Below are 144,179 nucleotides of genomic sequence, written 5' to 3'. Positions count from 1 at the left end.
AGAAGCTCTCTAATTTCTGGTTTTTATCTTGGTCTGGAGCCAGGAGTCTTGGGGGAAACCCTGTTCTGAGGGTGAGATTTCACACTCGAGGTTTAGCTAAATTGTGGCTCTCAAACATTTTTTACTGGTGACCCCTTTCACATAGCAAACCTCTGAGTGCGACCCCCCTTATAAATGAAAAACACTTTTAAATATATTTAACACCATTATAAATGGTGGAGGCAAAGCGGGGTTTGGGGTGGAGGTTGACAGCTCGTGACCCCCCATATAATAACCTCACGACCCCCTGAGGGGTCCCAATCCCCAATTTGAGAACCCCTGAGCTAAAACATCCAGGAGCAGAAGTCAGTCTCCAAGTCATTTGAGGTTTCTCCTAGCACTAATAGCAGATATGTAAAATGACTTCCGATGAAGGCGAAGTGTCGAATTAAAACCTGATACGTACTTAGTAGGGGCACTGTTTTCTGCCATGGAGAGCTGATAGATGTGATACTCCAACAGGTATTTTCCATTGCTTAGTACCATGTTGCTAGGCCAGCTCTAGCCTACAAATTTTTGTTGGGACAGCTATGTAGGTCAGGGGCATGAAAACACCACACCCTCTAACTGACATAATTGTCAGCAAAACTCCCTGTGTAGACACAGTTGTGCAACAGAAGAGGGCTTCCACTGGCATAGCTGACTTCCCTTGGGAAGGTGGTATTACTGTGTCAGCAGAAGAGTCCCTTCTGTCAGCATATGCAGTGTCTATGCTAGGGGGCTATGCTGGTATAGTTATGCTGACATAGGCTCTGTAGTGTAGACATGACCTAAGTCATCGATAAGGATGAGAGAGAATTAAAATCTTCACAGGTTTTACTGTTAGTTAGGACTTGGCAACAAGAAACTATTTTTTTGTAGTCAACTTTAATGATTTTCTCCCTCTTTCACTCTGCCCTCCCCTTTCATTGACATAATTCTTGTGCAAAATATGCAAATGTATCCATCTTTTGTATAATGGATTCACTTCCCCCTGTGTTTGTGCCGGGGGTACATACTGTATTCCCCTCCACCAATGGGGAGGGTTGCTAAGATAGGCAACTTTGACTGAAGTGCGTAGCACACGGTTGGCAGTGTGCAAATCATAATATTTGGTGGGAGCTCAGCTGCAGGTGGCTTCCCATGGGAAGTGCTCATATTCAATGGTACCTCGCCTGCTTCCCTGATGCAGCAGTGCCCACTTTTGAGGCTTCACTGGCTGCAGTGGGGACTGCAGATACTGTACATAGCGATGACCCTCCTGCCCCCTTCCAGTCGGTCTTTCTGCCTCAAGTGACCCCCATCCGAGCTCCTGCACCAATGGGAGCTGGTACGGATGCTAAGTGGATTAAGCACTATGTTTCTGGTTTGGCTTCCATCCTAGTGCCATCAGGACTCATGCTATAAGAGCTCACTGACTTTACTTGTATCAGCTGCTTCACTTGAGGGAAAGCCAAACATCAAACTTGGGCCTGTGCCCTGAAACCGTCCATTCACAGATCAATGCAGACATCTCTGATCTTGGTGGTTGCCCTTGTGCTGTATGGAAAAGCTTGAGGAAGATTAGAAAGCTCCTCCCAAAATCTCTGGAATACAGAAGAGTGCTTTTCCCTCATCACCTCTGGTCTGTGTTGTCCCTGGTCATGTGAGAGCTGGAAGTTCCCTGGTCCTCTCCAGTCATCACTCCATCTTGCAGTTCCCTTTCAAATGCGCAGTGGCTGTGGCCTGAAGGCCTCAGAGACATTCCCACAGGCCAGCTCATTCTATTTCCTCTTTGTTTGATCCACTGCAGACATGAGTCCGCTTTCCACTATGGCTTTCATCATCAGTCATGTATAATATACATAGGCAACATCTGACGTGCACTGCTCAAATGGTAAAGGCTTATGGAGAGAAACACCTGTTTTGTCTCATACATATCATACTGATTTCTCCGCTACTTCCAGAAATGCATTCCCATCAGAGAAGCAGCAGACTGATACTACTTTTATTTCTGTGTCACTTCCAAAGGCTGTTTTCTTATCTTTTTGAGGGTTTAACAACGTTAGATGGAACATTTTCTTGCAAAGCCTGGAATAATCAGACATCTCAGTCATATTTGACCGGGACCTTGCAAAAAGCTGTACTTGTTGCTCACTTGCTAATGCCAGAATAGCCCCCTGGGGTGCGTGAGAAGCATATTGTGCTGCTTTCCTTTGTGTCAGCAGAGAAGGGAAAATAGCTTCCCTGTGCTAAAGCTGAAAGTGTCACACAGAGAGGACTGGAACCAAATCACTTCATGATTATTATTTTTAGGCCCCCAGTTTTTTTAAAAAAATTAATAGGGTCTAAATTCCCTTGAAATTGACACACACATTTGATCCCAGTGACACTAGTTATTATGAGGTTGGTATTATAAATATATTACTGATTGTGAGGGCCTGTTGCTATGGCTGATTAATAAGCCAAATCTTGAGGCACTTTTTGCACCTGTGGGTAGGTCAAGCACAGCTGTAGGTCTGCAGTGCAGGGTGATGAAAGCAGCAGACACTCTGCATTGGGGAGCTCTTGCACTGCGGAGGTGTGGTTAGTGCCTGGACTACACCAAGGAGTAGGGGGATGCTGGTGTGTTGGGCGCCTAGCCAGTGAATGTGGACACAGTGTGGATCCACATGATGGCAAACCTCCGTGGGACAGGAGATAGCATCAGAGAAAAATTGTTCTTCTTAACTGCTGAGGACAGAACAAGAAGCAATGGGCTTAAGTTGCAGCAAGGGAGGTTAAGGTCGGACATTCAGAAAAACTTCCTAACTGTCAGGGTGGTTAAGCACTGGAATAAATTGCCTAGGGAGGTTGTGGAATCTCCATCACTGGAGATTTTTAAGAGCAGGTTAGACAAACACCTGTCAGGGTTGGTCTAGGTAACATTTAGACCTGCCATGAGTGTTGGGGACTGGACTAGATGACCTCTCAAGGTCCCTTCCAGTCCTATGATTCTGTGATCAGGCAATGCCCACTACTTCTACCCATACCCAGTAGTGGCTGAAGGTAGCCCTGGTGTCCCAGACTCTCCATTTTCATGTGGATTTATAGATATCAAGGCTGGATGATACCATTATGGTCCTCTAGTCTGACCTCCTGCACAACAGAAGCCAGAGAATCTCCTCCAGTAATCGTTGCATCAAGTCAGATGAACTAGAACTTTTAGAAAGTTATCTTGATTTAAAGATTCCAAGCGATGGAGAATCCACCGTATACCTAGGTAAGTTGTTCCAATGATTAATAACCCTCAGTGTTAGAAATTTGTTCCTTATCTCTAGCCACAATTTGTCTAGCTTAAGCTTCCAGCCATTGGCTCTCGATATGTCTCTAAAGAGCCCCCTGGGACCAGAAATCTTCTCCCCATGTAGGTACTTATAGGATCCGATTTAGTCACTTCCCCATCTTAAAAACTTAAGAACATAAGAACGGCATAGTCGGTCAGACCAGTAGTCCATCTAGCCCAGTATACTGTCTTCCAACATTGGCCAATTCCAGGTGCGTCAAAGGGAATGAACAAAACAGGTAATCATCAAGTAATCCATCCCCTGCCGTCCAGTTCCAGCATCTGTCAGTCAGAGGCTTAGGGACACCCAGAGCTTGGGGTTGCATCCCTGACCACCTTGTCTAATAGCCATTGATAGACCTGTCCTCCATGAATTTCTCTCTCTCTCTCTCTCTTTTTTTTTTAATCCAGTTACAGTTTTGGCCTTCGTAGCATCCCCTGGCAACGAGTGCCACAGGTTAAATGTATGTTATGTGAAGAAGTACTTCCTTTTGTTTGCTTGAAACCTGCTGCCTATTAATTTCGTTGGGTGACCCCTGGTTCTTGTTTTATGTGAAGGGGCAAATAACACTTCCCTAGTCACTTTCTCCACACCAGTCCTGATTTTATAGATCTGCATCATATCCCCACTTAGTCGTCTCTTTTTCCAAGCTGAATAGTCCTAGTCTTTTTAATCTCTCTTCATATGGAAGCTGTTCCATTCCCCTAATCATTTGGTTGCCCTTCTCGGCACTTTTACCATTTCAAATATATGTTTTTTGAGATGGGGTGACCAGAACTGCATGCAATATTATAGGTGTAGGCATATCATGGATTTATAGAGTGGCATTATGATAGTTTCTGTCTTATCTATCCCTTTCTTCTATCCCGTTCTCTTGAACAAGATAAATAGATTGAGTTTCTAAGGCTTTAACTATATTTCCCAGATCTCAAATTTTTGTAGTAGTTTTTTGAACCCTTTGCTAATTTTCAACATCCTTTTCAAAGTATGGACACCAGAACTGGATGCAATATTTCATAGTAGTGCTACCTCCTTACACCTATTTGAAAATTCTCAGAACTGGATTAGCTGTTGTGACGCAGTAGGGAGCAGGGCGGATTGACCTGGGAATTTCGTCTAGTTTCTGCGTGGGGGATGGGATAAGAACGGCCGTACCGGGTCAGACCAAAGGTCCATCTAGCCTAGTATCCTGTCTACCGACAGTGGCCAATGCCAGGTGCCCCAGAGGGAGTGGACCTAACAGGTAATGATCAAGTGATCTCTCTCCTGCCATCCATCTCCATCCTCTGACAAACAGAGTCTAGGGACACCATTCCTATCCCATCGTGGCTAATAGCCATTAATGGACTTAACCTCCATGAATTTATCCAGTTCTCTTTTAAACGCTGTTATAGTCCTAGCCCTCACAACCTCCTCAAGTAAGGAGTTCCATAAGTTGACTGTGCGCTGCGTGAAGAAGAACGTCCCTTGTATTTGTTTTAAACCTGCTGCCTATTAATTTCATTTGGTAACCCATAGTTCTTGTATTATGGGAATAAGTAAATAACTTTTCCTTATCCACTTTCTCCACATCACTCGTGATTTTATATACCTCTATCATATCCCCCCTTAGTCTCCTCTTTTCCAAGCTGAAGAGTCCTAGTCTCTTTAATCTCTCCTCATACGGGACCCGTTCCAAACCCCTAATCATTTTAGTTGCCCTTCTCTGAACCTTTTCTAGTGCCAGTATATCTTTTTTTAGATGAGGAGACCACATCTGTACGCAGTATTCGAGATAGCAGGGGATGACTTTATTTGAGGGACGATACCTGAGCCTGTAATCTGAGCTGGGAGGGGGATGGAGCCAGGTGACGCCTTTGCCTGAGAAACTGGACAAAGGCTGGAGGAGGAGCCGGGGGGAGGGTGGAAGGAGACGGCTGCAGTGGAGTTTCAATTTGAAGCTGGCTGGGGAAACGGAGGGAACCCCCCAGGGTTGGGGTCTAAGTTCCCTGCCCCACTCCCGCCCCGAGGGACCTGGCTGAGGGGTCCTGGTTGTACCTACACGCTCTGCTTAGGACTGTGTTCCTGTCATCTAATAAACCTTCTGTTTTACTGGATGGCTGAGAGTCACAGTGAATCGCAGAAAGAGGGGGTGCAGGACCCTGACTCCCCCACACTCGGTGACAGCTGTCTGAATCACAGCATCACACTGGGAGCTCATGTTCAGCTGGTTTCCAGCATGTAACCTGCAAGTCCTCTTCACAGCTACTGCTATTCAGGATATGGTCCCCTTCTTCTTCTAAATGTGGCCCACATTCTTTGTTCCTAGATGTAAGATGTTGCATTTGGCTGGATTATCACTAGATCTGGCAGAATTAGATTTTTATTCTGTGATCATTGGGACAGATAATGTTGATGTTTTAAGTCTTTAAGTGTTTTTTAATTGATTTTACATTTTCATAGTTGTGGGATATTATGCAGGGAGCAGACAATATTTATTTAGTAACAGTAGATGTTGAGATTCAAAAAATTAAAGCTTTGTAACTGTTAAAACACAAATTGTCAACATCACACGTCAAAATATACAAAGTAAATATCCTTAAATCAAACTCTAATAACTTCTCTAGCAGCATTTTTATTACTTTGCCTATCTGTAAATTTTGATGATTATCAATGGGAATATTTTTTTGTCGGTTTGCCTGCATATGGTGAAACCAATGTTTATTGACATTTACGTACCTAAACTTCCAAGCTTCATTAAAACTCATATTGTTCAAATGAACCCACCTTACCAAGTGATCCAGTTTGGCCTGTGAACCTGACTTACCTGTCCTTATCATTATTTACCACCCCACCAAGTTTTGTATTATCTCCAAACTTCACCAGCAATGATTTTATATTTTCTGCCAGATAATTGATAAAGAGAGTGAATATCACTGGGCCAAGACCAGATCCCGTTTACAATTGCTTTACGAGGTCTTTGATAGCCAGCTTTTAAACCATATAATATGGGCTACATTGATTTTTGTATAGTGCTAATTTTTTTAGTCAGAATGTTGTGCAGTATTAAGTTAAACACATTATAGAAGTCTATTATGTCAACAAAATTACCTTTATCAACCAAATTTGTGTAGGAGTCTACTACAGGCCACATAACCAGGTGGACGAGGTGGATGAGGCTTTTTTTAAACAACTAACAAAATCATCCAAAGCCCAAGATTTGGTAGTGATGGGGGACTTCAACTATCAAATATATGTTGGGAAAATAACACAGTGGGGCACAGACTATCCAACAAATTCTTGCACTGCATTGCAGACAACTTTTTATTTCAGAAGGTTGAAAAAGCTACTGGGTGGAAGCTGTTCTAGACTTGATTTTAACAAATAGGGAGGAACTCATTGAGAATTTGAAAGTAGAAGGCAGCTTGGGTGAAAGTGATCATGAAATCATAGAGTTGAAATTGTAAGGAAGGGTAGAAGGGAGTACAGCAAAATAGAGACAATGGATTTCAGGAAGGTGGATTTTGGTAAGCTCAGAGAGCTGATAGGTAAGGTCCCATGGGAATCAAGACTGAGGGGAAAAACAACTGAGGAGAGTTGGCAGTTTTTCAAAGGGACACTATTAAGGGCCCAAAAGCAAGCTATTCCGCTGGTTAGCAAAGATAGAAAATGTGGCAAAAGACCACCTTGGCTTAACCACGAGATCTTGCACGATCTAAACAATAAAAAGGAGTCATATAAAAAATGGAAACTAGGACAGATTACAAAGGATGAATATAGGCAAACAACACAGGAATGCAGGGGCAAGATTAGAAAGGCAAAGGCACAAAATGAGCTCAAACTAGCCATGGGAATAAAGGGAAACAAGAAGACTTTTTATCAATACATTAGAAGCAAGAGGAAGACCAAAGACAGGGTAGGCCCACTGCTCAGTGAAGAGGGAGAAACAGTAACAGAAATCTTGGAAATGGCAGAGATGCTTAATGACTTCTTTGTTTCGGTCTTCACCGAGAAGTCTGAAGGAATGCCTAACCTAGTGAATGCTAATGGGAAGGGGGTAGGTTTAGCAGATAAAATAAAAAAAGAACAAGTTAAAAATCACTTAGAAAAGTTAGATGCCTGCAAGTCACCAGGGCCTGATGAAATGCATCCTAGAATACTCAAGGAGCTAATAGAGGAGGTATCCGAGCCTCTAGCTATTATCTTTGGAAAATCATGGGAGACGGGAGAGATTCCAGAAGACTGGAAAAGGGTAAATATAGTGCCCATCTATAAACAGGGAAATAAAAACAACCCAGGAAACTTCAGACCAATTAGTTTAACTTCTGTGCCAGGGAAGATAATAATTAAGGAAATCATCTGCAAACACTTGGAAGGTGGTAAGGTGACAGGGAATAGCCAGCATGGATTTGTAAAGAACAGATCGTGTCAAACCAATCTGATAGCTTTCTTTGAGAGGATAACGAGCCTTGTGGATAAGGGAGAAGTGGTGGATGTGGTATACCTAGACTTTAGTAAGGCATTTGATATGGTCTCGCATGATATTCTTATCGATAAACTAGGCAAATACAATTTAAATGGGGCTACTATAAGGTGGGTGCATAACTGGCTGGATAACCGTACTCAGAGAGTTGTTATTAATGGTTCCCAATCCTGCTGGAAAGGCGTAACAAGTGGGGTTCCGCAGGGGTCTGTCTTGGGACCGGCTCTGTTCAATATCTTCATTAATGACTTAGATATTGGCATAGAAAGTACGCTTATTAAGTTTGCAGATGATACCAAACTGGGAGGGATTGCAACTGCTTTGGAGGATAGGGTCATAATTCAAAATGATCTGGACAAATTGGAAAAATGGTCTGAGGTAAACAGGATGAAGTTTAACAAAGACAAATGCAAAGTGCTCCACTTAGGAAGGAACAATCAGTTTCACACATACAGAATGGGAAGAGACTGTCTAGGAAGGAGTACGGCAGAAAGGGATCTAGGGGTTATAGTTGACCACAAGCTAAATATGAGTCAACAATGTGATGCTGTTGCAAAAAAAGCAAACGTGATTCTGGGATGCATTAACAGGTGTGTTGTGAGCAAGACACGAGAAATCATTCTTCTGCTCTACTCTGCGCTGGTTAGGCCTCAACTGGAGTATTGTGTCCAGTTCTGGGCACCGCATTTCAAGAAAGATGTGGAGAAATTGGAGAGGGTCCAGAGAAGAGCAACAAGAATGATTAAAGGTCTTGAGAACATGACCTATGAAGGAAGGATAAAAGAATTGGGTTTGTTTAGTTTGAAAAAGAGAAGACTGAGAGGGGACATGATAGCAGTTTTCAGGTATCTAAAAGGGTGTCATAAGGAGGAGGGAGAAAACTTGTTCACCTTAGCCTCTAAGGATAGAACAAGAAGCAATGGGCTTAAACTGCAGCAAGGGAGGTTTAGGTTGGACATTAGGAAAAAGTTCCTAACTGTCAGGGTGGTTAAACACAGGAATAAACTGCCTAGGGAGGTTGTGGAATCTTCATCTCTGGAGATATTTAAGAGTAGGTTAGATAAATGTCTATCAGGGATGGTCTGGACAGTATTTGCCATGAGGGCAGGGGACTGGACTCGATGACCTCTCGAGGTCCCTTCCAGTCCTAGAATCTATGAATCTCATCAAAAAACTCTCTTCAGATTGTTTGACAAAACTAATTTTTCCATAAAACCATATTGATTTGCATGAATTATGCTACCATCCTTTAATTCTTTACTGATTGCGTCCCTTATCTGCCTTTTCAAGAATTTTCCTGGGATCAATTTCAGGCTAAATGGCCTATCAATACTCAGGTCATCCCATTAACTATACTTAGCTTCTGCCAGTCCCCTGGAACTTCCCCAGTATTCCAAGATCTGTTAAAAATCAACATCAATGGTTCAGAGAGCTCCTATGGTAATGATTAGGGCCTACCAGGCCTACTTTAATTGTTAGCTTAGCGAGTGAAAAATGGGTAAAGGTTCATGAATTGTCACGATGATTGGTTATTTAAAACTGTTTAAGGAAAGATGTGAGGAGGACAGAGAGACTGAATTAATTTAAACAGAAAGGATCTACTAACCCCATTCCAGGGCTGTGCTAAGATTATGACTAGTAAACAAAAGAAGTAGAGGCTTGAAAATCAATGAACCAAAATTGGTGCATCAGAAATTAGGCCTCATTGGTGGACAAAATAATGAGAGGATGGATTATTCAACCCACTGTCTGTTTGATGCCCTTAAAATCGACTTTGGGGTAGAAGAAAACAAGAACCTTTGTTTTACTATCACCCCAGTTGCAGCAGCAGAATTGTTGCCATGACATCAGACTTTATATATCAGTGGGGACACTTGACCATCATCTCAGAACCAGCGAGGAACCTAACCTGATGCATGTGAGATTCTACTCTGTCTTCCCCTCTCTTGTGTGCTCCTTTCTACCCCATCCCATCTTCCTCCTGTCCTCTTCCTCTTGGCTTTTCATCTGATCCCAAAATCCACCATACTGCATAGCACCAGCATGGTGAGATGAGATGGCCCATCCAGTATTTCCTAGCCTGAGAAGGACCAGTGAAGAAGAGGGACCTGACCAACCGACGATGTCCCTGACTGGGGAGGTGAGTCAGGGTCCAGAGCAATAACTGTCATGGTTGGTCTGCCAGCCCCAAAGCATCCATCTATGACTGACCAGCTGTTCTGTATTTTCCCTATCTTCACTATTCTATCTCTCTTCTCCCTTCTGTGTGCGTCTGTGTTGTCTAAAGCAGGAAAATGATTGTCATTCCTGATTCAGAATTGAACAGCAAAACTAACCCTTTCTTCCCCACCAAGACAGTCTGTTTGACAGAATATATTAATACTGGTTAAAGTCTCTGTCTCCAAAAAGAGACTTTAATAGGTTTTGATTAAATTCCTTTTGCATAAAAAATCAATTTCAGAGTCAATGCTCTTTACTTTGTTTTGATTACTCTCCTTTTGAGTGTTTCAATCAATACATTTCTACCCTTTGGCATGAATTTTATAGCATGTTTCTCATGGTACTAAGCAGGCTGAAGTCTCTGATTACTGGGTCCTGTTTAACATTGTGGAATGTTGGACAGTGCGTTATGTTAGCACCTAGTCCATATAGTCCATCTAAATTAATCCAATACTTCTCAGCCAATCCTTTTTGGGTGCACATTATCAGGTTCTGCAGATTCAAGGTTGGGAAGGTGGGGGAAGGATTACATTCCCACAGGCAAATGTTTTGCAACCAAAACCCAAATAAGATTTAGAAATAAGTCCCACCCATTGGAACTCATGGGAATTTCACTCTCAGGGTTGCTATTGGGACAACATCAAAATCATGTTTTAAACATTTCCCCAATTACTTTCTCACATGTATCAGTCCGTCAGTAGGAAAAATCCCCATAGTCAGTCACCGATAACTCCATTCAGGATTAATTTAATCTTGTGAGAACTGTGTCATCCAAAAGCATATTTTGCTGTTTTGCCTTTCTTCTCTATTTCTTTTATAAATGCTAGGGCAAAACCCAGCTTTTTCAGCCTTTATAATATAAAGTCTAATTTTCATGTTGTTCTTCATTTGGTAGGTTAGAGATCAACGTACAGTTTTACTGTGAGTTGGTATGCTAATTTCACATGGTCTCAAGTACATTAACGCAGTAACATATAAAGTGGTGGAGTGCTTTATTCTAAGAAATTATAGAAACCCGTTATCTCCTGATGTTTTATTAACAGAATATGGGTTTCATGTAAATAACTACATTAAATGGGGAAGCATTGTGATTGTACATGGGTGCCCTTGCATTGTCCAGCATCTCTTTGCCTGTCCTGAAGGAAGTTCTCCAAAGAAAGGGAGCTTTTGTCTTCTCTGGGACCCTAGTTTGCATAATCTGGTTAAAGAAAACCAGCACATACACAAAGGATTGTGGGGGAAAATAGTAGTAATAGTCAGGCCCAGTTTCTCTGTCTAATCTGACAACAATATAATATATAGCTTATTTGTGTACACTGAAATAGCTCCTTGGGACCGAGTCCTTGTCCTGTTTCCCAACCACACTGTCATTAAAACAATGGGCACTGTAATTACTGTGGTAGAAGGGCATTATGGCTTCAGTTCTTCATCTGGACCATGTGCAGAAGGAAGAGTTTGTCTTTATAATCTCCCTCTACAAGGAGTACACGGACCAGAAGGCTCCTTCTCCCACTGTCTCTGCACGTACAAAAGATTTCTCCACACAGGAGACTGCAGTGTGAGAGCCTTTGTCTTAAATGAAAAGGGCATAATACAAGCCTTCTGTCAGCACTGGCTAAGAATGAAAGAGGAGCATCTATGCACCAGCTAACTGTTGAACCGCGCACAATACTGTAAAATCTGTACTTTTCTATTACCTCAGCTGGACTCATTGTATATCAGTATTACTGAGCCTGAACCAGTGGCCGTCCCAGTATGTGGCGTGGCAGCCTTGCAAAATCATTGTGAAAGTTTTTCAGCCCCCACAGAAAATCTGCTTTCCCAGCATTAGCAACTTGATGATGATGAAGAGGGAAAAATATTTTTTGTCCTTTGACAATAGTTGCTTTTGCTGGCAAGTATAAAGTTGCCCAGCCACACTGTTTGCTTTTAGCGTATTGCACTTCAGTGTTCTGAGTAACTATTGAGAGTTTGATTTAGTTTTGCAGGTTGTCTCCAGTCACTGATGACTATTTGCCACAAGTTCAGACTTCTCTGCCCCTAACAACAACACCACCACAATTTAGGATGTAGCTAGGCTTGTGTATCCCTCATTGATTGTTACATAAGCTGTATTGTTTTAAACGATCCTGTGATGGGTTGGATCACAGAAACCCCCTTGGGAGCTGCCGCCTGATGTGCCAAGACTACCTCTCCTCCTGTTTTCCCTGCCAGCTCAGGACTCCAGCACCCTGTCTTGCTGGGCCAGACTCTCCCATCTGCTCCAACACAGACCCAGGGTCTGAATCACTTGCCCCCAAAGCTGCAAGTTTACCTGAAAACAGCTCCCAGAAGTGTGCTTGTCTTTAGCACTCAGATGCCCAACTCCCAATGGGGTCTAAACCCAGATAAATCCGTTTTACCCTGCATAAAGCTTATGCAGGGCAAACTCATAAATTGTTTGCCCTCTATAACACTGATAGAGATATGCACAGTTGTTTGCTCCCCCCAGGTATTAATACATACTCTGAGTAAATTACTAAATAAAAAGTGATTTTATTAAATACAGACAGTAGGATTTAAGTGGTTCCAAGTAATAACAGACAGAACAAAGTAAGTCACCAAGTAAAATAAAATAAAATGCACAAATCTATGTCTAATCAAACTAAATACAGATAATCTCATCCTCAGAGATGCTTCAGTAATTTTTTTCTCAGACTGGACACCTTCCAGGCCTGGGCACAATTCTTTCCCCTGGTACAGCTCTTGTTGCAGCTCAGGTGATAGCTAGGGGATTCTTCATGATGGCTCCTCTCTCTCCTTTGTTCTCTTCCACCCCTTTATATATCTTTTGCATAAGGCGGGAACCCTTTGTCCCTCTGGGTTTCCACCCCCCCCACTGGAAAAGCACCAGGTTAAAGATGGATTCCAGTTCAGGTGACATGATCACATGTCACTGCAAGACTTCATTACTCACTTGCCAGCACACACATATACAGGAAGACTCACAGGTAAACACAGCCATCTGCAGACAATGGGAGTCATCAAGATTCCAAACCATCATTAATGGCCCACACTTTACATAATTACAATAGGCCCTCAGAGTTATATTTTATATTTCTAGTTTTAGATACAAGAGTGGTACATTTATACAAATCGGATGATCACACTCAGTAGATTATAAGCTTTGTAATGATACCTTACAAGAGACCTTTTGCATGAAGCACATCCCAGTTACGTTGTATTCACTTTTTACCATATTTTTCTAAAACTATCCCAGTTACATTATATTCACTTATCATGTTTTTATAAAACCATATAGACTGCACAACGTCACAGATCCCACTAGTTAAAGGAAAATCCGTGAATAATGCAAACCTTAAGGTCAGATTTTCAGCATGGGTAAATTGATAGGCACTTCATTGACTTCAGAGAAGGCAACCAATTTATGCTAGCTATGATTTTGGTCCATGTTTTTTATCGCTATTCTAGACACTTAAGCAATTACTTAAGATGGAAAGAGTTTGGCTGGTACAATTTTAAATGTGACGTAATTTTCTTCATCAGGTTAGTTGAAAGATGAAAGACACCTCTGCCTGCTAGATTGCACCAGGAGAGATTTAGACCTGTCTCTTCCCTAGCGTGTCTGCCTTGGGGCACCCTCAGCTCCCATTGGCTCCAGTATGGAGTGAGGAGCCTCATCACCTCCTAGATTGCACTGGTCATCTCCTAAAATAAGGTGTAATGGCAGCAAAATGTTCTATGGTTGTCTGTAACGTGAGTGATGGCAGGCTGGGAAGCAGCAGGGGCTTCCCTGTTGCAAAAGCATGTCATTAGGGGGCTGAAAATATCATTGCTAGTCCTAATGTCCCCTTTTAGGAAAATTGTTTTCACCCCATTGCGAGCATAACTGACGTAAATTGGACATGTCAGACTGAATGGAATACCTACTCCCTCCCTCCTCTGGAACTTTTCTCCCGTCATCTGACAATATGCAAACAGAATGCCCGTTCAGATGTAAGCAACAAATACCAAACGTTTCATCAGAAAGCAGAAGCCGTCCTGTTACAATCTGCTATATGTCAGGATTTGACAGCGCTGTGAAATATAAATGATCTCCAAGATGGCAATGCCTGCCTCAATTGCCGGTAAACAACTCCTTCATTAAAGGGATGCTTTAGAAATGACAGCCCAGAATGATGAGACTAGATTGATATAGTACCTATCAGCCAGGGATCCCAAAGCACTTTTCAGGGTTTAACAGCTGCTTGCATACACAAATCTCTTCTCACACATTTGAAAGAGAGTCACCTCTGAGCTGGAAGACAGAAGCCATTTAACAGGCTACAGCAACAATTGAGGACAGAAACCGAACCATTTGGAAATTACAGGGAGAATTTTAGGTAGGCAGAATGTAATTACTTGCTAGAATTTGGCCAGGACAGCAGAGTTAGCATCCTTACTCTTGCAGAAAGTGTGACAAAATATTGATTGTAAGTTTCTTGCGGCAGGGATTGTCTTTTTGTTCTGCATTTGTACAGTGCCTAGCACAGTGGGGTCCCGGTCCATGTTGGGGGGGCTCCTAGGTGCTATGGTAATACAAATAATGAATAAGAGTGACCACAAGTGGTCAGAGCCTTAATTTTGTGTCTCATCTGAAAGACAGTATTCAACTGCACAGTGCCCCCATAGCATTCTTGTATAGGTTGGAAAATGACTCAGGGAAGAGGGACACTTACTAAGACACCAACACCACTTCCTCTAGCATCTGGGGTTTCCCGGGAGGTCTCTCACAGAAGAACTGACTTCATCTTGCTTATCTTACCAGATCTGATGAGGTCAGAGCCAGAAGTAGCATGGCTGCAATATAGCTTCAGAGGTTCCATATGCATCCTGCGCTGCGTCAGAGAAAAAAGGAATGAGGTACAGAATGATGATATATTTTGGATGTATTTCTCAAATATAAGAACATTCAGATCAGACAGTGCCTGAAATACTCTGAGCAAGAATATTCTCATATTACTTGTGACTCAAAGAGAAATAGAAAGTACCGGAAATTTCATGAGCCAGTTTTGCAGGATGAATATGTTTGTATCAACATCTTGTCAGCGTGTTTATCTGAGCTTTGTTGGAGTTTATCTTGACAATGTGGTGACTATTTTCTTGTCCAAAGGATATACACAGGACTCTATTTGAAGATGTCCTGCTTTGGTCTTACCTAGATTTAGGTTTTGAATGGTACAAGACTAGCACTCTAACCTAAATATGATATTTGCCTGTGGGCTTATTGAAAGAGTGTTAAAAGGAGAAAATGTTTCTTGTGGCTTAATACTTTGGTTGAGTAGTATTCGGTGTGAGAATGGAAGATACTTTGTCTTTATGTAACAACAAATAGAACTGGCTCAAATGCAGAATTTCTGATTTGTGGGAAATTTCACATTTTCAAAATTTGTTTCTGAATCAGAAAAAAAAAATCCAGGGGAATTGTGTAAGCTTTTTGTACCCTGTGGCCTCTACCCAGTTATGAACTCCTTAGAGCAAGGACTGTCCTTAAGTGTGAAAAGTACCTAGCACATAGTGGACACTACCACAAATTATAAATACTAACTATACAGAATAGGAATATTTCATTGTCTTCTCACATGTAGACATGTTTACCTGGTTGTGTTTGAGGTTCCTTTTCTCGTTTTAGTCATAGAATCATAGAATCATAGAATATCAGAGTTGGAAGGGACCTCAAGAGGTCATCTAGTCCAACCCCCTGCTCAAAGCAGGACCAATTCCCAGCTAAATCATCCCAGCCAGGGCTTTGTCAAGCCGGGCCTTAAAAACCTCCAAGGAAGGAGACTCCACCACCTCCCTAGGTAACGCATTCCAGTGTTTCACCACCCTCCTAGTGAAATAGTTTTTCCTGATATCCAACCTGGACCTCCCCCACTGCAACTTGAGACCATTGCTCCTTGTTCTGTCATCTGCCACCACTGAGAACAGCCGAACTCCATCCTCTTTGGAACCCCCCTTCAGGTAGTTGAAGGCTGCTATCAAATCCCCCCTCATTCTTCTCTTCTGGAGACTAAACAATCCCAGTTCTCTCAGCCTCTCCTCATAAGTCATGTGCTCCAGACCCCTAATCATTTTTGTTGCCCTCCGCTGGACTCTTTCCAATTTTTCCACATCCTTCTTGTAGTGTGGGGCCCAAAACTGGACACAGTATTCCAGATGAGGCCTCACCAATGTCGAATAAAGGGGAACGATCACGTTCCTCGATCTGCTGGCAATGCCCCTACTTATACAGCCCAAAATGCCGTTAGCCTTCTTGGCAACAAGAGCACACTGTTGACTCATATCCAGCTTCTCGTCCACTGTGACCCCTAGGTCCTTTTCAGCAGAACTGCTACCTAGCCATTCGGTCCCTAGTCTGTAGCAGTGCATGGGATTCTTCCGTCCTAAGTGCAGGACTCTGCACTTGTCCTTGTTGAACCTCATCAGGTTTTTTTCTGCCCAATCCTCTAATTTGTCTAGGTCCCTCTGTATCCGATCCCTACCCTCTAGTGTATCTACCACGCCTCCTAGTTTAGTGTCATCTGCAAACTTGCTGAGAGTGCAGTCCACACCATCCTCCAGATCATTAATAAAGATATTAAACAAAACCGGCCCCAGGACCGACCCTTGGGGCACTCCACTTGAAACCGGCTGCCAACTAGACATGGAGCCATTGATCACTACCCGTTGAGCCCGACGATCTAGCCAGCTTTCTATCCACCGTACAGTCCATTCATCCAGCCCATACTTCTTTAACTTGCTGGCAAGAATACTGTGGGAGACAGTATCAAAAGCTTTGCTAAAGTCAAGAAATAACACATCCACTGCTTTCCCCTCATTCACAGAGCCAGTTATCTCATCATAGAAGGCAATTAGGTTAGTCAGGCACGACTTCCCCTTCGTGAATCCATGCTGACTGTTCCTGATCACTTTCCTCTCCTCTAAATGTTTCATAATTGATTCCTTGAGGACCTGCTCCATGATTTTTCCAGGGACTGAGGTGAGGCTGACTGGCCTGTAGTTCCCCGGATCCTCCTTCTTCCCTTTTTTAAAGATGGGCACTACATTAGCCTTTTTCCAGTCATCTGGGACCTCCCCCGATCGCCTAACCTAGTGAATGCTAATGGGAAGGGGGTAGGTTCGCATCCGGCCCCATGGACTTGTGCACGTCCAGTTTTTCTAAATAGTCCCGAACCACTTCTTTCTCCACAGAGGGTTGGTCACCTTCTCCCCATGTTGTACTGCCCAGTGCAGCAATCTGGGAGCTGACCTTGTGCGTGAAGACAGAGGCAAAAAAATCATTGAGTACATTAGCTTTTTCCACATCCTCGGTCACTAGGTTGCCTCCCTCATTCAGTAAGGGGCCCACACTTTCCTTGATTTTCTTCTTGTTGCTAACATACCTGAAGAAACCCTTCTTGTTACTCTTAACATCTCTTGCTAACTGCAACTCCAAGTGTGATTTGGCCTTCCTGATTTCACTCCTGAACGCCTGAGCAATATTTTTATACTCCTCCCTGGTCATTTGTCCAATCTTCCACTTCTTATAAGCCTCTTTTTTGCGTTTAAGATCAGCAAGGATTTCACTGTTTAGCCAAGCTGGTCGCCTGCCATATTTACTATTCTTTCTACACATCGGGATGGTTTGTTCCTGCAACCTCAATAAGGATTCTTTAAAATACAGCCAGCTCTCCTGGACCCCTTTGCCCTTCATGTTATTCTCCCAGGGGATCCTGCCCATCTGTTCCCTGAGGGAGTCAAAGTCTGCTTTTCTGAAGTCCAGGGTCCGTATTCTGCTGCTCTCCTTTCTTCCTTGTGTCAGGATCCTGAACTCGACCATCTCATGGTCACTGCCTCCCAGGTTCCCATCCACTTTTGCTTCCCCTACTAGTTCTTCCCTGTTTGTGAGCAGCAGGTCAAGAAAAGCTTTGCCCCTAGTTGGTTCCTCCAGCACTTGCACCAGGAAATTGTCCCCTACACTTTCCAAAAATTTCCTGGATTGCCTGTGCACCGCTGTATTGCTCTCCCAGCAGATATCAGGGTGATTAAAGTCTCCCATGAGACGTGTAGTTAGGAAAGAATCTTTGATGCAACTATTTGAATCTTTTGTAATCTTTTTTTATAAGCAAGCTTTTTTACTCATTTTGTTCAAAATTATACACCTGATGAATCTAATCTGACAAGTAGCCCAGAGCTGTCAAGAGTTGTACTAAGGTGTAAATGAAAAGCTTATGCTGACAAAGGAATCCTGACTAATAGACCTGTTTTCCTTAGGCAAGTTCAACTGTGCTCCATTGACAACAGTTTGATGTTACCCAAGAGCACCACCCCCTGCACGTCCCAGTAAGATATTAACCTTAATGTTACACTGTTGTTCTTATCATTTATATGTGTTTAAAATGAAGGGAAACATCTTCAGAGTCCAAAAGCAAATTTAGAGTTAAATGAGTTTGAAAATAAAGCCTACCTGAGATCTTCTCCCTGCGGTGGATTGAAAACTGTAAAAAAATTACAAGCTGTCACATTTAATCCAAAGGGGTTTCCTGGTCTTGCTTGCAGGCGAGGGGGCTCTGGAGGGAAGTGTGTGATCTGTGTTCTTGCAGTCAGTCTGCAGAGAGCCAGCCTAGAGCAAGGTGGGTTCGGTTGTGCTTCTATTTTTGAAAGCAGCCTGCCTTGTCTCACTTTCTTTTGGGGATTTTTGTGTGTTATCATTCTGAATTTGAAGCAATGAAGTAGTGTGACATTGCAACCTTCCAGAAAAAGAAAAGTATAAAATACTCAAACTTCTCTGTAAGCCAGGAACATAACACTGCACATTTGCAGCTCCTCAAAAACTGATCTGCAAGTATGGTAGACTTGTGGGCCTTGGGCAACATTACTGTAAGTCACTGGAGGAAAACACTGATACGGTGTTTCTTGTGATGCTTGTAGTAAGTCTGAATAGATCAAAATAAGAGGCAAAGTTTATAATGTCTTTAATGGCTTTTTAAAATAGAGCTCTTTTATATTAAATTATTTGTGGATCAGTCCATGCTGTGTCCATTCTCTCTCCCCCTCTGCTTCCCCCAGCAGTTGGGATTTGACCCCACATGCAGCAGAAGAGACCATTCTATTTAAATGAAGACTGTGAGTGCTTTCATATAAAATTCTAGTGCACGACCGACTAAAATAGCTTAGAACCAGGTGTTTCTGACACCTCAGTGGCATTAATGTTGCCACCTTCTTAACATTGTCCTACATGACAAAGTCTTCAGCTCACAGCATTGTGGCATGTGCACTGTGACATGAGTGTCAATGCAAATGTGCCACATCAGACTGGCACGTCAGCACTCGACATGTTACATGCAGCGTTAGACTCTGAAGAGAATCTCAAGCTCTTAATGACATGCAAGCTAGCTTGCAGGTGTGGAACATAGTGTACCCTTCAGAACTGAAACTGACCTGAGAAAGAGGCCATGTGGCAATTGGCAGCCGCATGCAGTTACCTGGTTGTTAGTATCTTTCCCTGTAGCTGCCTATACCATAATCCTACTGTGTGTAGTACAAATTCCATCATTCTGATTAAATTGCAATGTCTATGTATAAAAAGAGATACACACCGAAGTACATCAGCAGTATATTACTACCACTCTTAAATTACATTCTGTTTTTCATCGAAAAGTGTACTTAAATGAAAAAACAAACATTCCATTAAGATCAGAAAACGCCCTATTCTTAGATACAGCTTGTGACGTTTCACTCCATATTCTTTATGAAAAGATGCTTATGATATGAATATGACATAATGGAGATGTACTTTATGCAAGATGGGTCTTGTAAGGTATCATTGGAAAGGTTATGAATGGGATTATCCAATCCATATGTCTGTATCATTTCTGTATCTGAAGTTAGGAATATTGACTATGGCAGGGGACTGGACTCGATGACCTCTCGAGGTCCCTTCCAGTCCTAGAATCTATGAATCTATGAATCTGTATTTCAACTAAGCTACTTTGGGTGACGCCCGCTGCGAACACTTCGGGTACAACAATGGAAAAGCCAGACAGGGCTCATGGCCCAACAGCGAGGACAATGGACAGTGAAAAGCTTGGCCTTCATATGGATGCTCCATACTGCCACTGACTCATGGACGCTGTGATCCTACAGAGTCAGGTGGTCTTGTCACCTGCAGGGCCAGCTCCAGGGTTTTGGCTGCCCCAAGCAGCCAAACAAAAAAAAAGCAACCAACCAACCAAACAAAAAAAGCCGCGATCGCAATCGCGATCTGGGGTGGCAATTCGGCGGAAGGTCCTTTGCTCCGAGCAGGAGTGAGGGACCATCCGCCGAATTGCCGCTGAACAGCTGGGCGTGCCGTCCCTCTCCGGAGTGGCCGCCCCAAGCAGCTGCTTGGTAAACTGGTGCCTGGAGCCGGCCCTGGTCACCTGATACTAAACATTACCTGGGACTTCTTGTAACTTTCCACTGTAAGGGAAGGGTGGGGGGGGGAGGTCAAGTTTGGGAAACAAAGGATTCCCACCTTATGTAAATCCTATTTAAGGGTGGGAAGGAAGGCAAATGGGGCTCCTCCTCTCCATGGCTGTCTGCCCAAGAAGAAAGACTGCAAAAGCCACCTGAAGTGAAGGTGAGGGGGAGTCCAGACTGAGACAGGGGTCCAGTCTGAAAAGAAATATAACTGTAACTCTGAACCACAGAAACTTTGCAACCTGCCTAAAATAATATTTAGGGTAAGAAATTACATTTTGTAACCTGTTTCTTAAGTCTATTGAGCTTAACTTGCGTATTTTGCTTTATTTGGTCAGTAATCTGCTTTGTTCTGTCAGTTATCACTTATATTCACTTAAAATTCACCTTTTGTAGTTAATACACTTATTTCTTGTTTATAATATAACCCAGTTTATGTAATTTCTAACTGGGGGGGGAGGGGCAAGACGTTGTGCATATCTCCCTTCACATTGATGGAGGGGGCAAATTTCATAAAACCTTTGGGTTTGTGCCCCTTAAAGGAAGTGGACAGTGTTGAGGCGAGCCCCTAAGGCTGAATTTTTCCAGAGCGGATCTGTCTCTCTGTGCAGCTGGGTGTGGCCCTGCCTATGTGCTTGGCTGGAAGAGGCTTGGGAGCCCAGCCCAGCAAGGCCAGGTAAAGGGGACCAAGGCTGGCAGAATAGGCTGACTCATTGGCATCCCAGCACATCAGGTGACACCCCAAAGGGCCCAAACCCAGCACACAGCTAAGGTTTATGTCATAGGCTTCTGATATCCCCAAAAGCAAAACGTAATGTCTTGTTTTCAGCAAAACGATTTACACAATGTATCAGTACACAGGAGAACTGAGCTGTTTACTTTTGATTCACAAAGAAAATGACTAAGTGGCTCCTCACCTGTTATTATTTTGATGACTGAGTACGTAGGCAAGTTTCTCATGGACTATACACTTGCATACTTTTCACGAGTTCCTGCAATGCATAATTAGGCTGCGGAACTCATTGCTACCGGATGTCATTCCGCTCAAGAACTCAGCAAGATTCCAAGAGGGATTGGATACTTTTATGAGTAATAAGAACCTCAAGAGTTAAAATAGTAAAGACTAAGAGTTTGGGCATATAAAATCTTATGTTCAAATTTAGGGTTAGGATTCTCTGTTTTTTAATTTCAGTTTCCAATGTTTCATGGAAAATAGATAGCATTGTTTGACTAGCTCTCATCATCACAATATGAGTAATACCCCCAGAGACGATGCATGAAATCACGGAGTGTCTGCTGGGAATTGTGAAACAATAGAAACTAAAAGATGGTGTGAAAAAAATCTTTGACTTCTGTGGGAAAAGAAAAAGTTTAGTGACTCTTAAGAAACTCACCAGACTGCGTGCTCGGTCTTGTCCTGCTAGAGGGGAGCTAAGGGGAATCGCAGCTTAAATAGACAGCTCTGTGGGCTGTGCAGAGGTTGGCAGAAGGGGGAAGCAGGGCCATAACGCACGCAGTCAGCACAGTCAGCCATCCTTGCTGGCATAAATAAGGTTATGTCTAGACTTACGGGATGTGTGTAGTATACATACACACTGCACGCCCCCGGCACAGATTTTTAATAGCAGTGTGGATGGTGAGGCATGGCTTAGATAAGTAGAGCAAAGACATGCCAGAACCTCAAGGTTTATACCCTCCCTGGCTCTCCACACATCCAAGCAGTCACCACCACACTTTACACTGCTATTTTTAGCAGTGTAGTGTCCCACTGCCAGAGTGTGTAGCTGCACACCACAGTGTGGACACAACGCTTCTCGCTGCGACGTGTAGCCACACATACCGTACACGCTGCTGCTGCCAGTGTAGACAAGGCCAAAAAGTCGCCCTGAGGATGCTCTAATTTAGTCAGTTCCCAGCTGGCCCCAGGATTGTAGAGGGTGGGAAAGTGCTTTAATGCAGACTGCACTTCAGGGGGGAGTTCAAGATCTTTCTTCTTGTGGAAAGATTCCAGTGTGTTTGAGATGAGGGGGAAGAAGGGTTCGATAGAGTAGAACTGAAAAGTGAGCCCTGCAGTATAATCCCAGAATCCTCTTTTCTTCCCTTTTTCCTTTCTTCCTCATGTCAATTATCATCTTTGTTTTTTAGCCTTCACCCAAATGTTCATGAATTGCTCTCTTATATAAATAATCCAAAATAAAATTAAACTCAACACATCAGATCCTGCTTGTCCAAACTGTCAGTGCTCGCTGGGGTTTTGATTCATAGCGAAACACTCCTCTCTGATCTTGTTTTAGTTGTGTCGAGACAACCTTGAAATAATGCTCGGTTGCATTAAAACAGCACATTTGGGCTACCTCCATAAATAAGATGCACTATACATGTCAAAACAAGTTCTTATGTAATAGAGATCTCTGTGGTTTCATTTACTAGTAACATCCTTCGTAAGTCACAACAAGGAAAGAACCAATCTCTGTGATATGGAAATTTCTTCTCAAGTGCATAAATTATGTCTTAATGCTTCAATTGCTTGAAAAGTGGGGCAGTCCCACAGGTCACCATTTCCATCCAAGTGATAAGATTTGCAAATATTAACAATGATTTCTACTTTATGCTAAGGATTAACTTTATAGCTATTAGGGGTACAATTTACGGGAAGGAAAAAATCCCTCAAAGGCAGTAAATTATCAAAGTCAAGCAGTGAAGGAGGACATTTTATTTGGTTTGTCACGTCTGAACTAATTTCAAAATGCCTAAGAGCTGAAAGGCCACATCTTTCATATAACTTCTGAATCAAAGCACAGCAAACACTAGCATTGGTTAATGCTGTCTATTTTTCAAGTTTGGTTCAATTTTTGTCATCGAGTCAGATGCAGAGGCACACAAAAGAGATGTGGAAAGAGAGCCATAGTACGACACTGCACTGGGACTTAGGCAGAACTGGGTTTTCTTCGGAGCTCTGCCACAAACTATCTGTGTGATCTCTGACTGGTCACTTAAGCCCAAATCTTCAGAAGTGTCCTCTAATTTTAGTTGCCTTGTTGTTTTGGTGCCCGAATTCAGATACCTGTAGCCAGGTGGAGGGTGTTGGGTGGAGGATTCTTTTTGTTCCTAATATACTTTAAAAACTCCTTATTGCCCTTAACTCTGTTGGTCATAGATTTCTCCTTGTGTACCTGACTTCCCTTATCAATTTTTTGCAATTCCTAGCTTATGATTTATATTCATTACTATCAACTTTCCCTTTCTTTCATTTGCCATATGTATACACACACACATACTTACAGTTGACTTCACTTGCTTTAACTGTACAGTTAACCGCACCTGCCACATCTGGGTTGGGGTATGGGGTTTAATTAGTAGAAACAGCTGCGTAAGGAGAAGCTGATTCTCCTATAAAGAACAGCAGGGATTTGGAGACAGAGAGGGATTCTCTGAGACTCTGGAGTCTGCTGGGAGTAAGAGACATTCCCAAGACCGGGGTGTCCTGCCTCAGTTTCCCCACTTTTCAAGGGCTCTCTCAATCAGATTCTTCTCAAGTTCAGCCTCATGCCTCCATGGGACTTTTTCAGATCCCCATCAAGTCAACGCTCTGGTCTTCCTGTTGGGGATCTCCCAGGTCTCCCTGCCTGGAACCTTTTCCCTTTATAAAGCAGCGCACAAGCGACCAGGGAGCTTTTGCAACCAGGGGCTGCTAACAGGGAGTTTCGCAAGGGAGTTTGGGAAGGGAGCGGGGGTCCCTTTATTCCCCTTAAACCCTATAAACCAAACTACATTCAAAACCTTTTGCTTAAACAACCCTTTCATTAACTAGGAGACAATGCAGGCAGAAGCCCAGCTGCAGAGTGGAGGCTATCCAGTTTATTGCACTGAGTGCAGCATGTATGAGTACCTGCCCTGTGGGCGTATGGCGTATGTGTGCATTCGGTGCAAGGAGCTCCTGTCCTCAGAGACCACGTACGGACTTTGGAGGCCAGGGTAGCGGAACTGGAGGAGCTAAGGGAGGCAGAGAGGTATGTTGATGAGGCTTTCCGGGACACTGTAGAATTGTCCCACCTCCGTTCAGACAGCCCCTGCGCTGTTGAGGAGGATGAAAGGCCCAGGGAAGCAGAGCAGTCAACGGGAGCAGAGGGAAACCTTCCCATAGTTGGGACCCTCCTTCCAGATGGTGCTGGAGTTACCTCTCGCACTGAGGTTGCCTCTCCGGGGGAGGGAACTCCAGTTGCTAGGAAAAGGCAGGTGTTAGTAATGGGAGATTCGATCATTAGAAACGTAGATAGCTGGGTTTGTGATGACCGGGAGAACCGCATGGTGACTTGCCTGCCTGGTGCGAAGGTTGCAGATCTCTCGAAGCATCTAGACAGACTTATGTGTAGTGCTAGGGAGGAGCCGGTGGTCCTGGTACATGTAGGTACCAATGACATAGGGAAGGGTAGGAGAGATGTCCTGGAGGCCAAATTTAGGCTGCTAGGGAAGAGACTGAAATCCAGGACCTCTATGGTGGCATTCTCAGAAATGCTCCCAGTTCCAGGTGCAGGGCCAGGTAGGCAGGCAGAGCTTCAGAGTCTCAATGCGTGGATGAGACGATGGTGTAGAGAGGAGGGGTTTACATTCATTAGGAATGGGGAAACTTTTGGGATGGGGGGAGCCTATACGGGAGAGATGGGCTCCACCTAAACCAAAGTGGAACCAGACTGCTGGCACTAAACATTAAAAAGGTTGTAGAGCAGTTTTTAAACTAGGAGATGGGAGAAAGCCGACTGCTGCAGAGGAGCATGTGGATCGGACAGAGACTTCTCTTAGGGGAGAGTCTAATGATAGAGAATATCCAGGTTGTAGTCAGGAGCAGAGGATGAAGGAGGATAATGTAAGGGCCAGATCAGATGATAAACATTCACATAAAGAATCGGACACATCAGGAAAGGGCAGATAAATAAACAGTGACAAGTTTTTAAAGTGCTTGTACACAAATGCTAGAAGTCTAAATAATAAGATGGGTGAACTAGAGTGCCTCGTGATAAAGGAGGATATTGATATAATAGGCATCACAGAAACCTGATGGACTGAGAGCAATCAATGGGACACAATCATTCTGGGGTACAAAATATATCGGAAGGACAGAACAAGTCATGCGGGGGGTGGGGTGGAGGGAGTGGCACTATTTGTGAAAGAAAATGTAGAATCAAATGAAGTAAAAATCTTAAGTGAATCCACATGTTCCATAGAATCTCTATGGATAGAAATTTCATGCTCTAATAAGAATATAACATTAGGGATCTATTATAGACCACCTGACCAGGACAGTGATAGTGATGATGAAATGCTAAGGGAAATTAGAGAGGCTATCAAAATTAAGAACCCAATAATAGTGTGGGATTTTAATTATCCCCATATTGACTGGGAACATTTCACTTCAGGACGAAATGCAGAGATAAAATTTTTCGATACTTTAAATGACTGCTTCATGGAGCAGCTGGTACGGGAACCCACAAGAGGAGAGGCAACTCTAGATTTAGTCCTGAGTGGAGCGCAGGAGCTGGTCCAAGAGGTAACTATAACAGGACCACTTGGAAATAGTGACCATAATACAACAGCATTCAACATCTATGTGGTGGGAAGAACATCTCAACAGCCCAACACTGTGGCATTTAATTTCAAAAGGGGGAACTAGGCAAAAATGAGGGGGTTAGTTAAACAGAAGTTAAAAAGTACAGTGACTAAGGTGAAATCCCTGCAAGCTGCATGGGCGCTTTTTAAAGACACCATAATAGAGGCCCAACTTCAATGTATACCCCAAATTAAGAAACACAGTAAAAGAACTAAAAAAGAGCCACTGTGGCTTAACAACCATGTAAAAGAAGCAGTGAGAGATAAAAATACTTCCTTTAAAAAGTGGAAGTCAAACCCTAGTGAGGCAAATAGAAAGGAGCATAAATGCTGCCAGATTAAGTGCAAGAATGTAATAAGAAAAGCCAAAGAGGAGTTTGAAGAACGGCTAGCCAAAAACTCCAAAGGTAATAACAAAATGTTTTTTAAGTATATCAGAAGCAGGAAGCCTTGATGATCGAAATACAAAAGGAGCGCTTAAAGACGATAAAGTCATTGCGGAGAAACTAAATGGATTCTTTGCTTCAGTCTTCACGGCTGAGGATGTTAGGGAGATTCCCAAACCTGAGCCAGCTTTTGTAGGTGACAAATCTGAGGAACTGTCACAGATTGAAGTGTCATTAGAGGAGGTTTTGGAATTAATTGATAAACTTAACATTAACAAGTCACCGGGACCAGATGGCATTCACCCAAGAGTTCTGAAAGAACTCAAATGTGAAGTTGCGGAACTATTAACTAAGGTTTGTAACCTGTCCTTTAAATCGGCTTCTGTACCCAATGACTGGAAGTTAGCTAATGTAATGCAAATATTTAAAAAGGGCTCTAGAGGTGATCCTGGCAATTACAGACTAACGTCGGTACCGGGCAAATTAGTCGAAACAATAGTTAAGAATAAAATTGTCAGACACATAGAAAAACATCAACTGTTGAGCAATAGTCAACATGGTTTCTGTAAAGGGAAATTGTGTCTTACTAATATCTATTAGAGTTCTTTGAAGGGGTCAACAAACATGTGGACAAGGGGGATCCAGTGGACATAGTGTACTTAGATTTCCAGAAAGCCTTTGACAAGGTCCCTCACCAAAGGTTCTTATGTAAATTAAGTTGTCATGGGATAAAAGGGAAGATCCTTTAATGGATTGAGAATTGGTTAAAAGACCGGAAACAAAGGGTAGGAATTAATGGTAAATTCTCAGAATGGAGAGGGGTAACTAGTGTGTTCCCCAAGGGTCAGTCCTCGGAGCGATCCTATTCAACTTATTTATAAATGATCTGGAGAAAGGGGTAAACAGTGAGGTGGCAAAGTTTGCAGAGGATACTAAATTGCTTGAGATAGTTAAGACCAAAGCAGACTGTGAAGAACTTCAAAAAGATCTCACAAAACTAAGTGATTGGGCAACAAAATGGCAAATGAAATGTAATGTGGATAAATGTAAAGTAATGCACACTGGAAAAAATAACCCCAACTATACATACAATATGATGGGGGCTAATTTAGCTACAACAAGTCAGGAAAAAGATCTTGGAGTCATCGTGGATAGTTCTCTGAAGATGTCCGCGTAGTGTGCAGAGGCGGTCAAAAAAGCAAACAGGATGTTAGGGATCATTAAAAAGGGGACAGAGAATAAGACTGAGAATATATTATTGCCCTTATATAAATCGATGGTTCGCCCACATCTTGAATACTACGTACAGATGTGGTCTCATCTAAAAAAAGATATACTGGCACTAGAAAAGGTTCAGAAAGGGGCAATTAAAACGATTAGGTGTTTGGAATGGATCCCATATGAGGAGAGATTAAAGAGTAAAGAGGCTAGGACTCTTCAGCTTGGAAAAGAGGAGACTAAGGGGGGATATGATAGAGGTATATAAAATCATGAGTGATGTGGAGAAAGTAGATAAGGAAAAGTTATTTATTTATTCTCATAATACAAGAAGTAGGGATCACCAAATGAAATTAATAGGCAGCAGGTTTAAAACAAATAAAAGGAAGTTCTTCATCACGCAGCATACAGTCAACTTCTGGAACTCCTAACCTGAGGAGGTTGTGAAGGCTAGGACTATAACAGCATTTAAAAGAGAACTGGATAAATTCATGGTGGTTAATTCCATTAATGGCTATTAGCCAGGATGAGTAAGGAATGGTGTCCCTAGCCTCTGTTTGTCAGAGGATGGAGATGGATGGCAGGAGAGAGATCACTTGATCATTACCTGTTAGGTTCACTCCCTCTGGGGCATCTTGCATTGGCCACTGTCGGTAGACCTGATACTGGGCTAGATGGACCTTTGGTTCTTATGTTCTTATGTTATGTTCTTATGAAGCCTGCAGCACTGGCAGGGGAAGGGACAGCATGATTTGAACGGTCTTTTCCTGACGTCTGGGATTTCCAGTAAGTCAAAATACACATGCTCATGTGGTTGTGGGATTGCTTTGCAAACATTGTATCACTCAGCTGCCAGTTCCTCTTCCCTCTGCTGCGTGTTCCTGCATTTGTTTATCTTGTGCCTTTTGTGGGAGGTGAGCGGGCATTTGAAAGTGTTGTTTGTTTATTTAAAAATGCCCCGTACTGGGATGGCCTTATGAGAGACACATCTCATTTTTCCTGAACAGCCCCCAAGAGAGCAGCCAGGCAAACCTACTCCAGCAAAATACAACCGACGCAATACAGCACATTCTGTCTAAAAGAGCAGACCAGGCTGAGCAGTGATGATTTCATTCCACTCTTAAAGGGACGAGACATCTTAGCATGAGGAATTCAAGAGAAGTTCTATAACACATCATTTTTGAAATGATTAAACTTTAAGTGGAAAGTAATTAAAAAAATTGGTTAATCTCTAATTTGAGATCATGATTGCAGCTTCCTCTTCTTCCTATTTGAAGGGAGCGATTGGGGGCACTGCTCTGACATGGCCATAGATTTCTCTTTGTGTCCCTGATTTCCCTTATCAATTTTCTGCAATATTATCAAAGCAGCATCCTCTGAGCAGACAAGTAGAGACTCAGGGACTAGACTAGGGCTTTGATTCTGGTCTCCAATATTTCATCTCTCACTAAGCCAGCTTTTTGGGGAGAAAAAGGGAGTTGCCGGCTGCACTTGGCTTTTTATTTTTTTTTGCTCCGCCGGGGGACCCCCCCGCCATGTGTCCCAATATTTTCTTCCTCTCATCTGGTCACCCTAGGGGAGTCCCCTCAGCCAGAGTCCAGAGAACAATGGGTAAGAAACAGCAGAACAATGACCTGTTCTGCTCTGATCAGACTGGCACCTCTGCCAACCATTTCTAGGGGGCAAGGAATGATCCACTCCAACTAGAGTGGCTAACGCTGAACTCCGCGTTTCTTGCTAAACCATTGTCCCTTCCCCACTTCTCAGTCCCATGTGGTGATTCCCCTGACATCCCCACCCTCCAGCCTCACCACCTCTGCCTAATTTTTTATCTTTTGATGCTATTATTCAATCCTGCAGCTTTTTCTTTAACTATGTTCCAAAATCCATCCACTTTATTCCATCCTCAGAGCCCAAAACCTTGTCTAGTCCCCCCGTTTTTGTCTCTCAACTGAACAACTGCAAATTCCTCATCTCTGACCTTTCAAATACTCATCTTGCATCTGTCCAATCAGTCCAAAATGTTGCAACAGACCTGCTCTGACCTCATCCATCCCCTCTTCAAGTCTCCTCACTGTCTTTCTATCACCCTCCATGTGAAATTTTGGGCAGGGACCTTTTAAAACTCTCTGTAAAGCCCTGTGTAAGCCAATAACTGCCCTGTTTTTTCAGAGGCCCTGATGCAATATGGTGGCTAAATATGTGACCTCTATTGGGTGGTCCACAGAGGAGAGACAAGCCTACGACTACTTCCAGCTTATGTTCAAGTGTTAGAGACCTGTGCTGATGGCCTCAAGAGTCTGTTCCCTCTGACCGCCTCTGGTAGGGGGACTTAGACAAGCACCTGTAGTTCAAGCCAACTTTAGGCACCTAACCTTGGAAATGCTGGCTCCAGTACACTGTGCACAACATACACACAATAACAGTGCTGCTCGGGACAGCCATCACCAGACAGGGAGTGAAGGAAATGGCTGTAAAATACAAAGCCCTTAAGTGAAAGGTATTTGCTGAGAGAACCCAAGGAAGCAACAGAGGGTTACTACAGATAAATATTAATTTACTGGTGGAACCAAAACAATGAGACTCGCTCTTCGGCAGTCAAACCTTACAGCCATACCACCATAATGTCCCTTATCCTCTCTTCATCTTCTATCAGCATCTTGCAACTCAAGTTTTCTTTACAAAGAGCTGCCTTCATCTGGACCCGGTGGCTTGTGTTCCTATGGAAGGTGAATAACTGAACCTGGCTATGGACATCAGGGTCACTGTGGTTGTCCTTCTCTTCAAAACAAAGGAAGGAAGGGATCTGCAGCTGAGATGTCACCATTAGAGTGCAACAGCAGAAGCGGGCGTGCATTTTCCAAACAGATCTGATGCAATTCCTTGCAGAGAAGTGAAAGAAGAATTCGAGAAAGGAAGCTGTTGAATGTCTTGGTTGGTGTGTCTTGGAGTGTCTTATTTGGTGCCATATAAAGTGACAACAGCTACAGGGTTTCCAGACAGGTCCTAACAATGGAAATGTTCAAAGGAATATATAGCACTGGTGGACTGATGCTATCCATTAGACTACACACAGATTTCCCTTTAATAAAGCACTACGAAATGGAGCTTCAGACTGAAACCAATGGTTAAACACAGCTGTCCTTTTGCCTTGTGTGGGGGATTTCCCCCCCATTATTTTTCTTTTCAATGTGTGGCCTGAATCAGAATGGAAGAAAAATGGCTGAGAAATTCCACTTTCCTCTTCTTTTCCATATTGGATTTCATCAGCCAAACTTTTAATTTCACGTCCAATTTTTCACACCCAAGTTTTGTGTGTACAAATCTGAGTGTAAAAGATGGAGGAGAACAATTTTGTATGCCAACATTTTTAGGTGCAGAGAGTTGTGCCTGCAGTTTTATAGGACTATTTAAAAATGTAGCTGAATGTGTTCCTAAATTATTTAAGCTAGAACACCTGTGCTGTACATTTTATATGCCAGAGTTTCAATTTAATTATGTGTCTTTTGGCAATTGCTGTGTGATACTCTGTTTTTTATTTGTGACAACAGCACCTCAGCTGTTCCACAAGAGCTTCTAGAGCTTATATTATTGACAATGAAGGCCTACTGCTTGTTACAGTACCTGTGACTGAAAAGTATAGTGCAGTCTTTTGGAAACTCACAATAAACTAATTGATCTGACATTCAATCACTGGAAACAGGAGTAAACCCTTTGGAATCAATTTATTGTAAGGTTAAGAGCATACAGGAAAACCAGTTGAGTACCTGTGTGGCTGGAAGAACTCTCAATATTTTTGGGGGGAAAAGTGCAAATATGTTTAAAATAGTTGCAAGTCTAAACATGTGTATATATCAGGTTTGTTCAGGAGCTGCACGCTTAAGTTGTAAATGTTTCTCAACAAAAACAAATATTGTGTTATCAGAGATGTCCGCTCTTTCCTGGGGCTTTTCCTCTTTCCAAAATATCTCAAGTGCTCTGGGCAGACATTTTATAACGCTACAGGCCACATCACTGCTGGAAGCTAGACTGTAATAACCTTTTAAGCATCACTCAGCCTAAAGCATCTGCCTACGTAATGTGTATAAATCACGGTATCTCACCACTGACTCCTCCCCCCCCCCATCTCTTCCTTGAAAGTTACTCGTCAGGTGCAAATTCTTGTAAAAAAGTTAAATCCTGTTCACTTGACTCACATATCACAACCAAGGGGGCTACTCATTGGAGTAAGACAAGAAAGTTTGGGCCCAATATGTCATTTCAAAAGGAATGAGAGTATGTGGAGTGGGGAAGTTAATACCTGATAGATGATGCAATAAAGTATTTGTTACTGTCTTTTTCTTCAATTTTCTATAATATATTTAGATATTTATGTCCCTCATCATTGTAGTATTTAAGAACCTCACAATCATTAACAGATTTTTAGCCTCACAGCATGCCGTTGAGGTAGGGAAGTATTACCCACATTCCACCGATGGGGAACTATGGTAGGAAGGAAGAATGTCCCAATGGTTAGAGTATTAGCCTGGGATTTCAGAGACGCAGGTTTGATTCCCTGCAGATTTCCCATGTGACCATGGCAGAATCATTTAGCCTCTCTATGCCTTGGCCCCTGATCTGTAAAAGGAGGCTAATACTTCCCTAAAAAATAATAATATATGGAGATATACCTATCTCATAGAGCTGGAAGGGACCCTGAAAGGTCATTGAGTCCAGCCCCCTGCTTTTACTAGCAGCACCAAGTACTGATTTTGCCACAGATCTCTAAATGGCCCCCTCAAGGATTGAACAACCCTGGGTTTAGTAGGCCAATGCTCAAACCACTGAGCTATCCCTCCCCCTACCTTACAGATGTGTAGTAAGGATAAATGTATTAAGATTGTGAGGTTCTCAGATACTATTGTAACATGTAAATGTCTAAAATGGAAAGGTTCAGGATGGATTAAGTGACTTGCTGAAGGTCACACAGCAATGGAATGGGTTAACAATCAGAATTTCTGTCCCTTGGGAAAGTCAGTACTTTGAAATTTTATTCTGAACTGAACGAAAAGTTAAAATATTGACATTTTTAACAGAACAGGAAGTTTAGATACATTTCAGTTCTAAAATGTTGAAATATGTTGTTTTGACTAATTTGATATTTATCTGCTGCCCTAGTGCCCCTGGGAAGTTGTAGTTCAGATGCCTCATACATCCATTTTCCTCTATGGGCCAGCTCTCTGATTGGCCTACATCTCCCAAGATGCACCACAACGGATCATCCAGAAAGGGGACTACAGTGCCTCTGGGGAGATATAGTCCAGTTGGGCACCCTGCTCCATGGAGAAGAAAGGAGGCATGAAGCATCCCAACTACAGCTCTCATGAAGCACAACAGCCACTCAGACTGATGCAGATTAATATCGAATTGACCTGAAACGACACATTTAGATTTGGTTGAACAAACGAAAATATTTTGACTTGAGACAACCTAATGCAATATTTTATTTAGATTTTCCTGAGGGAAAATGGGGGGGGGGGGTGAAGGGAGGGAATCAGGTTTGCAGAAATGGGATTTTCTGTTGTAAGAACATTTTGGTGGGAAATTGCCAGCCCAGCTCTCCATCGGAAATCTGTGCCTGAGCAAGACACTGAACTTAGATATGGTAAATCCCTGTTTGTGCCCTATTCACCAGACCATCTTTGTTTCCTAAAATTGCTACTTGCAACAAGAGTACCCCTGCTAGCTGGGCCCAGAGTCTGCAGGCCCAGAGCTCCCCCTGAACACTCTGTGCTGGGCCAAGGCAAAACTGACTTCTCTGCTGTCTTCTACAGGGGACAGGGAGTGGCCAGACACGTGGCTAGGTGACACTGCCCTCTCCTAAGGAGTAATGCAACAGGCAAACTCTGTGTATAAGTAGGGGGACTCTCTGAGAGATTGTGCCTGCCAGTTTCCCCTGTGGCAATATGACTCTAGCACAGAGCAGAGTCTATAAGCCAGAATCGGGCCTTTAACACTAGGGTTGCCAACCCTCCAGGATTGTCTTGGAGTCTCCAGGAATTAAAGATTAAACTTTAATTAAAGATTGTCACATGATGAAACCTCCAGGTATATGCCCAAGCAAAAATGGCAACCCTCTTTAACACTGTAATGTACAAAATACATATTCTTATCAGATCACAACTGGAAGATAGCTAATGTAACGCCAATATTTAAAAAGGGCTCTAGAGGTGATCCTGGAAAGTACAGACCGGTAAGTCTAACGTCGGTACTGGGCAAATTAGTCAAAACAATAGTAAAGAATAAAATTGTCAGACACATAGAAGAACATAAATTGTTGAGCAAAAGGCAACATGGTTTCTCTAAAGGGAAAGTGAGGTGGCAAAGTTTGCAGATGATACTAAACTGCTCGAGATAGTTAAGACCAAAGCAGACTGTGAAGAACTTCAAAAACATCTCACAAAACTAAGTGATTGGGCAACAAAATGGCAAATGAAATGTAATGTGGATAAATGTAAAGTAATGCACATTGGAAAAAATAACCCCAACTATACATACAATATGATGGGGGCTAAATTAGCTACAACTAATCAGAAAAAAGATCTTGGAGTCATCGTGGATAGTTTTCTGAAGATGTCCACGCAGTGTGCAGAGGCGGTCAAAAAAGCGAACAGGATGTTAGGAATCATTAAAAAGGGGATAGAGAATAAGACGGAGAATATATTATTGCCCTTATATAAAATCGATGGTACGCCCATATCTTGAATACTGCGTACAGATGTGGTCTCCTCATCTCAAAAAAGATATACTGGCACTAGAAAAGGTTCAGAGAAGGGCAACTAAAATGATTAGGGGTTTGGAGAGGGTCCCATATGAGGAGAGATTAAAGAGGCTAGGACTTTTCAGCTTGGAAAAGAGGAGATTAAGGGGGGATATGATAGAGGTATATAAAATCATGAGTGATGTGGAGAAAGTAGATAAGGAAAAGTTATTTATTTATTCCCATAATACAAGAACTAGGGATCACCAAATGAAATTAATGGGCAGCAGGTTTAAAACAAATAAAAGAAAGTTCTTCACACAGCGCACAGTCAACTTGTGGAACTCCTTACCTGAGGAGGTTGTGAAGGCTAGGACTATAACAGCGTTTAAAAGAGAACTGGATAAATTAATGGCTATTAGCCACAATGGGTAAGGAATGGTGTCCCTAGACTCTGTCAGAAGGTGGAGATGGATGGCAGGAGAGAGATCACTTGATCATCACCTGTTAGGTTCACTCCCTCTGGGGCAACTTGCATTGGCCACTGTTGGTAGACAGGATACTGGGCTAGATGGACCTTTGGTCTGACCCAGTACGGCCGTTCTTATGTTCACTCTGCAGTCCCACCAAAGCCATGCTAATATGCTTCAGTTAGCTGGGTTTCTTCATAGACTAACCCACTGTAAAACTCAAGAGCTGATCCTGCAAGTATTGCTGGATGTGGTCCCTTTGAAGTCATGATGAGCATTTGGAGGATCAGGCCTCCTGCATGGGTTGTATAGTACTGAGTATATATTATATCACATGTTTTTCTCTATCCCATGCTGTAGAAGTGTATTAATCACTATGGATGGTTGTAAGGATGTGGGCTAGATGGGTTCCTAATGTGTGTGTGTTTCAGGGCTGAAGGGGGCACTACATTTGATGGTTTTCAGACTTCATCTAATTTAACATTTTCCAATTTTTTTTTGTTACTAATTCTGTCCATTAATTTTTTAACAAATTTTTCAAAACAACCCCCCAGATCTAATCTCCCTTTCTTCCTCCCTCCCTCTCCAAGCTGAACTTTGGATCCAAATTTCATGGCGGCCTCCTATTTGTGTAATAAGTCACACAAAACCCCAGGTCTGAACCATGCCTTCCTTTTGAGGGAATCCATAACCAGGAGCTGAATTTTGAAGCTCAGGCTTACCTCTGAAACCCAAATCCTTATGATCAAAAATGATCCCTGAACTTCTCAATATCCCCACTGCCTTGCCTATCTTCCAGAATGAATCAGGAAAACAGGACCACAATGCTTTTGAAAAAGTAGAGGTGTATACTAGTTTTAAAAGGTAAACTGTATGGAGCTAGGTAAGGGTACCGGAAGATGGGAATGTGTATAAGGTTAGAGCACTAGCTTTTCATGTCATGTAATTCTTGTACATGGTAGGTTGCAGGGCTGTTACTAGCAGGTCTGGCTTCTGTATCAGCTATAGACTGACTACAGACTTTACTTCTCAGTGAACACATCTAGTGTGTATCTCTATAGGGTCCTTTAATGCTCTGCCAGGTATGGCTAAGTTTAGCATACAAGGTATTTTACACACACTGCCAAGTAATGGCAGAATAATATAATACAGTTTAGTGTTCTATTACATCTCCCCCTCTGAATTCTACATTCCTACCATTTACAAAATGTACACTCACACACTATCTTTGAAGTTCAGTACCTATCAGTCTGCTAAGAGTGTCTGAACTGCATTGTTCTAATTACATGACCTGACTGTGTAACAACTTGGTCATGTGGCTGTCCCTTAGTTGCAATGACTGGCTGTGGTTGGTCTAGAATCTTTGAGTCTTTTTCTTGTTCTGCATCTGGCATCTGTAGAGTTTGCTCTGTTGGTTGTTCTTTCTGAGGAACAAACTGTGTAGATGTTGATGGTTTCTGTTGAACTCTCCACTTGCTGTCTCAATCACATATGATCTGGGTGCTGAATTCTTTTCTGTACAACAGCTGGACTTGTCCATCCCTTTTCTCTATCCAATTTGAAACCAAGAGTCACCAGGTTCTGGACCTGGAAGTTCTCTGAGTGTCATCTGTTGTAAAAGTGTTTGTAGGCCCTTTTTGGCTTTTTATCCAATTTGGCTACTCTCTTCATGTCTGGCCGCTTTGGGGATAGATTCTTTTTCAAAGATGGAACAGTAGTTCTGAGTTGTCTTCCCACCAGGAGTTGCCCTGGACTGTATCTGGCAGTTGCTGTTGGTGTTGATTTGTAACTCAGAAGAGAAAGAAATGGATCTTCCTGCTACAGGATTTTCTTGGCTGTGGGTTCAGCTCTCTCAGCCTCTCCATTCTCTTATGGCTAATGTGGGCTGCTAATAATGTGATCAAAATCATATTTTATTCAGAATGAATTAATTCCTGCTGTAGTGAACTGTGGTCTGTCGTCCGTCACTAGTTGTTCTGGAATATTAGAGTGAGCAAAAGTACACTTGTTTCTCACTAACATTGTAACTTGTTATATAGAAATAAATGTACTTGAAAGACATATCTGGAAAAACATGACCAGGTAATGATGGCCTCTGAATTTGCATAAATCTGCAGCTAGTATCTTCCAAAATCTGCCTAGTAGAGGTGTTATCAAAGGTCTTTGTGTTGTGTTGGTCTGTTAGTTCTGCAGTGTTCACATGCAGAAACTGTATTCTTTATGGCCTTGCTGATGCCCACACACCACACTTACTGGCTTACCCATTCACAGCATTTAGTTAATCCTTGATGTCCTTCATGGATGAGATTCAGAATTTCTCTTCTCATTTCATTTGGAATTGGGATGCAATTGCCTTTATTCATGAGTCCATTTGACTCATTTAGTAGTCTCTTGTAAATTCTTTAGTGTCCTTTTGGTACTTGGGCCAGCCAGCCCTCATGTAATTTAGAACTTCCTGAAGTTGCATGTCTGTCGAAGTTGCTTTTTGTAGTTGATGTAGTCTCTTTTATGATACTGGTCTGTATGCATCCACAGCCTCCATGTATGACTTTGTCATCTTTGAGCTCATGGGAAGTTGAGTGCAATGCTGGACTCCATAACAGAGTGTCTCCTACTACCAGATTTTTCCCAGGAACTTATTTAGCAATTGGGTTAAATTGCATTAATCTTATCAATAAAAGTTGGCATCTCATTGGTTCCATTGATGAGGGTTACAAGTGGTTTATGGTCTGTTATCAGTGTAAGAGAATCCACTCCAATCCACAGAGATATTTGTAAAAGCTCTCACATGCCCACACACTTGCCAGGCACCCCTTTTCATTTTGTGCATATAGTTTTTCTGCTTCTCTGAGTGTGAAAGAGAAAAATGCAATTGGCTTCCACTTAGAGCCATGTTGTCTCAATAATACACCACTTACGACATAGCTGCTTGTATCTGCACTGACCACTGAGGCTTTGTTCACATCATAGTACTTGAAAACTGGAGCTACTGAGATAATGCTTCTATCTTTCTGAAGGAAATGTCTTGATATGCTCCCCATAACCAAGATGTGTTGGTTCATTCAGTGGTTTTGTCACTGTAGAAAAGTCTGGTAGGTATCAAGCAAGGTAAATACCAGCCCCAATATGTGTCTCAGATCTGGTATATTTGTTGGTGCATTCAATTCTTGAATTGCTTTCACTTTCTCAGGGCTAGGACTGATTCCATCTTTGTTTATCATCTGTCCCAAACACTTGATCTGGGCTTGGCAGAAAACATACTTTTCCCTGTTTAGATTCAGTCTAGACTGACTGATTATGCTTAGGATTTTGTTGAGAGTTTTGTTTTGTTTGTTAATAGTTCTGCCATCTTTCTTTGGAAAATTTCAGGTGCAGTGGTAATCTTCAAAAGCAAATTCTCCCCAAAAGTGTGATAATTGCAGTCAGTTTAGCACTTTCTTTGGCAAATGAAATTTGCCAGCATCCGATCAAGGTATCCAGTTTAGGGAAAACTTTAGCTCCTTTCACTTTGGGGAGGAAGTCATCCGTTGTTGGGAGGATATAGTTTTCTCTCACAACTGCTTCATTAAGTCTTTTAAGATTCACACAGAGTCATATTTTTCCATTTTTCTTTATAATTGGTGCCATTGGAGCATACCATGCTGCTGAATCAGTGATTTTTTTCCATTATGCCAATTCATTCCATTCTCTTTAACTCAGTTTCCCCTTTATGAAGTAATGGGATAGGAATCCTCTGAGGTGTATGAGCACTATATAGTTCAGCATTATCTCTTAAGATTATTTGTACTTGGTCTCCTTTCAAAAATCCAATATCACCAAATATTCCATTGAGATCTTTCATCTTTCTCGCTAGGCTCATCCTGGCTGCTACACTGTGGCTGAGACAGCTGTTGGTCTGTTGTCCTTTGATCACAGACATTCTGATTGTATCGATTTTGTCTTTGTAAGTTGTTTCTGTGGTGAACTGGCCCATGCAGTTCAGAATACCTCTAGGGGTAGTCAGAGCTGTGTCAGGTGACTTCTGCTCTGGGAGGGGTTGCAGGTGATTGCAGCAAGTCCCTTCTGAGATGACTGTGAGATCAGCTCCTGAGTCAATTTTAAAATCAGTAGTCTTGCCATGAATATTCAATTTCACTCTCCAGGGAGGCTTCTGTGTCATCACACATGATAGATCCCAGAAACAATGGCTCTTGATTGCCTGTAATATGAATCAACTGCTGCACTGGTGCAGCAAACAGCTGCAAAATATCCATATTTTGTGCATTTATTACACCATGTGCCTTAGCTAGCCATATATCTTGGGATATGACTTTTTCCACACCTTGTACATATAGCTTGGAATTTGTCCTTCTTAGCCTGAGCGCTGTTGTTATCATACTTTTAACAGTCATGCTGAGTCTCTTTCCTGCTTCTAAGCTAGTTTCTTGTTTTTTTAAGTTTGGCAAGTTGCTTTTGGTTTTGCTGTCTCACCAATTCAGACTGCTTTGCTATCTGAATAGCTTTGTCTAGGATTAAGTCCATCTTCATTTGCAGGCTCCTGTCAAAGGTTTGTATCTGTTAATCCAATAACCAGCCTGTCTCTGATATTTTCATGTTTTACAATCCCCAAATTGGAGCTCTTATAAAATATTCAACATTTCCCCCTGGTTTTTGAATTTTCTGGCGGAAGCATGCTCTTTTATGAAACACATTTCTCTGAGGTATAAAGTATGCATCAAACATAGCCAGAACCCTTTCATAGTCATCTTTGTGACTGTCTTCAGTAAAATCAAAGGATTTAAAAATATACTTTGCTTTCTTCCCTATAGCATAAATTAAAGAAGATACCAATATATCTCCAGCTTCCTTGTGGAGCTTGTTTGCAATTAGAATTCTTGCAAAATACTGCCTCCAGTCTGTCCATTGTGAAGGATTGCCAAGCTGAAGTTCTCTGGGGGCATTGAAGAGTAGCATATTGATGAGATCTTTGTTCCTTCTGTTTCTGTTTCTCCTCTGACACTGTCCTACTATTGATACTATGCCATGTACCTCTTGTACATGGTAGATCTCAGGCTAGCATTAGCAAGTCTGGCGTTTAAATCAGATAGAGACTGACTACCTAGCTTATTTCTCAGAGAGATATACACCAGATGTGTTCACAATAGGATGGTTTAATGCTCTGGTATGGCTAAGGTTAGCTTAAATAAGATATTTTACACACAGTGCTAGCTAGCGGCTGAACAATATAACACAGTTTAGAATTTCTTTCCATTTTATTTCTGGGAATCAGAGAACTGGAAGAGACCTCAAGAGGTCATCTAGTCCAACCGCCTGCTTTGTCAAAGCAGGACCAATCTCCAGACAGATTTTTGCCCCAGATCCCTAAATGTCCCCCCTTAAGGATTGAACTCACAACTGTGGGTTTAGCAGGCCAATGCTCAAACCACTGAGCTATCCCTCTCTCTTGTACAGCTTCAATGGTAGCAATGATGACGTAGTGTTAGCGTAGACCAGATGCTGGCAGTTTTATCCCCAAAACAAAGCACCCTGCTGAAAACTTGGGGTGAAATCCTGTCCCTTTAGAAGTCAGTTGGCGTTTTCCCATTGACTTCAATAGGGGCAGGATTTTACCCTGAGAGGAGAAAAAACAGAACCTGTATTTTTGGAACTTCAGAACACTTAATTCATCAGCCCCAGAGGCACCAAGGACAAAGAACTTGTTTTCTGGACATTCTCCTTGTTTTCTACCTACATCATAATCTCTGTGCATTTTAAAATTGTATTTTATAGTGTTGTTTTTAATTTGTTTGTATTACGGAGGCACCTCTAGGCCCCAAGCACATCAGGGACCCGTTGTGCCATGCAACGTATAGACACACACATAGTAAAAGACAGCCCCTGTCCCAGTGAGCTTACAGTCTAAATAGACAAGACAGACAAACTGTGTGTGTGTGTGTTTAGGGGGAGGGAGACCAGAGAGATGATGCTTTTTTTGCCCAAGGTCACACAGGAGATATATGATAGACAATAGATTATGGGGGAGGGATAGCTCAGTGGTTTGAGCATTGGCCTGCTAAACCCAGGGTTGTGAGCTCAATCTTTGAGAGGGCCACTTAGGGATCTAGGGCAAAATCAGTACTTGGTCCTGCTAGTGAAGGCAGGGGGCTGGACTCAATGACCTTTTGGGGTCCCTTCCAGTTCTAGGAGATAGGATATCTCCATATATTATTTTATTATAAATCCAGGAATAGAACTGGGTCTCCTGCATCCCCAGCCAGTGCTCTATGCACTGGACTACACAGCCTGTCTGAATTCTGTGTTCTTGTAATGTGCTCTCCTGTCACCTCCTCTGGAACCTGAAGCCCTCTATGTTCTATAGATTAGGTACATCAGCGCAAGATTCCCCATAATACCCCACCAATATGTCTCAGCTTTGAATAGCTGGGGTTATTTCTAGGAATGAGCGGGCAGGTTAGCTTCCATAACTGTTCAGTTTCTGGCCTCTTTTCCAAGGCGACCAACAAAGATACCAATGAGTGCAAATTGGGATGATGTTTTTTGTGATCCTGGCACTTGTCCATTGGGAGCGGGGCTGCTACTACTAAATCATTTCACAAAGGCCACTGAACAGCTGTCAGATGGTAATAACTGTGGATAACTCGTTTCCTGGAGGATTTGAACTGATGAAATAAAGGTGAAAGGCTATATTAGAGCATTGCCGACCTCGGTAAGCCATCCAACCCTGTCCTCACTAGATTGTTTTTATATTTTATTCTTCCCATCAAAATAAAAATTTGAATACTAAGAAAAATATGACAAGCTAAATCTTACATGCTTAAACTTCATTAAAAAGAACGGGTGGATGTAGGAAGTTCTTAGGCTAAAGTCTCCTAGACATTGCTGGGTCAGATCCTCCGCTCTTTACTTAGTTTTTAACTCATCCCATAATTGGACAAAACCTCATTGACTTTAGTGGGAGTTTGCTTGAATAAAAACCAAATGATGACCTCAGGGGGAGTTTTGTCTGAGTAAGGAGTAAACTCTGCCAGATCCTGCCCTGTGGGCAGAAAGGAACATGCTGGGCATGTATCTGCCACCGGCCACGCAGCATTGGACTGTGTCACCTTGGCAACCAATGGAAATTGAAGACCTGCAGGATCCTACCCTTTATTTGAAACATTATGACAACAGCAACTTCAGCACAGGCTGGAACTCAAAACAGCACCCAGGTGCTGGAACTAGTGATAACAGCAACAGAATGCTTTGCAGTTTTGTTCTGTGTCTTCCAACACCTGCACTATAAAAACTGTTCCCACGCACCTCTCTCGTTTGCAAGGAGGACATAGGAGCAAGTGCACACTTACATCTGAGCTGCTGTATGTACTTAGGTATTTCTAGCCCCTCTTTCCTCTAATCTAGTTCCTCCGAGGCTTTGTCTACACACAGAAGTTGCACTGATTTAGTTAAAGCTGAGCAAAATGCCACTGGGGCACTCCTATTTCAGTTTAAACCAGGTTTATTTTAGCGTAGCCAAGTGGATTAGGGATTGGTTGAAGCTAAATCAAAATAAGCCACTCAGGTTGAAATACGAGTGTCCACGCAGTGGTTTCATGGATTTAACTCAATCAGTTTTAAATCACGCCTTAAGTTTAACTGGTGCAACTTTCTCCTGCAGGCAAACTTTGAGCTTGTTTTATAGTTTTCCCAGAGCTACAGATCACTTAAACAGAGACCCTGGAGATGGTGACCAGCAATCCTGCTGTCAGGTACGTAATACTGCTCTACCCTAAATAAGCCCTATTCAGTACCCCACTGTAAAATGTTGGATATTGGCCCTTGCTTACCCTCCTTTGAGCGACCTATCGATGTGGTGAATAATCCATTCAATGGCTGGAGAGTTTGTATGAAAGCTTTTTATACCGTGAAGCACTGGGGGATGAAAACAGCAATCAATTCCAGCTGTTAACCCCTCCCTCCACAAAGCCCTGAGATCTTATTACCTCACTGATCAATTTAAACTAGCATGTCAAATATTTTCTATACAACTGTTGCCCTTTGTACATTTCATACATTGGAACACACTTTTTCAGAGCATTTACAACCTATGCTTATCTTTGGTTTGAAGGGAATCAAGAATTCCCAACTGCCAAGTCACACTTTTATTTAAAGCTTTAATTGTCTTAAAGAAAAGGCCATTTTGAAATCTAGCCCTTTGGATCCAATGAGGCAATTTATTATCCGATAAGCCCTTTTAAGCTTTGGAACAGGTTAATGTGCCTCAGCATCTGTATAATTTTTCTTAGGCTGTTTTACCCTGTTTATATGAGGATCTCCATTTTGCTTTGGCAGCAAAATTTCTTTTCTGCTCCTGCAAATTAAAAAAAACCCCACCCTACTAAGCTGGAATGCTCTGCAGCTGTGAAAACCTATAATAACTTCAGTCGGATTACAACTACATCAAAGGTATTATAGATCCCTAAGTAACATATTTACTGGGCTTTTCAACAGCTGTGTAATTAGCCCTGGATTACTACTTTTCCTCCACATCTTTAAATATCCACGTTTTTCAGAACTTACCCCAATTGAAAGAGAAGGAGGTTTTCCCCTTCACTGAAGACGCAGCCCATCAGTTTTTCTAAGATGGCAAAAAAACACCAAAACCCCTAACCTGCCTCCACTGCCTCCTAGGAACTGGGATCAAGGTATCTGCTGTCCCTCCCCCAGCTGCTTTGAACATCTGATTGATTACTTAAGTAATTAGACTGGGGTGGGGGGTGTAATATCCTTTGTGCAGTACTGTGAGTAGTCAGTCACTAAAAGGCTTTGAGATAGCAGCTGTCTCCTTTAGTAGTCCACATTCTCCCTGTACAATAGGGGGATGGCAGAAGGTGAGGAAAAACTCGTGCCTCCACAAGAAGGAATAAAGACTCCATATGTCTCCTGCCTCAACAGATGCTTCTTCAGGGTGACCCTGTTTACTACGCTACCTCCACCCCCTGCCATTGCACGGACCTCAATCACCGCACAGCTGACAGGCCCTATTCACAGGCTTGTCTCCAGCAAGACTTGCCTTCATGCCCTGCTGATGCCGACAGACACTTTCTATGGGGTTTTTGTGCCCTGGGTTGAATTGGAGAGTGCATTAAGTCATAGAATTCTCCTGCTGTGTTCCTACACACTTCTGCTGTCATTCCTCTTCAGAGCCTTTTGTTATTCAATTGTCTTTATTCTGGGAACAGGGAAGTGGGATTCAAAAATTACCTTTAATACTAGCTGTTATTGTTTCCATTATAAATGTCAGGATAAGATAGCATTTGAACAGCTAAACAATTTGAAGGATTTTGCCCCACCAACATTTACAATAAATGGCAACTAACTGCTTTTTTTTTTTCTCTCAGATCTCAGGCCTACAAGCAGGTCATCAAAGGGAGGTGTGAGGGAGAGCTTTTTCTGTCCCCTGAAGGAAATGTTGATTTCCCATTGTGATTTGGGCTCAGCTGCTGCTACAAACAAATGGGACTTTGAACTGAATTTTCTCTTTGGAAAATTCTTCTGAAGAAAAAAATACTGTCTTGTGTCTTTCTGTCACCTCAAAACATTTCATTGTAATTCTTTGATACACTATCTGGATGTCTCGGACACATGTTAAAGATTCAGCCAACTGGGCCCTTGAGCCAACTTACTACCTGATTTTATAAGTGCCATTCACTATCTTTTAAATAGCTGATATTTAACAAGCATCTCTTTAGTGTGGTGCCTGAGAATTACATTCACAGTTCCTAGTACACTACTCTCTGACTGCTATCTAATGTCCTGCAGGCAGAGCTTAACGTGTGGCCTTAAGTGGCTTGATTCATCTCAGGCTAAATATGAAGCAAGGTGACACATTGTGGCCTAGCCCTGAGCGTAGTGCTTATTACTGTAAGTAGTTCTATTCAAGGCCCTACTTCAACAAAGCACTGAACCCATGCTTAAATCCATCCTTATTCCTCAAAGCATGTGTGATCTGCTGCATTGGACCCTTATTCAATGGATGCCTTTAGTAGGACTTCTTGTGTCTGTTCAGAGTAACGTAGTGGAATACATACAGGTTGTAAACCTCTCAGTAGGTCTGTGCAAAGCACTTTGATGTTCATTTTGCAATATATGTCCTATCACTTTCCTTGTTCATGCCATATTGTTTTGAGCGAGCTCTCAAAGCTTATAGCAAGAGTGACAGATGCTTTGTGAGACAAATGAAAGTATCACTTTACATTTTCTGGTCCCATCTGGTTCACCATATCATCCTTTTACTTAGAGCCCGATATGCTGCAGTACAAGGCTGGTGCAACTGGATGGCCAAGTGGGTATTATAATGATGAAATACACAATGTTTGTCAACTGATATTCTCACTTGGAAAATAGTTCAGATGGCCATGTTGAACTCTCGGGGGGCGTGTGTAGGAATTTAAATTTGATTGCTTTTGCAGAGGCATGTTCTGGGCCCTTGCTGTGGCCCTGGGACAGGAGGAGTTCTGTGCCTCCGTTGATTATTGCGGGGGCCCATTCCCCTGCTTGTGCATGCCCCTGATTTCTCCTATTCCCTGTCATGTAACACCTTGCCACCACAAGAGGCAGTGGCTCAACATAAATTTTGGTGCCACGTGCGGCTGGCCCTTGATGTGTGCTGAGCATTCTACCCACTAGTGTATCTTTATTGTAACAGAGGAGTCAGTTTATTACAATAGGAATGTTCAGTTTCCAAAAGGTTGGATGATGATATGAAACAGGACACACCCTCCATAAAAATCTCCTAGGAAGCCAAAGAAATTTGCATGCCATATCCAAACACATGTCACAAATAAATTGTTTACAGCAGGCCCCAATGAAATTTAAATGTAGCAGAGACAGCTGCAAATAGGCTCTCTCAAAAAGACGGTGTGTTTTGCACGTTCTTTTGATTCTGCCCATAATATTTTAGAAGGCAATAAAACTGTTAGCAGCTATCCCTCACCATAACAAAACAAAACAAAAGATTTATGCATTTCATTAGACAGTGTCCTCCTACTGCTTCTCACTCGGAGAACACCACAGATGAGCATGCCGCTTCACGCTGCAGAGAAAGCTGAAGACGCCCTGTTACAAAGCCCTTACAGAGTGAGGGCTTGATTGCCCCTTCTCACTGGGCAAAATCCTTCCTGAGATCTGTCCTTGCTCATTCCATTGGTGCAAAGTTTGCCCCCAGGATGATGGAGCCACCTCCAAAGGCTGCAACTTCCCTGGTGTTGATGCAGATCCGGAGGGATCACTGGACTATCTGGGCTTAGGCCTTGTTCGTCCCCACTGGCAGCCTCCCTACTCTCACTCAGGGCTTCTGAAGCTGGTGGCTGGCCCAGGGATGTCCCCCTCCTTGAGGCAATCATGCCTGGTGCAATATTATCCTTCTACTCTAGTGTCTGCAGGGCCAGTAGAGGGATGATATGCATCTCCCCAGGCTCCTCAACTCCCTGTGCTCACCCAGCAGGCCAGGCCCCAGGCTCACAGGTTGTCCTCTGCAGGAGAGAGAACTGTGCCACAGAGGCAGCTGAGACTCTCTTCCATGTCATAGGGGTGTGATCTGAGCATAGATGGCACCCTTTCCTGTGTGGATTGGGAAAGCAGATGGTTAACTTGAGACCAGACCAAAAGGAAGAGATGGTAGCACAGGTGTGGGTGGGTAGGAGAAAGGAAGGCTGATGGCTAGGACAATACAGCTGTGTGGTCCCATGGCAGGTCAATCTACACAGCTAGTGGGTAGATATGCTGGTTAACATTAGGACTGGCTGAAAATTTTCCATTGAAATATATTTTTGATGAAAAATGGACTTTTCAGCAAAACCATTTTTTTTCCTGCAAAACGTGTCAGCTTCCCACAGAAAATTTGGATTCTTTCATTGGAAAAAGAAATGCCCTAAAACCTGAAATATTTTGACTTGGCTAGGCTGCCGGGATACCTCATGGGAATTATCGTTCAGTTTCCTCATGCTCCCAGTCTTCCCTATGGGCTGGACTACATTTCCCATAATGCTCAATGGCCAGGGACTCCCGTGATGATTCCCTCCACCTTGAGCCCCTTCTCAAAATTTTTTGTAGGAGGCTTATAAACAAGAGCCTCTTCCCCCCACAAACACACACACAGAAAGAAAGGTGCTTGTAGTAAATGTGACTGGTGTGCTCCCCACCCCACCCACAGCAGTTTTCATTTCAGTATGTTGAATGTCTGAACTGTGATTACCTTGCACCAAGAACACTGCTCACAGACACATACCCATAAAGGGCCTGGTTTTCATAAGTGCTGAGCTCCCCCGCGCCCATCTCCAGTTCAAGCCAGTGCGGTGCATAGCGCCTCTAAAAATCTAGGCCCAACTTGTTAAAATACATCAAAACAATATGAAAGCAAAGTGGCACCGTGTTCTTATCCCAGAATGTTTCCATTCATAGCGTATGTCTCCACTGCAATTGGGGTGTGTGTGATTGCAACACGTGTAGTCGTACCTAGCTAGCATTGGTACCAGTAGCAGTGAAGCCATGGCAGCACGGGCCATGCAGCACCCAGGAACCTCACTACTCTGGCAGCTAGCCTGTATTGAAGCCCATACTGCAGCAGCTTCACTGTTATACCCATGTTAGGTCAATTCAATTTAGCTCAGGTATGTCTACATGTGCTTCAATCACTCCTCTGTTTACAGTGTAGACATGTGCTTAGAGACATGAATATACACCCAATAAATGTGAGAGAAACTATATTAGACAAATCAATATTAATATTTATTGGATAAACCCTGACATTTCAACTCTTACATGGCAGTGGATTTCTCACAGCTTATTTCACAGAATCTGCTATTTTGCTACTAGCCGGGAAGATGGCAGAGAAATCAGGACAGACAGAAATTCGTTTTCTATTTTAATCAGTGGAAAAAGCCTGGAATTTGAGTACCAATTTTCGGTACGTTTCAATGCATATTTAACAATGTTTTTCAGGTAAGCATCATTTTCTTTTAACTTTCATTCCTTTGATTGCTGGAAGATACCCAGAAATTTCAGATGAAGATCAATAGCCCCTCTCTCCACATGGGAAGTGGTGCAGCTCTGATTCCTATACCCATTTTCATCCTCCTATTACTTCCAGACCAGACCATGCCATCAAAGGCTCAAAGGGTAGGTGGAGTCTGGGGCTGAAGTCAGGCTGCAGGTTGTGATTGCAAGTGGGGTCTGAGTTGCAGAGTATCGCCAGCCACTTTTGCACTGGTTTGCCTCCTGCCGTACGGACCCTGAGCCCATGGAATAGACTAGAACCTGCTCAGGTGGTCTCTCCAGCAGGCACAGAGCCGGCTCTCCCACTTCCAATGTCCATTGCAGTTGAAAGCTTGCAGTGAGTCCCCGGAGATGCTCTGCACCTTGCTGCAGTATCTGGTCCTAAGTGCTGAAATGAGGAAGCGTAGCCTGGGGGCGGGCTCTGGCCTGAGAGTACTGAGCAGAGGAAGCAGGGAAGGGGGACAAAACTTGGAGGCACACTGTTCTCAGGGCTCAGATTACTGATTTTTATCTGAAATTCCTGAACACTCTTTAGGGCTAAAACTAAATAAAGCAACACAGGTTAAGTTAAAACCAAAGGAAACTTACCTGATTTTAAGAACAAATATACCGTAAACATCAAGATATATGGTCCCTTCCATCAGTGCTCATAGATTTAACTGTCCTAAATCCTCTTGCCTGGTAGCAGAAAAATGGCATCCTCCTTAAATTAAGTGAGTTTGGGACAGATTCTCTGGTAGCCTTAATTCCCTTCTGTGATTTGCTGGGGGGGAGAAGGGTGCGGGGTGAAGAGGTTGTCTCAGCTCCATTAATCTGTTTTCTCTATAGGATGTGTGTGAAATTCCATCTCCAGGACATTAGCATGAGTTTCACACACACACAGCAGAGCAGAATAATAGAGTTGGGTCCATTGTGTAGAGCTGAGAAGGGCCCTTTAGCCTCAGTCTGCACTGATCCATCCCTGATGCTTCCCATTGTTCCTAGGCTAGTATTACAGTATTTGGGATTATGTCAAGGCTTTTCCTCTCTATTTCTAAAAGCCATGTGTAGAGTTTTAACTGTGAAACTCCCATGAAAAACATATGGTGGCTAAAACTTGGTGACGGGCTTTGCAATGACAATTTTGTAGAGGGTTGGTCTATAATGTAGTTTGATCCACTGGGCCAGATCCTCCTCATACTGCCATTGACAACAGTGAAGAGCTATACCAATTTTCACTGGCTGAGGAGCTGGTCCCTTATATTTTATATATTGTATGTACATATTTTTGGGAAATTTTAAAAGGCATTATTATTATTTATTTATACTACAATATCAACCAGGAGCCCTACTCATGGATCAGGAACCACCCTGTGCTAGGTGCTGTACAAACACAGAACAGAAAGACGTTCCCTGTCTGAAAGAGCTTACAATCTATGTATAGGACAAGAGACAACAGCTAGGTACAGACAGACTGATGGGGAAGAACAAGGAGATGAGGAGACAATATTGATCAGCATGGTAGGCGGTTGCATCACCAGTGACCTAACTGTTGTCAAGATTTTGGAGGCAACACAGCAAAGGCGAATTTTTAGGAGGGATTTGAAGGTGGATAATGAGGTAACTTTGTGGATGTTTATGGGGAGCTCCTTCCAAGTGTGGGGGGCAGCATAGGAGAAAGTGCAAAGGAAATATTTGAAAATATGACATGCGGATGATGGTGGCTGGTATCATGGGTCGATCAGAGTAGAAGAAGGTCTGTTGATAGCAAATGAGATGTAATATGTAGGGCAGGGATAGCCTGCAAAGGGCCTTGAAAGTGAAGACAAGTAGCTTATGTTTGATGCAATAGAGAAGAAGGAGCCAGTGGAGGGAGGCAAAGAGAGGAGTGACATGGTCAGAGTCATGGGCTAGGAAAATGCTCTTTGAAGTAGCATTGTGAATGGATATGAGCGGGGCAAGATTGCATTTGTCAAGGGCAGAGAGAAGGCAAGTAATTGAGACGCAAGGTGATGAGAGCCTGATGAAGAGTTTTAGCTATGTGGATGGGTACAATTTGCTAAAGGATCCCATCACAATGTTAATATGGATGAGTGTATTAAATGTAAGGGAAATAAGATACCCCTTGTGATAGTGCTGGTTACATATCTGCAAAGTGCATAACACAAAGGGCCCGGATCCTGGGTTGGTACCCCTAGGTAGTATAAAAATGAATAGTAACTATATTGACTATAAACAAATAAAATGTGCTAAATGGCAGTTAATAATGGAAAAGTTGACAAAAACTCTAGTGGCTACATCAGTAACGTAAGCCAATGCTCCTCTATGCTCCATGCACTATGTGTTAAATATTTAACAACTATATTGCAATAAACAATGTTGTTTCAAAGTGCAGAGTATTTTGAAGTATCTTTTACTCCAGGAAGAATTACATACTCAAACCTCCTAATAAAAGCCACAATCTGTGATGTTCTTGATGTGCAGAGAGTGAGACTACACAGTATGATGACATTCTTCAAGAGGTCTTTAATGAATTAATGCCTCTCCAAATGGATTTAAGCTTACAAAAAGAAGATGTGTGAATGATCCTAAATCACTCAGAGCCCTTTTATTCAGTGCCTATTGATTTTAGTGCCAGTAAACCTCATTGCTGCTTGCATCTGATGGGTATTACATTATATCCTTCACAGCACACGGTGGGATTTAATGGCGCCAAAAATGTAATTTCAGCACAAAGTCCAAAAGTCATTATGACATCAGCTCTTCTCTCAAAGTTACGGTGCCTTATGGCTCAAACTTCTGAAGAAATTAGAGGCATTTCTTTGAAATCATTGCAAAGAACTTGCTTTTGAGTCTGCAAATGCACCTTTGGAAGCTGAATTCTTTTTAGAAAGGAAAATGGTAGCGTTCAGCGTTTTCTCCCAAATCCTTTGCATTTATTTTTTATTTAGGGTCATAAGACTGGGAGGGAATTCTTGGGTCGTAGAGTCCAGTCCCCAGCTGTCATTGGCCAGCCCATCCTATAATGTCATTTGTATTAGTATTAAAGTAATGCTTAAAGGCCGCAGCCAAGATTAGGGCTTCCAGTGGGCTAGATGCTGTATGTGCACCTAGTAAATGTCAGTCCCTGCCCCAAAGAGCTTTCAATCTAACTAGACAAGACAGGTCCAATCATCGCTATCTGAAATACCCCAAAAAGAAAAGAAGATTGGTTGCAAAGAAATAGCCCCCTTCAAGCTGGCCTGCATCAAAGGCGGGACTGTCTCTGCTCCAGCTTGTTTATATGGCACGTCTGGTGATATTCCCAAACACAACAGCCTTGTCACTTGATTCCAGAAGCCTTTGAAATTCTCTGCTTTGCACATAGCCCTCCAAAGATTTTCTGCATCTGCTTTTATTCCGTCAGTGAACAGGACCAATAATAGAGTAAGCATTGTTGCGGGTGTTGTAATTGTAATTGTACTTCAGGCTACAATGCATAATACTTCATAGTGTGTTTAATATCTGAACATGGAAAAGGGATGCTAACATGCTAAAAAGAGATCCGGGGGTCATAGTGGACCATGAGCTAAATATGAGTCAACAGTGTAACGCTGTTGCAAAAAAGTGAACATCATTCTGGGATGTATTAGCAGGAGCATTGTAGGCAAGACACAAAAAGTAATTCTTCCGCTATACTCAGGCCTCAGCTGGAATATTGTGTTCAGTTCTGGGCGCCACATTTCAGGAAGGATATGGACAAATTGGAGAGAGTCCAGAGAAGAGCAACAAAAATGATTAAAGGTCTAGAAAACATGACCTATGAGGGAAGATTGAAAAAATTGGGTTTGTTTAGTCTGGAAAGAGAAGACTGAGAGGGGACATAACAGTTTTCAAGTATATAAAAGATTGTTACAAGGAGGAGTAAGAAAAATGGTTTTTCTTAACCTCTGAGGATAGGACAAGAAGCAATGGGCTTAAATTGCAGCAAGGGAGATTTAGGTTGGACATTAGGAAAAACTTCCTGTCAGGGTGGTTAAGCACTGGAATAAATTGCCTAGGGAGGTTGTGGAATCTCCATCATTGGAGATTTTTAAGAGCAGGTTAGACAAGCACCTGTCAGGAATGGTCTAGATAATTAGTCCCACCTTAAGTGCAGGGGACTGGACTAGATGACCTCTCGAGGTCCCTTTCAGTTCTATGGTTCTATGAATGTAGAGTTGTTTCAGGCCTAAGTGCCAGATGTGAGCAGCCCTTTACAGTTTGGTTTCTTTTTCTTAATGGATTATTTGCTAGGATTCTGCAATCCCAGTCCACAAAGGTCTACTTATGTATTAGTATGTTCTAGTACCTCCAGGAATCCTTAAAAATCACTCAGTCATATTCCCTTCCTGATGTTCAGGGACTTGTCAAGGGAAGAATATAATTCTTAATGTTGCATCATCTCGTTAACAACACATCACATTCCACTATACACCCAGGGCCAGATCCAGCATCGCTTTATGGCTCCTCTGCACTGGTTTACATCATGCCAAAGATCCATAGGGCAGGCAGAAGCATAGCCCCCCGGATTAAACCGGTGCCGGGGGTCTCACCACCCGGCATAGAGCCGGATCTGCCCTTGTCCTCTCCTCACAAAAGCTCCTTGTGCAGGAGCCGTTCCAAGGCAGGCCAGAAGAGTCAAGGCAGGAGTAGGCATGGCCAGGGTCGTCCTGCACCGTGGTGAATACTCCACTGCTGCAAGACACTTAGGGAGCAATGACAGGATGCGTGTGATGGGGCTGAACTGACCCCCAACAGTAACCGAACAGAGGAGGTGCAACAGAAATAAATTCACCTGCAAGTGCCTCACAAGGGACAAACTGCTCCCCATACCGCTGTGCAGTGTGTGCATCCGCACTCTGCCTTCTAGTAGGTTGTGGCTAGACCTCTGAGCTGAGCCGGGCTCCTGGCCTCCAATTCATCACTGCTGTGGAGTTGAGAGGGAGGGGTGCAGGCACCTTTCGGCTAGCAATTAAAAGCAGAATGTTTTCAGTAATAGATGAACAAGCCCATTAAGCCTGACTTTAATGGAGCTGAGATTCTGCGCTAAATAATTTAAAAGAGAAGGTAAAGTGAACTATAGTTTTTTAATGTATTTACAATACGTGCTACTTTATATAGCTGGAATGGTTAATCAATTGCCATTTAAAGAGAGTTCAGTTCCTGGAGTTTGCGTGATATATTAGAGCCTAACCAACCACTTCAACTTTTATGTGAGAAATTCAAGGAGCTTCTGGCTTGAGATAGACTTAGCAACACAACTCCAACCATGTTGGCCAGGGGAAAGGCTCCCTTTTGGTCACCGGGCCAAGCTGCTGTCTACAGATTGTGAGGGCACTGAAGGAGGTTGAGTCTCAGTGGCATTAACTGGCAGGGCAGCTAGACAGCAGGTCCAGCCATTGGGTGGGGGCTCTGCTAATTAGCTGTCTGCTCTCATGCCTGGCCAGCAGCTAGCAGGCACAACACACTGCGATATCTGTTTTCTCTCTCAACTCAGGCAAAATCCAGACTCTGCTTCAAACAGGCCACTGGGACAAGAGTGTAAAACTAGAGAAGGTTGAAATGAACAGCTGATTTTTATTCTACTCTAAATATATTTGTCAGATGCATCGTTCTAGACATTTGCATGGGCTGTATTAGAAGGGCAACTTTCTGTTCCCTTCTCAATAAGCCAGCATTTATACAACGTCCATTAACACTAGGCACAGGGAGACGGGAATATCCCCCGGTGCCTTTCAACACACACATTAAAATATCTTGTAAATGAGCTAAGACTTTCTTTACTTTAGCCTAGCTGTTGAATGTACAGGGCCAGAAGCACAACCCAAGGGACATCAGTGGAGTTTCACAAGGGCTAAATTTCACTCTGTGATGGGGTACGTCCCCCGCCCCTGCCCGGAGCAGGCTAATGAGCTCCTCTGGGCCCCACTGGTACCAAACAGGCCAAACTGCAGAGCCTACTGCAGGTGGAGGAAGCAAGCTTAAACAGGAGAGCCTGTCAGGAGGAAGGCTGTTGTGCCTCAGAAGTAGTTGGCCCTTGCTACGGAGCAGCAGACATGGAAACAGCTGACAAGCCTCTGCTGCCTGCCAGGACTTAACAGACTCGGGACAAGCTGATCACCGTGGGGCAGGGGTTGAAGATAAATCCCAACGTGGAGTCCAGTCCAGCCGTGCTGGACCACCACAAGCAAACCAAACCTTTATAAGGACTCAGTGACTGATCATCCCCTTAAGCAGAAGATCCCCTACAGCAGAGACCCCGGAAAAGGAAAGGACTTGGGAAGGGGAAGAGACACTGAAACTGCCTGTGTGTGACCCCAGAGACAGGCTCAGTCTATTATACATCCTTGTGCTGTTTCTCAGACAAACAAACCTGTCATCTATCTTTGTTTGTTGATCTTTCCCTTTCCTGAACTGTAGCAAGATCAGGATGATGCTGATGATTACTTTGTGGAGGGGAAAAGTAGAGTCTTTCATGATCACAGAGGAGCCTGATGGCTTTATTTTTCAGAGGCTTTTTAATGGGAGATGTAGGTGCTTAGCACTGGAATTAGGCAGGAAACAGTTTTCCCATCCCGTGAATATTTTTTGAAGATTTTAAATTTTTTTTGCACATTCCACAGCAGGAAGAACTTGAGACCGTTCATGGAAAAAAAAAAAAGAAAGAAAAAAAAAAGAGAGCAAGCATATAGCATAGCCAATTGCCTGGTGGGGTCTCTCTTCCTTGTTCATTTTGACCAGCGATTCCATTCTGGACCCTTTCATTTTCAACAAACTGGCATTTTCTGATTAAAAACCATTATGTCAAAAAATTCCCCACCAGCTGTACCCAGCGTGACAGATGTGGTGATTTCCTGCAATATCTTTGAAAAACTGTATTGCATTTAAGTTTAAGTAGTTTTGGAGTCCATTGTATTACAAATGGAAAGTGTATGTATTACTGTGGAATCGTATGTAACTTCTATGGGAGAAGACATGTAAACCTTGGTAAGTGATATGAGCTTCAAAGGATTATTTGAAACAATGTGCCAGACAAGAATTAACTTATGGGACAAACAAAGTTAAGTGGGTTTTTCAGGAAATCTTGAGCGGGGAGGGTACAAATGTACCCTCTCTGGTTAGGCAATTCAGCCTTTTGAAGCTTTGTCCTGAGGAAGGGACCTTTGTCTGCTGATCACCTGTCACACGGGGCAAGATCAAAGGCCCCAGCTGTAAAAAGGAAAGAATGAATGATTCCTGGGCATGCTTCTCCTGAGTGAAGGCTGTTATGAATTTGTAACCACAAAAGAAACCCTTGGAGGAGTTTGAAGGACTGCCCCTATCAGAGCCTTGGCTGGAGCTGGGGTGATCTCTGGTAAGCTTATTTGCAATCATGTAGGTTATTCTATAGTTTCCACATGTTTTCTCTGTAATGCTTTCATTTTAAGAATGAATTGCTTGCTTAGAAAGGATTTGGATTGATAGGGAGGCGAAAGAGGAGATCTTGTGGTTAAAGCAATAGACTAGGACTCAGCAGTTGTGGGTCCAATTCCAAGCTCTGCCACAGACTTTCTGTGTGGAAACCACACGCTTTGGTTGCACAGCAGAGAAATGGATGCTCTTGGAATGGGGGCATTTTCTAAGTTGTGGGTGTGTGTCCCAAAAGTTCTGCAAATGTGGCCCCTGCTGTGCCTGTCTGGACACTCAAAACTGAGCTAAGCACTGAGCCCCAGTGAGTTTTAAAAGGCAGCTGTGGTATTAGGTAAAATTTCGACTACAGCTGTGCCATTCATCTGCCAAATGCAGAAGTGTCTCTCCACTACCCCTTGGGCCCTAGCATCCAGCAGGAAGCCACTCAGCGTTTGTATGATGACTGCTAGGGAACAGGGAGGGTTTGTGAGGATAAATTCATTGGAGAGCTGCTCTGACCCTCCAGCCAGCCATAACTGTACAGCAGAAGGCACAATTGTAGGGAGACCATATTCAGTTAGTAGAAAAACCTATTTATTGGGACCACATCTCAGCCCCAGTTCAAAGCCAGAAAAAACGGGCTGTGTTCAGGGCTTCTCCCCCGGAAGAGTTTGAGAGACAAAATATCCCCCCCGCTCCGGGCTTCAGAATAGGGTCCACTCACTGCTAGGGCACCTCTTTCTGGCCATGTCTGGGAATTAGCTCCACTCAGGTCTGACACCTCTTTCTGCTGCTCGCTGCAAGCCCTGCTGCCATGCTTTCTCTCCCTCTCTGCGACTCAGGGTGCTCTGTCTTCATGGCTTGGCCCACTGGCCAAGTCACCATGTGTTGTCCCCCTTCTGGGATATCAAAGTCTCTTCCTCCAAGATGGCAGTCTTTCCTTCACTGCCCAAACTATACCACTTCCCCAGGAGCTGGTAGGGGAACCCAGGCCTGCCCTCTACTTAAGGTTCCAGCCAGCTCAGGGACCCTCTAATCAGCAGCCAAGGTCTGCACCATCTTAAACCTTGCTGCCTTTTTCCCTGAGCCCTTTGCTATACCCTTCCCATGTAGTTTCCCCTTCTTTCCCTCACTACTGTCCAGAGAGTGGCTACAGGCTCTCTCACTGCAGCCCCTTTCTGCTGCTAGCATCCTGGCTTTATCCTAGCCCTGCCTGTTCCTTCCAAGCTGGGTTCCGTCTTCATTCAGGGAATGACTTAGGCCGTGTCTACACTAGCAAGCTTACAGCGGCACAGTTATACCAATGCAGCTGTGCCTCTGTGAGATCGCTCGTGTAGCTGCTCTGTGCTGAAGGGAGAGAGTTCTCCCGTCGGCATAATTAAACCACCTCCAATGAGCAGCGGTAGTTATGTCGGCGAGAGAAGCTCTCCTGCCAACATAGCACTGTCCATACCAGTGCTTCTGTCTTTGTAACTTATGTCACTCAGTGGGGTGTTTTTCACACCCCTGAGCGACATAAATTATACCAACAAAAGTGGTAGTGTAGACGTAGCCTTTGGCCAGCTAATTCCTCTCAGCTGTGGCCTAATCCGTTAACTGGTCACTTCTCAGCCTCATTAACTCCTCCTAGGCTGGTATGCAGTGAACATCCTATCACACCTCCCATTGTCACTACTCTGGCTACAGAGGTGCAGTAGCATGTGAAGCCCTGAAGCTCCCACTTGGGGGTTGTTTGGATCTGAGCTGGCCAGAAAACACAAATCCCGTCCTGTGAAAAAACTGACTTTTTTAAAAAGAAATTTCATCCTAAACCAGGATATCAAAACTGTCCACCTGTCCAACCCTGCAGCTGGTGGGGAAGCCAAGCAGTCAGGCTCTGGGCCTTTCCACCTCCAGAGAGAGGAGGCTGAGCACCCTGGCTCTCTACCCCTGGAGAGGAGGGCCAGGCTGAGTACTATGGCTATGTGTCCCCGGCAGCCAGACGGGCATAAAGGGAACTTCCAGAACCTTCCAGATGGGCAACTGGGAAACCCAAACGTTCTGTTGGAAGGGATTTTCCCAACAGTTTAATCTGGGCAAAACCACAACAGAACGTTTGGGTTTCCCAGTTGCCCATCTGGAAGGTTCTGGAAGTTCCCTTTATGCCCGTCTGGCTGCCGGGGACGCATAGCCATAGTACTCAGCCTGGCCCTCCTCTCCAGGGGTAGAGAGCCAGGGTGCTCAGCCTCCTCTCTCTGGAGGTGGAAAGGCCCAGAGCCTGACTGCTTGGCTTCCCCACCAGCTGCAGGGTTGGACAGGTGGACAGCTGAGGAGGCTGGCCTCTCTGGCCCTGCAGCTGGGGTAGGCTGGGGGTCAGGGATGCAGAGAGGCATGGCACTCAACTTTGGCAGCCCGCCTGGAAAGCTTCTGCCAAGAGCCTTCCGGGCGGGTAGCCAGAGGGCTGTCCTTTCCATTGTCCCAATGGAAAATCAAAAAAGTTTGGCCAAACCAGACAGGCAGGGAGCCAGGGCGTGCTGCAAGAAGGGCGTTCTTTGTCAGAAAGTCATTCTGACGATTGACTTTGACCAGCTCTACTTTGGATCTGCACTATGCATGCTCTGCACCTAGTCCCCATCTTTCACGCCAGGATGCTGTTGCAGAGGAACGCTCTGAGTGGTGCGCTGTAGCCTCCACCCCCCCCCCCCCATCCTGCTGAGCCACAGAAGTTAAGCTGCTGCATTTAAGGGCCCTATAGGCTTGTGAGCAGAGAGAGGTCAGGATTCCATCCTTACAAGGAATTGTGGGTAATTTCTGTCAATGTGTTAAATGTAGTGGGGAGCAATTTATGAGCAGGTGCTCTAGCTCGCTCACAGGCTAATTAACCAAGAGCTGTCAGTGAGGCCACAAAATGGACTTGCCACCTCCTGGCTATATCTCTCAGGCTGGAGGCACCTTTTGTTCTGGGCCTCTGCACCAAACCTAGTTTGGCCATGGACTGTTCTTCTGAGCGTGACCACGGACAAGCACAGCAGCCACTGCACTGTATGGCAGGCATGTAGGAGAAGTACCCTCCCCCTCCCATCCCCAGGCTAGACGCTCTGCTGCAGCGAGCAGCAGCTAGAAAACATCCCGATGACAATGAAAAAGCTGAAGGGGATTAATTCTTGTACACAATGCCCAGTAGAATTATGCATTTGTTGCAAGGGTTTATTGACTGAGAAACTATGCTTCCCGATCCCTTGGCAGCAGTGCGCTCAGTGCGACTGCTGCTAACTACCAAGTGATAATTAGTGTTGGGAAATCCTCCCTCCCTGGGCCTTGGAGATAATCTCGAGCACTATCAAATCAAATGCTAAATAATACCCTATGAATCTCTTCCAGACATTACTGGAGAGCCTGCCTGTCTGTCTTGCTATCATGAAAGCCTGACCGTGTTGTTAGCTGACCTAAGGGACTCTTTGGTTTCAGACGGAGAAATCTGCTGTTTCCCGTTCCCCTCTTCATCCACCCTGTGCTGCTCCAGCTGACAGAGATGGATAAGTGAGAACCTCCTCATTAGACCCTGCCAGTCACTCCTCAGGTGCGGCACAAATAAGTGGCAAAGTTCGCTGTCCGAAGCGGAATCAAGCTGTTTTTGCCACACTTTACAGAAGCCAGCAGGATATATTCTCCACCCCAGGGTGCTTTTCTCTGACTTTGAGTGGTTTTCTGGGCCTGGCTGGTGGTGCTTTCACTTGGCTTCCCTGCCTCTTCATGCCAGGCTTTGGGGAACTTACTTTTGACTTTCTGCTCCGCCTGTTCTATTGACTCCAGTGAAGCTGAAAGCCTGGGTTGGTTGGCACATATCCTCCCTTGGGGTGGCTTGTCTGAGCAGTTACAGGCCCCTTTTTTCCCCTTGGATAGGAAAAAGGGAGAAAAGTTTTCATGAATCATCTGTTTGAAAGAGTGACGAATGCATGTCACCCAGCTCGAGGATAATATCTCTGACAATGCCATCCTATGACAATTGATGATTGACAGAGTGACTCTGTCTTTGGATGTATGTTTCGCGCATTACTGGGGCAGTATGTTTGCCAGTGAGGGTGAGTAAAACACTGGGTAGGCAATCAGCATGTTGATAGAATTGCAGTTGCCCTTGGCAATGGTCGACAAGTGCCACTAGCAGGACTCCAGTAATCAGACCATAAATTGTAGGTCTGATTTTCATTGATCTATTGCAAGGAGAAAACCTGACCAGTTCCTTCAGAGATCCTTAGGCAAACAACAAACATTAAACCGGAGAGGAGTTCCAAGGTTCCAAAAATCAGGCTGATTATGGCGCTACTGAAATAGTTCAAAATGCCACCTGATCCATTCTACATGTACAACGGTGAGGGGTGGTAATAGTCATGATGCTCCCTGACATATACATCAGCATTGCGGATGTGCTCAGCTTTGCATTCAGCCGTACAATTGTCCGTTTTTAAAAAAACCCAAAACCTTGCTAGTGTGCTCAGAATTAGCTGTTGTCATGCCTGGAAAAGTATGATCAGTTATAGATTCATAGATTCTAGAACTGGAAGGGACCTCAAGAGGTCATCGAGTCCAGTCCCCTGCCCTCATGGCAGGTCCAAATCCTGTTTCCAGTTACACCTTACTTTGGGAGTTTATCATCTGCCATTCGTTTTCTTCCCAGCAGCTTGGGCATACAGGAGGCCTGCCAGACGCTTCATTGGAATAAGAACATTTGGGCCATTTGCTAATGCCGGTGGATCTGGATAATCTTAAATGTCAAATAGATTTTAAATGGGAAACATGGTTGAGCTGGGAGGATATTATCTACACTGGAGATGGATAGCCTCATCCAAAGCCCAGTGATGTCATTGCAAGTCTTTCCACTGATTTCAATGAATTATGCCACGTACAGTGGTGTAAAACAAGCATGCGATTCAGAAATACCTTGTTCAATTTTGTAATTTCTCTCTGTCTAAACACGGACATTCTGACAAAGGTATCACTGATGCTCTAGTAGGCATAGGCCAAGATTTTCGAATGTGCCTAGTGATTTTGGATGCCTCAATTTTGGGGCTTTTGAGAGAATTATTTTGTTGAGCACCTGCCCTGTGAAAAATCACCCCCTTGAGGTGTCTCCAGTTGGGCACCCATAATCACAGTCAGTTTTGAAAAATCTGGGCCTTAATCTGGAGCTCAACTCATGGAGTTTGGAGTGATACAAATGGATCAAGACAAACACCTGCACAATGTACACTCATTTGCATAAGGTCTGGAATTAGGCTTGCAGTCTAAAAACTCCCTAGAGCATGGAACAAGCCTTGGAAAGAGATTCTGCAAGCATCTAGATCATTCAGCCTGTCACGCCTCTCATTTCTTCCAACCCAAGGCCTTTGGGATGCTTCTGAAAGGAAACCAGTCAGGGATCCTTGAATCTCACCAGTGCTGATCATGTGACACATGAATAGTGCTTTTAGATATGTGAACCAAAATGCATAAACATTTTGAAGAAAAATATTTCCAAATTGAATTGACATATGGTCATAACATTGTTACTTGATTTCCTAATATTACCAAATGCTATTCAGCAGGGATGCACATGACTTGGTTTAGCATTAACAGTAGCTGAGAAATTAATCAGCAGGGAGAATTACATTTGATTGTCCAATCACTGGATCTCTGTCCTATTTTATAAACAATTGAAGACGTTCTTGCTGAAAACTCATTTCCGTCCCCTTCTTCTCAGGCTGTGTCACTCCCCTCATCAAAAATCTCCATTGGCTGCTTCTTTCCTTCTCCATCCAGTCCTAGCTTCTGATTCTATGTACCACCCTGTATCTCTGCTCTCATTTCCCTTCTTGTCTCCTCCTTGTTCCCAGTGAATCCTGCCTGTCTGCTCACTACATTTCCTCTCCCACTCACTTTAGCATGCCTTCGTCCATAGAATCATAGAATATTAAGGTTGGAAAAGACCTCAGGAGGTCATCTAGTCCAATCCCCTGCTCAAAGCAGGACCAACACCAACTAAATCATCCCAGCCAAGGCTTTGTCAAGCCGGGCCTTAAAAACCTCTAAGGATGGAGATTCCACCACCTCCCTAGGTAACCCATTCCAGTGCTTCACCACCCTCCTAGTGGAAAAGTGTTTCCTAATATCCAACCTAGACCTCCCCCACTGCAACTTGAGACCATTGCTTCTTGTTCTGTTATCTGCTATCACTGAGAACAGCCGAGCTCCATCCTCTTTGGAACCCCCCTTCAGGTAGTTGAAGGCTCCTATCAAACCCCCCTCACTCTTCTCTTCTGCAGACTAAATAACCCCAGTTCCCTCAGCCTCCCCTTATAAGTCATGTGCCCCAGCCCCCTAATCATTTTCGTTGCCCTCTGCTGGACTCTCTCCAATTTGTCCACATCCCTTCTGTAGTGGGAGGACCAAAACTGGACGCAATACTCCAGTGCCGAATAGAGGGGAATAATCACTTCCCTCGATCTGCTGGCAATGCTGGAATTTCTTCCAACCTCCAGCATGCCAGGAATCCATCGTCTCCCCATTCAAATTCCTCCTTAAAAACTTAGGCATAGCCCACCAGTGCCAGTCAATGCCAGTACAAACGCTGCCACCCTCCCACCTACCTCTTTGAAAAACATCTCTGGATCCCTGTGTTGCTTTTGAGTAAGCTCCTAGGAGCATGGATTAGCTCTTTTACAGTTCAGTGCACACTGCTGACACTTCACAATAATAAGTGAAACAAACAAAGTAAAAGGCAAAACTGTACTGTATGGACAAAAGCAGACCCAATTCTACAAGGTACTGAAGTACATACCTAGCTTTAAACATGTCTTCAATGGGACTACTCACATCATTAAGTACCCATTGGGGCCTTAATGCAATACAGAACCCAGTAAAACAGCTTTTTCTGCATCCCAAAGGCTTAATTGATCCTGGTGCATTGGACATGTCAATACAAAATTATTCCTGGATTTGACAATGGTTCTCCTAGCAAGAACAGAATACCGCATGTCTCTATTTCAAAGGAGTGGGAGAACAATGCCTGCGCTGTGTGGACTTGCACCTGGGTGGTTTGGCAGTTATGCTGTTGTCCTAAATGTTATGCACTCTTTACATGTATTGTTGTTTTTAATAGTCTATTTCCGCCCCCCCTCCACCCATTCTGTAATGTTGTTGTGGCAAACCAAAAAAAGGACACCTGGCCACAGACTTCTTACCCCAGTTTGATGTTTTGTTGGCATCTTCCTGGTTATGTCTCCACTTGAAATTCCTAAGTGTGCATGTAGGATCAATAGGCTGGTTTTTAAGAAGCTGCAAAGGACAATACAGAAGAAGAAGCAGCCAAAATAGCAACAACAGAAGTTCTAGCTGGCAGATTAGTGGCAGCAGCAGGCTCTGATCAAGCTGTTCTCCTTCTGTCACCATTCTGAGTGTTTCTTGTATAATACACTAAATGGCTGCCGCTCAGAGGGCATTACCAGCGTAAGGGGATAAAGAGCTATCCAAAGTCCCTATAAGACTGCACGAATGCACCAGATTTCTCCATGCCCATATGGAATTTTTGTAGTGTTCTCTCTGCGATTAGGCCCACCTGAATGCTGTCTGAGTCACACATGCCAACCTCTGAGGGAAATAGTAGAGTGCTCTCATCTCTGAGTATTATTATTTAGTTACCCACAATGGCCTGATCTTCTGTACTCTCCTTTTCTGCACCCCAAAATAACTATAGGGGCCACTGAATGTCAATGAGACATCCAGTAACATGGTTACACCCAGGTAAATGTCATGGACCAGATTCATGCAGGATTGGGGAGCAGCAGTTGTCTTCCCTATTCCAGGGCTGTGGGGGCTAGGACAGCCTTCAGGAAGTTTGACATCCAAGTGGCATTAAATGTGCCTGCAAATAATTGTGGGTGCCAAAACAGGAGGCCAGTTTAGTAATCTGGCCCTAAAGTTGCCCAGTGTGTTTGAACTGGAGAAGCACTAATTTTAAACTGAGTGGAAATGCTTGGGAGGGGAAACAGGACAGGGAGATGCTGGGATAAGGAGAGCAGGAAACTGGGAATCCTGCAAGCGTCAGTGTTTGTGTGTGCCACAGTGCAGTGACCGGCAAATAAAAGCAAGTGTGAGTTATTCAAGAGCCCTATTGTGGATGGTCATTGTCAGCATGCTTGATGAGACTGACAACAACATAACAAGAGTCAGAGGCTTTTGAGTGTTTGGAAACTTGTCTGGTGCACGAGCTGCCTCTTTGAAAGGAAACCTAAATGCACCCAGAGTCAGGCTGGTCCCTGAGATTGCTCCAGTTCTGCAACCCATGCCTTTGCTTACAATTAAGAACCAGCTGCAGAATTTAGGGCAGGCCACAAAGCCCAGTTGAAACTAGAATGGATGCTGAGTCCCTTCTCGTCTCTCACATCCCTTTCCTTCCCCCCACTTCTCCCTCGTTCTCCCAGAGAAACGGGTAACCCCTTAATGCCAGGGCAGTGCAACAGAAGTGGAAACTGACATCAGTAAATCAGTAATAAAACCTGTGTGCTCTTAGCTGGAATGGTGGGCAAGGAGAGGAAGAAGGAGGTGGCACCGTGCTCCTCAGATGGAGGGTGGTCTGACTAGTGTGAGTGTTAAGACTTGTTTTTTCTTGAGCCCAGTTGTAAGATCTTGCAGGGCCTTGGAGTCTGCCAGACTTCTCAAGTGAAAGGGCTAAATAAGCCCCTTTCCCCCAAATACAGAGGGGAGGTTTTTTCAAATGCTTTGAAATTCTGCAGCCATCAGTGGATTTTGCAGACACTTGCCTTGTGGCCAGAGCAGGGAAATGGGACCAAGGTTTTGTTCCTGCCTTGCCCTGTCTTGCTGAGTGAACCTGGGCAAGTCACAAGAGTTTGTTAAAAAACAGTAAAGAATGAAATTATTCTCCTCAGAGTGTAAGTACTATGAGATGAGGATGATGCGCTGTATTTTTCCTACATTTTTCCAAAACAAAAAGTTTGAATCCCTTTCTTTAAGTACAAGACGAATGCAGCCATAACTGCAGAGTTGCAAGCAGTGCTTCTATAATGCTGGGTTCAAATTCCTTTGTTGTTCCTTTAAAATTGATTCATTCCAGCTCCAGAGCTAGATTCGGCATAGGTTCCAACTGTGGGGATCTCCTGAGTGTCCTGCAACTGCTGAGGCATCTGACTTTGTGAGGATTTATGGAGAAGCCTGAATGCTGGTTTCTTAGCATTTGGTTCAATCCTCCACTAACACCTGTGATTTCAGAATATGTCTGTTCTGAATGCTGCTTCCAGAAGCTACTGCTCAGAGGATGTCTCTCTACTTTAGAGTGAGCCATCGTTTTCTAAGTTAAACCATTTATGGGGCAGAGCTTAGAGTGGTCCCAGGTTCCAAAGCTAAGGCTCTTCAGGGCTGGTATACTTCAAAGAGATCCGGGCTAGCCCCATCCCAGCTGGGGTGCCTCTCTCTCTCTGCAATGGATACTAGGACTTCTCCCTGCTCCCCTCTTTCATCCAAACAGACTCTCTGGAAAACCATTTACTCACAGTACTCTGCCATCCTACCAACACAGAGGGTCAGCCAGCCATCCTGCTCCCCCAGCCTTAGTTTTGGATAAGCTGGTGGATAGACTCATATGTAAGCAATATCTTTAAGGGAGCAGATGGCCTGCATGTCTCTCCAGTCAACAGCAAGGGGACCTGGGAACATTCCTCTGGTACAGCTGATGCTTGTGAAAGCACTTTACCATATTTTGGATGTAAAAGGAGGAGGAAGGGGACTAGCAGCGCTTCTGGAAGGGAGAGGGGTTGGAGACCACTGGAGTCACCCAGAAGACAAAAGGAGGGAAGAGAGTGTCATACAGTGGTTGGAAAGGAGGGGAAAATGATGGGATTGAGGATCTAGGGTTTGTTAGGTAGGCCGGGTGGTTGTGTTGGAGGAAGGGATGTCATGTTTATGCACTGGGGATAAAAATATTTTTAAATCAGCAGGAATCATAGAATCATAGAATATCAGGGTTGGAAAGGACTCAGGAGGTCATCTAGTCCAACCCCCTGCTCAAAGCAGGACCAATCCCCAACTAAATTATCCCAGCCAGGGCTTTGTCAAGCCTGACCTTAAAAATCTCTGAGGAAGGAGATTCCACCACCTCCCTAGGTAACCCATTCCAGTGCTTCACCACTCTCCTAGTGAAAAAGTTTTTCCTAATATCCAACCTAAACCTCCCTCACTGCAACTTGAGACCATTACTCCTTGTTCTGTCATCTGCTACCACTGAGAACAGTCTAAATCCATCCTCTTTGGAACCCCCTTTCAGGTAGTTGAAAGCAGCTATCAAATCCCCCCTCTTTCTTCTCTTCTGCAGACTAAATAATCCCAGTTCCCTCAGCCTCTCCTCATAAGTCATGTACTCCAGCCCCTAATCATTTTTGTTGCGCTCCGCTGGACTCTTTCCAATTTTTCCACATCCTTCTTGTAGTCTGAGGCCCAAAACTGGACACACTACTCCAGATGAAGCCTCACCAGTGCCGAATAGAGGGAAATGATCACGTCCCTCAATCTGCTGGCAATGCCCCTACTTATACAGCCCCAAATGCCATTAGCCTTCTTGGCAACAAGGGCACACTGTTGACTCATATCCAGCTTCTCATCAACTGTAACCCCTAGATTCTTTTCTGCAGAACTGCTGCCTAGCCACTCGGTCCCTAGTCTATAGCAGTGCATGGGAAGATTCAGTCAAACAACATATCTGAGACTGATGTGCAAATACAAGGGCCAGCCCTTGCTTTCCATCTGAACACAGAGAAGGGCTTGTTTGCCAGTATCTGAATCTCTTGGGTCAAATCACGTTGAGAGTGAGCAATGAAGATGAAAAATAACAAAAATGGAAACCTGCCTCAGAAGGTGCAGGCAGGTCCCAACTGTCAACAATAAATTGAATCAATAACAAGCTCTCTTGTTTGAAAATGAATCCAACTGGAAATGAAAGATTAAATAAGTACAACAACGTAAGAATAAATTACATGTAAACCTCTCTAGTATTCAGGATCAAAGGAAGATTAAAGAACAAGTTATGGAAATGTGGTAGAGGAAAAGAGAACCTATTAAATGATATAGTTTAGCAAGTATCTGAGCTGAAAAGAGATCAGATCGGAGTTTATAGGGAGGGGTGATCCTTGAGCCGCTGAACGGGACACATTGAGTGACACATGGCATTAATGATTTTAAGACAAACACACTTTTAAAGACGGTAAGAAAAAAGTGGAATTTCCCCATCATTTTGTATGAGAAATGAGCCAATTTTCGTTCTAATTTTAAGGAGTGGACAAGGGGGAAATTAGTTCTCTTAATGGTGTTGCTCAGCTTGCCATTTTCAGGGATCTATAGCTGCACATCAATACAGTTAATTCCAGCCTGAGATCTGGGAGGGCGGGTGCAGGTTGTTCTCCATATTCTTCAAAAAATCTTTCTTAGCCATTTGAATGTGATCAGTATTCATTGGCATTGCAGTAGCACTCAGAGAGCCCCAGGTAAGATCAGGGACCCACTGTGGGAGGTGCATACACATAATAAGAGGCAGTCCTGCTGTGAAGCTTACAGTCTAAACAGAGAGGCTAGGCAAAGAATGGGAGAAAGGAAATACCATCATTGCCATTCTTAGAGATGGGGCTCTGACCAACAGGGAGAGTAAGTGACTTGCCCAAGGTCACAGAGGGAGTCTATGGTAGAGTGAGGAATTGAACATTGTCCTCCTGACAATGTATCTTAACAAGAAAACTATCCTCCTCGAGCTGCGATTTAAAAAAAACAAGTGTTGTTAAATGCTAGACACTTCTTGATCTCCTAGAATAACCATAAAGCAAAACAGCTTTGTTATGACACTGCAACTTCCTAGCTCATAAATTGCTCCGTACCGTAGACTGAGTTATTTGATGGTTCTGGAGGAGGGGGAAGGGATACGGATGACAGAGCTATTTTGTTTAGAAACACATTTTTCCCACATGCACACCGTGTTTTTCCCCCAGCAGAACTGAATAAAGATTTCTAGCATATGGAGACAGTGGGAATGTGCATATGAATTAACAGGACCAATTATAATGCTTTCTCACAGGTAAGAAACTACTCTGCCTTTAAAAAATGCCTCTGTATGTCTAATGGGAAAATTTCAATCCACCTGGGTGAAATGGACCTAGATGCTCCTTGACCAATAGAGAGGAGAGGAGGACTTCCTCCTTAATTTAGCCCCAGATTAGGATGGTCCTGTACAGATTCACAAGCAGGTGGGGGGTTGTAAAGGCAAGCACAGTGCTGGTCCTTGTGCTGTGCATGTGCAAAGATTTGAGGGTGTCCTGCACTACAGATGGCACTAGACTCCCCAAAGCCGAGCTGGTTTGTGGACACCTCACTCTGTTAAGTAGGCAGAAATCTCAGAATCAATCCAGTCTATAAGAGGTCTAGAGGTGTGTTTTGTTAAAAGTTGGTAACTTTTTCTAACACACTTTGAGCCTGCTGATTTCGAAATGGTTGTTACCAAACTGAATTTTGACATTTAGCTCCTCAAACTTGCAAATAAATATGGCCACCAAAATTCACCAGAAATGTTTGATATGCCAACAGTGAACTTGTCAGTAAAATCAGACTGTTTGGCATAATTCCTTTTCAGTCTATTAAGAACAGAAATGGGAAAAGACACATCATGGTTTTAACACCTATTGTACGCTAATAGTCAGCTTTTTATAGCATATAGTCATTCATATAGCATAATATTAGAAATAAGTTAATCATAACACAGAAGTTATTTTTCCTGTAATATGTGGAATCATTTTCTCCTTTTCTTGCATGCTTAGTATTTGTTTTCTAGTATATCATGCATTGTAGTTAGAGTAGAATTACCATAGAAATGGTGGTGATGCAAACAGAGAGAGCAACAGTGGTTAAATGAGGCTGTAGTTTCTGACTCTAATATTGATTGCAGTTGTAAGTAGATCATGGAACTGGTAGTAGGTCTCACGAGATCCATGCCAGTTTCCTACAGTCTTTGCATTATTTCCCAAGAATCAAATAAAGAAGATGTACAAGATGTGAAGCAGGTGAACAAGGATTGCATAGAATAAGGAAGACACCAGCCATTAGAAAGAAATTGCAATATGTCAAATACAGAGAGGCCCTTGACAGAATTGAGTCCATCTTTCATTTAGAATAAACAGTATCAGTCACGTGGCACAAAAATTGCTACACCCAATACACTGACAAAGGCAAAATATAGAGGTTACAGAAGACAAGAGCATTGGCCCCTGATTTATCATGGGTGGGGAGCTGTGGTCATCCCAATAAAGACACTGGTGTCCATAATACAAGACTGTCCAGTTCTGTGAAACCCGTGGACTGGAGATGCTGCGTGTTTTGTCAAGAAGTCTGCTCTAAGCAGACTCATTTCTGTAACTATATTTAAGATGAGAGAACAGATAATGTAGCAGCTATAGCTGATCACAAAATGAGTATTCGTTTAGCAGAAGTAAATGATCTCATAAATGCTGAGGGCAAGTACTACCTGATTTGTTTCATCCCATTGTGATGAAAAAGAGTGAGGGCACCAAAATTATTACTGGCACAGCAATGCTTTGGCTTCAAAATGAGTTTTAGCATGCAGCCAATCAAGGCCATGTTTTGGAGCTATCTGAGGTGTGGCATCGTTACTGCAATCTGATAAAGGAAACTGGCATTGAAATTCCACACTCCTACATCCGTTGTAGATCATCATTCAAGGAAAACTCCAAGCTCATATTGGGGATTTATTTCAGTTCATTTCATTGCCTCATCGGTCTCCTGCTAAGAGACAAACACTCTTAGTTCCAGCCAAATATAAATATGTACCCATCTCACAGGCAATGGATTCTTGCCAAGCTGACAGCCATCCCCATTTACCATTCCCCAAGAAGATGTATTTCTGTCACTGGTACACGTTGCACTGAAAATTCAGGGAGATACTTTGTCACATCCTGGCCACAAAGGTTTCAGTGTCAGTGAGGATGATGCAGCTGCTTGCATTTCAGATAGCCTGGACAATCTCTTCTTGAGGGCGACACTGAGAAACAAGGATCAGTGAAATGTAAGGTGCATAGATATAGTATATGGTGCGAGTGGTGGAAAGAAATGGACCACAAAGCAAATTGATCTTGGGTGCACCCTCAATCAGGCAACAAGGTCAAAACAACTCGTTCTGCTTTTCCACAAGGCTGGCAACTGCATTAGCTACAAAGGAATCCTAAAGGTGGACACAACCCTACAGACAATGAATGCTGAGAATGGTGCTGTTATTTGTCCCAACCTGTTTCCCAGGATGTTTGTTCACTATGCAGCCAACAATAATGACATGTTTCTCTGGATGGCACAAATACATTCCATGCAACTCAAGTCACTGCTTGGCAAAGAGGATCTGCCCTGATCTGATGCTGAATGCTCTAAAGCAGGGGTCGGCAACGTTCGGCACGCGGCTCGCCAGGGTAAGCACTCTGGCGGGCCGGGCCAGTTTTATTTACCTGCTGACGCGGCAGGTTCGGCCGATCGTGGCCCCCACTGGCCGCGGTTCGCTGTCCCGGGCCAATGGGGGCGGCGAGAAGCCACGGCCAGCACATTGCTCGCCCACGCTGCTTCTCACCGCCCCCATTGGCCCGGGACGGCGAACCGCGGCCAGTGGGGGCCGCGATCGGCCGAACCTGCCGCGTCAGCAGGTAAATAAAACTGGCCTGGCCCGCCAGGGTGCTTACCCTGGCGAGCCGCGTGCAGAACGTTGCCAACCCCTGCTCTAAAGCCATCAACCAACAGCACACGCAATGTTCCTAATGCAATCAACACAATCATACCAGCCAACGTAAGAAACGGTAAAGCTAAGCCAGTACAGGTCTGTCTCATCTTACATGGGGGTTCCGTTCTGCGGTTAGCACGTAAAGCAAAAATTCCATTGAGTTCAATGGCAGGCGAAATCGCCCGCACTACAGGTATAGTATTAAAATTGTAATTTTTCTCTTTTTTTGTTGTTCTTTTTGGTTTTGCCGACCGCGTAAAGTTGTAATCGTGCATGTTAAATGCGCGTAAGATGCGACAGACCTGTATTCAATGACTGTGTTTGCAAACAGTGATACTTTGAATTTGAAGACAACTGCAAAGCTACAGTGCAGAGAAGAGCTTCTGATACGGCCTTTGTCATTACACATCAAAATTAGAGCCCACCTTATGGTGGACACATTTCAGCCATTGTACATGACAACAGAACCAGAAATAACTATCAAAGGAAACTTGCCAATCTCTCAAGACCCTGCCCATGACCTAGGCATACTCAATAGGTATGCAAATGTGTCATCAGTGCTTGGGCAGCAGCATGTTGTTCTAACTGTTGGTGAAACTCTGTATTGTAAACTGATGGAACTAATACCAGAGTACAGGGAGTGGCTTATTCCATGATTAGAAGGACTCCATGATACCCAATGAACTTTCAGAAATGTATAGGCCAGCACACACAGGCTTCAGAGACAGCAGATGCCTGGATTGAAAATGGAATTCTTGGACCAAATTCAACAGAACAAGCTCTGAATGGCAAGTCATATGCCAGGGTAACATGGGCTGACAAACTGTTATTTCAAGCACTGTGGTGCCTGCTTCTTCCACAGCTCTTGGTCTTTATAACCGCACGTGATCAAGAACTCAAAGAGCATATTGTCAAAGCTGACCAGTCACATTCTTACAGTGAGTTTGTCAGTTTGTACTTTACTTGTTTTAAAAACATGCTTTCACATTGTGTTGTATTTCTGCTAATTAAATCCATTTCTATACTTTTGTTTCAAGGTTCTAATGTTCAAGTTCTAAAAGCCATGTAAACATGCTCTTTCACGGTTGTATAACTTTAAAATATTTTTAGTACCTCGTGCAAATAACTGACATTCAATAGGTTTATAAAAAAGTTGTGAGTATTATGTGATCACTTTTATTACATCCTACAGCTCATTAAGATCCAACTAACGTATGTTAATCCTAAACGAACAGCAAATAAAGATTTAGTGATTTCCATGCGTTGCTTTGTTCTCTTTGTACACCACATGCAGCTTGGTAACGGCCACATATGGATTCAGCACACCCTAATTATTTTTAAAACACTTGTTACCACCTTTTACAAAAGAAATTTCTTACAGTTAACTTTTCTGAAAACCCTGCCGGCTGAAAACTTTGCATGCTGCCTCTTGCTTCTGGAGGCACTGGACCAAATCCAATGAAGGTGTGAGGTCCATTATTTGAGAATAGATTTGTAAGGGTGACATGCACCCTTTATCTAGTCTCAAATAATAGCCCATAACAGTCTCACAGTACCGATATTGCAATGTTGGGATCTTCACTGCTAGAAAGAACTAGTGTTTGTTCATTTTTATAAGTGTATTCGGTATGGTTGGATGGTTTAGACACAACAAATCCTGCATCTAGGCCAGAGCCGTCCCTAAGGGACAGCGAATCGGGGTGAGCACTCTAGGCCCTGTGATTTGGGGGGCCCCGTGGGCTGACGCTATTGGCCAGTGCCGCATGGGTGATGGGTGAACTGCTGGCTGGGGGACATTATCTTCAGCCCCGCCCCTTCCACCCGAGGGAGAGCGCGCCGGGAGGGAGAGCACACGGCACTGCCGCCGCAGCCTTCCCAGCCCCGGGAAGGTGGGCGGCGCGGCCAAAGCGGGGCCCTGGGGTGGGGAGGGGTGGAGTGTGGGTGGGGCCTCTGTTTGGGGAGGCACCGCCTCCCCTGGCCTTCCCTACCTGCCCCTGGCATGGTCAGTTCCAGAAGTGACATTAGACTAGATAATCCTAGCGGTCCCTTCTCACCCTATGGTTCTATGATTCTATGAGTGTTTGTAAGTTGTACCCATCTGCACTGGCTCAGAATTTTTGTATTAGAATTGCCTTTCCTTATACCCAATCCTGTGATCCTTCCTTCACACAAAACAGCCCCAGGAGGGTTTCAGGAAGGGAGTGAGTTGGGTAGGCTCAATCCTATGTCTAATGGAATCAGCGGAAACTGAATCAGACCCAAGGAGAAGAAGAAACTTGCAAGCATAAGGACTAATATAGAAGGCAATTAGATTAGAGTGAGAAACAAAGGGTGATTAGGAGGGAAGCTTAGCTCAATAACAGGCCTTCGAAGTAAATAATACAGGCTTTGTCCGGTAAGATTTTTTTGCTCCCCCTTTAAATTACTGTCCATTATGTAGCTATATTGCATAAGAATTTAATACATATTTAATTAAACATATTTTATTGCATGAAAATTGTATGCAAACCTATTATTCAATACATATTTCCTGATGCTTATAAAGTCTACAGCATAGTTAAATATTCTGTGTGTCTAACCCATATTTACATCTGTCTGTTGCATATAGGACTAGATTCTGGGAGGGAAGCTCTCATTAATTTAATGGGCCCAGGTTTGTCCCATAAGGCATAAGATCTCCAAAGCTGGGACTGTCTCTTCATCTTTGTTTGTATAGTGCATGGCACAATGGGCCTGCAATCATTATTGGGGCTTTTAAGAGATACAAATATTAATGATTAATAAACATATCCACTGCATATATAATATGGAGACTGCATCCATATCAACTGAATCTTTAAACATTAACAAATATATTAATAATGCTTTGCACTTAGGTAGTACTTTACCTTTCCAAAGCACTGTTCAAATATTAATAAATTTATCTTCACCACACCCGATGAGGCATGGAAGAAATTATTATCATGATTATTTTATTATGTTTTACCTTCTATTTGAATATAAAATAAATTGATACATTATGCAAGATCAATATGTAGTGATAATCTTAACAGAAATCAAATTTGCCAAGCTATTTTTATATTAAATGTGTTCTTAATATTCAATTGTTTTTTAAACTGAATACAGTAAATGGCAGAAGTGGTCAAAACTGAAAAACTCCGTTTCAGGCATAATTTCAAAAAGTTAAAATCTTTGAAACTGACTGCTTTTATTGTTTCTTTTAAAATTTGCAACGTTTTTATTAAATATAAAGAACTGTCAAAAACAGTATTGAAATGGCTACTGAATTTTTTGCATACAAAAACTCATTTTTAGTAAACAAAAATGTCTAACTGTTTTGATTGTTTTCAATAAACATAAAATGAAAAAGCATAATATTTGCATGGAAAAACAATTGTTACAAAAAAAAAAAAACAGGAATTTTGCCCTTTAAAAAGATTTAGTTTGAAAAATATTGATTATCTCTACTAACCACTTGCAGACCCTGGAAGTCAAGCTGTTGCCTACCAACTACAAGATTGTGTTGCCTTGAATGTGGTGCTGAGATTTTCTAATAGAACATGTACAATAGAATAAGGAAATCCATCAGTCGTTATTGGGCAATACAGGTATGGGTGTGACCAGGGCTGCCGAGAATGGGTTCGGGCCCTGGTGAAAATTTTTTTTCGGGCCCCCCAGCAAGGGCGGACCAGCTAAACAGGGCCAACGAGGAGGGGAGAGGCCAGGGAAGCCGGGCCTCAGGCCCCCTTCCGGACCGCCGGGCCCTGGTAATTTGTACCGGCTTCCCCCACCCTCTCGTCGGCCCGAGGTGTGGCTAACTAATTCACAGTTGGAAACCTCCCTTAGTGGTTGTTGATCTAAAGCTATTTCATAACATGGATTAATGAACAGACAGGGCATTTGTCATGATGGGCCTGGGAAACTACTCAAAGCAAAACAATGTAGGAAATGCATTTTTAAATCAATCCACCAGTCCATCCAATCTGGCCTGCTGACTTTGGCCAGGACCTGAAGCTACAGAAGAAGGTAAACAGACAAAAGCATCAAAGCTGAATGTGTGTAACACCTTGTACAATGCTGTGCATAAAGGGGAAAAAATCTTCCCTGAACATCAGAGGTGATTAGCTTTCACCCTGAAATATGAAATTTAATCAACTTTATTTGTGATCTTAGCTTGCATAGCTACAAATGTTATTAAAATAATTAGGAAAATTGCCTAATTTGAAACCTAGAGTTGGAGTGGGTTTCAGATTAGTCAAAACGAGCTCACATTTCCCTAGTGCTACTGCTAACAAATAATGGTAAACACAATGCACAGCTTCAATTTATGTGGACAGCAATGATCTTCCACCAGCTGGACCTATTGTTATATCTAGCCAGGTCCACATAGCTACCCCAGTTTGTGTTTGTAAGTTTGTTCCCAAGTGGTTCCTATAGCTTTGAGTCCAGGAACTACAATTCCAAGGGTACACCAGGGGAGGCGGAGATGCAAGAGGAGAAAGAAAGGAAGAATGTGAGCTCTAGGAAACAGCGAAGGGAATAAACCTCACCTTTCCTGTTACCAAGCTTCACAAGTCTTCCACAAAGGGTTCAGGTACAAAACCTATGTACTTAAGGGTCCACCCATCTGCTAGCTACACACAGGTGAGCATCACTACCTATCACATGTATTCAGTTACTGTGCTTCTGCACACATGCAAAATGGTTTGTTTAGTCACTTAAATGCAGCCTTGAGCCCCTTACATGGAACATTTGTTTCATAAAGACATTAGTTCTGTTACTTCACCTATTTGGAAAATACTTCTCTAATGCATTGAACCTCACCCAGGTATTTGGACTTTTCTAGGTTAAAGGGACACCCTCACGTTGAAGGTATAATTCTGTATCTGCGAGCTGCCTAGAGAGTTACCTCCTGTCATGGCCTCACCCCACCCCAGAAAAGAGCAGAGGAGAAGTCCTCTAGGTGGTGTGGCATGGCTGCAGAGGAAATAGCTAATCAGAAGGGCTTCTGGAGCAGCCAATCAGGAACCAGGAGAGCCATATCAAAAGAGGTAGCAGAGCCAGAACAGTAAGATGCTGCCTGGAGCTGGAAAAGAGGGGGCTGGGTTCCTGGCTGGCTGGAAGAGCAGCAGAGCCGTAGACTGCTCAGTGCAGGCAATGCTGAGCTCAGAGAGGGCTGCCAAAGGCCAGGGGAGCTAAAAAGGAGCTCCTGGCTAGCTGTGGGGACCAAGCAAGGACTGAGCCCAGAACCTATCCAGTTGGTCCGGTATAGAGGGCCGTGTCTCCAGGGAGGAAGCCTTGGTGGCAGGTAAAGACTGTATATCCTGGAAGGGATTTGTTTGTTCTGTTTGTTCCACTTACAGATAGTGTTGTGACTCGGCTGGAGGGCCGAGTCATTGAATACCTGCCGAAGAAACCATCAGCTGACGGAGGGTATGCTCGTGAGAAGTGGGTGCCACCCTATTCCAAGAACTAAGAAACAGCAGACTTACACCTGACCAGAAGGGGGTGCTCACAAGAGGCAGGTGCTGACTCTGTTACCACACTAAATTGAAGGCTGAGGCAGCTTTGGCTGAAGCCAGAGAGGAACATCCTGGCTGGGGGTTTCTGAGGAAGCTCTCCCTACTCAGTATTGAAGCTGTAGTCATTTCAGCTGAGACAGGCAGTAGGGCCTTGGAACGGACTAGGAAACACTTCCTGAGGGGCTGGAGATTGACTTGGCTATATTTTGAACTCCTGTCAACTGTGGACAACATACTATGAGTGGGGAGCAGTGAGGAGGAGAGAAGTGGTTAGTGCTAGAATGCGTTGGAAGTTATGACTATTGCCAAGACACCCTGACACTGGCAGTTTTACCTAATAGATATTGTTGCTTTATTAATTTACCCCTAAATAACTGACCCTGGCCCTTTTTGCTAATAATGCCTGACAGAAGGGTTATGCTAATACTGTTCATCTATGTTAATTTTACACTTCCTGATTCAGTATTGCCAACACCAGGCATTCAACAGTCATGAGCCAGTTCCCAAAAAATCATGAGATTTTAAAATTATATATATATATGTATATATATATATATATATATATATATATATATATATATATATATATATATATATATATATATATATATATACACACACACACATATATATTGTTTATCATTTGCCTTCAGGTTTTTGAGCCTTTAGGTTACACTCAGATCACATTTTCAAGCTTTTCTCCACAACCATGAGGGCTAGAATTTTATTTCTATTTTTTTAATGAAAACAGATTATCATGTAATCACTTGACTCCAGGATCTGGGGCTTTAAGAAAAAATACTAGATACTGCGTGACTGGCTATAAAATCATAGGAGCTGGTAATACAGCATGATTGTCTGCAACTCTGCTGGCATTGCCAAAACTCTTCAGCTTGTCTATAGTCTATCCATGTCCTCCCCACTCAAAGCAGTGTTAATATATGCTGGAAGGCTTTATTCCTGGCCCTCCTAGGGGAAGCAGCACTCAGCCCCTCCTGGGGTGCATTAGCACTATTGTAAGTAGGCAGAAAGAGGAAAACAAACAGTCTCAGGAGTGCTGGGGAAACAAGAGAAGTGAGTTCTGTAAGAACAGTGGGAAGATCAGAGCAATGCCAAAGGGAGGGGCAATTAAATCAGGCAGGGGTTGGAGAACAGGGGCAATACTAAAGAGGGATTGTAGAGCCCAATATTCCAGTGGCAACTCTGTCATAAGCAATTTGCATTTGATGTGTTTTCTGCTGCAAGAAGTCATATCTCTGAAATTCACCCTGGTATTCACAATGGTTCTCTAGGGTCTCTGCTTTTGTGGAGGTCCGAGGAAGAAACTTTAGTTTGGTAATGGAGAAAAGAATATAAACTGGAAAGCTTTAAAACCCAAGCAATATTCCAAGTGTAAGTGGGGGAATGGTCCCGCTATTGTGGGGAACTTTCCTGCCTTCTGCACTACCCCGGTGAAATGGACTAGCGAAAGGATCCAAGTCCTTGCTCCCATTTCCTTTATCCAGAGGCCTCCCTGCCCTCGAGGACTCCCCTTCCACTCTCCTGTCTGGCAGAATCCTTGTAACCTCACCAAGGCTGGGCCCACGATTCTTGGGGGGCTCAACCCCCAACCCTGCTGAGGTCACCTAGGACAGGGGCTAGGGTGTCCCCACTCCGGGGTACTCTCTCTGCACTGGGCACCTCCCTGACACACTGATCATTTCATACAATTTAAAGAAATACAAGTTGTTTAATTAACAATTAATTTTAAAAAAGAATAAGGAAAAATGGGAAAGGTTAAAGGAAAACACATCACCCCGCTCTGTGGCAGGGAACATCACAACCAGTGTCTCTGGAACGTCAGGGCAGTTCACAGTCTGTTCCTTGTAGGTCCCCGGTCTCCTTAGCAGGCCCTGGCTGTGCTGCAGGGATGCTGCGGGTTGGACACTTGCTCTGGTGGTGGCCACACACCTCCAGACTTTGGGTAGTGGGACCCTTCTTCCAGGCATCAGCCCCCTGCCGGGTTAAGATCCCCCTCCCAGTCTGGCCTGCAAGGACCCTTGGCTGGGGGCGTCTTTCTGCGCTGGGCCCTTTGCCCAAGGTCCCACCTTGGCTGGCCCTAGTTGCTCACCACACCTGGCTCTGTGGCTGGAGCTCTGCTCCCAGCACAGGCTCTGCTCCCCCCGGGCTGCTTCTGTGACTCTGCTCCCAACTCTGACCTGCTTCCTGGGCTGCTTTTCTGGCCCCTCTGGATCTGGCCCGGCTCTGCTCCCCAGCCCAGCTCGGGCCCCTGCTTTCTCCTTAGCTCGGCCCCGCTCTGTCTGACCCAGGCAATCCCAGCTCACATGGAAGACGGGACCTGCTTGGCCTCCTGACTCCCTGATTAGCCTGCCTGCCCTGTCAATCAGGCTCAGAGGCTAAGGCTGACCTGGAGCATTGGCCTCTCCCCGTTCTTTTAGTGCTGGGAGCTAGCCAACCAAAACACCCCCACTGAATGTTAGTAAGGGGGCAACAGTCCCCTTACACAAGGAAAAGGGGGTTCTTATTTTTCTCATCCATCCTGACTGCTCTCCCTCAAATTTTCCCCAAATGATACCGCTGTAACAAGCTGTTTGTGTCAAATCTTATTTCTACATCTGGGTGACAATTCTGTTTTGCAAATATTTGTGTGACATGGAGCCAGCAGATCAGTGTGAACCAACGTTAGTCTATTCCCATGTGCTGGAGCTCTTAGCTAACTGCATTAGCAATGTTCCTGCAGCAGGGAGACAATTGGAAACTTAACTTAGTTTAGTGTGTGGCCACAAACAATCACGGTAATACGGTTCAGCTGCCCGGAGCAGATGTTTGACCTGCCCATTGTTCAGAGGGGAGGTACAGCTACAACTGAACATGGCCTCAGTCACAGGCGATTAACATGCAGATCAATGGAATTGAGAAGATAAACCTCACCAGTCAGACAATGGTAGTGAACGGTTGTAGTCTTACTGGTGTGCTTTATGGTTACAGATTGCTCTGTGGGTCTGCATTAACTGCACACAGGCTCAGTCTATTAGAATTTAAATAGTGCTGTCTAGAGAGAATCCAAAATGATTTGGTTAATTCAGGATCACTGAACTTTGTGATGTTTGGAAAGCCACAGAAAGTTGGGCATTTTACTACTCCCACAACACCTGCTCACTGGCAGTGTTGATAAATAGTCTGATTTGGCCCTGAAGAAGTTGGCAGGAAGAGGAGCTTTTTCTGCTTCTGTTGCTTGATTTCTGATGCCCTGAAACAACCGTCAGCCTTTTCTGTTTGCCTTTGCTGCAAAGACTAGCAATATCCCAGCTGTGGAGCTGGGCAGAAAACCAACTCAAATGCTTTGGAAAGACCAAGAAATTTGTTGAGAATGTGTGTTGCTGTTTAAAATTTTGGGCTAAGCAGTCAGGCCATAGGAACAGAAGAACTTCCATACTGGGTCAGAACAATGGTCCATCTAGCCCATTATCCAGTCTTCTGATAGTGGCTGGTCCTAAATGTTACAGAGGGAGTGAAAAGAACAGCGCAGTTTATCGAGTGATCCATTCGCTGTCATCCAGTTTCAGTTTTTAGCGGTCAGAGGTTAGGGAACATAGAGCATGGGGTTGTGTCCCTGACCATGTTGGCAAATAGCCATTAATGGGCCTATCCTCCATGAACATACCTAATTCTTTTTTGAACCCAGTTATACTTTTGGCCTTCACAACATCTCTTGGCAGTGAGTTTGACAGATTGACTGTGTGTTGTGTGAAGTACTTCCACATGTTGGTTTTACAACTGCTGTCTGTTCAGGGCCGGATCCAGGCACCAGTGAAGGAAGCAAGTGCCTGGGGCGGCACTCCGTCCATTATTGGGGCGGCACCTCCTGGTCTTCGGCGGCAGCTCAAGTGCTGTGCTTTAGTCTTCGGCGGCAATTTGGCGGTGGGTCCTTCACTCAGTCTCTTCCTCTTCGGCGGCAGCTCAATTGCGTTTTTCTTTTCTTTTCTTTTTTTTTTTTTCTTTGCTGCTTGGGGCAGCAAAAAAGTTGGAGCCGGCCCTGTGTTTGTTAATGTCGTTGGGTGACCCTTGTTCACTTTCTCCACACCCTTTATGATAATCTCTGTCATATTCCCCCCTTAGTCATCTCTTTACCAAGCAGAACAGTCCCAGTCTTTTAAATCTCTCCTCATGTGGAAGCTGTTCCATATCCCTTGTCATTTTTTTGTTGCCCTTTTCTGTACCTTTTCCAATTCTAATATATCTGTATTTCAGATGGGGCGACCAGTACTGCATGCAGTATTCAAGGTGTGGTTGTACCATGGATTTATATAGTGGCTTTATGGTACTTTGTCTTATTATCTATCCCTTTACTAATGGTTCCTAACATGGTTCGCTTTTCTGACTTCTGCTGCACATTTAGCAGACATTTTCAGAGAACTATCCATGATGACTCCACTCTCTTTCTTGAGTGGTAACAGCTAATTTAGACCCCATCATTTTGTATGTATAGCTAGGATTATGTTTTCCAATTGCATTACTTTGCATTTATCAACATTGAATTTCATCTGCCAATTTTTTGCCTGTCACCCAGATTTGTGAGATCCCTTTGTAACTCTTTGCTTTGGACTTAACTACCTTGAGTAATTTTGTATCGTCTGCAAACTTTGCCATCTCACTCTTTACCCCCTTTTTCAGATCATTTATGAATATACTGTCCTTGCGGGACCGCACTATTTACCTCCTTCCACTGTGAAAACTGACCATTTCTCCTACCCTTTGTTTCCTGTCTTTGAACCAGGCATTGATTCATGAGAGGACTTTCCTCTGTAAATCATGACTCCTTACTTTGCTTAAGAGACTTTGGTGACCTTGTCAAAAGGTTTTCTGAAAGTCCAAGTGCAATATTTCCACTTATCACCTTGTTCACATGTTTGTTTGACCCTGCCCCTCCCTCCCCAAAATAATTCTAATAGATTGAGGCATAGTTTCCCTTTACAAAAAACATGTTGACTCTTCTCTATGTTTGATAATTCTGTTCTTTAGTCTAGTTTCAAGCAATTTGTCTAGTATTGAAGTTAGGCTTACCGGCCTATAATTCCCAGGGTTGCTTCTGGAGCCTTTTTAAAAAAAAATCAGTGTCACGTTAGCTAATTTTGCCAGTCTGCTGGTACAAAGAATGATCTGGGAGAGGTCTGTGCATTTGCGATGCATGAGCTCTTGCTGCCTCAAACCAGGTATTGCTAAGAGAAGGAAATCAGCACAAATCAAATGACAAGTTATCTAAAGTTTTAGGTTTGTTTATATCGGAAACATCTGTACTTTTCCAGCTTAGTCCTCGTGTATGCTCAGGCCAGGACTCTTGGACCATCTAATTATTGTCTATCCTCACAAATTAGGGCAAATTTAACTGTTCTCATGACAGCTTGTGTGTGTGTGGGTGTGTGTGCGCGCGTGTGTGTGTGTTTTAGCTTCTAGATCCCAAGAAAATCTTCACCTCCCTAGATGCACCAGCAACAGCTACAGGTGGCAGGAAAAGAGACTGAAGTCCAGAAATGCCCATAGAATACATCACTTTCCAATTAACGATCCCTTCTCTAACATACCATTGTAACCATGAGGGAAAATGCCCAAAGTTTTAGACTAACAGGCATGTTAGCAGCTGAAAAGTTGAAACTGCCTGTGTACATTCTTAATTTGCATGTACACAAAGGGTCCTCCACAGTGTATCCCTGCCCTACTTATCTATTCTTTATATCATTGTCAGGCCAACTCCCCATTCACTCAGCCAAGGATGCCTGCCTCAGTTGCCCAGTTCTCCCCAAGGGACCTTTCTGCTTTCTCCCATACTACCCTTGATGTCTGGGAAGAGCTCCCAGTCAAAATCTATAAAGTGCCCGTTGCATCTTCCATAAAGTCCCTCCTCAACGCTCATCTCTGCCATAACAAATACAGAAAACTGCCTATGATAACACTGCTCTACAGCCAAAATGCTTCTGAAATAAATGTAGTCAAACTTTACTAATTCTGGGTCACTGAGAATGAAAATGATGCTTAAAATTGTTGATTGGCTCTAGTTTTCAAGATATGCTATTGGGTCAGTATATACGACCCTTGACTTGGGAATAGCGGAGGATAAGTGAGTTATAAAGGGAAGGGATCTTAATTTAAACCAGAAATGACTAAAATACATCTTTGACTGGATCTATGAATAAATCTATGACTGGGTTTGTACAGTACTTGCTTTTTAGGCAAAACAATGAATGATGCAATCTGAAGTTGGTATTGTGTCATACATGATATGAATTGCATCATGTTATTCCTAGAAGTCATGGATGATGCAATCATAACGAAGCTTACATCACTCTGCTGAACAAATTGCCCTATATCAGCTCTAGAAATCATACAGTGTCGTGCTCTCTTATTTGTCAGTGTTTGATTTTGCAAAGGGACACATTTCTGTTTAGCCAAAGTGAGCAGAGATGCCTCGTACTTGTGTGAACAGTGCAGATAACTTCTGCTATGTTTGTGGTGAAGTGACTTTTGCATCACAAAAGCACAGTATAACCACTATGGTTAAGAAAGCCTATCACCTTTATTTTGGCTGCAAAATTGGAGATCAGGACAAGTGATGGGCCCCACACATATGCTGCAACACTTGTGCAACAAATCTTCACCAGTGGTTGAACAGGAAAAGGAAATCTATGCCTTTTGCAGTGCCAATGATTTGGAGAGAGCCAACAGATCATACCAGCAATTGTTACTTCTGCATGGTGCCGCCAGTTGGGAAAGGTGTGTCAAAGAAGAAAAAGTGGAATGTGCATTATCCAAACATTCCATCAGCTATACGCCCAGTACCCCACGGAGAAGGACTGCCGGTTCCTGATGCACCAGAATCATTCTCACTTGAGTCAGACGAGGAAGAGGATGAAACTTCTGGTCCTGAACCATCAATGTCACAGGACCCACATTTTCTCCCATCCTCCTCCTCTGAACCACACCTCATAACACAAGGTGAACTGAATGACCTTGTCAGGGATTTGGAACTACCCAAGAGTTAGCAGAGCTGTTGGGCTCCAGACTACAGCAGTGGAATCTCCTGGCAGGTGATGTTAGGGTTTCCATGTTCTGTGACCGTCAAAAGGATCTTGTCCCATTCTTCTTCACGGAAGGTGATCTTGTAGCCTGCAACAACATCGATGGTGTGATGGCAGCCCTCAACATCATTCACGATCCAGATGAGTGGAGACTGTTCATTGATTCATCGAAGATGAGTCTTAAAGCTGTTTTACTGCATAATGGCAATGTTTTGCCATCAATTCCAGTTGGTCATGCAGTCCATATGAAGGAAACCTATGACAACATGAAACAACTTTTGAGGTGCATAAACTATGACCAACATCAGTGGCAGCTTTGTGGCGATTTGAAGGTTGTTGCTCTCTTGCTTGGTCTGCAGACTGGACACACAAAGTACTGCTGTTTTCTCTGTGAATGGGATAGTCGTGCAAGAGATTCCCACTACATCAAGAAAGATTGGCCACTCCAACAGCCATTGGAGCCTGGGAGGAAAAGTGTTCAGCATCCACCACTTGTTGAATCAAGAAAGATTTTGTTACCACCCTTACACATCAAGCTGGGTCTGATGAAGAACTTTGTCAAGGCCATTGACAAAACACAAGCAGCTTTCAAGTACCTCCGTGGAAAATTTCCAAGGTTAAATGAAGCTAAGATAAAGGAAGGTGTCTTTGTTGGTCCTCAGATTCGTGAACTTCTTCGAGATGATGCATTTGACCATGCACTGCATGGCAAGGAAAAGACAGCATGGAAAGCCTTCCAGTTAGTGGCAATAAATTTTCTCGGAAACAACAAGGCAGACAACTACAGGTTGTTGCTAGAAAACCTCCTCCAGGCATACAAAAGCCTTGGTTGCAACATGTCACTAAAGATACATTTTTTGCACTCTCATCTAGATTTTTTTCCACCGAACTGCGGAGCAGTGAGCGACAAGCACGGCGAGCAATTTCACCAGGACATTGCAACAATGGAGAAACGCTATCAGGGCAAATGGAGCCCATCAATGCTTGCAGGCTATTGCTGGACAGTGACAAGAGATGCTCCATTTAATGAATACAAGAGACAAGCCAAGAAGCGCCGAGTAGACACTGAATAGGACTAAACTATGTACATAATAGTTTTTTGCCTTTTGTTTCATAATACATTTTATTTATATAACCCTTTTGCTGATTTTTAAAGTGTTACATAAACAGGACAGGTGAAATATTGTCATGTAAAGCAACCATAAACACATGAAAAGACCTAGGTTTACAATTTATGATTAAAAGTCTACTATCTACACAATATACATAGACATAAAATGTAAAAACTTAAATATCTTAGAAACAGTAGCCAATCAGTTGTTTTACTTGTCATATTTGAATTCAGCACATCAAAATACATAATAAATAGCACATTTTATCTCTGAAGCAGACGACTTCTCAAAAATTGTAGACCAGTGTAATCGTTAGGAAGGCTGTGAGCTGTGATTACTGCTACTGATTGGCTAAGAATTGTGCGCCCAGCTGATCAGTGCTAAAGCATCTTATTTTTGTTACCCCATCTTTCTCTTCCCACTTTCCTTCCTACCTCTTTGTCACATCCACTTGCTGGCTTGTCTATTTAGACTGTATGATCTTTAGGACAGGAATTTTCTCTTACTCTGGGTTTGTACAGTGCCTAGCATAAGGGACCCTGATGGTTGAGATTTCTTGGTATTCCTGTAACACAAATAATGAGATTACATGACATGCATGTACTGTAAACTAATTTATAGTCTGAGTAACGGTACAGAAAAGAGGCAGTTACAAAGTTATTTCAAATATGATCTTTTATAACGATGTAGATCAGCTGTTTTCTGAAATGACTCATAGACTCATAGACTTTAAGGTCAGAAGGGACCATTATGATCATCTGGTCTGACCTCTCGCATGATGCAGGCCACAAAGCCGTCCCTACCCTTTCCCTTGACTCTGCTGTTGAAGTCCCCAAATCCTGTGGCTTAGAGACTTCAATTAGCAGAGAACCCTCCTGCTAGCGATCCCTGCCCCATGCTGTGGAGGAAGGCGAAAAACCTCCAGGGCCTCTGCCAATCTACCCTGGAGGAAAATTCCTTCCCGACCCCAAATATGGCGATCAGTAAAACCCCGAGCATGTAGGCAAGATTCTCCAGCCTGACCCTCATTAGCCATTATGCTATTTACCTGCCATGGCACGCTGTTCCTTTGACTAAAATCATGTTATCCCATTAAACCATTCCCTCCATAAACTTATCTAGCTTAATCTTAAAACCAGACAGGTCCTTCGCCCCCACCGTTTCCCTCGGAAGGCTGTTCCAATATTTCACCCCTCTGACGGTCAAAAACCTTCGTCTAATTTCAAGCCTAAACTTCCCCACGGCCAGTTTATATCCATTCGTTCTCGTGTCCACATTAGTACTGAGCTGGAATAATTCCTCTCCCTCCCTGGTATTTATCCCTCTGATATATTTAAAGAGAGCAATCATATACCCCCTCAGCCCACCAAATGTGGTGTCTCTTGGGTGGTTTGTAATTATTTGTCCATCAACTGAAGGCTTTTCCATTTAATCTATGTTGTCCAAGGAATGCTGGCTCCCTGTCAATTCAGAGGTACATCAGGAGCCAGAAGTACATAGGAAAGTATAGCACAACCTACTTGGGGTAGGACTGTGTGTGATATTGGGGGAAGGGAGAGGTTTGACCAGAACTGAATAAAAATAGAATCCTAATTTGCTTTCATTTGAGAGTAAATTGAAGCAGATAGTCGCCAAATTAAATATAAAACATAATCCAAGCTGTCTGCAAACCATACCAAAATTAAAAGTGAAATTTAATTAGCCATGAGGTACCTTTATTTATGTCATCTTGCACATCATCTCATTCAAAGCAATATCAGAGCATTGGCACTAAACAAACATGTTGCTGTTTGTTTTTTTCCTAGGTGGGTTTATTAAAAGACACCATTGTGAAATAGGGGAAACCGCTAACTGTCCCTAATGACTAGGGAGGGACTGACTCATTTGAAGCCAGTGGGAACAGAGGACAACCCCTCTGCCCCATAAAATAACTATTTGCCTAGCCAGTAATGATGAAGAATCATATCAGGGAAAAAACATTGTCCATTTAAAGAGAAATAATTATACCAGGACATGTAACAATTTAAATGAATGATGAATACTCTTAGAAATGTCAATACTCTTCTGAGGGGCATTGGGAGAAAACAATTAGCAACCCATCATGCATAACACTGAATAAATACATTGCTATAATAATATTCACTGCTGAAAAGAACTTTACATAGGGTGAAATCCTGGCCCTATTGAAGTCAACAGAAGTTTTGCCATTGTCTATGGAGCTATATGTTGCAATAGCACTCAAGTGTATTTGAGCAGTAGCCAAGGTGCCTGTGACTTGCCAAAATCTTTAAAACCATTTACCCCAAAGGAACTCCTGTATCACCTCCTAATACTCCATTATGCAAAGAAACATTATTTTATTAAACTTATTATCCAGATTGAAATCCCCCCTCCCCCACAGCTTTGTAGTAAAAACCATCAAGTGAATTTGCTGAATGCAAATCAAAGCACAAATCAACATTATTTGTAAAATGCTCAGCTTGAAAAGCTGGGACCAATGTGCAACTGTAACTTGTTTGTAAACAGTGAGGGAATCTTTACAGGCATATCCAAAGTAGTTTATTCTTCTGTCATCAGGGGTGTGGGTGGGTGGTTAAATGTGCAACTCCTGTTAGTGCTAATGGAAGCTGTGGGTGTGATTGATTTTTTATTATTATTATTTTTTTTTACAGGAAACTAGAGTTTTATAAGTAAAAGAAAATATAATGGTAGAACAGGAAGATGGCATTGCAATGTGAGTGTGGGAAAGTAAAAGGCACACTAGAAATCAAGCAAATGGTTCTCTTCTAGAATGATGTGGGCACACGCCATTGTACTGACCCACCCTAAGTTCTTGTTCCCAGTTCTCGTTGCTTTCACTTCTGCTAGGAAAGCCATTGATTGAAACTTTGCAACAATAATGAAAACTAATAGATGCACTCTACGCTAATTCAGCAACGAAGTCTGAGTCAAAGAATAAACAAATTCAAATTCAAACTCTCAGCAGTCAGTGAACATAGTTTTACCATTTGTGAACTGCACTTTTCACAAAAAACGCATCCTGCCTTGCAGAATGGTTTTAAACCAAAAATGCTAAACAATTCCCCAGCCTCATGCAGGCTGTAATGAAAACATAAAACACAACTTTCTCTTAAAACTTTTAATGCACCACATCCAGAGGAGAAGAAACTCTTAATGTTATATGCTCAGTTATTTATACTGAATTCATTTTTGGAAGAGTTTGCAGCAATGCAGCCATGTATACAATGTAAGGATCGGCCTGTGGTACACTATCAGTCATCGTATAGTATTAACACCCGAGATCTAGTGTACCTTGAGCCATGGGCTGATGTAAGAATAAATATACTGACAGATCACACTTATTATTGGGTTTTTATTATGATTATTTTTACAAAATAAGGTGTTTTTATATAACACTAATTTCACATGGCACTTTACAAAAATCCTTTATTATATAAAAAGACAGTAGCTCTGTCCCTTAGATTTTTATAGTCTAAAGAAAAGATACAGTTGAAGACTAAGGAATAGACGTATAGCAAAGAGGCGTGGCCTCCCTCAGAGATTGACAGCGAGGGAGAGCCAAATGCCCCCTTGTGGGCAGAACCAGGAAGACTATGCTTACCACACCGGAAGCAGAGGGGCAGGACAGGAACTGGGAGTATAAAAGGCAGGCCCTTTTAGGGAGGCAGCTGCCAAAGGAAATGGACATGTTCTCCCCACTGCTGCGGGAGGAGGCCACAGAAGACTTCAGTTACCCTGAGGACTCACCCAAGCTACCAAAGCCAACCAACGCTGAAGAGCTGCTGGGATTACCACTGGCAGTATACCCTGAGGACGAGCCCGGGGTTCAGGTACATCCTGAGGGGAGGGGAAGAAGAAGCCCAGGGATAGCTGACTGTAGTCAGGCTGCAGGGGCATCCCAAACATGGTCATCATGTTGCCGTGGGATTCCCCACTGATCCAGAAGCAGACTACTCTGCCACTGTTAGGGCCCTGGGCTGGCCTGCATCCCCCTACCCCTGACACTCCACCCTTGGGTGGCACTACTCCCCCTGTTCAGGCTCTTCGCCATTATCTTAGACTGTCCTTACAGGGGTGTGACAGCAAGGAGGTGTGGCCTTCCTTGGAGATTGACAGCAAAGGGAGGGCCACACACGCCTACAAGACAGAATTGTATTGTCATTGACACTTTGGTAAGGTTTATACAGTGGAGCTAACCCTAGAGTGTAGTTGCCCTGCAGTATGGTGCATCATTCCCAGATCAACTGCCTCTCAGTCCTGTAGTAAATTTACCATGGGAACACCATATTTTCAGATTAACTCCCCCACAATATATATTTCTAGACTCAGAGGAGTCACTGATGTATAAAGTAAACTGAGGCAGGTGGAATAACATTGACCAGCCCAGCCAAATGGCAGGGTTCTTAAAAACTTGGCAGAGAAACTACCTGAATTTCGGAGAACTCATAGAGAACAAGTGAAATACCAGAAAAGCGGAGGATAAATGCAGAATAAATCAATTGAGGCCGTATTCTGGCTGATCCCTGCATTGGTGAAGAAGGTAAGGCTCCCCCATTCCTGGCCATCTGCTCAATGGATGGGCAGAATTCTGTTGGCAGTTGAGATGGCTGGGAATTTTTCTATGAAAGGCTCTTCCACTGGAAAATACTAATTCATTGAAACCAAAATTTTTCACAGAAATGTGTCAATTTTGATGAAACTTGTTGAAGGTGTCTCAGATCCAGGGTGAAATCTCTGATCTAAAGGAGAGAGAGCTCTACCTCAAACGAGCCAATAGCCCAGTGGTTACAGCACATGCCTGGGATGTAGGAGACCCAGGTTTAGGTCCCTGCTAGAATCTGGGTCTCCGACATGTTTGGCAAGTTCCTTAATCACCAGCCTCTAGAACGGGTCTCTCTCAATATCTCCTGTTAGAGCTGTTCCACTTTGTACAAATAACTAAATATTAGTTGGGCCAGAGAGAGAATCAAGCAGAGCAGGATCTTCAACCTGGGTTTCCTACATCCCAGGTAAGTGCCCTAACCAGCAGGCTGATCAGCTATTCTTGTGCCTCTCTTTGGTTTTTCACAATTATTAAAAAGCTTTTTGTGTTGTCCTGAGGTGGAATGAAAACAAATTTTCAAATTTTGGGTTTTCTTTTTTTTTTTGGTAAAATTGAATTCTTATTTTCCAGACAGCCCTGGATGGCAAGCCCACTCCTGGCTTCCTCTGAGCCGCCAGGTAGACCTTAGCTGTCAGAAAAGGTTAAGGGTGGTGAGGATAGGAGGCTGGTCCCACCTTTCCCTAGGTGTATGCTTTGGAGCAAGCCAGGCATGGAATGGAGAGAGTGTGATATTCTCCTCATGGGTAGTGCTCCTCTCTCTTTAGTGAGTGCACACTAGAACCCAAGATAAAACTCTGGCAGAGGGTACATGCTTGATCTAAGAAGGGAAAGGGCCAGGAAATGGGAGCCCAAATATCCTGACTTCATTTGTTAATTGTGACAGTCGTGAAGGGCTTTGTCCTTCAGCCCCCAACAGAGAAGAATCATGATGCACACCTGCTTCTGTGCTATTGACTGGCCCACTCACTCAAAATGCTCAAGTTCTCTGTGTCATTGACATAAATACATTTACAAGAGACTATCTTTTAACGGTAGAATTTTTCAGTGCAACACCTACATAGGACTGAAAATTACACAAACAACATTAGAGCATTCTGTTTCCATTAGTAACGTGAGCAACAAAGACAGAGGACAGGTGTCTCTTAGGAGGTGTTAAAGATTAACAGGATTTTCTAGGATCGTGGATGACGCATTCTGTTTTTCCATGCAGAATATAGGGAGGTTTTCAGTAGCTTTCACTGTGATGATAAGCCAGAGTCACTCCTGGACTGTTAAAGGAGTAACAGCAGAGGTGAATTTAACCCATTAATTTGTCCACATGAGTCCAAATTTTCTTCAGTGAGACAACTGCAAACCCACTTGACCAAGTTTTCTTCTCAGTTATACCAGCACAACTTCAGTAAAGTCAATGGAGTTGCACAGAGTATGTGAGAAGAGAATGTGGCTAATATAATACAGTGATCACTAGTTAATAAGTGATAAGGCAGGTCTGTGTGTGTATATATATATTCTGCAATAGAAAGCCCCAAAACATTCATGTTATGCCCTTAGTCGTTTTCAAGGGTATAAATAGAATGTGTACCTGTTTTACAGCACAGAACCCCTCTCAGACTAATATAAGTTTCAGACTCGTAGTCCTATCCCTTACCATCATAACCAATGTGTCTGAGAGGCTAGAAGTGTTGCACAACCTTTTTGCTTTCAATACAGTCTTTGTGTTTCACTGGTGTATGTGTGGATTTCAGTAGATTGTGATCCCCATATTCAAAAGAGACCAACAGGTGGATCTACCTGCAGCCATAGTACCCACAAAGCTAGCCACCTGAGCACACAGACGACTGTGTCTGCACCCTGGTTTGCACATACAAGGCCCTGTCTCCATGTACAACTGCTGGATTTTGCAAGCACAGTGGAGGAATGCACATCATTGCAGGTGAACTCCTTGTACGTTCCTTTGAAAATTTCCCCTTGTATCTTTGCATTTTTTTTTCAATATATTTAATATGTACAATTATACTGCACATTTTCAGGTTACTTTTATTTATCAGGATCTAGTCGAAGCACACTTCCAATATTATGAATCTAATTCAGCATTGCACTTAAAACATGCCTAACGTTAAGCATGTGAATAGTCCCAATGAAGTCCATGGGGCTACTTGTGTGCAAAATTCAGCACATGCTTCGGTGCTTTACTGAATCAGCAGCCAAAGACCTAACTGCATCACAGGTTAAAACCAATCAGCACATGTACTATTTATTGTTTATCTTCTGCTAATGTCAAACACAGGGCATCCTGGTAACACGTAAAAGATGGCATTTGAACTTCACTTTCAGTAGTGAACAACATCAACAGGCTGCTTTTTTTGAGGAAAAGATCCCAAGACCATAAATATAGTAACAGTACAAAATGTATGCGACTCTCCCAGAATACACCTCTTCATAGTGTGTTCACCTTCTGTCCTGAATTATAGTGAGATAAACACCGTGCTTAAAATCTGATTTATTTTAGTCCAAGGACAAATACTTTTATCAAAAGTAGCTTCATCACAATGAATGTGACAGGCAGCGAGGATTCGTCGTACTGTTTCAGAGCTGGCTGTGTCACTTACGAAGGCAGGTGCTGTTACTTGTGCTGTATCCCTCCCCCACATCCCTTCCCGTAAAGAGATAGTTATTGTACCACAATGAAAAGAGCAGCTGCTCTCCCTGAATTTTCTTGTCAGCTATTGCTCCTAACGTTGGTATGGAATAAGGGCACAATGTTGGGCCTTAATTATCTCACAGCACCACCACTAGAACTGCCCCATTCTGGCACTCTTCCTAGGAAGCATGTGTTGAATGCATATTAATCTCTTTGCTGCTGCTCATTGGGAAGCCGTTTTTTAAAAGTGATGCCTTTTGTAGCATTCAAGAAACTCCTGGCTTAGTGCTAAGCAGTCAAATATAACCTCCTCTCTTGACCTCCAGCGATCAAGCTGTTTTCAAAATCTCATTATGATTTTTTTTTCCAACTAATTCTAGTTAGGCCCAATATTTCAAGCACATTTTGGCATGCACCTGTCTGAAAATCTGAGTCTACATTCTGAAGCAAGGAACACTTGACAGGTATTAATTGACACTTTGAACTAAATTCTGCATGTGTGAATTTGGCCCATAATGTGTATTAGGCATGAAAGGGAAGATCGAGTTCCAATATAAATCGGCATGAATTATTGCTACACAGTTCTCATACTAGTCTTAACTGCAACAACCAAAGGATTAAACAGCCTTTATTCCTTGTGCTGCTATATTTGGGATGGGATATAAAAACAAAGCTCCGGACCCACTGTAGCCATTAAAAAAGGAAAAGCTCAGAAATTTGGCGCTATGAATACAAGAAGTGCCGTGGACAAATTTCTTGGCAAAATGGTGAACATCTGAACAAGGCTCTGCTACTTAGATCACCACTCCCACTTCTCTGGATCCAACCAGATCACTACATCTTTCACTTTCTTGACCTTTAACAAAGCTGCCTTTTGCTGTGATCCAGATAGATCTACTAAGCAAAGTTGGGCCAAGTTATGGTGACCAGATGTCTTGATTTTATAGGGACAGTCCCGATTTTGGGGGCTTTTTCTTATATAGGCACCTATTACCCCCCATCCCCTGTCCTGATTTTTTACACTTGCTATCTGGTCATCCTAGGCCAAGTTAGCACTGGGACAGGAGACCTCTGAAATACACTTCCTGAAGCACTTGGTTGTATTGTCCACTAGGTGGCAATCTTCCTTCTGAGTCAGGATTAAACAGCCTTTATTCCTTGTGGTGCTATATTTGGGATGGGATGTAAAAACAAAGTTCCTGACCCACTGTAGCCATTAAAACTCTCGTGGCATCCCAGTGTCCTCACTACTTTCCAAGGTGTGTAATTACATTCTATCTACCGAAGTCCCAACTAACCTCTCAGTCATACTCCCCCGTCCCACCCAACCCACAGAAATGGCCATTCTGAATATGTAAAATAGCTCAAGTCTTAAGAGTTAGTGTTTTTCAGATTATGTCTGCGCCAGCTAATAGAAAGACATTATAGTGGACTGGTGTTTGTGTTTCCTATAGCAAAGATGTGAACTGAGATCCTTTTTTGGTGTGGAAATTGTGCCAAAATGGGGGCTCTCATACCTAATATTTTCTAGTTTGGGCTGTGTAAGAAATACGATGAGGAAAAAGCCCTGCATGTAGTAGTTCAGTGTTTCCTAGACAAAAAGCAAGCAGTGGGGAGAAACACAACCATGTCAATCACAAAATTTAAAAAGTGTCTAGAACTTTTCTGAACCTCAGATAAATTCTGATTTTGTTTCATCGGATCCACTTTTCTCATCTCTGCCTCATTCCAGGTTGTTAATGAAGAAATGCAAATGTGTTACCCCAGGAGGAGAGAGACAAATTTCGATCTCATGTAAGTGTGTGCAAGTCCACTGATGTCAATGCAATTGGACCTGCTCCGTTAGATCTGAATTTGGCCCAGGATTAGACAATTTAAGTGACTGATATTCTGTTGGCTTTCATCTCTCTTATGCAAATACAAGGGATGTCATTTAACTAGTTCTCTCAAAGGGATCAAACCTAAAATTGGATTTTCCTTTCTACTGAGACCATACTAGGAAGCTGTCAATTTAAAAAAAAAAAAAATCCCAGTAAGAGCAGTGATGAGGTCTTGCCTCTGGATTATCAGTGAACTCTAAAATCACATCCTCCCTGGTTTTAGTGAGGGTAGCTGACAATAGACCATGGGAGTTGAGCTGAAATCCTATACTCCATTTTCAGTACACCAACAGTATAAATAATGCTGGAAGAATGATTAGAAACTATTGCCTTGCCATACACGAAGAGAAAAATGTATTTATTTCAGAGTAAGGAAAACAACACCAAGAAAGAACAAATAGCAGGTCCCCATAAAGGGGGAGGAGCATATTGACGTACAGTGTAACATTCTGCATTTGAACTGAAACGAAAGTGTCAGGTGCCTCACAGCAGGGAGACATCAGTTATTTATTTATTTGTATTACTGTAGTACCTAGGCACCCCAGTCACAGACCAGGACCCCATTGTGCTAGGCCATGTACAAACATAGAATGTAATTGATGCAGTAAATAGTAAACAGACTGATAATGTCTCTTTCTACTTACATGGATAACCTTTCACTGCTTCAGTGGTAGAGGTTTCTTCTGAGGGTAGGTCTTGTTGTAGTAAGGTACCTACTATACATTTACATAGATTTAATGCCCAGCGGGCCAAAGCCTGAGGTACTTAATGGTCCCCTGCCTGCAAAAGGACCAATTAAAAAACCAAGAGCCTGATCCACTGACTGAGCTATTGATGGCAATGGGCATTTTGCAATTATTTCCATGGGAGTAGGAGCCAGCCCTGAGTTAGGACCTCACAATTTGACCCCACACTTGTTACAAATTAAAAATTACAGCTGCTCCCCAGCTGTGTTTAATTGTTTGAAATGGAGGAATGCTGACTTGGAAACATTCCACGATCATATGGAAATATCCACAGTTTAACCTTGGATTAGATGATATCAGTTGAAGCATTACATTGCACATTGGGGTTAAATTGGTGCACCAGAGAGGGAGGGGAGAATTAAGTCCCTATACCGTATGTTCCCCCTCTAGCAACCTGACATGAATGATAAAATTCACTCTCCCCTCCATGTAACTGTTGCTGTGTGAAAGATTCTTACCACTGGAGAACAAGAAACATGGCATCAGCCTGGACTTTTTGGCAAAAATGAAAGAGACTTTTGAGAGGCTTAAAAATATTTTCTCATGAAAAGCTGCTGCTTAGCTATCAAAATGGGGATACCTTTTTGGGGGGGAAGAGGAAAGGTGACTTTCCAGCCAGGGCAAATCTATAATAATTCACAATATTGCTCATTTTTCACTGCAAAAACCATCTCCGGTAAAGGAAATGGTGAGCTCTCTTCCTGGAACCACATCTTAAATAGCAAACAATTGAGAAGAGGTCGGCTCTTCCCTGCCACTACCTTCCATTCCCCACTGGCAGCACCTGGGCTCTTGTAAAAGCTTTTACATCCTATGTTGTGTTGTGTCAACTTCTTCAGTATCATGAGAGTCAGCTGATAAATAGGGCCCTGAGTCTGCGCTTGCTGAAGTTGGAAGTGTTGCCATTGACTTTAATGGGAGAAAGATGGCTCCCTACATTCTTTGTTCAGAAGTAAAATGTCCCTGCAGGTTTAAACCACAAAATCATTGATATATTACAGTACATGCTGCTCTTTCCCTGCACATTTAGACTAAGAGGAATTATGAAGTGTGTGTGTGTGTGTGTGTGTGTGTGTGTGTGTGTGTGTGTGAGATGGGGTTGACTAGGTCTGGAGGCTCCCTGCTACAGGCCTCATGGCCCTGCCACACCCTGCCCCAGAAAAGGGCAGTGTAGAGAGTCCTCCAAGCTGCCTAGATTGGCAGTGTGGAACACCGCCAATCAGAGCCCAGCAGGCCATTATAAGAAGAGCTACAGGGCCAGAGTAAGTTCAGTTCCTTGCTAGAGCTGGAGAAGAGTGGATGTTGTGCTTGGCTGGCTGAGGGAGCTACAGGACCCAGGCAGCGCAGTGCTGGCAGAGGCCAAGGGGAATGCGAAGGAGTTCTAGGCTGGCTGCTGGAACTCAACCAGGACAAGGCTCTGAGGTAAGAGTGAAGAATGTGTTGGAGCCACAGTAGGGTTGCCAGGTGTTCAGTTTTTAACTGGAATGCCTGGTTGAAAAGGGACCCTGGCGGCTCCAGTCAGTCTGGTTGGTGGCACAGGCAGGCTCCCTACCCAGCTCTGTGCAACTCCCAGAAAGCTGCTGGCATCTGCCTTTGGGTCCTAGGAGGAAGGGCGGCTCTGGGGGTTCTGTGTGCTGCTCCCGCTTCCAGCTCAGCAGTTCCCTGAGTTCAGGAACTGTGGCCAATGGGAGCTGAGGGGGCGGTGCCTGCAGGCACGGGCAGCACACAGGCAGAGGCATGACCACGTGGCTCTAGGAGTTGGAGAGAGATGTTGCTGCTTCCCAGGAGCTGCCTGGGGTAAGTGCCACCTGGAGCCTGCATCCCCTCCTGTGCCCCAACCCCCTGAGCCCCTCCTGCACCCCAAACGCTGGCCCCACCCCAGAGCTGCACCCTCAGCTGGAGCCCTCACCCCCCTGCAACCATGCCCCAGCCCAGATCCCCTTCCCGAACCCCTCATTATTGGCCACACCCCCAGGGCAGAGCCTGTACACCCTCCTGTACTCCTTCCCCAGTCTGGAGCCCTCTCCTGCACCCCAAACCCTTCATCTCCAGCCCCACCCCAGAGCCCACAACCCCAGCCGGGGCTCTCACCCCCCCCCCAATACCCTAATCCCCAGCCCGGAGCCCCCTCCTGCACTCCAAACCCCTCATCTCTGGCCCCACAGCTGGAGCCCTCACCCCCCTCGCACCCCAACCCCCTGCCGCAGCCTGGTGAAAGTGATGAGGGTGGCGGAGAGTGAGTGATTGGGCGGGGGGGGGGAATGGAGTGAGCAGGTGGCATGGCCTTGGAGAAGGGGTGGGGCAGGGCAGGGGGTGGGGCAAGGGTGTTTGGTTTGCTGCAAGTAGAAAGTTGGCAGCCCTAAGCCATGGGGAAGTGGCCGGGGAACTGTAGCTGCAAGTTAAGTTTATTTAAAAGGATGTGATGGACGGCTGCTATCTATAGGGTCCCTGGGCTGGGACTCGGAGTAGACGGTGGGCCTGGGTCCTGCACAGCAGCCACTGGGAAAGAGGTCTGGACTCTGATATACCCCAGAAGGGGAACGCTCTTAGTGGCCGAGCTGAAGTGCTGGGGCCAGAAAGGCCCAGAGAGGTCGAAAGTCTTCAGGGGAGGATCCCAGCAGATGTGGCCCCACACCAGGGCCAGGACTGCTTGAACAGCAGGGACAATTCGAGGGAGCCCAGAAAGGGCTGAGAGATGGTTCAAAACAGGGTACTGCGATAGGCCCTGCTGGACTGACTAAGGAGTGAGCCCAGAGATAGGGCTGCAGATAAGGGACCTTACAGAGGGCACTGTGACAGGCCCCCTGTTAGACTTATATCCTGGAAGGGGTTTGTTTTGATATCACCTATAGACTGTGCGTGACAGACTCAGAGTCACCAAAGATCCACCACAAACCAAGAGAGAGTGTGTGCAGGCACATGTACTCACTGGGGGCCACTGACAGGAGGTGAGTGCACCCCACTAGTGTGTGTAGAAGTAATTCAGTAGTGAAATATCTGGTGACTTCCACACATGGGAATTGGATTCAGACCCTCAAAGAATAGGAAGAGGCATTGGAATGTTCTATGAAGAACCTGCATAGCTCCACCTCTACCTACAACACATCCCTAGTACCCCTACTTCTTTGCTCATGAACTTGTCTGTTAATTTAGTTCGCCTTTGTGCTCCCACAAAACCCTCCATGTCTATTTTCATACTGCTCCCAAGCCTCCCTGACTGTGTAACCTTCCCCCTTCAAAATCCTCAGTGCTTCTGAAGTCCTGAATAATGCAGTTATCTCAAACACATGCCAATAAAACTCTTTTATACCACACTGTGTGTGTGTGTGTGTGTGAGAGAGACACATATGCTATATGCAAACACCTACATTGTTACGAATGATCGTCTATATTGTGGGTGAAAATGTCTGATCTGTGCTATCCAAGTGTTAACACCAAACCATAGATCCTGCTGCTATCTGAATCTTTTGTGGATAGTTCAGTATGTCTTTATCCTTAAGTAAGTCACGTTCTACAAATCAATTGCTAATTCAATTAGTCATGAAAAACATACAAAGGGACATCCAAAGGAATTGATTTAGAGTAAGTTATGTACGGGTGACTGAGCAAAGAAAGTTAGTCTGGGTCAAAAGACTTTGATTTTTAATCCTTGATGTCACAGATTTCTATTCTTTTGAACTAAAATCTGACTTACAATTTATTTTTTGGAGGGTACAGTTATATATCTACATTGACATTGGCAAGTGTGGTCATGCATACAAAGTCCCTTTTATTATGCCTGACTAATAAGAGCTTTTATGGATGAACAAATCAATATAGCTTAAGATCTATGAAGGTTTGCCTGGATGACGTTATCTCAAACAGTACACATTGAATCACATTTATTTCTAAAGTAGCTTATAGGAGGCTAAAATTATTTAATTTTAATCTTTAGATCTTGATTTATTTTGTTCCTGTGCATTTCATAGGCTGGTGCCTTCATCCCTATGGCAGACAAACTTCCCGGTGATGTCCGGGGGAGTTCTTGGTACACCAGGAAGGCAGGATTTGATCCTCCATCATTATTTATATGAAATATATATTAGCAACTTGATTGGAGGCAAACTGAATTTTTGTTTGTCTTGAACATACGACCTGAGCGTGAGTTGGGCTGGGAGGGGCCATGCACACAGTCTAATCTTGAATGTGTGCTTAGAGTGTATGAGGATGGGGGTTGGAGATGTAAAGCCCCAGTCCTGCAACCTGTCCCAGGTAGGTGGACCTCTGTGTCTGTATGGGTTTCCACTGGAGTCCCCTTGGGGCCTAGCATGGACACAGGAGTCCACCCACACAGAGCCAATTGCAAGATTTGGGCCTAAACTGGTAACATGAATATCCAGTAAGGAAGAAAGCAAAATTAGGACAGTTGATGCCATGACTGCTATCTGAGGTAGTGTTACCGGAAAGGTATCAGTGCTATACAGCTGAAGACAGCTTTTAAACCAGCAAACTTGGGGTTATCAGTTTAGTGCCAGCCTGTGCCTGAGCCCTGGGTGAATGGGTGGGGAGAACTGAAGGGAGGTTTACACGCCACACAAGGTGTGCTGCAGTCCTGACACTGCCCTGAGTGCAAAGACTGTTTCCTTCTAGGGTCTGTCTCCCTAAGAGTGGCAGAGGAGTTAGGACTGTGGCTTTGACCCTCCCTTCTCCCCAGCCAGTTCTCAATCTCCTGCTCTGCCACAGACATCCTATACGACCTTGGGCAAGTCACTTGGTATCTCTGGGTCTCAGTTCCCTAGCTGTAAAATGGAGCTAATAGCACTGCCCTGCCTCAGAGGGATGTTATGAAGAAAAATATATTCAAGATTATGAGGTGTTCACTTACTGTGGGGATGGGGGCCATGAAAGTACCTGAGAGAGAGCCCCAAATACAGGCTGGTACTTCCTGGACGCAGTCTGGCCTTTAACAGAATCCCAACATCCTTGGAGGACACTGGCTGTAAAACCAAGATGACTGGGAGGATACCTGTGCTCAGGGAGGTCCCTGGTTTGAGAATAGGGTTTTCTTCCTGTAAAATCTAATATGTAGTGAGTGGGTTGTGGAGGCGAGTGCAGCATTATCGACACCTCATTGAACATGCCTATACAGGACACATGATAATGTAATCCAGGTAATGATAGATTCTTTTACCACTCACCCAGCCAGAACCACTCAGATACGACGGTGCTGAGCATCATGCAAGTACCCAGATAGATGATCAGAATACAAAGATAACCCCACAAGCAGAGCACTTGAAACGAATAAAGCTCTCCACAATTTATGATGTATTTATTATGACTGTTTACATAGCACCCATCACTGCAGAGCCTAGGAGCACTTTAGAGGGGTTTAGGTCATAGGCAAAAACATTTCCCTCTTAACAGATAGCTAATGACTCCTACAGTACTGCAACATTAAGGGAAAGAGAAGAATAAGAGCCTACTCCAAAGCCCACTGAATTCAATAGAAGGACTCCCTTTGACTTTGGCTGAGGACCTAAATCCTTTCCGTAGACTAGATTAAAATTAATGGCCAAATCCTGTAGGAGCCAGTCAAGGCTGATTTCCCCACTCTGGCATGTCAAGTGCAGAAGGTGGGGGCCTGCAAGGATTCTAAAAATTAATACTGGCCACTCCAGGCTTGTATTAAACTCCCAAGGTTACAGCTTCTCTGACCTTGGATGGGTAGATGCTGCCACCACCCAAATGTACCCCCGCCTTTTGCGAACTCAGAAAGGTGCACTTGGGAATTCCTTCTCATAGGGTACCCTCAAGCACTTCTCTCTCTCTCCCCCCCCCATTTCCCCCGGGGAAGAGCTGAGAGAAAAACAAAGAAAATCAGCTGTTGCCACCAGCTAATTAAACAACATGCACAAACCTCTTAGGGATACAAAAATCCAATCCTGTTCTTAAAGGTAAATTTTATTAAACAAAAAGAAAGAAACTACATCTGGAACTTAGACTTTTTGCTAGATTAAAAAAAACAATTACAAAAAGTAAGCATCAAGATTGCTCTCTTGAGGTTCAACTTAAAGGTTTCAAGCAAAACAAAAGCACCTGGGGTTAGCACAGAGGAGTCCACAAGCCAATAAGAAATAACCTTAATCGCATCTTCCTAGACCTTCCCTGACTTACTTACATATCTGGGATTTTAGATAAGCAATCTCTAGGTATGATCTAATGGTTTTTCATACCTGTCTTAAAGCGGCTTACAGCATAATTCAGCCCTGTTCCTGCTCTGCGTCTCCTCTCTCCAGAGAACAACAGACAGACAAAGGGAAAGGTTTCTCCCCCCCCCCCCCAATTTTAAAAAGTTCTAGCCCTCCCATTGGCTTTTTTGGTCAGGTGCCCACTCCCTTCTGTTAACCTATGGGCTTTTTTTAGCCCTTTACAGGTAAAGCAAGTAGAGAACAGCTACCAAGAGGGATTTTATAGCTAGCAGGCTGGCTGGGTGTACATAAAAGGAAGCTATTCCCCCCCCCCACCACTTATCACAGTGCCTTTGAAAATTTCAGCCTAAGTGATGGGAGTAATGGATCTGCAAAAAGCTGGAACATAGAAGTACATTTTACAGCTCTCTGAATTTGGCCAGGCTCAGGATTAGATATATTTCCAGTTGGAACAAGCTCCAGAAGTGAAGGCTCTGTTACCAAGATCACTCTGCCTCCTCGCTCCCTCGCGTCTCACTCTTGGGACAGAGCACAAGCATTTGAGATGAGTGCAGAAGGCTGAGAAGCAGACTCCGAGGCAGCAGAGCCCTAGGCTTTTTAGAGCTCTGACTAGCTCCGAGAGTCGGCTGGCAACCAGTGCAGAGTGTTGAACACAGGCATAATAATCATTCAGAGGGCACCTGGCTCAGAAGATGGAGAGCTGCGCTCTAGACAAGCTGCAGCTTTTGAGTGGCCTGGTTGAATAACTGAAACACTTTTTAACAGAAGAAACTCTGGAGATGGGTACATGTCTTTGTGAATGCCAACAGTCAGGGACAGCTGGCACTGACAAAAATGTGTGTCATACAGATAGGTGAGGACAATGATTACTAAGATCCGTAGCTAGCAGTGACTCAAATTCACAAGTCAGTTTTCTGTTCTTCATCCAGTCTATTAACTACTGCAGGGAATGGCAACAAAGGCATTGTTTGTCTGGTGTGCTGAGCATGAAACTACGTCATGACCTTCGCTCCAATACAGCTCACAAACAGGAAGTCTCAGCTAGAACCTGAACCAAAGCCCATTTAAGCCATTGGGAATCTTTCCATTGACTTGAATGAGCTTTGGATCAGGCCCCTACTGCAAATTGCATCTGCCTGCATACTTAATGGAGTTGATGATTCTCCTATTCAATTTTAGGTACAATAAAAGACTGATTTATAAAGTCCTATATTACTTGGGTCTGAGCTACCCAAGAGATCAGGGCCGGCACCAGTGAAGAAAGCAGGTGACTGGGGCGGCCAATCGAAAGGGGCGGCACATCCAGCCGTTGTTGGGGGGGCACGTCCGGGTCGTCATCGGCACTTCGGCGGCAGCTCGGTCCGCTTAAGCTTTCTGCAGCAATTCGGTGGCGGGTCCTTCGCTCCCTGTCTTCCTCGGCGGCACTTCAGCGGTAGCTCAATCATTTTCTCTCGCTGCTTGGGGCGGCGAAAAAGCCGGAGCTGGCCCTGCAAGCGACTGATGGTCTCTGTATTATTGAGATAGCTGAGATTAGCGTGTGAGGAAGGTTGCAAGCACAGTCTCTGGCTCTGCATGTTTTGAGGCTGGTGGCAGGGTGTTGACTGTGGAGGGCTCTTGACTCTGGAATTCATCTGCACTGCTCGTCTGTCAAAGCTTGAGACTCTTGTAGTTCATGGCACTTTTCAGGATTGTCTGTTTTGCTCTGGGCTTGGCGTGAGTAGGCACGATGGTGAGGGAGTGACTTTTACTGGGGTTTCGTTAGCTGATATGTCTGTGCATGAGTTCAAGAACTTGAAGAATGGGTGAATATTAAAATCAGAAAAGTAAATCAATATAAGATTGGAATAGACAAGCAAATATTTCCTCTTGGAGCTTAGTGTAACCTTCCTTCACTCTAACAGCACTGCTGACCAAAAACCAAGTGCACTTCTCCTTCTCTCTGATCGTTCTCTTGGCAATGTCTTTCCTCTCTCTGGGACTCGGCTCATATAGGAGATTCTCCTTTTCAGCTCCCCCAGGTGCGGGCTAATGCACCCACAATAGACATTGATCTTTCATTAGACTCCATCCTGTTTGGTTAAAACCTATTTCCACTCTTAAGAGGTTACTCTGCTGGATGCTCGCTGAGTGTATAATTTTTAACCACTCTGTTTACTGCATTTACAAAAGCAGTTATTGGAGGTGTTTGCATGCAATAATTTATCCATAGGCATCTGAGAGCAGCAGCAGATGATCAAGGCAGTCACTAACAGTGTTGTGACCCTTAAATCAGTTAGGAATTGCAATGCTGAATACCTTTTAAAAATTGCAACGCCTAAATACCTTTAAAAATTTAGTCTGTAGTAGACTGGCCGATTAAAGAAAATATGCCTTGTAAATTTATTCAATGTTGCCATCCTTCCTGGGAGCAGTCATTTCTAAATTGGCATTCAAATAGAACAGCTGGGCTTACAGGTGGCTGTGTTCCATGCACTGAGTGTGGTAGTTCTCTACTCTAAGACAGACATAATTTTTATCATTTGGAATTTTTATAATATAGACAGATACATTCATTTATAGTAAAGAACAATCCATGATTTATGGAAACACTTTTGCTGACATGGTTTGTTGTGTAAATTTGTGTTCCTTATGTTCCAATAAACTGGCATACAACTGAAATCTTTAAATCAAGGCTATGTCTCTCTATAAATAATATATTCTAGTTTAATCACAGGTGATTTAACCTCTGTTTACTGCAGGAATTACTAGGTGAAAATTCTTATGCAGGGAGTCACACTAGATGATTACAGTGGTCCCTTTTGACCTTCAAATTTATGAATCGTTCCAGGGTTAATGCTCATTTTTTACACCCCCTGACTTCAGTGGCAATAAACCAATTCACACCTGCTCAGGATTTGGCCCTGTAATGGTTTTGCTGGCCAATTGGCAAATTTATTTGCAAATAACTTTTTTCACTTTGTAGTAATTTTTTTTTAATACGACACCCCCTCCTTCACTAAAAGAGGATGTTCTGACTAAAGTGAAGTATATGTTAGCATTAGGAATGCGTTTACAATGTCTATTTTTGGTTCTAAACTGATTACTGTTTCAGAAACTTTTTTTCCCCTGACTCCCCACATTAAAGACAGCATTTCTCCTTCAAGTCCATAATAAGCAGCAAAAGGCAAAGATGAACTCAGTGATTCATGCCAAACCATAGCAAAATGATTCATACCAACCACACTTCATATAATGTATATCAATGAGGCACCACTATTTTCCCTTTTCCTGGGGCCTTGTGATATAGTCTTTGATGTATAGTTTAGCCTTCAAGTCTCTGAGGACACAATTTTCTTTCACACTCTAAAGATGCAATGATTTGGACTGAACTTTTTAATAGGGGTGGTGTGGGCACAGAGCAGGAGAAAAGAGCTTCTTTTAGCCTTTCTGATTCGGTTACCACCGTTTGGCTGCAGAATGGATTCTGAAAATACAATCACATCGTCCCAGTCCGTGTGGAGTGAGAGGTTTTTTTATCCTCTCATTGTACCTCCTATATCCCCTTCCAACAGTCTGCCCAAGAGGGGAGTCAGGGTGCCCCAATGACAATAATCTGCCTTCCTCCATGGAGTCCACAAAATGGATGCTGTGAGAGGATGACAGCACTGTCGTATTCAACCTCGAATCTGCTGAGCCTCCACAGGCCACTCTGGAGAATGGAAATCTCCCTGGAGGGGGAGCCCTGTTGATGATGGTCAAGACATGTTCATTCACAAAGACCCCCTCAGGCCTGTTTAAATCCCAGGCCATGTGTCACAAGATAACAGGGATAATGTGTAGGTTGTGATGACTGTCCACCTAGAAGGGATGATCAGGTTCCAAGCTTGACCTCCTGCTCCACCATCTCAAGCCTGCAGAGGAGGAGGAGATGGTTTTTAGGCAGTTTCCAAATGCAGAAGTGGAAACAACGAATGTCCCTGGGAGCATTTGAGACTCTTTGCTCCCTGCAGGATGACTTTGTTGCTAATGGGGCACAGGTGACTGGAACGGAAAAGAGTGAACTGGTGTTGGGCAGTAAAAGTCTCAGGGAAAAACAAGAACAAACACCCGAAACAGCGTTTGCCCTCCATTTCCTCCAAACCCTCATCTTTGCCTAAGTTCTCATTTTGCAAATAGCCACCGATAAGTGGCAAGCTTTGCAACTGCCTCTTCTCCTTACTGTCCCTTTGAGAACACCGAGAGGTCTTCCATCAGCTTCTCATTGCTAGAGGAAATGCCACTGTATGATGATGATGATGAGGGGAACTAGACTAAGGAGGGGGCTAGGCCACAGAGTTGGGACTCAGATCTTGCATGGGAGATTTATATAATTGGCTCCTGAATCACAGTCACAGTCTATTCCTAAAATGCAGGAACCCATTTCAAATTTTCCAGTCAAAACTTCTTGGTTTTCCAAGAGAAATTTCTATGCAGATTGACACAAATGTTCATTGTGTTTTATTTTGAAATAACATTTTGAAACCAGACTTTTCACTTGGTTTCAAAACAAAATAAAAATGCTGTTTAATTTTCAGTTTTTGGAAACAAAATGCATTTTGGATTTTCATTTTTCACTTTTGGGGCTTCCCACCCCTTCTCTCCCAATTCCCCTTTCTTTCCTCACTGGAATCCACTTTTCTCTTTTCCAATGGGAAAAAAAATTGGAAAGCAGTAAGAAAGTAGGGAAAATCTTGCCTAAGGTAATACAGGAATTCTGTAGTGGAGTGAGAGATCCACTCCAGGGCTTTAATCAAAGACCATCTCTTCCTCTTACTTATATGTGTAGATCTCCTTAGACTGACTTTTAATTTCCTTGGACTCAGTGGTTGAAAAGGCCTGTACTTGTTTCAGTCTAGATTATCTTGTTGGCCTTTCCATCCAAAATCCTAAATGGAGGGAGGGGGCTATATAGTTTGGATGGCCTTCACCTCAGAAGGGGAACCAATCACCTCAGGAAAGAGTAGGCCAGAGTAGTCAGGAGGCTGTTAAACTAATAACAAAAGGGGAGGGTAAAAAGAGGGAAGATGAGTGCTCATTTAGCACAGAATCAAGATGTTGAGAACAAAATGAATCAAGGAACCAAAGAACATGAAGAGAAGAAATTCCTTAATTGTCTAGACATCAACACAAGGAGCCTGGGTTATAAACTTGAGGAATTGGACTTGCTCACTTGAGAGCATGAATTCAATGTATGTGGTTTTACTGAAACCTAATGGGATGATTCTCACAATTGGAATGTTAAAACTAACCTATTTAGGGAGGACTGAGTGGGCAAAAGAGGATGGGGAGTGGCACTCTGTCAAAAATGGCATTACTTGTTTCAGAGTGACAACCTGGAGGAAACTGATCTTTGATCCATAAGCATTCATGTCATAACCGATAAAGCTCAATATGGGGTATTAGTTTGTGTCTGCTACAGACCACCAGATCACACTAAGGAACAGGATGACTGCCTGCTTACACATTTATTTATAATGTATAGGGGGGAAAAAAACGCTGAGTGATCATGGGGGACTTCAATTTGAGAGACACATGCTGGAGGGCTCATGCTGCCAGAATTAAAATATCGTTGGAATTTCTAAATAGTATAGATAACACTTTTTGAGTTAGGATTCCCCCCAGTGGTTGTGACAATTTCCTATCTTAGTGCTCATCCTAACAGAGAGGAACTGATGACGCAACTAAAAATTAATGTTAGCTGAAGTACAAGTAATCATGATTTGGTCACATTTGTAATGTAGAAACAGAATAAAATCCAAATTTGTGTGTGTATATACACACACACACACACACATATAATATGAATTTGGCCCTTTTTAAAGCAACAAGTGTTTGTGTATATTATATATCTTGGCTAAAGGGCCAAATTCACAAAGCTGAAAACAGTTATGAGCTGTGAGGAAGAATTTAATTAGAAAAAGGTGAATGATGGGTTGGGAATTGTTTAAGAACACATTACTGGAGGCCCAGAAGCTACAGTTCCACAATCAAGGAAGAAAGCCATGTTGGTTACTGATATGGTTTAGAAGGGAGATGAAGATAGCTATAATATATAGCTAGAGTGTACAATAAATATTTCTGGTCTGTATATGGGGGAAAAACATGGTGTAGTCTCACCATATCATAACACTCTTTCCATTCCTCTAGTATCTCAAGAGGATGTTAAACAGCAGCTACTAAAGACAGACATTTTAAAATCAGCATGACATTTCTATTAAACTAGAAAGATATAAAATTAACATGGCACACATTAAATGGCTAACTCACCGGTCTCTAAATGTAACTGTAAATGGGGCATCATCATCAAACGGGTGGGGTTCCATCAGGGATCTCTTCTTAGCCCTATGCTAGATAACATGTTTATCAATGCTCTGGAAGAACACACAAAATCATCACTGATAAAGTTTGCAGATAAAACAAAAATTGAGGAATGGTAAATAATAAAGAGGACGGGTCACTAATACAGATTGATCTGGATTGCTTGGTAAATTAGGCACAAGCAAACAGTATGTATTTTTAATATGGCTCAATGTAAGCTTATATAGGAATTAAGAATGTAGGCCATACTTACAGGATGGGAGACTTTATCCTGGGAAGCAGTGACTCTGAAAAAGATTTGTGGGTCATGGTGGATAATCAGCTGAACATGAGCTCCCAATGCAATGCTGTGGCAAAAACATAGGATGTAGAAACACAGGAATCTTGAGTAGGGGAAGAGAAGTTATTTTCCCTCTATATATGGCATTGGTTCAACTGCTACTAGAATACTGTGTCCAGTTCTGGTGTCCACAATTGAAAAATTGGAGAGGATTCAGAGAAGAACCCCAAGAATGATTCAAGGATTAGAAAACCTGCTTTGTAGTGGTAGACGCAAGGAGCTCAATCTATTTAGCTTAACAAAGAGAAGGGGTGACTTGATTACAGTCTGTAAGTACCTACATGGGAAACTATTGTTTAATAGTAGGGTCTTCAATCTAGCAGAGAACAGTATAACACGATCCAATGGCTGGAAGTTGAAGCTAGACACATTTAGACTGGCAATAAGACACAAGTTTTTAATGTAAGAGTAATTACCCATTGCAACAATTTACCAAGGGTCATGGGTGGATTCTCCATCACTGACAATTTTTAAATCAAGTTTGGATGTTTTTCCTAAAAGATGGGCATTAAGTATTATTTTGGGGACGTTCTGGAGCCTGTTTTATAGGAGGTCAGACTAGATGATCAAAATGGTCCCTTCTGGCCTTGAAATCTATGAATCTAATGAGGTTATTTTAAAAAAAAAAAAAAAAAACACCCCAACCAAGCTGCTCCTAGTTCAACAATAAATCAGTCTAATGAAGTTGTTTGTTGTGTATAAATGCTTTAGTTGTTTCAGAAAAATACAGCCGTGTCTAGAACTACGGGGACGTGTAGCCTATGTAGGGCCAGATGCTCAGCTGGTGTAATTCAGTGTAGCTCCATTGCCTCCAGGAGAGGTACACTAGTTTATATCTGCTGAGGATTTGGTCCATAGCCTAAGATAAAATGCCCCATAGGAACCTGAGCTCGCTCTATTAAAAGAAAAGGAATGATATTAAATGTCACTGTTATTGATGCTGTCTCCTCGTAGTTAACTTATCTTTCTTTCTAGCTTCTTTTCCCTCTCCTGTTGTTTATTGAAACTATTTGTATGCAAGAGAAAAATAAACCTGCCAAAGTCACTACAGTCCCTTCAGGTTTTTCCATTTTGTCAAAAGCTGTCAAGCTCCAGGTGCGAGGCAATGATGTAATTGCTATATTCAGTGCCGCTGACACTTTAAAATATTAAAAATATATTTCTGCACAAGAAGGAGACTAATACACACCACAAACTTGGGAAACGGAAAATGTCAGGACAGTTCTGCTTTGCAGAATTCTTTCTTTTTTTCTCCTTTAATATGCCTCTGCCAAACATGTAACAGACTCGGTCTGCTAGATCTTCCTGATCTGTGTGAATAAACTTCCCCCAGATGCAATCCGATTCTTGCTTAATGCTTGTCACAACAACAGTGGAAAGTGCATATGGGTGTCCTTGTCATGCAACCCTAGCCCTGAGCCTGTAAGAAGGTGGCAGACTCTTAATCCATGTTATAGGATTGCAGCTATGTTGAGTCACTCGATGCTCTGGTTTATTAAGATGATGATGATTTCTGCTGAGTCATGCCAGCAAGTGGCTCCAATTGGTGTTAACTAAGGCAATGCGAGTATCTTGTGAGGTTAGAGTGAGGCAGGTGCTGGAGAGAGATCCTAGGAGCAACCAAGCTTGGGGATGAAACTCAAAGTGAAGTTTATGTTGTGTTGCTTGTGTGTGTGTGTGTGTGTTACCAGTATCACTGAATCCCTGGTGAAGGGGGAATCTAGACACTAATTCAGGGTCCATAGGCTCTGTTGAGGACAGTGTAGGGATTCTGAGTGTCCTTGTCTTCACTTAAGTGGAAGTCAAGCGCAGAGGCTTGCATGATTCGGTGCTCTCAGATGTACATTTTTTTAAAAATCTCTGTTAATCTAGCTGTGATCTACATGGCATGTTCTGTTTTTGAAGAAGTGTGTGCAGGGGATAAAGGAATACATCACAGGGCTAAATTAGTACTCCATTCATGAACCCAATCCTCGCAACATAGGTCTTGTCCACACGGTCTCAGCAATGCACTTGGGGAAACAGCACTATGTTAACATGCACTAAGAAACTTTTAGTGCACACCAGCAAGGTCTACACAGGCCAGCTGGTGCACTTTAGAATGCACACCCATCTACTGTGCACTGCTGCAGCCATGTCCACAAGCCCTAAGAGCATGAAAAGAGACAAGATTTTTTTTTTCTTTGTTTGCTAGTGAATTATTCTTATTGCTATTGTAAGGCTTAAGAACTAAAGTAAACAACCCCATGCTGAGGACACTAATGAGACAGAGGGTTTTCTTTTTGTTCTGGTTTTAATGGAACCCGGAGAGAATTTGTTTATAGATATTCTTTCCCCCCCAACCCCCTTATACAAATAACTGTGTGTCTCCAAAAATCTATAGTGAGTCCTGGCTTCACTTTGATATCTAATCCATTTTTGTTCTAGTGCTTATTCTAGAAGTAAAGACAAAAACCTTGTTCTTCACATATACTTTAACTCTTAGCATTTGTGGCTGTCATTGGATTCTGTGGGTATCCTAATATTGTACACATACCCTAATAATGCTAACCACAAAGTTATCGTCTCCTTGAAGGACTACAAGGTTTCAATAGCCCTTATTATCCTATTTCCCTCTCCAGAGAACTGACAAAAAGAGAGGTAATTTATATTACGTCCACAAAGGACTCACGGATACTGATATTGCACAGTGCACCATTAATTGCAGGATTCTATTTTTGCCATATAATATTGATTTCTCCAGATAACCAGATATCATTAGTTTGATTAATGCCGGCATAGCTTGGACTAACAGGCTGGAAAGTTCAAGCTGGGGCATTTGTCAACAGGAGAGAAGTACAGCTTGTACTTTGTTCTCTTCATATATTCCTGAAAATTAATGGTCAGACCTGTTTGGAGTATCACTTGACTTACTGATATCAAACACACGGGATCCGAGAACAAGGAAATGAAGTTATAAGTGGAATATCACCACCTGGCCTATCTGATGCTAAACCTGCTCAGCCAAGCTAAGGTGCCACAAGTACTCCTTGTTGTTTTTGTTAACACTTGTGTCTTTTTTATCCCCAGAAATCCAGGTTTCTTCACAACTGTAACCATCTTTGTTTAGAAAGTTTGTATGACACATAGACTGTCCCAGAGCCAACATCTATACGCTGTTGTGTGGGAAGAAAGCTATGATATTAAGAATATAAGAATGGCCATACTGGGTCAGACCAATGGTCAATCTAGTCCAGTATCCGGTCTTCCAACAGTGGCCAATGCCAGGTGCTTCTGAAGGAATGAACAGAACACGGAATCATTGAGTGATCCTTCCCCTCATCCAGTTCCAGTTTCTAGGTGTCCAGTTTGATTCTAGAGACACCCAGAATATGGGGTTGCATCCCTGACTATCTTGGCTAAGCTACTGATGGACCTATCCTCCATGAACTTTCCTAGTTCTTTCTTTTTTGAACCCTGTTATAGTTTTGGCCTTCACAAAATCCGCTAGCAATGAGTTCCACAGGTTGACTTTGCATTGTGTGAAGAAGTATTTCCTTTTGTTTGTTTGAAACTTGTTGACCATTTAATTTCATTGGGTGACCACTGGTTCTTGTGTTATGTGAAGGAGGCAATAACACTTCCTTATTCACTTTCTCCACACCAGTCACGAGTTTATAGACCTCTATCATATCCTCTCTTAGTTGTCTCTTTTCCAAGCTGAAATGTCTGTCTTTTTAACCTCTCCTCATATGGAAGCTGTTCCATACCCTTAATCATTTTTGTTGCCATTCTCTGTACCTTCTCCAATTCCAAAATATCTTGTTTTGAGACGAGGCAACCAGAACTGCATGCAGCATTCCAGGTGTGGGCGTACCATGGATTTATATAGTAGCATTATGATATTTTTCTCTCATTATCTATCCCTTTCCTAATGGTTCTTAACCTTCTGTTAACTTTTTTTTTGGCTGCCGCTGCATATCTTGGTATTCAAACCCTTTGAAATAGTTAGAGTGATACATATGTGGGAATTCCCAGCATCTGGCCCGGGAGACAAGTATTGCTTAGGAAGAAAGTGCACCACTTGGGGACTGAGTGTTTGGGTTGCAACCCGGAAGAAAACTACTTGACTCTTAGTTGTTGTATAAGGGCAGCAGCAGCTGTGGTCTCTCTCCCCTTTCCTGCTCTGAAAAGAAAAAGGCTGCCCCGAATAATAGTGATCTGCCTCATGATCTTCCCTGAGGCTAGTTCACTCAGTAAGAAATAGGGAAGCTCAAAAAGAGTGCTTGTTTCTTCAAAATAGGGAGGAGAATACAAGGCCCAATCCTGCAAACACTGCCAAGAGTAGTGTTTACTAGGTAGTAAGCACTGACCAGGTCTTTGGTTAGCTATCTCCTCCATCTACCTGAGTTTGGCAATCAACCAGAGAAGAAATAACACAGAACAGCTATACCTCCTGGGATCTATGGGCTAAAACAACCTTTCATTTAATATAGGTAATAAATATTACATCAGAAGTATTAGCAAGATCAGTCAGTCTTGTGCACTCTAAGCCTGAAATAAAGATAGAGGGAATAAATCAGTTTGGTGTAAAAGTCCTTTGTACTACACAGCCGAAGAAATGGAGAAGAGAGAGAAATCTTTCCCTTTCCAGTAGCCCTGGAGACTTCAAGTAACTGTTAACATCAGTGATGTATGCCTATGGTTTACGGGCCAAAAAAAGAGTAGTGACAAGGGACATCTTATCTCTGGCAAGAATTGTCTCTGTTCCTAAATGTAAAAAATCTTAAGTCTCAGTTCCTACCACCCTTAGTCCTGCTGTGTAGTGCGTTACTCAGAGAGTAAGGAAATCAATAGGACTACTCTCAGAGAAAGGTACTCCAAAGAGTGGCAGAATTAGGCCCTTAATGATAATCAAGCTGCAAATATACAAACTTCATCTGATTGGGGTCAGCAGGGCATGTGGGGTCAACTTCAGTCAAATCAGACTAAACCAGATGTGCTGATCAATTGCTGGAGTGGCATCAGTTTTTGGCTGTGGTCACTGCCCATTGCACAATGGCATTGTCTATGAATGAAGAGACATGGTAACAAGCTTCATCCAAAACAAGACAAAATGATGCCACTCCTTCGTTTGCAAACTGTCTGCCACGTAGGACACATTTGGCCTGTGATGTCCTTGAGTTGAGTTGACTCCCTTGTTAGTTCTTGAATTAGAAACATGGGACAAATTCTGTCCTGACATATACAGAACACTGTGCCATTAATTTTTATGGTATAGCCTGAGATAAACCAGAGCAGGTTTCTTTTACATTGTCAAGCAGAACTGAGCAAATAATTTGCAATCAATAATTTATTCAAATTAGGGCTCTTTCTTTTCACAAGCTACCCATGAGCAGATGACAACATCCTTGCATGCTATTTTCTTTGGCCTGCTTGCAAATATTTAGAATTTGAGCTACATTGCTTAGTTTTGATTGGCCAGATAAGTCACATGGTATTGTTTCTGTTCTCTAATAGCATGGCTATAAAAGCACTGCTGACATAAATACTTGAGAATGTGAATTTAAAATTCACTCTTTCGGAATATTTTTAGTCACTTTCTGCAACCACTATTACCAGTAAAACTCAATCATCAACCGAATGAAAGGGCGTGACCATCATGTAAACAAATTCATCTCTAAATCAAAATTGAGCTAATTTTTGTTTTGTTCTTCCCCTGCCTTCCCACTCTGCATGTGAGCCAGCCCTTTAGTCCCACATTTAGCATCCATGACCTTGAGAAATTTTCCTCAACCACAACTGTCTGCGACCACCACCTTTTATTTACTATCTTTAAAAAACCTGTATGGCTTCCCTGCCAGCTGTCGTAAAGTGTATTGACACACACTGTTGTTCCTTCTACTAGGCAACCACACAGCCTCCGTGTTTGTTGGCATGTAGAGAGGGAAATGACATGATAAAAAGTATACAAATAGTATTTGCAGGCCTGATGGAGGATATATCAGAGGATTTCACTCACACTTTAAAAAAAAAAAGCGTGGAAGTTTAGAGTTCTGTTTTTGAGAGAGAAACGAAAGATCAAAAGATCCATCACCCACAGAAAAGAAGGCGACTCTCCCTAACTCCTTGCCAACCTTCAAACCAGAAATGTTTGAGAAACTCCAAAATGGAGAGAAGTTGAGGTTAGAGATATTTAACACCCACCTTTAATAATTTGAAGCTGTCAAAGATCAATATTCCTGCAGTTAGGTTGAATGTAATGAAAACCGCTTAATAAGAAAGCCAACTGTTTATCTATTCAGCACAAACTGTTACCTGAATCAATAAATTACTAGACTTGGGGAAAAAACTGTGGCTGAATTGCTTCTTTGGAGAATCCTCTCCAGTTTTAAAATTCATATGAGTTTAGAAGGATTCTGAGTGGGGGAGAACATAGGTACTGTACACATAATAGAGGAAAGTAAAAAGAGAAAATAAAAGGAAAATGTAGCACTGTTACATTTTCTTTATATTCTGTTCAGGTTCTTATACCCTGCCAGCCTCCTTATATCTGAATGCAAAGGCTAAGAATTTTCATGAGTGAATTGGGACTTTCTGGGTGTCCAGCCTGAGATGCCTTAAAGGGCATGATTTTCAGAAGCTGCTGAAAAGCCACCCTCTGAAAATTGGGGCCCCTTTAGGATATCTCCTAATGGCCACCCAACATCACAGTTGCTTCTGAAAATGTTAGCCTTAGGGAATTATGAATGCCAATCACAGGAAGAGCACTGGGGACCTCTTGTCTTACATGATGTGTTTGTATGTATAAAAATTATTCCTATAGGCCTCAAGAGCACTGCCAGGTAAAAAGTTCTGTATATGATGAGTCGGCTTAGATAACAGTCTCATTCATTTAAAGAAACGAATTGCCATTTATTTGGATTCCAAGATGATGGTGGTGATGATGGGGGCCAGTGGGGCTTGTGCTAAGGAAAGGCTTTTTATGGTGGGGGAGTGGGAAATGGAGATTTGTCTCAAGTGAAGAGCAGATTTGAAAATGACAATAGTACACATTGGATCTCGGCACATCTGATATCATCCAGATGCAGTATATATGGTTTGTGCAGCTGTTCGTTCATGCAACCTAGACATTGATGTGCACATTAAAAATAAATACAATATTGATGTGGTTGGCTTGTGGTGGTTTTGAAGATTAAGTGACTTGTCTAAGGTCATGGCAAGTCTATGCCAGGAATTTAACCCACACCTCCTGATTGCCTGTGATTTAACCAAAAGTTCTTCCCTGTATCAACTACTGGCTTGGTTTTGTGAACTCTCAGTTTAAAGATCATGAATAAATGTATGGACAGAATAGAAAGAAAATGACTCCTATTAGCTGGATTGCTAATTACATTATTCTCAACCAGACATGGTTCAAAATCCAAACAATGAATGTGAAACCCCCTGAACTCCAGTTGTTCCAATCAAATCATCCCTGGTTTGGGTTTAGGTTTGCAGATCAAAACCCTAACTCAGATGGCTATGGAAAACAAAACGACTCCAATTTCTCCTCGTTCTTTTGAACTATAGATCAGATAAAGCGGAACCATTTATCCAATATCCTTTCCCAAACACTGGGGGCTCTAATAAATGGAAACCAAATCCCAGTCACCTCTGGGCTTTGTTTTGCAAAAACCGAAATCTGACAAGCAAAGTTTTTTCAAAACCAAGCCCACTTGCAGTTTTGTCCATTGCTATTCCCAGCAAGACCACACATACCCACACTCACAAAGAGTTGATACCCTGGACCCTCTTGTGGTTAACTCACTTGCTATCAGGGGATGTGGGTTCAAATCATGGCTTTACTGCAGATTTGCCGTGGTTTGGAAAGTCACTGTCTCAATTTTCCATTTATATAATGGGGATAACACTTCCTTTCTCCCACCCTTTATCTAGATCATAAGCTCTTCAGGACAAGGCCTGTCTCACCTAACATACGTTTGTACAGCGTCAGGCACAATGGGTCCCTGATCTTGGGTTGGAGCTGTAGTGACTGCAGTAATACAAACAATGTTTTCTGAACAATATTTGTGACTAGATCTAGTGCTAGACATTTTCTATCTTGATTTAATAAAGTATATGTGCCTATTGTCCTGATGGGATTTCAGTTCCATCAGCACCATTTGTGTTAATTGGGATCAGAGGATGAGCCTAACAGCCACTTCCCATGTCTGCAGCTGGATCTGATATATACAGCCAGCCACCTCCAGATGCAGATAATAAATTATTTTGTTTTATGTGGTAGATACAAGACAACTACAAGCCTAACTGATGGCACGTCTTCACATAACAAAGCCTTTTGTTAGAAGGGGCATCAAAAGAAGAACATAAATATTCAGAACAATGTGAGACAAGGGGGAAGCAGCTACTCAGAACAGATTTGGGTCTAGGAAAGCGATCAGGGTGAGTCCTGCTTCTGCACCTGCTGACTATTTCATTCCAGATTCCTTCACCCACCACCCAACTACTCGCTACCTCCAGTGTTCTCAATGGCTCTGTTTGTTTTCAGTCAGCCTGACACTTTTGCTCTGCTTTGGGATTACACTGTAGTTTTCTGCTTCCTGGCTGAGGCGGCTTATTGATGTTGATTTGAAGCCAGACGCTGTGACATTTCTCAGATGCAGACCGAAAGCAGTCCCAGCTGGATGAGTAAGAGACAGCGATATGAGACAGCACAGTCTCATCACTGAGCAGTATTCATGCTCCCCACTCACTAACATGTGGCTCCTAGTTCTCAGTCAAGACTAGCCCTAGAGTTAGTGCTCCATCCAGCTCCCTTTCCACCTGTGACCAAGTAACCTGACTTCCATGTATGGACAACACTCTGTACCCCTGCTCCAAACCCCCTCAGGGCTTTTTGTGAGTCCCTACGGGGGCAAGAGAGATGAGAGTGAGGGAGTGCATTTGTCCCTCTCTTCCTGAGATAAGATGTGATTATATTAAAGCTGGCTGCTGCTACAGACCGGAGGAGATGGACATTGAAACCTGCAGATCAGGGGAGAACTTGGCTTGATATTTGACAATGGAGCCAGGACACTACAACTACAATGCTTTTCAGGGAGGCAGAAGGAGCGGGAGACCAACTTTGTGTGTTAGGGGCATTGAATTAACTCATGTAAGCTGATCAGGCCTTGTCGTCATCACCACTGCCATCAAAATGCAATTCTGCAGTCCACTGCATGTTCTACTCTAGCTCCTGGTATTCTGACCACTACCAGCCTGCCCATGATGACACTGACGGCACCAGCACAAAGCTAGCCAGCTGGCTTATGCATTTGGCAGCTGTGTGCTCTTGCCTGTTGTTCAGCAATGCCTGTGAATTACTCACTCATGGACTGTGCAGGCCACTTACATCACCAAGGGCTACAGCTTGAATGCACCTTCCCAAGCAGACAACTGGAGAAGGTGGAAAGAAGGAGAGAATGCGAACTTTGCTGCAGCCTACTAGTGCTGGAGTCAAATGGGCCCACAGATACACAATCAAGGACAGCATCCTGTTAGTGGATTGGGTGTGTTTTGTGTGCAGAATATCAAGGCTATAGGTTGCTACCGCAGCCTACAGCTACCATTAGTCAAAGTTGGACTAGTGGTTTGCCCATCCCACCAAGCTTCACTTCCACTCTCCATCTGGACAGAAACCAAAATCATAATCCATATCATGATTGTAATGGTCTCCTTTTTACCTTGTGCTTGCCCCATCTGTGGCCATACCCACCTGCTGCCTCTCATCTTAGAGTGCAAACTCTTCAGGGCAGGGACCAGCTCTGACAGGTGTTTGTAAAGTGGCTAGCACAATGAGACTGGCCTCTCTGGGTGCTGCCACGCTAATTATAATAGCAAAATCTTGCACATCCTGGCTTCAAACATGAGATTGAAGTGGCCAGAGAGTCCATTGTGGTGGTAACACCATTGGCAATCACTGGTGCTACACCTGGGACGACTTTTCCCCAATATTACACATTGTTTGGTTAGCTTGTCATTTCCTCTCATTATTCAATGCAAATAGCAAGACCTATGAGCAGTCTACAAGGTAGCTTTTGTTGTAATTTGCAATAAAGCATCAGTGTAGACCTGGAAATCTATTTGTAGCACCAGGAGATCTGAGTTCAAGACTCAAGTCTTTTGGCTTTCAGGCCGGCAGAGACTAGGAATGCTGTGGAAACATCGGGGTGGGTGGGAAAGCATCTCTTGCTAATGCAGCAGTAGCACTGATGGGCTTTGGGGATGAAGTATACACCGCTATTCATCTCAAAGGAAATTACCGTAACACTGGGATTCTCCTAGCTACTGGCGCTTGTTCTCTTCACTCTTGGCGGGTGACCATGCCCTGGCTCCTCTCCAAGAGTCAGCCAGAGGGAGATTTGTACAGCGCTTGAAGGGAGATTTGGAGCTCTGTAAATTTTCAAGTCCAGACTGTTCCAGTTGATTAGTGGCTGTGTGCATTGTGTGGCCCGATATCAAAGTGATGAATGTTGTGCTGACTTAAGCACCATGTACGCCTGTGGACTGAATATTATGTGCTGGAAGTAAATAAGGGCAGATGAGCGAATGTGGCTGTGATGCCATTTCAGTGTCCGTAATGGATCTATCCACAAAATGCAGTGGGCATGTATCATTTTAGCTGTAGAAACAGATAAGCCGTCAACGATCTTTTTTTCTGGGAGATCAAAACAAGAGAAGCATTAGAGGAGGAATTGATAGGCGGTGGGTGATCAAGGGTGATGAGTCAACCTTGCCACAAATAAAGCCAGGGATGAGGAATACTAATAATTGGGCAACATATTTCAAAAGGTTAGCTCCCTCCCCCTTCTCCAAATTATCTTTTATGCCTCGGGGGCCTTTCTGATTGACAGTGTGTGCAAGAGGAGGTAAAGCCTGGAAAATCCACTAGGAAAAAGGACCAAATAGTAAAGAATTACCAAAACTCAGCTGTAAAACTTCTCTGATAGTCCTGAGTGCCCCCAGTGCAGTAAGTTAATATGATGTTAGGTGTACTAAACAGATTAAACCCAATAGGAGATAGGGATAAAGCATGTGGTCCCTTGCTCCATTCCCTCAGCTATACTCAGTAGACCTCCCCCTCCCTTTTCGCCATGGTACTTACTTCCTTACACTGGAGTGTTCATCTTGCTTCATTCTCATACCATCCAGTGGGTAAAACAAGCCTAATTCCAGTCCCGGTAGCATAATACAGAACTTGGAAGGCACAAATTCATGTTTTCCACTTCAGTATGCCAAATATTTTCCCAGAAGTGACACAATTCAAAGCCCATAAAAAAGCCTGTGCTTAAACTGGGATTGCCGTGGGTGGAAAAGCAGAGAGGGAACGGAGTTTGAAAATTCAGCTTCAGGCCTGGATTTCTAATTGCTGAAAGTTCTGGGTTGTTCGAGTACAGATTCCAAACCCTTCCTCCCCCTAAAAATTGTTCAGATGGGAGATACAGGGCTTTGCTAAGTGCTAACGAATTTTCCAGGAAAATAAGCCACAACTTTTACTTCTCTGACCGTCAACAGACACCCTTTTCAACTATGATAGTCACAAATACGCTAAATCAAAGACCAGCATTTCTTGCCTATGTTAAGCAGATTCTAGTTACTGAGAGTGACCTTGGCCAAGTCATGTCACTGCTCTGTGCCTCAGTTTCCCCATCTGTAAAATGGGGATAATGATACTGTTCTCTGTTGTACAGCACTTTGAGGTCTGTTGATGAAAAGATGCAATATAAGAGCTAGGCATTATTACTACTTGACTGGAACTGGCCTTAAACCATGCCACGTCAAGTTGTACCGATGGTCCTAAAACTATTTCCCTTAAACTGCAGTTGCTTGCAATACCACCTTCCCAGCATCCATATTCCATTCCCTCATTCACTATATGATGGGGCCCTTTTGAAAATCCCTGATTCCGCCAGTCTGGCTCCAAACACTGATCTGACAAATGTTACAGATGACAAACCTTTAGCTACAGAAGGTGCACACCACCATTGCAATCCATGTGCATTTAGCTATCGCAGCATGGTAGCAGAATGATTAGGATAGTCATTAGAAGGTAAATTAGAAACTCCCAGCAGTTTCCTGAGTGAAGATGCTAACTTACAGGCATATTTTTCACAGTATTACTAAAAAATGCCATTAGTCATACCTGTAAATACATGCTAGATTTAAACCCCTGGTGAGTATTTTTATTAACATATGAATATGTTAGGGCTCTTATGCTGCTTAAAATGTAATTAACTATCTTCTGAAGATTAAGGGTGCATAATCATAAAAGAACTTGAATTTTGTGCATTTAATTCTTCTAATCTGCCTTGTGTTGTTAGTGCCGAGGAATAATTGCCTGTTTGCTTTAACAGTTTGGGTTTGTGCTGTAGGCAGCAGAGCAAGTCACTGGATGCATTTTTAAACTTCAGATTTGGTGGGTTTGCATTGATGGGAAAAGAGAAACCACAGAGGCTGAGTAGGAAAACTTGTGTCTCTTTCTGTTCCTGTTGCAAATGCCATGCAGATGTAAAGATCTCTTTCAGACCATTTAATTCAGCAGACAGAGCAGGCACCAAACTTGAGCACCCAGTGAACACCAAAGATAAGAGAAATAGATTTTAATCTCTTTCAACACTAATCGAAATCCATATTGTGTCAACAAAGTCATGTTTGACCATCTTATTTAAGAAAGGTAAGGAAACTGGGCAGGCAGCATGTGGCTTGGCTGAAGATTATTTATGAACTGGTTTGGAGGGTTATGATAAGGAGCCAAGCCCATGATGCACACTCTACAGAACAGGTTAATGATCTTTTTACTCTCATTCAAATAGACTATTGGGAAGACTTCCCTCCCAGCATTGTCGCATGCACAGTTCTATGGCTATTCAGTCTCATTTAAGGAAATGTGGCAACTGTCAGGGGCACTCCGTTGCTGCACAGGGGCCTGTCCTTCCTAGCAACATGATCAATGAAGCCATTAGATAATTCTGAGGACTTCAGAGAAATCCTCTCCACCCTCCCCCCCCAGCTTGACTCCTTACAAACTAGGAACAGATAACCGAAAAGCGACAGACTCTGGGCTAAGGTCATCCGCAGAAGGTCACTATCACATGAATTCATGTTAAAGGTGTGCAGTAACTCTACTACTGAAACTATTTCATGGAAAGTAAATAGGGTAGGCCATTTAATGAAAAACTATGGCAGATTCTTGACTCTAGTCCGCTCCCTCATGGAATAGCAAGGGAACAAAGACTGGCTGAAACCCTCTAGAGCAACAGTTCCCAAACTGTGCATTGCGACCATCGGCAAATGTGGTCACGACGACCCCTAGTTTGTGGAGGACACCGTTTTGCTCCGCACAGCAAGACCTAGCATGTACCTAGCATGTACAGAGGTCACGATGCTTGGAGGATACCATTTTGCTCTACAAAATGATACTTTCCACACAGCATGACCTTGCATGCACCATATGTACGAAGTCACACTGTGCAGAGGCTGCCATTTTGCTTTTCAAAATGACATCCTCCATGCTGTCTTGGGTCCCAGGAGGAAATAATTAATTAAAATGGGGTTGTGCCACCAAAATGGTTGGGAATCCCTGCTATAGAGGCCACAGAGTTGGCAGTCTGGTCCTATGTTTTCCCCACCCCATTGACTCTGGTGCAGGGGGTTTGTGTCAGGTGCTGGAAGTGCAAGAATGCAATGATATAAATCAATGGGAGCTGTAGATCTGATCGGAAAATGCAAATTTTTGTTGCAAAAAATTGTCCTTTTGATATTTTTTAATGTTTTGGACCAATTTTGGGTTTCTTTTAGGTGTGGTTGGCACTTGGCCTACATAAGCTTATTTATCAGGTGTGCTAACTAGAGCCTATGTGTGAGTGCTGTGGTCAAATGAAGCCACCTCTCACTTCTCATTAAATGACCCTGATACTGTAATGCTGGGAGCCACCACATGGCATTGTGATACCTAATCTTACAATTTATTTTCTTAAGGTGAGAGCAAGTGTTCAGTTTTTGAAGATATTCTGTGTTCATAGTTTTGTGATTTAGTTTCTTTTTGAGGGAGCTGTGGCAAGCAGCCCGGGAGTTTGTTCTCTGCCTTCGTGTCTCTAACTAGAATGAATTTTTGAGGCAGAATTGCTCCCTGGAAATGGCTATTGGTGTTTTTGGCTCAGATTCCTGAAAGAGGAGATTGCCTGCATGCTGTTTGTTACCATCCATGAACAAGGACTGGTGTATATAGTTAACCTGGAAATATTTTTAGTGCATGTGTCACTGTTTTCATCTCTAATGGGAAGCTGACCTGTAAGGCCCTGACATCTGCTGCTACTTGGTGATACCGTCCTCATGTGACCTGGTCCAAAGCCCATTAAAGTCACGAGGAAGCTTTGAATCAGACCCTCATATTTTGATGTTGCACAAAGAACCTTCTGAATTTCAAGTCTCTGGAACAAAAAATAGCCAACAAAAATGTCCAGGGTCATGAAAGACTGCCTGTGTTTTTGGGTAAGTCTGACAATTCTTCACAAGCTAACATTTGTTGGTACATCTTTGCTAGTAGTTTTAAATATGAATCGCATGTGGGTTTTTCGACATCACATAAGAATGAAGACAAGGTCACCTTCAACAATGAGCAGATGAAAGCCAGTGTCAGATTTGATTAGACCTCACACCTGTGCTCATCATTGCTCAGGTCTGGGATTTTCAAAGAAGCCTGAATAAATTCAATATGGATGTATAACTCCGTTAGGTACATGCCTTTAAGAATCCCAACCTAAGAGTGCAATGCAAAGTCAGTCCAACTAGAGCAGTGTTTATGCTATCAGTAACAGTGTAAATTTTAGCTGACTTCAGAGCCCTGTAAATTCTTTCTGCCATTCAATCCAATACTGAATAAGATATGAAACTCCAGTGTGAAAGCCAGTTAGCATCCCTTCTTGTGTTCTAGTCATTCACTGTCAACCCAGGACAATACAATATTAATATTTTTGATTCATGTTACAGACAAATAGGAAATAAGAGCTGTATTATGTGCCGCATGCATCACTAGCTCAGTAATGCTAATATGATGATCTCATTGAACTTTTGTGCTATAGCTTAAGGGTAGCATTGTCTTGCTTAGCACACTGAGCACAGGAAATCAGAAGACTAGCTAGACAATGTAAGATAGACCACTCAAGTTGTGTTAGCAGTTTTACCCCACAATATTTGTTCACAATCCTTCTTTAAACTTGTAGAGATTGGAGGTTCTAATCTTCCTAGTTTGTTACAAATTACCCCAGAGTCAATGCTGAGCGGCACAAGTATGGGACTGGATGAGCAAACAAAATAATAAGTATCTTAATTTCATCTCTTACGCCTAGTCACAAGGGCATTTTCGTGTTTGCATTGGCTTGGTCAGGCTTAGCTTTAGATGGTAGCCAAATGACAGCCTAAATTGTGGGACCTGTTCATCTGTGCCAGACAGTGCTCCCGAGCCCTGGTACTCTACATATGGTGTGTCAGAATTGGCAGTGGCTGTAGAACTCATGAAAGTGGCTGGTGTGAGGTGATGAATCATCCCTGTTGGACTCCAGCCAATCCACAAGCCAGGAGCTGGTCTGGTGACTCTCCAGAATAGGTATCTGAGTTGCTGTTTCTCCAGGGAGACTTAGTCTGCTCAGTGTCGCTTCATGGCTTGGAACTCGTCTCTTCCTCATAGAGGTGACAGCCTCCACGGGCCTCAGACTGCTCCAGCCCTGCTCTTACTCTGATCTTGTCCTAGTCCTGCTCCAGACTTGATCTGGCTCCAACCTAGCTCTGAGCCCTACTCTTGCCTTGTTCCAACTCTGATCATTACTCCTGATTCCGGCTCTGACCCTAGGCACTGATTTTCCCCAGGCCTGACCACCACTGCTCTGACCCGTAGGCCTGACCAGCCTTGCCTTGATTTCTGACAGCTGTCCTGAGAGAGACCAAAGATATTTGGTGTGGGCAATCAAAGGTGGAAGTAGGGGAAGGGGCAGAAACAGGGGAAGTTGAGGAGGAGGGGACTGGTTATCATGGAGAGGCTGGGATACAATTGGAGGGTGTCATAGTGGGAAGGACAGTTATGCAAATTACTCCTATTAAATCAGCTGCTTCATTAGCAGAATTTGAATTCTAAACAAACCTACCGGTCCCAACCTGCATCAGGATGTCATTTTGTTTCAGCTGGTGTAAATCAGTTAGGCTGGGATTTGCAAAAGGGGCTGAATTAGGCACGCAACTCCCATTGAGCTTCAGTGGGAATTGGACATCTTTCCCTTTGGTTCCTTTGATTGTCTGTCATCTGCTTCCCTTCTCTTGTGCTTTTTACTCTTTACACAACAAAAATCATATGAAGAAACCAAACAGGCACAGGTGGGTCCCAAATAACTATGTTTACAATCAGGGCTTTGGAGCGGAGCCTGGAGCTGGAGCGCGGAGCAGCTCCGGAGCAGTGGAGCTGCAGGTTTTTGCCCAGAGCTGGAGCACAGCTCCAAAGCCCTGTTTACAATCTATACACAAACTTGCAAGGCCTGGCTACATACAGACTGCTGCTCCGGCTAGTTTCTGGTGGCTTCTAAAACACAGGGCACTATAATCGCCAGTAGAGGGCTCACAAACTATTGAATGGGATACTCCCTATTTCAATATACTTCACCTTTCCAGACTCTGCCTTCAGTTTATTATTCCTGGGCATACGTGCCTTGGAAGGGCCAAGTTTCTAGTCTCTGGCTGCAGTAACACACTACTAACCTCTGAACAGAATTTCCATGCTAGGAGTCTTTCAGCACCCGCCTCACTTAATTAAAGGGTGGAAGGGAGAGAGGAGTCAAAAAGCTCAGCTATATGTAGTTTATTCTTAGAGTCTACAGGCAAATATTGCAACACAGCTGGAATAGCTAAGAATAAAATGGAATAGTCCTAGAAAGAATAAGAAGGCAGCGTGCAAATCCATATAAATGTGTGGAGTCTCTGTATGGAGCATTTGGGGATTTATGGATATAAATCCATTTTTTAAATGTCTTTTCCTCCCTGAACAATTACAGCACAATTTATATTTCTCCTTAACTCCTGTTTTATAAGGAAGCACCATTTTCTCTCTCTTTTTTTTTTTTTTTTTTAAAGTTCATTTTAAAAAGTGAAATTTCATCTCTTGTCTTAAATTGTTGGGTATTATTTGCATGTTGCTGGGAGGATTGCTAACGTGTAGATAGCATATTACCGAAACACATCATTAACATCTAAAGGTCTTATTCTCTTACTTGCTTTTCATGTGCCATAGGAATATATAATATTTACAAACAGCGTTGTTGTTGTTTTCTGAACCCCAGCAAAATGTCTGGTCATTTCCAATTTTATTCATGCTGCTTTCTTTAGAGAATAATAATTAGACCCAAGTGAACAATTTTTCCAAAAGAATTTACTTGACAAATTTAACCTCTTTCTCTGCATGCAGAAATGGCTTCAAGCAGATCACAATTTCCTTTAATTTATTCATTTTTGAATGTTCTCAGCATGTCTTAGGTTCAGTTTTTACCACTCTATGGATTGATTGTGCACAGTTCACTGTGAGCATTTGATACTGGCTATCTGAAACTTGAGCTGTATGATGTGATTAATCAATAGTAGCTCAGGACAATGTGTCCTCCATTTGGGCCAAAAATATATGTTTCAGCTAGTGGCCTTGTCAAGATCCCACCAAGATTTCTTATTTATCTGCTTACTTGTATGACCTCCATTAGACCAGCATCTGGCTGCCTTTCAAACCAATCAGGAAACTAAGGTTTCTTCTTTCACCTTAAGCCCTATTCATAGACTTTAAGGTCAGAAGGGACCATTATGATCATCTAGTCTGGCCTCCTGCACAGAGGGCCAGTGCTACCATTTAGGCAAACTAGGCAGTTGCCTAGGACGCCAAGATTTAGGGGCACCAAAAAGCAGTGCCCCCAATAATTTTTTTTTTACAGCATTCCTATGCCCCCCCTGCCCCGAGCGCGCGGTCGCCGCTCCACTTCTCCCGCCTCCCAGGCTTGCGGCGCCAATCAGCTGTTTGGCGCCGCAAGCCTGGGAGGGGAGAAGAATTAGAGTGGGGGTGATGTGCTCAGGGAGGAGGCGGAGCAGAGGTGAGCTGGGGTGGGGAGCTGCTGCACGGCTCCCCAGGCCGGGAGGGTGGGGAGCTGCCGCGGGGGTGCCTCAGGGCGGAGGGGGGGAGTTGCCGCAGGGCTTCCCACCCCAGCTCACCTCTGCTATGCCCCCTCCCCGAGCACGTCGTCGCTGCTCCACTTCTCCTGCCTCCCAGGCTTGTGGCACCAATCAGCTGTTTGGCGCTGCAAGCCTGGGAGGGGAGGAGAATTAGAGCGGGGGCGGCGTGCTCGGGGACGAGGTGGAGCAGAGATGAGCTGGGGTGGGGAGCTGCCGCATGGCTCCCCGGGGGGGCGGAGCAGCCACGGGGGGGGCACCTCAGGGCGGGGGGGGGCGGGGAGCTGCCGCAGGGCTGGGGGGGGGGCGCAAGGTGGAAGTTTCGCCTAGGGCGTGAAACTTCCTTGCACCGGCCCTGCCTGCACAGTGCAGGCCACAGAATCTCACCCACGCACTCCTGTATCAAACCTGTGTCTGAGTCATTGAAGTCCTCAAATCATGGTTTAAAGACTTCAAGGTGCAGAGAATCTTCCAGCAAGTGACCCATGCCCCACACTGCAGAGGAAGGCGTAAAACTCCCAGGGCTTCTGCCAATCTGCCCTGGAGGAAAATTCCTTCCCGACCCCAAATATGGCCATCCGCTAAACCCTGAGCATGTGGGCAAGACTCACCAGCCAGATACCCAGGAAAGAATTCTCTGTAGTAACTCAGATCCCACTCCATCTAACATCCCATCACAAGCCATTGGGCATATTTACTGCTAGTAGTCAAAGACTAATTAATTGGCAAAATTAGGCTATCCCATTATACCATCCCCTCCTTCTACCCACTCAATTTATAATCTATTACATAGTCTAATTATAGGTTAGCTAGTCATGATCTTCCTTAGGTGATTTCATGCCATTGTCAATCTCCCTATGTGATGTTTATTCTCATAAACATTTGTTTTTTTCCTCATTTCAGAAGGTCCAGCTAACAGGTTTGTATCCTCCCCCAGGATCCTTTCATAAATAAAGGTTCAAAATTTAGTTTCTTTCCAGTGCTAAAGTATTTTTCCTTCTTCCCTAAGAGCTTTTAAAATATGTCTCTTGCTTTCTTTACATTTCTGTATTGGAGCCTATCTGGCTGTACAGCCTTCATAATCAACAGTAAATCGTGTGTGTGTGTGTGTGTGTGTGTGTGTGAGAATTCCTTCAACATCCCCCTTTTCTTCTCCTAATAACACCTGTTTCTGTGCCTGGCACCAGCACCTCATACTTCCTTGCAAATACTGAAGGATATGACTGTCACATTCTGGGGTGAAATCCAGACCAGTGAGTGGTTGTCACCACCTGCCCTGCAACCTGGGGTGCCTCACAATGCTTTGCTGTTGTACCTCCCACCCGTGGTCACTCACAAACAGCCAAACAGCGTGCAGGCCACATTCTGCGTATCTGTGTACAGTTTTATAGCCCTGGTCCAACTTACAGCCCTGGTCCAACAACTTTGACCCTATCCGCCTGTCAGCAACACACTGGTCACACTCTGGTTTTCCCCAGCCTTAGTTACTACTTGTAGGGTGACCCCAACACACTCCCAGTCCTGAATTTTCTTATTGGTTTCATTGGGCACTAGACTGAACCTCAGTGACCTTCCCCATCACCTTTGCACCTTTTATTATGCTCACCCCTGTTCAATGTCAGTAGTCACAGAACTCAGCAGTAAATAGTGATTTGCCAAACTGAGGCTCATTAACTGACTGTATTTTGGCCCTTTGAAACCTGCTGCAGCCGGTGCATCCTACTCCATATCTGCTGTATTCTCACATAGATAAACTTAACAGCAGGGAGGTGCAGGATACCACAATTAATGCAGACCGTATCCTTGCCTCTTTCAGAGTATTTAAAATCTCCCAGATAGTCACCCTGGGTAGAATTAAATTCCTGATACAATTAAAGAGTTTGACAAGACTATAAGTAGCTGGAAAGCAAATTACTCATTTACAAGTTTTATGTAATATGTAATAAAAATATAGTCATAAACTATGCACAGTAAAAAAAATACTTCATATAACTAAACATAAAAAATAACCTGTAGAACTTTTTATTAAAAGTACAATAAAACAATATAGTCATTAACTATATGATATACTAAAAAAGATACATCTTATTCATACTGACTTTTGTCTGTACCATACAGAATTCAAAGTAATCTGAGTGTATTTCTTATTAGAATTTGTATTGCAGTAGCACCTAGAGGTCTCGATCAGGGACCCAGTGTGAAAAATTTAGTACTTTATTGCACCAAAACTGTATTAAGCACTTCACAAGCAAAGAAGGGCACAGCTCCTGCCCTGAAGAACTTTGGTCCCAATTTAAGAGAGCATGTAACCATGTGCTTGAGTCCAGCCCCTTCAGAACTGCATCTAAACACATGCTTAAAGGCCTACTTAGGCCAATGAGATGTAACCACATCCTTAAATTTAAGCATGTGCGTAACTCATGTTTTCCTGAACTGGTACCTTACCGTCTAAATTCAAGGCCTGACGCAACTAGTGAGAGCCACAAACAGTGCTGGGAAGCAGGGAGAAGAGAGGCTGAAGGTATAATAATCTCAGGTGGTTACTTGGGCTAGTTATGGTCAGGTCTAGTAGCTCAACAATGTGCTCCAGATCCTGAGCATGGCGTAAGTTGGCCTGGCTCTGTCGCGGAACTGTTCATATGAGATTTATTTATTTAAATCTTTTTCCTTTCTGTGCCTGAATGCGCCCCTGTATTCCAGGGTTGCCAGACGTCCAGTTTTTGACCAGAACACCTGGTTGAAAAGGAACCTTTTCGGCTCTGGGCAGCACTGCCGACCTGGCTGTTAAAAGTCCGGTCGGCAGCGCAGCGGGTGCTTGGGGCTAAGGCAGCCTCCCTACCTGCCCTGACTCCATGCAGCTCCTGGAAGCAGCCGCCAGGTCCCTGCAGCTCCTAGGCGCTGGAGCAGCCAGGGAAGTTCTGCGCGCTGCCCTCGCCCCAAGTACCGGCTCTGCAGCTCCCATTGGCCAGGAACCAAGACCAATGGGAGCTGCGGGGGGTGGTACCTGTGGGCGCGAAGACAGAGTGCACTGTGCAGAGCTGCTTGGCTGCCCATGCACTTAGAAGCAGCAGGGACCTGCCGGCTGCTTCCTTGGAGCTGTGGTAAGTGCTGCCAGGACCCCACACACCAACCCCCTAGCCCAGCCCGGAGTCCTCTCCTGCACCCCAAGCCCCTCATCCTGGGCCCCACCTCAGAGTCTGCACCTCCAGCCCAGAACCCATATCCTCTCAAGCATCCCAACCCCTTGCCCCAGCCTGGTGAAAGTGAGTGAGTGTGGGGAAGAGTGAGCAACGGAAGTAGGGGGGAAGGAGCGAGTATGGGCGGGGCCTCGGAAAAGGGACAGGGCCTGGGCTGGGCCTTGGAGAAGGGGCGGAGCAGTGGGCAGGGCAGGGATGTTCAATTTTGTGTGATTAGAAAGTTGGCAACCCTACTGTATTCACACCCTACACATCATTGTTATAACCATTGTACAAAGTGTGCCTTGTGAGGTATCATTGGAAAACTAATAACTTTCTGGTTAATAATATTGTGGTAAAATGTATGTAGCAACATTATATGCAAAGTAAGCAGCCGTGGGCTAAGAGGGTAGGTCTTTTCATGGATCAGTAAGTGGTTAAAAGACAGGAAAGAAAGTGTAGGAATAAATGGTCAGTTTTTAGAATGGACAGAGGTAAATAGTGGTGTCCCCCAGGGGTCAGTATTGGAACCAGTGCAGTGCAACTTAGTCATAAATGATCTGAAAAATGGAGTATATACTGAGGTGGCAAAATTTGCACACGATACAAAATTACTTGGGATAGTTAAGTCCAAAGCAGACTGAAAAGCATAGGCACCGACTCCGTGGGTGCTCCGGGGCTGGAGCAGCCATGGGGAAAAATTAGTGGGTGCTTTGCACCCACCATCAGCCAAGCTCCCTGCCCCGCCCCACCTCACCTCCTCCCCTGAACGGGCCGCGTCCCCGCTCCTCCGCCTACCTCCCAGCACTTGCCGCTGCCAAGCAGCTGTAGCAAGCGCCGGGAAGGGGGAGGAACGAGAACATGGCATGCTCAGGGAAGAGGCGGGGCCGGGGCGGGGATTTGGGGAAAGAGTTGGAATAGGAGCAGTGAGGGGGCGGGGACTTTGGGGCAGAAGTTGGAATGGGGGTGGGGCCGGGGGCAGAGGGAGGTCGAGTACCCACCGATGCCAGTAGAAGTCAGCGCCTATGCTGCAAAGAGTTACAAAGGGATCTCACAAAACTGGGTGACTGAGCAAGAAAATGGCAGATGAAATTTAATGTTAATAAATGTAAAGTAATGCACACTGGAAACATAATCCCAACTGAATATACAAAATAATGGGATCTAGAATATCAGGGTTGGACGGGACTTCAGGAGGTCATCTAGTCCAACCCCCTGCTCAAAGCAGGACTAATCCCCAACTGGTCCCCTTAAGGATTGAACTTAGAATGCTGGGTTTAGCAGGCCAATACACAAACCACTGAGCTAAAGTGGCTATTACCACTCAAGAATGAGAACTTGGAGTCATTGTGGATAGTTCTCTGAAAACATCCGCTCTATGTGCAGTGGCAGTCAAAAACGCTAACAGAATGGATAATAAGAGAGTAAATATCATAATGCCACTAAATAAATCCTTGGTATGCACACATCTTGAATACTGCATGCAGTTCTGGTCATCCCCTCTCAAAAAAGATGTCTTAAAATTGGAACAAAGGATGTTCATCTATGTGTCTGACAATTCTGTTCTTTATTATAGTTTCAACCAGTTTACCCGGTAATGAAGTCAGGCTCACTGACCTGTAATTGCTGGGATCACCTCTGGAGCCCTTTTTAAAAATTGGCGTCAGATTAGCTATCCTCCAGTCATTTGGTACAGAAGATTTAATGATTTAAATGATAGGTTATGAATGAAAGACAACACTTTTAGCTAAGGCTACAATTCCGTCATGGTATTTTTAATAAGTCACTGACCGGTCATGGGCAGTAAATAAAAATCCATGGAGGCCTTCGACCTGTCCCTGACTTTTACTAAAAATATCCTGGGGGTGGCGGGGGGAGAAAATAATACTGCTGGGGTTTGCATCTGCACCAGCCTTGCTGCTCTCCTGTGGCAGGGGCTCACTACTGCTCATCCAGCCCCACGGAAGGCTGATCCAACCGGCAGGTCTGGGGCTGGCCGCCAGTCAGCTGTTCTGTTGGGCCTGGGGCTGGCCACTGCTCTAGCCCTGCCCCAGAAGAAGTCATGGAGGTTCCAGAAAGTTATGGAATCTGTAACCTCCATGACAGAATCGTAGCCTTGTTTATAACCAATCCTGTAATTAACTAAAGATTTATTAATTTGGAAAAAGAAATGAGGGTTATTGTAATGTTAAAGCAGGCAAACATATATGCACAAATGAGTTACAATCTCTGGTTTTAAAAGGTGACAGAGTTGTAGTAATCTGTCAGTTCCGAATGTCTTTTAGGGCTAACCCAGATTGACCCTGGGGATCTCTGCTTCTCTTTCATAACACCAGCCCAGTAAGAGTCCAAACAGCTAACAAGAGATGAAAAATGTTCTTGTTGGCTATTTTTATTTCCTTCTTTCAGAATGCAAGCTGATGGGACAACCTCTTGCACGTTGCCTCTTCATGGGTGTGAAGGGGCAGTTAACAAAGTCTTTGTGTTGTGATGTCCCACCGTGGCCCATTTAGTTTTGATCGGCCTTCTTAGTGGTTAGGAGATGCTTCCTCCTGACTGGGTTCACCATTCCAGAGCAAATATTTTTTTATAGTCATAAAGCAAAAACTTCAATGTTATCTTATAGCGTGTCATTTTATAAGTGAGATTAATGCATGCAGCAACTTACAAGCATTTCATTATAAGTTATGTTATAAGTTCAATACCCATCTTAACCACAAAGGTGAAACAGATTGAATTTGTCAGTGTTCAGCTGAGGCCTAAAGCCTTGGCAAGAGCTGGCACCTTGTCTGCAAGCATCACAGCATTATGTATTAGTATTTTATTCAAATGTATATATTGCATATGGCACCTATTAAATGCTTTTAGGCTACCCCACTAATGCATGCAGTTAGTGTCCTACCTTGGGGTTTGTGTTACCTTTCCATTTTCAAGTTATGTTGTATGTGCTTTCGATTATCTGTACTTGTAATAATGCAAATGTATGCAAATTCTGTATGTTTGTATATCACAAGACGGTGGTGGATATGGGAATTGCAGGTTGACACAGACTCATGATGTCATCATACATCAAAGGATGCTCTGTCTGATGGTTTGAGGTAGTATTTGGAGTCAGATGTGCCAAACAGTGGGCTCATCATATTCCTATTCTAATGTTTATAGGGATGTCATATTTTCTCTGCAAATAACACATTAAAATTACCTGTGGGCTAGTTCCTTTGATAATATAATTCAATAACTAATTAAGAACTGAGAAATGAATGCAAATATATGTGACTAAACAGCAGTCGGATTAATACATTGCTGTATTTGGGGCATTTTTGGACAGGCATGAATTATCCGTTGGCGAGTTGAGTCTACAACTTACTTGCATTCATTATAATAGGCTTTGTTGGCAGCTCTTTCTTGTTACCATTAAATTCATGGCATAAAATGTTATAGTTTTACAGTATTTAACTTCTCTTTGCTGTAATTGAAAAATCGAATCTTGGCCCAGATCCCCAGCTATGTCCAGGGAGTGCACAGTGCAGTTCAGATCTTTGTTTGCGGATCCTGGGACAGCTGTATGCAAAGCTGGTTCCTTTGTGTAATGTAGAGCAGTTCAGAGGCTCCTCAACATTTTCACTGGTTGCCAATGACCGTTAAGGGGCTGATATGGCAGCGGGGGATCACCTGGGCTTTAAGGAATCTTTTTTCCACCCATGCCTAATTGTTCATGCACAAATCAGGTATTTCCAGGAATAAATGGCCAGTTAGATTGCATTAATGGGCTTGATTCTAAAAGCTCTTCTGTGGCTACTCCCCCATGAAGGCTTCATGAGCCTCTGAGGGTGTGCACCCACAGACGTTCATTTCCCCCTCCAAAATGGGTAATAAAAGCCCTCCAAGAAGCCAGCTGCTCATAACGTTGGAGACAAGCGCTTCGCCCAGTTGACAGATGTCTGTTAACCAGGAAAACATTGCAAAGAGGCTACATGTCTGAGATCTCTCTCCATGCATGGCAGCTCACAAGCTGAGCTCAGCTAGGGAGAAGAAATGTAGGCCAATGGCTGCAGACTTTTTTTCCTGCTCCAAAAGCTCACCCACCAGACTTGTAATTTAATGAGGGAGCTGGAGACAGCCCTTACATGAACTAGTGCATCCAGAGGCTGCAAACATTTTCATTTGCATTGGTTTCTAACTGTACAGAGTAGGTGGGCCTACAGTTTCCCTTTCTTTTCCATACTCCAGTGGTGCTCCCCATTCATAGGTGCACAGTTTGATGTACTTTCCTATTTCCCTGAGTCATCTGCCTAACCCAGAGAAAGACAAGGAGGATGAGATAATAGCTTTTATTGGACCAACTTCTGTTTGGTGAGAGAGAGGAGCTCTGTGTAGCTTGGAAGCTTGTCTGTCTTTCCAATAGAAGTTGGTCCAGTAAAAGATATTACTTCACCCACCTTGTCTCACTAACAGAGGAAAATAATTAAGTGATGACATACTTTTGATAGTATAGCATTTTGGGGAGAATGCCTGAGTTGGGAATCATGCTGCCCCCTAATGAACAGAAGTGAAATAGCAGGGAAGTTGTTCCCGTCATTCAGTTTTAATTTTAGTTTAGTGCGTTCATGTTTATATATACAGCTTTCTCTCTTGTATCACTCTTATAGTGACTGAAAGCAATGCAGATGTGCATGTTAGAACAGGGTGCAGAAACAGAACAATAATTTTGCCCATCGTATTGTCTTGCCCTATTACAAATGAAAAACAAAAATGGCGTGGCCTATTGCCACACAATCATGTATGCACTGTTAACATGATAGTGCATTCATGCCGTGCTCTGTTTCCTGGGCCATGTGCTCTCACTTGTGAACACAGTTGGTAGAAAGATTACATAGGGCTTTGCCCCTGTGTTGAGTATCAATGAACTGCACATATCTCACAAACTGTATTCCAGCTGTGAACATGTGGTTAATCATCTCATAAGATAAAGGATTGTTTCCATGTGCCCTTTGATATTGCCACACAAACATGTGTCTGTATGTTTGCCTTGAACTCATGTACATTCCATCATATGCTAAAAGGAGAAAAGAAAGCTTAAAAACTCCTCTTTAAACTGATCATGAGTGCCCTCAATATAGTTTCTGTAAAAGATTTTGAAGACAAGTCACCTGTTTAGTGATGCAAGAACTTTCACCCAATCTCACTGTGAGTGAAATGAAAGAAACATGCAGATTCTTTATTTAAAAAGCCTTAAACTAAAAATAATAAGCACTGATTAAACATCCCCAGCATCTTTCCCCATGTACACAGCCCCACCTAATGGACTGGCTGAAAGATGCTCAATATACCTACAAAGTGTGGTGTATTCGCTTTTTTGTGTGCAAAACGAATTACCCTGAAAACAGGACCCCACTGCATATTACACTGTTAATTAGGGGTGCAAGCGGCATTTTCCAGGGAAATTAAAAAGGTCTGCAAAATGGCCCTGATCTCTAGGAGGTAATTCTTAGCAGCAAAATGTGTCTTAGTGGCACTGACTCTTTTTTATCTGAAGTGTTCAGTGTTCTCTCAGCAGGGATTAACTACAGCATGGGATCTCCATGTTTCTTAGTCATATTATCATTATGCCGCTGATTCTGGAATGTCATAATCATACAGAGCAGCATAGCCCTGAGGGAAAACACTGGGAAGTCTTGGAGAGAAGAAAGATATCGGATAATCCAGGCCTCATTTTCTATTGTGTATTTGAGCTTTAAAAAAGCACCAACACACTTGATGTTTGGGTTCCACAGAAAGCCCCAAGTGCCTTGGCCTGCAAAGTACATGTCCAATGAAAGGCCACTTGTATGGCTGTCTATTTTACATGCTCCTGTTACATTAATTTGAATAAGCCTGTCTGAAAAATTATCATCCCAATATTATGCTGATGTTATTACCGGATAACACCCTTTCATGTCTAATGGCTGAAAACCGGTGGCTTTAACTAAATACCAAAACACAATTATTAACTATCAACAGCACGCTTAAAGGAGCTCGGTCAAGAAATTAGGGCCTGATCCAAAGCCCTACTAAAAGCAAGAGAAGATTCCTATTGACTTCTATGGGCATGGGACTGCACCCTTCAATCTGAAATTTGAGCTACCATGAAATGATTATCTGCTGTCAGAGCATCTTTCGGGTTTATAAATGTCTATAGAGCCATTCTGAACTTTAAACAAAATGGCTAGCATTACAGTAGGACTCCTATGAAAGCAATGTTTAATGCTACCTTTGTTTATTCCTGGAGCAGTGGTCAACTAATCCAAAAAAGCAGTCAAAGAAACTAAATCTGGATGGTTTCTAAAGGCATATGGGCATTATTCCACTCAGTGTTGCAAGACCTAAGACTCACAGAAAACCAATGGGTATTATGCTCCAAAGTGCCTAAATCACTTTTGAAAATGATATGTGTGCCCCTAAATCACTTAGGATCAGGTTTTCAAAGGTGTTTAGGCACCTAAAGATGCCCGTAGATGTGGTGGGATTTTCAAGAGTTTCTAGGCACTTAACTTTCATTGATTTCAATAGTAGTTAAGTGCCTAGAAACTCTTGAAAATCCTGATAGGCACCTAACTGCCTTAAAAATCTGACCCTTGGTATCCTGCCTGCACAGGAGAGATTAGTCTATGTAGTGAATTTTCCACTGCTTTGTCCAGTTCATTTAAATCTCTCAGGCAACGAGGCTTCCACAACCTCTGCTGGGAGACTTGCCTACTTAAAAGTGATGGCCCTTTTGTAAATGAATATATGATACCAAAAATAAATAATCCTTCCACATCTTAAGGGATGTCGGTTTGGGGAAGTTGATCCTGATATTTAGCTTACACCACTCTTCTTTCTAATGTGCTAGTTGTACCCACTGGTATTATGCTTGCTATGAAAAATGTTCATATTACGAAGGGCGCCTAGTATCATACAGCAGTCATTTTAAACAGTGTTGTTGGCACTCTCAGAACTGTAATGTTTGTTTGATTTAAATTAACAACATCATCAGATAAAGCATGCTGTACAACAGTATTATTCATAAGGGAGAGAGGACTTCAGCAGAAACATATGCTATAGATGATTTCCTGTCCTGCCTTTGATCACTCTTGACTACCTTCTGAAGAGTTGGAATGACAGTATGAAAGTCATTATCTTTTGGCTGCATGAATATTTCAGTGACCACAGACGTCCTCTTAATGGGGAATGCTGACCAGTTGCCAGATTCTCATCTCAGTGGTGTTACATCTTGGTGTTATACAAAATATTCACATTCAAAGATTTTCACACTTCAATATGAAATCAAAAAATAAGTCCACTTTTGTTAAAAGCTTGGCTCCAGGACACACGTTTGTCAGAAACAGGTCCATTCTCTAGTCCAAAAGTTGCCATTTTTTTAAAAACATCAGCTTTCCTATTTGTCATATGGGTAATCACAGTGTGTCTTAGTAAGAAGAGTTTATTAAAGAAAATTGCTGATATAAAAACAAATAGGCTTCTACACAGTTTGAGTTTCAGCTTTGTCTCATTTGTTTACCAGAGAGAGAGTACTCTGTCTGGAACTCTAATCAGAAAACAGTAATCTAGAGGCTGAATAATATAATGCAAGTAAACATTATTATGCCATTAAAAATAGGCAAAAGTTTAAATTTGCACTCCCCCCTGCAAAATTAAAAATAACTGTGTCAATTTAAAAATATTGAATGGAGAGAAATGAAATAACGGCCCCCAATACATTTTCAGACTTTCAGAAATGTTGTCATTTATCTCCCAACAAACATTTTTCAAAACTCTTTAGTGCATTATTTTATTTTAATTAATCAGTTATGAAGTACATTTAGTGCTGGTTTTAACCTCAGCTATTGGTCTAAGGTGCAAGACTTATAGCACGGGAACTTAAAATCGTAACCACAGCTAGCAATAGTACGACCTTCAATTCAATTCTCTGATTATCAGCACTTTTCAGCTAGCTAGATCTGGAATATCACTCAGGCCACTGGAGCCCTATTCAACTCACAAATATCCCCCCATGCATCCCTGAGTCAGGGTCAGGAAAGAGAAGCTGGCTCTGAGCTGTTTTCAGTTCCTCTGGCGCTGGCCTTGACTTCTCTGCACTGCACTGTCAGGACAGGTCTACACTGCAATTTAAACCCATGCTTAAGCCAAAGCTCAAGTCTGATCCCCTTTGCATCTACACTGCAATTGTGCTAACCCAGGGCTTGGACCCAGAGTCTCAGGACCCTGCAGCACTGGAGTGTCTGAGATAAGTTAAGCCAGGACCCAGGATCTGAGCTCTATTTCTTTGAAGTGTAGATGCATCCCTGTTTGACTCAGGTCCCGGGAGTCAGCCGGAAGTATTCCACAATTCCATGGAACAACTTCCTTAGTCCTCTCTATCCCAACAATTTGCAATCCACTCTATGGAAAAGGGAAGCCACTCCCCCTTGTTGAATGGCAGCAGCTCAGGTCAATGTTCACACATTCTCTTCTGATTGCCGATCTGCAAACATGCTATCCAAGACCCTCCTGGGTTTCAGTAGAGAGTGAACCAATTTAAGCCTTTTGCAAAGTGAGTTGCTTCCTGGTAAGGTGCAGGGTGGGCAGTAAAGTTTTCCTACAGTGCACCGTGGTCCTGGGCTAGAGTGGCTACATTTTGGCAGCAGGAAGGGATAGCAGGGACTCTGGGATATGGTTACTTTGACTTGGGTCTGAGCACTGCAGTGTGGACACAAGGGCCCTAGGTTCAAGCATGGGTTAGAAAAGTCTTCACGTAGGGTTAAAATACAGTTCAAGCTCAGGGTTCCGTGATGTGGGTCAGCTGACTTGAGTGCCACTAACCCTGGGCTTACATTGCAGTGTAAACATACACTGAGCAGCAAGGAGCCTTGAGACATGAGGAAAGGACAAGGAACTGCAGCCTACCCCACTGCTTGACAGTGGAGATACTGCCCAATGGCACCACTTGGCTTTCCCCTCCACGGAGGAAGGTCCCGCTCCCCTCACAGGATGTTCTAGCTCCAGAGGGTCTGAAGGAAGATAATCTGACAGCAGGTGAATCTAGGGCATGGGGTTCAGATAATCCTATTTGGGGATATGTGATGGGGTGTACAGACCCCATACTTGGCACCGAGGTGCTAAGGAACTACTTTGGATCCAGCAGCCCCACCCGCCGTGCTTATAGGAAATGCTCCAACTGGAGGAGGAGTTAAAAAGCAATGGAACAGCTTATTTGGTGGCAGACTAGGGAAGAGAGCAGACCTCTAACCTGCAGTTCCAGCAGAGGAGGGCAGAATAGCCCAAAGGTCCCTCCTTGAGGAAAGGGAGGACCTGCCATAGAGTCAGCCTGAGAGGGAAGCATTCCCCTCTCCCCCTCATAAGAACTCTGGACTTTGGTAATTCCCTTTATTTTTTGGTTTGGACTACTCCAGCAAGGGAAAGCCCTTGGACCGAACTGGCCAAACTACGTGAGGAAGCAGTTGTCCTGGAGGAAGAGAGCTACCGTGTTGCATGCCACCACCAGAAGGTGAGCAGGTATCCTTCACGGTGCCTTAACCCAGACGGTGACCTAGGGACAATCATGGGGCAGAAGATAGGAAGTGGCCCTCGGAGGGCAGCCTCAGCTGTCAGAGCACTAATAGCCCTCAAAGGGCCCTGGATCAGAGACCGGTGGAATGAGAGGGCCCCGGCTCCCATCCCAACAGCCCCCCCTACAGGTCACAGGTCTTAGCCCTGACCACTTGAGCAGGGGGTTGGGCTAGATGACCTCTTGAGGTCTCTTCCAACCCTAATAGTCTATAATTCTAGGCAATACTACCCGACCAAGAAACCCTGAGTGAGGACCTCACAGGATATGAATATCATCATCTATTTGTACACTGGTTGCACCTGTGCACTCCAATCAGTGAGCAGGGCCCTGTTGTATGCGGTACTGTACAAAAACATAACAAAAAGCCCCTGCCCCTAGGAATTTACTATCTGTCTAAATACAAGGATCTGCCTCTATGAATAGCCAATAATGAGCCAGTCACACAACATTAGCGACATTAGGTGAAAGGTGGAGGAGAACTCAGTGACACTGGCAGGGCAGGTAGGCCCAAAAAGGTGGGGTTCAGATGATTTTTATTTCCACAGGTCCAAATATTCCTATGGACCAGACCTGAGGTCTTTGGGGGCTGGGTTGTGGTGGGGAACCTTACACTGCCAGTTCTTATATTCTGCTTGTTCTGTGGCTAAACAGAGGGCTCTTCAGAGCTGTCAGTCCTTTAACAAATGCAAAATTATTTCTTTTATAAAGAAAAAAACAAACCAAAAATGAATCCTGAATGCTAATTAGGTTGCTGTTAGGCAACTCATACATAAAAGCCAAGACAGATGATACTACTAGCAAGGCAAGCCGCCAGCACACTGTTATTTTATAAGATTACCTCAGAAGTGTATTGTGGGGAGAACAAGACTCACACAACTCTGTTGTTTTTCTTGCTTGGGTCAGCTTGACTTACTTACAGTACATGTCATTTTCAGAGGTATAAATGTTCATTTTGGGCAACACTGGTCTGTCAAGTAAACTTCAATGGCTCCATTCTTTAGACAATTTTACTCTTCTCACACATATGACACTGCTTGTACTGATAAAATGAAATGTGGGGAAGCGTCATTGGGGGGAGCAGAGTCAGCACTTAACTAACAAAGGTCTCCCCTTGCTAGTCATGTTTCTATACCATATTCATCTCTGAGTGACAGAGGGAGCTATGCAAAATTCAAGCCTTTAGTATTATGGAATTGCACATGCACATGTCTGCCATCTTGTTTCAAGTGATTGCAGCGCCACCCTTTTGTGCGCAAACACACAATGCACAATGCTATTGAAAAGCTCATTCTTGGATATGATGCTGATGGGGATATATAACTACTCAGATACATGGTTTTGATACACAAGATTCTAGCAGGATGGCTATTTGAACAGATAGGAGACAGCTCAGCACAACTCAGCAATAGGCTGTTTATATTTGAACAGGGATGCTTTCTCTGAGGAGCAAGGATAAGCTGGAGGTGCTGGACTGTGACTCAGGATACATGAGTTCAATTCCTGCCTATGCCAGAGACCTTGGGCCAATCAGTTAATTTCTGTGCCCCAATTCCTTATCTCTAAATGGGGACAATACCTGCTTTTAGTTTCTTATCTGTAGGGCCCTACCAATTTCACGGCCGTGGAAAACGTGTCACAGATTGTGAACTAAGCCCTTCCCCATGAAATCTGATCTCGCCTTTGCTGCTGGGAGTGCCCCAGTCAGGAGGCTTCTAGCTGCAAGTCCTGGCTGGGCTGGGGAGGGAGAGGACTTGTCCTTCCTGTGCATGGCCGTTCTCACTCTCGGGGTAGATCAGACCCACCTCGGAGACAGTAGTGCCTCTCGCTGCTGCAGGAAGCTCCAGCACCAGAGGTTCCTGCAGCTGGAGGAGACTTGTGGAGCTGGGTCCGACCTTCTTCTGCTCCTGGAAGTGCCTGAGCCTGGGAGCTCCTAGCTGAGAGTCCCTGCTGGGCTGGGGAGGGACAGGACTTGTCCTTCCCTTGCTTGGAAGCTCTGGGGGGCAGAGGAGGAGGGAAGCGGGGAGATCGGATCCATTTCCGGGTACCTTTTGGATTGGGACCCCCACGGTTACAACACCGTGAAATTTCAGATGTAAACAGCTGAAAATGTGAAATTGACCAATTTAAAAACCCTCTGGCTGTGAAATTGATCAAAATGGACCATGAATTTGGTAGGCTCCTACTTATCCATTTAGGTTGTAAACACTTTGTGGCAGGGCCTGTCTCTTACTATGTGTTTATACAGTACCTAGCACAATAGGAAACTGATTTGGTTAAGGCCTCTAGTTGCTATCATGGTACAAGTAACACTCTCACCAGGATAGCTTGTATCAAATATTTCCGGTGGAAGCTTTTTCCCTCCTGATAACAACAGTCATCACCTTGGATTGATTTCATTTAAAAAATGAGCACTGTTAGAGGGGTAAGTCAGCTCTTCATTTAAAATCTATTTCCTATTATTGATAAACACAACTTTTAGAGAATTGCAATATTTTCAAATGCATATAGGGCTGAGGTTTTGTTCTGGCTTTTCCCTGGAACGTCGCTTTCATTGGAGCTAATAGTTCTTGTTTAGTGGAAATCTATTCCAATCTGTTGAGCTGATGCAAAATACTTTGTGCCACTTAAAAGCAGGATGGATAAGTGCTGTATGGAGGAAACTATTGACTGAGAATTGATTTGTCTCCGTCAGGCATCATAACCTGACCCATTGGTTTAGAGGACTGTGAACCAACTTCCATCCTGATAATTTTCTATATGTGAGATTAGTGCTTGGGAAAGGTGTCTGTCAGGCCTCTATTTATTTGTCTATCCATCCATAGGATAAATGTGCAGCATTAGCAGTGCAATATTTCTCCTCACTGGCTATACCGATGTGCCTCAATCCTGACTCTGAGGGGCCACCTCTAGGGGTCCATCACAGGGTGACAGGCCCCTTTAAGAGTGAGTGGGGTCTTGTCCACCTGTGACTTGTCAGCTGCCTCCTAATTGGGTTTTAAGAGAGCACCTAGGCCATATAAAAGGGAGAACCTGACAACAAAGTGGGTCAGTCAGGTGATTAGCAGATAAGAGCTACCAGTGCTCAGGAGACTGGAGGAGGTTGCTGAGGAAAGATGCAGAGAGCAGAAAGCTCTCTGAAGGCCCTCCTGGGGAATAGGGAGAAATTGTCAGAAAGCCATTGGAGGGGCTGGCCTGTTGATCTTCCTGAGGCAGAGAACCATGGCTGGAGAGGGCTGAAGGCTAAGAGCAGCAGATGTCTGTTGACTCTTTGGGCAGAGAGCTGATGCTAGAGAGCCACCTGTGGTCTGAAGGCTGAGGCCTGGTGAGAAACATTGGGCTGTACTTGGTGGACTTTTGGGACTTGAAGATGGACTGTGCTGAGGAATTCTGGATTATGGCTGTGGGACTTTCATTATGGTTTATGTGCTCAGGGTTTTCTCAGGTTATAAATTTAACCCTCCAAGGGCAATATCTGTACACTTGTTAAGACTTCATGGAGTCTTTCTGGGAACTGCTGAAGGGGAGATAGAGGCAGGCACATCTGTCATGCTGTGGCCTGCTGCAGGAGGGCCCTCCAGGTGGGGGCAGTCTTGTCACAGGTTCTTTCTGTGCCCATTTGGTCCTGGCCTCTCTGCTGAGATTGTTGACATGCTTGATAGAATATTCCCACTGTCTGCTGGTTTTTGAGTTATGTGGGTATAACTTTTAAGCAGATAAGAATAATTCTAAATCACCCCAGGCAGGGCATTGTTCTATGTTTGCACTGTACCTTGCACAATGGAGTTCTGGTTCATGACTGGCACTCCTAGTTGCTACTGCAATACAAATAATAAATATTAATATTAATAATCCACAGAGATACAGGCAAATAATTACTTTTATTAGTGTTACATTTGGCATCTAAAAAAATACTAGATCACTAACAGCTGATTGGGAAATTACTTGATTTCTTCAAAATCAAACATTCAGATTGACAGAACTAGGAAGGACATCTGCAACCATGCCACCTAGTGACAAAAAGTGACATTACAATCTGTTGCTAGGATGTGGTGACAGATCTCTGGAACTGCTTGAAATAGAATCTGCAGCCAAAGCATAAACTTTTCCTTGGTGGTGTTTTGAACATTTTGAACTATTATTTTATCTGCAAACTAAATAACACTCTCATTTAACCTACTTCTGAGTGTTGTTTAGGTGATGTTGAAAGCACTCCTATACTACGATGGCAACTGGCCTTATAACAACTTAGATTGTTGAGGACTTTTAATAGTTTTTATGGACAAGTTTTCCACCAAGGCATCTTAGTTAAAAAGCTTTTGCTGTACACCCTTTTGTAGGAAGTGTACGTGTTCAGAACCTCTCAGGATTAGGGCCATAGCCAAACAACTGATCTTACTTTGATATTTGTGTGCTCTCAAAGGACCAAGTCCTTCTCCCATTGAAGTCAATAGGGGTCTTGCCATTGACTTCAGTGGAAACAGAACTGGGACCGTAAGAACATAGGAACGGCCATACTGGGTCAGACCAAGCATCCATCTAGCCCAGTTTTCTGTCTTTTGACAGTGGCAGGTGCCAGATGCTTCAGAGGGAATGAACAGAACAGGGCAATTATCGAGTGATCCATCCCCAGTCATCCAGTCCCAGCTTCTAGCAGTCTGAGGTTTAGGAACACCCAAACCATGGGGTTTTGTCCCTGACCGTCTTGGCTAATAGCCATTGATGGAGCTATCCTCCATGAACTTATGTAATTCTTTCTTGAACCCAGTTATGCTTTTGGCCTTCACAACATCCCCTGGCAATGAGCTGAAAGGGGAGAATGTGCACTGTGTGAAGAAGTACTTCCTCATGTATGTTTTAAAGCTGCTGCCTATTCATTTCATTGGGTGACCCTTGGTTCTTGTGTTATGTGAAGAGGTAAATAACACTTCCTTAATCACTTTTTCCACACCAGTCACAATTTTATAGACCTCTATCATATCCCCACTTAGTCATCTATTTTCTCAGCTAAACAGTCCCAGTCTTTATAATCTCTCCTCATATGGAAGCTGTTCCATACCTCTCATCATTTTTTGATTCCCCGCTCTGTACTTTTTCCAACTAATATATCTTTATTGAGATCGGGCAACTAGAACTGCACACAGTATTCAAGGTGTGGATGTACAATGGATTTATATAGTGGCATTATAAAATCTACTGCCTTATTATCTATCCCTTTCTTAATGGTTCTTAATATCTGGTTTTTTGACTGCTATACATTGAGTTGATGTTTTCACAGAACTATCCACAATGACTCTGAGATCTTTCTCAAGTGGTAACAAGCTAATTTAGACCCCATCATTTTGTATGTATATTTTCCCATGTTCATTATTTTGCATTTGTCAACGTTGAATTTCATCTGCCATTTTCTTGCTCAGTCACCCAGTTTTGTGAGATCCCTTTGTAACTCTTTGCTTTGAATTTAACTATCTTGAGTCATTTTGTATCATCTGCAAACTTTGCCACCTCACTGTTTTACCCCTTTTCCTGATCATTTATAATATGTTGAACTGCACTGGTCCCAGTACCGATCATTGGGGGACTGTGCTATTTATTTACCTCTCTTCACTTTGAAAACTGACCATTTATTCCTACCCTTTGTTTCCTATCTTTTAACCTAGTACTGATTCATAAGAGAAAAGTTCTCTTACCCCAGGACTGCTTACCTTGCTTAAGAGCCTTTGATGTGGGACCTTGTCAAAGACTTTCTGATTTAATATTTCAGATTTAGGATGTTTGCTCCTTCTAGAGTTTCTTTCATTTGTTTCACTTTTTCAGGTTCTTGATAATAAAGACTGCAGCTATTTGTGATGTGCTAAGGTCTCTGACCAATTTCACCCTAGGAAACTGTTCCTTGGATCACTGCCTTCTGTTGCTCAGCAGATATTCTCTGTAACTGTGACAGGAGAGGGGAGATGAGGATAGCTGCATGAGGACTCACATTAAATATCCCTGGTTTGAAACAGCCTGTTCCCTCCTCACCCTTAAAGAGAAATATATCACACTTCAGTAATGGAGAAACAAAGGAGAAGGAAATTGGACTCCAGTGAGGAGGGAGGATGAGGGGAGATTTACAGATTTGTGTTTTTAAAAGGCAGTTTTTATTGCTGGCTGTTTGCTTTTTAAACTGAAATGAGAATGAGAGAGGAGGCCGTAATCTTTCAGCAGGGGAGGAGTTTATACTGCTCTGAGTGATCAGCATGCAGCTTGTTGTACAGCTTCCAGAGAGGAAAGATGGTATTGTGGTAGAGCTGGGTGATTTATTTATTTTTTTAGAAAAAGGCACATTCAGTAACACTGAAACACTTGGCGAAATCATCTGGGGTTTGCCAAATTGTTTCAGTCCAAAAAAATTTCCTAAAAAAATCAAAATGTTTTGTTTTGACATTTTGAAAGGAAACATTTTGATTATTTGGTGGTCAAAACAGCTTATCACTCCAAAATTTCCTTGAATTTTTTTTTTTAACAAATGTTTTAAAGTGGTTGAAATCGAAACAACTCTTTTCAGTTTTGTCAAAACAAAACATTCAGCTCATCTCCCAATTTATTTTATTTTATTTTTTGAGTTAAACAAAAATGGTTTCCAATTTGACCCCATTACC

This window comes from Malaclemys terrapin, chromosome 4 (assembly GCF_027887155.1).
Source record: "Malaclemys terrapin pileata isolate rMalTer1 chromosome 4, rMalTer1.hap1, whole genome shotgun sequence".
NCBI classification, from domain to species: Eukaryota; Metazoa; Chordata; order Testudines; family Emydidae; genus Malaclemys; species Malaclemys terrapin.
The sequence above is the reverse complement of the archived record's forward strand: the minus strand, read 5'-3'. Positions refer to the sequence as shown.